Source organism: Bufo gargarizans, chromosome 6 (assembly GCF_014858855.1).
Source record: "Bufo gargarizans isolate SCDJY-AF-19 chromosome 6, ASM1485885v1, whole genome shotgun sequence".
Taxonomy (NCBI): Eukaryota; Metazoa; Chordata; class Amphibia; order Anura; family Bufonidae; genus Bufo; species Bufo gargarizans.
In genome coordinates, this window is record NC_058085.1 from 24,756,589 (window position 1) to 24,900,767 (window position 144,179).

At 45.3% G+C, this 144,179-nt stretch overlaps 3 protein-coding genes and 2 long non-coding RNA genes across 5 annotated transcripts; all 5 read left to right on the forward strand.

Moving 5' to 3' along the window:
* The first annotated feature begins 4,941 nt into the window (after positions 1-4,941).
* LOC122940494 lies at positions 4,942-29,413 on the forward strand. Its single transcript, XR_006390318.1, has 3 exons — positions 4,942-5,065; positions 29,080-29,229; positions 29,359-29,413. It is a non-coding gene; the product is annotated as an uncharacterized LOC122940494 (long non-coding RNA).
* A 290-nt stretch (positions 29,414-29,703) lies between these two features.
* On the forward strand, positions 29,704-78,394 carry LOC122940416 (zinc finger protein OZF-like). Its single transcript, XM_044297089.1, has 5 exons — positions 29,704-29,740; positions 29,824-29,973; positions 30,057-30,151; positions 57,903-58,005; positions 75,587-78,394. The coding sequence occupies exons 1-5, from the start codon at positions 29,707-29,709 to the stop codon at positions 76,903-76,905; spliced, it is 1,701 nt and encodes a 566-aa protein (XP_044153024.1). The 5' UTR covers positions 29,704-29,706; the 3' UTR covers positions 76,906-78,394.
* Positions 78,395-97,401: 19,007 nt separating this feature from the next.
* LOC122940452 lies at positions 97,402-98,452 on the forward strand. The gene is made up of 3 exons (XR_006390274.1): positions 97,402-97,497; positions 98,021-98,164; positions 98,294-98,452. It is a non-coding gene; the product is annotated as an uncharacterized LOC122940452 (long non-coding RNA).
* Positions 98,453-104,317: 5,865 nt separating this feature from the next.
* Positions 104,318-122,659, forward strand: LOC122940434 (gastrula zinc finger protein XlCGF17.1-like). Its single transcript, XM_044297110.1, has 2 exons — positions 104,318-104,659; positions 120,944-122,659. Exons 1-2 carry the CDS (start codon positions 104,530-104,532, stop codon positions 121,954-121,956), a joined length of 1,143 nt encoding a protein of 380 aa, XP_044153045.1. The 5' UTR covers positions 104,318-104,529; the 3' UTR covers positions 121,957-122,659.
* LOC122940428 (lamina-associated polypeptide 2-like) lies at positions 111,843-113,315 on the forward strand. Its single transcript, XM_044297104.1, has 2 exons — positions 111,843-111,964; positions 112,053-113,315. Exons 1-2 carry the CDS (start codon positions 111,917-111,919, stop codon positions 113,313-113,315), a joined length of 1,311 nt encoding a protein of 436 aa, XP_044153039.1. The 5' UTR covers positions 111,843-111,916.
* Positions 122,660-144,179: the final 21,520 nt, after the last annotated feature.

Genomic DNA, 144,179 nt, shown 5'->3' on the forward strand with positions numbered 1-144,179 from the left:
GCTATTATCTGTTAAGAGCCTTTACCTTGTCAGCTGATATGATTTTGCTCATGTCTTCACAACTGTGCATCTAAACACTGTATTAAATGCAATTATTGTTGTGATTTCCATGTTCACCAGAAGGTGGAAGCAATACATTGATAAGGTACAAGTCCTAGTTTAGTATATCTAGGCTGGAATGGTTTATTAAAGATTAGCTCCCCCTCTGTGGAGGTGTGGACTGTTCCCACATCCTTCAGCATGGGAGGAGAAGGAAGTTAGGTCAGTGTTCCAGCCACCTCTGTTGGAGAAGGCTGTGTGATAGAGTTCAGGAGTCCCCCTGCATAGGGAAGAAATCCAGGATCTTGTCTCGGCTGAGACATTGATCATATTCCCAGACAGAGCCCTACAGCCTCAGCTGGATGACAAGAAAGCCAACAACCTCCAGAGTTCCAAGACGAAAGCATATATGTGAGTTAAGTCCAGAGACCTAGGACTTGAATGAAAGTTATCTTCAGTAAAGAAAAGTTTGAACTTCATCTAAAGGTCTGGACATCATTTCTGCTGCAAAATTCCTCTATTATTCCTACTACACTCAAATTTATTGCAAGTGAGCCAGGAGTCCAGCCGTACCCAGGTAGGAGACACCGTTAACACCATTATCACCACCATACAGAGACATTATAGGCCATTACACCACTCTGGCATTTCTAACCTGGGACGTGCATTTTAACACCTTGGGAGGGCCCTGTTATGGTACCCCGCGCACGCTGCAATTGGCATCACGAACAAACTATAGACTATTAACCACCCATATCCTGACCCACTGCATAAGTGGCGTCAGTGTACCCGTTCCTGGTCACTGTACAATATTACACAACCCCCTCTTTCTACAATATTAAACGGGGCCCCCCCCTGCATAAAATATTATACGGCCTCCCATTCTGCATACAATACATGCCCTCCCTTGCATACAATATTCCTCAGCTCCCTCTCTGAACAATATTATGCAGCCCCTCCGAACACAATATTATTCCGCCCCCTCTGCATACAATATTACTCGGCCCTTCCCCTCTGCACAATATTACACTGCCCCCCCTTGCACACAATATTACACAACTCCACTGCACATAATATTACACTGCCTTCCCTTGCACACAATATTACATGACCCCCCTGCACACAATATTACATGACCCCCCCTGCACACATTACCCAGCCTCCCCTGCACACATCACCCAGCCCCCCTCTGCATGCAACATTACCCAGCCCCTCCACTTCTGCATACAATGTCCCACGGCACCCACCTGTATACAGAATTATGCAACTCCCCCCTCTGCAAACAATATTACAGCTTCCCCTCCTGCACACAATATTACACGCCCTCCCCTGCACACAATATTACATGGCCCCCCTCTGCATACAATATTACAAGACTTCCCCTCTGCATACAATATTAAACGCCCTCCCGCATAAGATATTACATGACACCCCCCTGCATACAAAATTAAATGGGTGCCTCTCTGCATACAATATTAGACGACCCCCCTGTATAGGATATTACACAACACCCTCTGCATAAGATATTAAAGGGGGCCCCCATTTTCCATACATTACACAACCCCCCTGCATAAGATATTACACGACCCCCCCCCCCCTCCCCGCATACAATATTAAACGCCCCCCCTCTGCATACAATACATGCCCCCCCCTCTGCATACAATATTACTCAGCCCTTCCACTCTGCATAATATTATACTGCCCCCCTTGCACACAATATTACACTGCCCCCCTCTTGCACACAATATTACACTGCCCCCCTCTTGCACACAATATTACACTGATCCCCCTTGCACACAATATTTCTTCAGGGTCTGAACGTGGGCATAGAAGCCTAGGGAGAGCTGGTAGGGATTTGTCAGGAGGTGACCTTTATCGCCAGCTTCTTGCCTAGACACTTGTTTGGTTGTATTCTGTGTATCTTGTATCCTGTCCAGCGTGACAACACATTACTCAGCCCCCCCTTCTGCATACAATATTACATGGCACCCACCTGCATACAAAATTATGCAACTCCCCCATCTGCAAACAATATTACAGCTTCACCCCCTGCATACAATATTACGCGAACCCCCATGCATACAATATTACACGCCCTCCCCTGCATACAATGTTACAAGACTTCCCCTCTGCATACAATATTAAACGGGGCCCCCCCTGCATACAATATTATACGGCCTCCCATTCTGCATACAATACATGCCCCCCCCTTGCATACAATATTCCTCAGCTCCCCCTCTACACAATATTACGCAGCTCCCCCGCACACAATATTACACTGCCCCCCTGCACACAATATTACACTGTCCCCCTGCACACAATATTACACTGCCCCCTGCACACAATATTACACTGCCCCCCTGCACACAATATTACACTGCCCCCCGCACACAATATTACACTGTCCCCCCTGCACACAATATTACACTGTCCCCCCTGCACACAATGTTACACTGCCCCCTGCACACAATATTACACTGCGCCCCCTGCACACAATATTACACTGTCCCCCCTGCACACAATATTACACTGCACCCTGCACACAATATTACACTGCGCCCCCTGCACACAATATTACACTGCCCCCTGCACACAATATTACACTGCCCCCTGCACACAATATTACACTGCGCCCCCTGCACACAATATTACACTGCGCCCCCTGCACACAATATTACACTGCCCCCTGCACACAATATTACACTGCGCCCCCTGCACACAATATTACACTGCCCCCCTGCAGACAATATTACACTGTCCCCCCTGCACACAATATTACACTGTCCCCCCTGCACACAATATTACACTGCACCCTGCACACAATATTACACTGCGCCCCCTGCACACAATATTACACTGCCCCCTGCACACAATATTACACTGCCCCCCTGCACACAATATTACACTGCGCCCCCTGCACACAATATTACACTGCCCCCCTGCACACAATATTACACTGCGCCCCCTGCACACAATATTACACTGCCCCCCTGCAGACAATATTACACTGTCCCCCCTGCACACAATATTACACTGTCCCCCCTGCACACAATGTTACACTGCCCCCTGCACACAATATTACACTGCCCCCTGCACACAATATTACACTGCCCCCCTTCACACAATATTACACTACCCCCTGCACACAATATTACACTGCCCCCTGCACACAATATTACACTGACCCCCCTGCACACAATATTACACTGTCCCCCCTGCACACAATGTTACACTGCCCCCTGCACACAATATTACACTGCGCCCCCTGCACACAATATTACACTGTCCCCCCTGCACACAATATTACACTGCCCCCTGCACACAATATTACACTGCGCCCCCTGCACACAATATTACACTGCCCCCCTGCACACAATATTACACTGCCCCCCTGCACACAATATTACACTGTCCCCCCTGCACACAATATTACACTGTCCCCCCCTGCACACAATATTACACTGCCCCCTGCACACAATATTACACTGTCCCCCTGCACACAATATTACACTGTCCCCCCTGCACACAATGTTACACTGCCCCCTCTGCACACAATAATAAACGGCCTCCCATTCTGCATACAAAAATACATGCCCCCTGAATACAATATTACAGCCCCCACCTCTGCATACAGTCTCACACAGAATCCTCCAGCATACAGTTCTCGACCCCCCTCCCCTTTGCACGTCCACAGCACACACATGTACCTCCAGCACTGACAGACCCTCTCTCCCCCCTCTATGAGTGATGTCACAGCACACACATGTACCTCCATCACTGACAGACACTCTCCCCCCTCCCTCTATGAGTGATGTCACAGCACACACATGTACCTCCAGCACTGACAGACACTCTCTCCCCCTCTATGAGTGATGTCACAGCACACACATGTACCTCCAGCACTGACAGACACTCTCCCCCCTCCCTCTATGAGTGATGTCACAGCACACACATGTACCTCCAGCACTGACAGACCCTCTCTCCCGCCTCAATGAGTGATGTCACAGCACACACATGTACCTCCAACACTGACAGACCCTCTCTCCCCCCTCTATGAGTGATGTCACAGCACACACATGTACCTCCAGCACTGACAGACCTCTCTCCCCCCTCTATGAGTGATGTCACAGCACACACATGTACCTCCACCACTGACAGGCCCTCTCTCCCCCCTCTATGAGTGATGTCACAGCACACACATGTACCTCCAGCACTGACAGACACTCTCTCCCCCCTCTATGAGTGATGTCACAGCACACACATGTACCTCCAGCACTGACAGACACTCTCCCCCCTCCCTCTATGAGTGATGTCACAGCACACACATGTACCTCCAACACTGACAGACCCTCTCTCCCCCCTCTATGAGTGATGTCACAGCACACACATGTACCTCCAGCACTGACAGACCCTCTCTCCCCCTCTATGAGTGATGTCACAGCACACACATGTACCTCCAACACTGACAGACACTCTCTTCCCCCTCTATGAGTGATGTCACAGCACACACATGTACCTCCAGCACTGACAGACACTCTCTTCCCCCTCTATGAGTGATGTCACAGCACACACATGTACATCCAGCACTGACAGACCCTCTCTCCCCCCTTTATGAGTGATGTCACAGCACACACATGTACCTCCAGCACTGACAGACACTCTCTCCCCCTCTATGAGTGATGTCACAGCACACACATGTACCTCCAGCACTGACAGACACTCTCTCCCCCCTCTATGAGTGATGTCACAGCACACACATGTACCTCCAGACCCTCTCTCCCCCCTCTATGAGTGATGAGCAGCCATCCGTCACCTGCTCTGCAAACAGCCTCAGCTCTCCAGCTTCCGACCTTTCTATTCACGCTGCCGAATCAGAGTCACGTGACCCAGTGACGTCAGGAAGTCCGTTTCCTGTATGGAGTTTAGCTGCTACCCTGGTGCCTGACTCCTGCACATGGTGGTAGAAATAAAAACCTCCGATGCTCCTGGTGAAGGTTTGTCAGAGGAATCGGAGGACACGCCCTGGGTAGGTAAGAGGAGCACTCACCAGCTCCACACATGTAAGGTCTGTGTAAGGCTCCTTTCACACTAGCGGTTGTCCTGGATCCGGCAGGGTTCAGCAAAAACACTTCTGTTACTGCTAATAGAACCGTCTGCATCTGTTATGAACGGATCTGGTTGTATTATCTTTAACATAGCCAAGACGGATCCGTCATGAACTCCATTGAAAGTCAATGGGGGGCGGATCCGTTTTCTATTGTGTCAGAGAAAACGTCCCTATTAATTTGTATTTCTGTGTCATGACGGATCCGTCTTGCTCCGCATCCCACGACTGAAAGCAAACTGCAGCATGCTGCTCTCCGGTATGGGAACGCAACTACATGTAACAGAATACATTTTACAGCCCATTTTGACAGTGAATTGAGACCTTATGACGGAACTCAATACCGGAAAATATTAAGGCTTGTGAAAGTAGCCTTAGACCTGCATTAAAGAGATCCGGCAAGGAGCAGCCTTCAGGATTTTTAAGCATTCTGGTGGGATCCAGCAGTGGCCGGACAAATCCTATTGGGATCAGCGGTTTTCGTCCAGCCGCTACTCTGCATGTTTTCCGGGTTGTGTCCTGATCTCTGCCGCTCCCCATTATAGTGAATGGGGCTGGTGGGTGTCAGGCAGCTTCTGGCAGTGTCAGATCTGGACATCTCCAACAGGAGAACAGCCGGAGACAGGAAATGCTGCTGTGAAACTACAGTCAGGTCCATAAATATTGGGACAGACACAATTCTAACATTTCGGGCTCTATACCCCACCACAATGGATTTGAAATGAAACGAACAAGATGTGCTTTACCTGCAGACTGTCAGCTTTAATTTGAGGGTATTTACATCCAAATCAGGTGAACGGTGCAGGAATTACAACAGTTTGCATATGTGCCTCCAACTTGTTAAGGAACCAAAAGTAATGGGACAATTGGCTTCTCAGCTGTCCCATGGCCAGGTGTGTGTTATTCCCTCATTATCCCAATTACAATGAGCAGATAAAAGGTCCAGAGTTCATTTCCAGTCTGCTATTTGCATTTAGAATCTGTTGCTGTCAACTCTCAAGATGAGATCCAAAGAGCTGTCACCATCAGTGAAGCCATCATTAGGCTGAAAAAACACAACAAACCCATCAGAGAGATAGCAACAACATTAGACCTGGCCAAAACAACTGTTTGGAACATTCTTAAAAAGAAGGAATGCATCGATGAGCTCAGCAGCACCAAAAGACCCAGAAGACCATGGGAAACAACTGTGGTGGATGGCCGAAGAATTCTTTCCCTGGTGAAGAAAACAGCCTTCACAACAGTTGGCCAGATCAAGAACACTCTCCAGGAGGTAGGTGTATGTGTGTCAAAGTCAACAATCAAGAAAATACTTCACCAGAGTGAATACAGAGGGTTCACCACAAGATGTAAACCATTGGTGAGCCTCAAAAACAGGATGGCCAGATTAGAGTTTACCAAACAACATCCAAAAAAGCCTTCACAGTCTGGAACAACATCCTATGGACAGATGAGACCAAGATCAACTTGTACCAGAGTGATGGGAAGAGAAGAGTATAGAAAAGAAAAGGAACTGCTCATGATCCTAAGCATACCACCTCATCAGTGAAGCATGGTGGTGGTAGTGTCATGGCGTGGGCATGTATGGCTGCCAATGGAACTGGTTCTCTTGTATTTATTGATTATGTGACTGCTGACAAAAGCACCAGGATGAATTCTGAAGAGTTTCGGGCAATATTATCTGCTCATATTCAGACAAATGCTTCAGAACTCATTGGACGGCGCTTCACAGTGCAGATGGACAATGACCCAAAGCATACTGCAAAAGCAACCAAAGAGATTTTTTAATAGAAAGAAGTGGAATGTTATGCATTTCACTTGCTGAAGACTAAACTGAAGGGACAATGCCCCAAGAACAAGCAGGAACTGAAGACAGTGGCAGTAGAGGCCTGGCAGAGCATCACCAGGGATGAAACCCACGTCTGGTGATGTCTATGCATTCCAGACTTCAGGCCTTAATTGACTGCAAAGGATTTGCAGCCAAGTATTAAAAAGTGAAAGTTTGATTTATGATTATTATTCTGTCCCATTACTTTTGGTCCCTTCACAAGTGGGAGGCACATATGCAAACTGTTGTAATTCCTGCACCGTTCACCTGATTTGGATGTAAATACCCTCATAGTAAAGCTGACAGTCTGCAGTTAAAGCACATCTTGTTCGCTTCATTTCAAATCCATTGTGGTGATGTATAGAGCCAAAAATGTTAGAATTGTGTCGATGTCCCAATATTTATGGACCTGACTGTAGTCTCAGGCTCCACAGCCGGAAATATCTGCAGCTCCATGGCCGGAAAGATCAGGCAGCTCCACGGTCGTAAAGATCCGGCGGCTCCACAGCCGGAAATATCCACGGCTCCACAGCCGGAAAGATCCGCAGCTCCACAGCCGGAAAGATTCATGGCTCCACCTGACGGTAATCAACAGATTCCTGAGAACATGAACCAGGAAGGAAAGATGCAGGCTTCTGGGGTAGGACGTGACCTTAAAGATAATATAATTTGCAAGATGTTGCTTCTGATGTACAATGTGTTTTGAGGACGGGCCTTCCCCATCTTCAGGTACAGCAAAAGTTGTTATGGGGGCACCATAGATGTCCCTGTTGTGGGGGCGCCGCGGATGTCCCTGTTGTGGGGGCTGAGTCCTCGTCCTGAACCTCCAGAAGGCTTCTCCACCGATCAGCTGTGCAGACCCATCTCCACACCATGTAGGTATTTGTATCAAACCGCCATCTTTATTATGTGTAATGGTGAAATGACGGATAAACTGCAATCAAATTTCCCCGCATTAATATTCTACCTCTGTCTGCGGAGTCTTTTTTTATCGGGTGCGCAGTGCGGCGGAGGTACTACAGATTGCAGGGACAGGGAGGAGAAATCACTGTTAGAAATCGAGTCAGGAATTATTGCGGGTAAAACCTGTTTTTACTTTCACTTTCAGCTTCATTCACAGTATGCCGATTTCTATCAGTGATATCTCCCCCTGTATTGAACATATTACTGTCATTCTGGTATTGTCTAAAAGCTAGAAATGTCATCTTTCAAACAAGACCAGTTGCATTCAGGAGATAGCAACATCTAAAGCAGCCCTCTCTCCAGTTAGTTACTTTTCCCACTGCTGGAGCTGGACTGGGGCAAAACAGGGGGTTAAAAAGTGACTAGTGGGGCGTGGCCTGGCTATGGAGGAGTAGAGACGCACGTTACCTCGGCTCCTGCCCTTGGATCTATGGAGAGACCTAAATGCAGCTAAAGCATCGCTAATATTAGTGAAATGGGACCTAAACGAGCAAAGAAAAGTGTGTCTGCACCATCCAGCCAACCCGAGCACCTCACTCCGCAGGGGATCGAGAAGTTTCTAACCCCCGAACCACAGCGCGATTCACCGGCGCCATCTTCCTAGGATCCCCAACAGGACAGACAAACAGAGACTTTCAGAGCTTGGTCTCCGCTTGAAAAGTCGGCGGCCCGGAAGCCTGGTGAAGTGGAGACGTTGCCTCGAAACAGCATAGCAATGGCTACAGAGGTAACGGGAGGGAGCAAGACGCGGTGGTCACTCACCGCATTGCCCTGCCATCAGCCTCAGGAAGAGCGGAAAACCGCCATAGCGGCGGAGCTGTCTGATACATGGGGGGAGGGAGAGTGGGAAAATGTCTCAGGACAGGAAAACCTCACTTCTAACCCTCCATCCCCTAAGGCGCCTTCAGCCTCACCTATGTCTGGGGACTTTAATGTGTCACTTGCAGCTTCCCAACACGTCCAGGACTCACCCACCCTTGTTGAATTGAGAGACCTCCTCATTAGAGTTTCCTGCATCCCCACAAAAGATGACATGGAGACTTACATTTCTAGACTGGAAGCGAGATACAAGCACGAGGTCAATAACATCAAGAGCTAAATACTCGCCCTGGGGGAAAGAGTAACCTGCGTGGAACAAGACATGGCCGTTAGACAACTGCCACACATACCAACTGCAATACCTAGCAGACCTACTTGATGATATTGAAAATAGAGGGCGTCGCAATAACATAAGAGTGAGCGGACTACCTGAATCTGTGGCCTCTAAAAATGTAGACACTACCATGCGTCTCATTTTTATTGATATTTTACAAGCACCGCCTGATAATCCGCTGGAATTGGATAGGGCCCATAGAGCCCTAGGACCTAAACCAGATAGTACGGATAGGGCTAGAGACATTATATGCCGCATTCATCGATACCAACTGAAAGCAGCCATTATGAATAAAGCTAGACAGGCCGGGCAAGTGCTTTATAATGACACACCAATTCAAATACTGGCAGACCTGTCCAGGATTACTCTGCTGAAGAGGAAAGCCCTACGCCCTCTCTTGGCTGTGCTGCAGCAGCACAAGATTGCATACACATGGGGATTCCCTTTCTGCTTACAAGCCCGCCTGAATGGCAAAATGGTGACACTGCGTCACCCCAGAGATATACCATATTTTGTGGCATCCTTGGATATTACACCGGTGAGGGTACTTGACTGGCCATCTCTGCCAACTGGCCCCATGAGGGAAACAGCACCACGTCCTCAGAGAGCATCCAGATCTCCTCGCCAAAAGAAGCACCGCACACCCAGAAGCTTGGATGCGGATGTCGGATCCCCCGCAGAATAGAGCCATGCTTGATCTATCACCTAATTCAAGACCTACTGGACTTGCACAGCATGTCCCAAAACCCCTAACTTTGGGACACAAATCCTGCAGGCATAATACCTGAGAGCAGTAGCTTTTCTGTATATTCCAGGCTAACTGTAGTCAGCTTTATGATTTCTTAATGACCTTTTCTGGTAATGTGGACATATCCCACCTGAGGCCACATGTATGCTAAGAAACCGCCTATGGGACTGCATCGAATATGTAATGGGAAGTCCCACAGGATCGCGTAATCCTAAAGGGACACACAGGGGATTTGGCGGTTAGGTCACAGTCTCCTGTGATTATTCCGGCATACAGATATACAGTATGTCTGCCTTGTCTATGAAGGTCTATGTGTAACTTTTTGGTGCCTCAGCCAACTATATTCGATAGCATATGTACCCAATATATTAGCCGTAGATGTTAGACTATTGAAGAGGTAATCCATTTATACTGCCAGACGAATTGCATATATTAAATAGTTTAGATCAAGAGGCTAGCTCCATTCTATTATGTCGTGAGACATTAGAATCCCTGCCCAATGCACATCATTAGCTATGTAACTGGCCTGACTTTTCGCACGAGACCACCTTTCAGTGATGAGAATCTCCTCATGGGCACCAGGAGATGCCTGAACGGTGACATTGTGTGTTTATGTCATTATAAAATACGAGGGTTGTCATATTACGGCTGCTGATAACTGATGGTTGGTAGCACTCAATCTAATATCATAGACAAAAAGGCTGGAGTCCTGGTATATGTTTCTTGTGGCATAGGTTCACCATCTCTGGCCACCTCGCAGGGATCCGTTCCTTGGGGTCCCTTCGGCTTACCCTCTGGGAGGGGGGGACCATCTGGGCATGGTTTCCCGTGATCACGGTTAGAGGTGGAATGTTAGATGAAAGGGATTCCAGATATAACACACTCAAATGTGTATTCTCCTAGTTAGTATATCAGCTCCAGGCATGTAAAGCTGTATACGCTACTTCATATTGTGCCAAAGTAGGCCTATTTAGCTTAGGAACTCAAGAAACGTGGGTCTAGTTACTTATAAGTAAGTTTAACCTTTTTTCTGTCCTATTGTTAGAGCAGTACAGGTGTCACAACCAGACATCTGAGAAGCTCTGACAGATGCCTTTCAGAACCTCCTCCTTGAGCTTTCTTTGTTTTGGTTTTCAGTTCCTCATCTCGTTAGCCTCTCTCATCTGTCATGTAGTTGGACTGATTGCATCCCTTTAAATTCCTCCCCATAATGCATTAGTGTGCGGTTTATACAACTTCCTGGAGTGTGTGTGCATGCTGATCCTATTTCCCAGTCTTCTACAAGATAAGTGTTGTACATTCATTTGTGATTTTCTGTTTGCTGGATCCCAGGTGACCCTGACTCCCTCCGTGTCTAGTGTAGGGAGCTAGTGGTCGTGTCCCCTCACTATTGTAGGGTGTTCAGGTGTTATACAGTCGAGGTACGAGGATATGCGATCATCTACCATTGGGATGTTCGCATAGGCTGAGCAGTCAGGGAGAGTGCCAGGTCTTATGCAGGGGTCTCCCTTTTTGTTACTTAGTTTTGGATCCAGTGAGTCATTTATTCATTTTGTATTGTCTTGTTTCCTGTACACCTTCCGTGACAACAGGTCCGTTACACTTAATTATTACATCTCATGTGATGTTCTTGTTATTACCCATAATATGTTCAGAATATTTGTTCTTGGTCTCTCCATGATAATCAGAGGGGAGTAGCTACTCTGTTGAAAGTCCGTTCCCACCTAGGGATCACGTCTCATTGTAGCGGGGTCACACCTCTTTCTGTGTCTTCACTAGACGTGTTTAGTACCCTACCTTATCTTACTTTTACTGTTCTTTTTCTTTATTCCTTTTTCTCTATCTCTTCCTAACCTAATTCTATACCCCTACTTACTCCTCCCCCATCCCTTCCCCTCGCCCCCTCCCAGTACTGAAGAAAGATGGCTACCTTTAAAATTAGGGTCTTTAAATGTCCAGGGATTTAGCACTCCTCAGAAGCGGTCACAGATTCCTTATCACATGCACAAGCAGAAAGTACAGGTATTATTATTACAGGAAACACATTTTAAAAAGGGGGATATATAATCTATCCGAGATAGATATTATTCACAATGGTTTCACAGTCCGAGTTCGGACTCTAGGTCCAAAGGTGTTTCAATAGCACTGCACAAATCCGTGCAGGGGTCGGTGGAGGATGTTAAAATAGATGGAGAGGGGCGCTATATTTTCATCAAATTGAGGATACACTCTAGCCTATTCACTGTAGTCAATTGGTACTTGCCTAACCAAAAACAGCTTTCTATTTGTAGATCTTTTTTGGATCAGATGTCCGAGTTTGCGGAGGGACAGGTGTTGATCGGCAGAGATTTTAACTTCACGCTAGATCCAGCTATGGATTCAAGTGCGGGTCAGGGCTCCTCTCCCAGATGGCAGTTGAGATATTTACTTTCGCAGCTTCATTCTCTACAACTCGTGGATGTATGGAGATTCTATACCCACAAGGTAAAGATTACACATTTTACTCATCTCCTCATAAATCATACAGCCGCATTGACCTTTTCCTCGTCAGCCATCATACACTGGCATGGAAGCCTCAAGCATCCATTGGAGATATTCTCTTTTCAGACCATGCCCCCATTTATGTCTCTATGGAAGTACCTGACTCTGCCCATAAACCGTGGAACTGGAGACTGAATGATAATCTCTTTAAAGACATAGTTTGTGTTGCAGATATCCAAAAGACAGGAGATGACTTCTTTCAGGTACACTCCACAGATAACACTTCTTTACCGATACAGTGGGAGGCACTAAAATGTGTCCTGAGAGGAACGTTTATCAAACATGGTGCCAGATTAAAGAAAGAAAGAAAAGGCCCACAAATTAATCACATTACTAACACAGGCTCATGATCTAGAAATACAACATAAAAGAACCTTATCACCTACAACACACGTAGAACTACTAAAAGTCAGAGATTCCATTAAGTCTCTAATTGACCAAAAACATAAAAGATATACAGATAAAGGGAAAGGCTTCTTTTATGAATCCTCCAACAAATGCGGCAGACCGCTAGCGCGACTCATACACCCTAGGACAACTCAAACCTTTATCCCTTTCATAAAAAAAAACAATGGCCATAAAACCCATAATCCCACGGAAATACTGGAAGTGTTCCATTAATATTATTCCCAATTATATAACATAAAAGGAAAATTCTCAGATTTACCTTCTGCGGCTCTAAACACCCGTATAGATGAATACATAAAAGAAACAGCACTTCCTACAATACCAGAGCAGGATAAGGAGGGCATCGACTCAGGTTTTACAACCACAGAAGTCACAAATACAATTTCTGCATCACCCACAGGGAAAAGCCCCGGCCCCGATGGTTTCACACCTGCATTTTACAACCACTTTAGAGACCTCCTGTCTCCCTTTTTGACGAAGGTCTTTAATAGCATTGATACAAACTCTCCATTCGTCACTCAATCCTTAGAGGCTCACATTAGCATCTTACCTAAACCTGGTAAAGACCACTCCGTCCCCTCAAACTACAGACCCATATCTTTAATTAACATAGATATCAAAATATACTTCCATCAATAATACACTCGGATCAAGTAGTCTTTATAAGAGGCAGAGAAGCACGAGATAACACAATTAAGACTTTGCTACTAGCCAATGTGGCAAAATATGATTCCTCTCCTCTATGCCTACTGTCGATTGACGCCAAAAAGGCATTTGACCGTGTCCATTGGATTTTTATGGGCGCTTCCCTGAGACAAATAGGGCTAGGCTCTAAATTCATAAGTAGAATCTGTGCGTTATATTCTACTCCTACGGCAAGAGTAAAGGTAATTGGACTATTGTCACCTTCGATAAAGATACACAATGGCACTAGACAGGGGTGCCCATTATCCCCCCTCTTGTATGTTATTGTGATGGAACACTTGGCCAAAGCTGTCCGCATGAATCCCTCAATACATGGGACCACAATAAAAGGATCGCAATATAAGGCGGCCCTATATGCAAATGATCTAATGCTATATGAAATTATCTCCCACTATTAGATCGGACAATAAAAGAACTATCCAATTTTAATAAAAAAGGATTATCCTGGTTTGGAAGAATGAATGTCTTAAAAATGGACATCCTGCCAAAATTCCTATACATCTTCCAAACAGTCCCACTAACACCTCCTCCTTCATTTTTTCGCACCGTGCAGGCCACAATTACCAAATTTATATGGGGCTCTTCAAACCCTCGAATCGCACTCACCACATTGAACAGATCTAAACCCCCTGGGGGGGGGCGGGTTTACCAGATTTTAAGCTATATCACGCAGCTTCCTCTTTTCTCAGACTCCTTGACTGGCAACACCACAGTAGATCTAAACAGTGGGTCCAATTAGAGCAGTCCCTTTACTCTTTTCCCCTTAATCATGCTCCATGGATTGACATGGAGGTTCGTCCCCAGTTCAAAAACCATAGCAAAATGACACAACAAACCCTGAAATTATGGGACTCCTTCGTACGGAAAGGCATATGCTCCAGAAAATTTAGTCCCCTGAAACCACTTTTCCACAATCCAGCCTTCCCAGCCAGTATCAACAGAGATTATTTTCTGTGGTTACAGGCTTCTACAGATCCACGCTTTTATCACCTCTTATCAGGAGCTCCTTTGCTGCCTTTTCATGACTTGTCCACAAAAAATCCAAATATTTGTATATCCTGGTTGGAATATGAACAAGTGAAATCCTATATTTCCTCAAAGGGAGAGAAATGTTCCTTTGGGACATCCTTATCTGAAACTATAAAGTTATTTGTGATGTCATCTCCGCCGACCCACCTGATCTCTTCGCTATATAGGAATCTGATAGAGGACACGCACAAGGGCAAACCGAGTTTTATCTCGGGTTGGGAACAGGAATTAGGTACCTCTATAACAAAAGAGGACCAACAAAAAGTGTTTATATTTTCTCACAAATTATCGATGGCCTGTTCAGCGCAGGAAAAAAACTATAAGATTATGGCACAATGGTACAGGTACCCAGTTAGACTACATAGGATATTTCCTTCAGTCCCAGAATCCTGTTGGAGATGTGGTACGGAGAAAGGAACTATGCTACATATCTGGTGGGGATGTAGTAAGGTAAAACCTTTCTGGGACAAAGTCTTCGAAATATATAGAAAGATGACTGAGAAGTCAATAGAAAACACACCTCAAGTGGCGCTCCTCTCCATCTTACCAGGCTATATTGCATTTCAGAAACGTAATATATTGAGATTTTATATCTAGGTCTGTGATCCTTAGACATTGGTGCACCATGAATGTGCCTAACATTAGAGAATGGTATCAAGAAGTATTACATATAACTAGAATGGAGGAGATCTCTGCTGAGGCCTCTGGCCAATCAAGCAAATTTCATAAGGTGTGGTCGCAATGGATCGACTTTCAGGAATCCCCAGAACTCTTATCAATACTCACAACGTAAGTGACTGGCACTCTCGTCATATACTCCCCCTCGCTGTCTTCTCCCTTCCCCTCCTCCCTCTCTTTTGTCTCTATCTTCACATTTCCTTCCCTCTCTTGTTAGTTCTTTTTCTTATATGCTTAGTGTTTTCTTTTCAAAGAAAGAGCAGGGGTTAATCCCCCACGTCGTACAAACGTGTCATAGTACAGATATATTTTTGCTGACATGTATTCTTGTTGATATATACAGTATATGCAAACTATGTATACCATCAGATGAAATGTGGACATGTTACATGTATGAAAAATGGAAATGAAATGAATAAAAACAGTTTAAACATAAAAAGTGACTAGTGCACCGCCTTGTGTGGCGTATAGAAAGGGCAGGCGGAGGTGGAGGGCAGCCTTAAATAATCGTGGTGTAAATAGCAAATTTCTAGATCACTTCATTTATCCACCTGGAAAAGCTGTAACATCTCGCACACTGGGTTCTCACTTCCACATAAGTTGCCATCCGCTGCTTGTTGTCAGACAAGATCCGTCCCCAGTAACATAGACTCACAAGATGGCGAACAGGAAACAGGGGGGAAGGGGGGGGGGGTCAGAGCTAGCTGAGATCCTGGGCCGGAGAAGCTGCCTCTGAAGATTATAGGAGCCTCCTGCCCAGGGGCATTACCGGGTCGCAAAAGATTCGGGGCCCAAGTCCCAATGAATATGGCCCAAATATTTAAGTCGACTCTACCCCCGCACACTGTATTTTACTGTATTTGCTATATAGCAGCACATACTGCTCACATCCAGGGCCTCCCAGGTGACATCCCCTCTGATGAAGATCTTCTCATCATCTTCTCCATTGGGTCCGGACATCTTCTTTCAGCCGTGCCTCGGCTCTGCAGAGTGTGACAAACGGACATCTTAGCTTCATCACTTTTCTATCTACATCCCCCAACCTGGAGTCCCAAGAGTGTTATCCTGCTGCTCGCTGTGCCCCCCAATACCCCCAAATACTATCCTTAAGAAATATAAGTGCCCCCCCCATAGTTATAGTGCTTCTTCAAGTCCCACCAATAGTAATTCCCTCCTAGAATGCCCTCAGTAGTAATACTGCTTCCCAAGAGTGCCTCTATTAGTAGAATAGCCCTCCAGTATTAATAATGCCCTCACAGAGCCCCCAGTATATATACTGCCGCCTCCTGTTATAATGCTATCCCTGAAATGCCCCCAGTATTTATACTGCCCCCTACTGTTAAAAATGATATCCCTGCAGTGCCCCATTATTCATACTGACGCCTACTGTTATAATACCCCCTGCATTTCTCCCAGTAGTTATATTCCTCTGTTTAGTGTCCTCAGAAATTATAATTCCCCAGCTCCCTCAATATACAGTCCCATGTAAATAACATCACCCCCTCAACATTCAGTCCCATGTAAATAATATCACTCCCGCCCACAGAAGCCTTCAACATACAGTCCCATGTAAATAACATCACCCTGCTCCAGCCACCTCCAACATGCAGTCCCATGTAAATAACATCACCCCCTCAACATTTAGTCCCATGTAAATAGCATCACTCCACTCCTCTCCAACATACAGTCCCATGTAAATAACATCCCTGCCTTTAGCCCTAACAAACAGTCCCAGTTAAATAACCACAACCCCCAGCATTACCCTGGTTCTCACACTGATTGCTTCCCTTTACTTACCTCTCCTCAGGTAGCAGACCTCGCCACAACTTCTTCCCCAGGACTTCTCTTCACTGTAGAGTGCCATTCTCTCCTGCACTGGTCAAATGGTGATGACATCATTGCAGGTCCTCAAGTACTGCCTTCATCACTAATCACATGGACTGTGATGTCATCACAGGTCCTTTATATCTTCCAATGCATTAGATTCAATTGTATTGCTGTCCTGAGGATGGCAATACAATTGTATCTAACTGGCAGGCAGTACATTTGGGACCTGAGACAAAACATCTGGGGCCCAGGCTCCGAATGTTTTAACCTAGCAACTCCCCTGCCTTTCTGTAAGTGTGATTTACTCCTTATCTTTTCTGTGTGGTCCAGAGCTGAAAACAAACATAGTGTATAGTAAGAAAATGGACATCACAGCAATACAGTGGTTGCAGATTTCACAGAAGTAATATGTTCCCTGCTTCTGAGAGAAATGCATCTAGCTGTGCAGCTGAAACTGAATAATATGTCCAAAAAATACATTAGGGAAGCCCAAAAAAGAAGCAGAGCAATTATACAAACTTTATTTGAAACATTCTATACCTAGATCTGAATACTATCATATTAGCATGTAATTAAAATTTTGTGTATAAGCGTCACCTGCTGTTCAGGGGTGTTGGGATTTGGACCCTTATATTCATCTTTTATTGAAGACCTATTCTGAGTAAGGATGAGAGAACACCTGGAAATTTGGGCTCACTGGTTTCGGGCGAACTTAGACTCAAAGTTCGGGACCTGAACTTGAACCCGAACCCCATTAAAGTCAATGGGGACCCGAACTTTGGGGCACTAAAATGCCTGTAAAATAGTCTTAGTAAGGGCTAGGGGGTTCAACAGGAATAAAAATGTCAGTAAGAGCAGGACAATTTCCCTGCAAACAAATGTAGATAGGGAAATGACATAAAATAGCATACAATAGAAAAAAAACTAAAAGTAATAATCTTGAACTAGGAGGCGGAGGTCAAAATAAAGTAGGAAGCTGTGTTTCCTTTATTTTGATCTTTTTATAAATTTTGGAAGACCCCCTAAAACATTGGGAAATAGAAAAGAGAATGCAAAGAGAACGTGCGCTGGAGTATAACAATGGCTGGGTGCGGCCAGTATACATGTCTATTCAGCACAAGGTATTTTAATGAACGTGAGCTTGTCCACATTGGCAGTGGACAGGCAGCTGCGCTTGTCTGTGATAATGCCCCCTGTTGTGCTAAACACACGTTCAGATAATACACTGGCTGCAGGGCAGGCCAGCACCTCCAGGGCGCAAAAGGCAAGCTCAGGCCATGTGCCCAATTTGGTCTGCCCCATTCAAATTCTGGGTCTCCAATCAGTCAGTACGTGTAGGCGTGTGCACACATACTGCTCCACCATGTTGCTGAAATGCTGCCTTCTGCTAAGACGTTCCGTATTAGCTGGTGGTGCTGGTTGTTGTGGCGTGCTGACAAAGCTTTTCCACATTTCGCCCATGCTAACCCCCCTTCTAAGGTGCCGGCAGTGCCCCAGCTGCGTTGGCGACTTCTTCCTCTTCCTCTGCCTTTGCCTTGTGCTTCCACTGTGCCCCCGCTGTCAGGTGGGAATGCCACCAGCAGCGCGTCTACCAGCGTGTGCTTCTACTCGCACTTCTTCCAATCACGCTCCAGTGACGGAATTAAGGATGGCACATTATCCTTGTAGTGGGGATCCAGCAGGGTGGCCACCCAGTAATAGGCACTGGTTAGAATGTGGGCAACTCAGCAGTCATTGCGCAGGCACTGCAGCATATAGTCGCTCATGTGATCCAGGCTGCCCAGAGGCAACAACAAGCTGTCCTCTGTGGGAGGTGTTTCGTCTGTGTCCTCTGTATCCCCCCAGCCACACTCCAGTGATGCCCATGAGCTGCTTTGGGTGCCACCCTGCTGTGAACACGGTTCCTCTTCCTGCAGAACTGTGCTCTGGCTGGACAGTTGTGTACCTGGCTTCTGTTGGTGCAGGAACCCTCCCGCCGAGCCACTTGTGAATGACTGGCCTGATAACCATGGAAATGATCCCTCTTCCTCCTCTTCTTCCTCCTGTGCCACATCCTCTTCCATCATCGCCCAAAGTGTTTTTTCATGCAGACATAGAAGCGGGACAGTAACGCTTAGGACAGCAACGGCGGCACTTGTTGGTGGAGTACCTGAAACGGCGCAAAATGGCACACATGTCCCGCATGGAGGCCCACTCATTGGTAGGTGAAGTGGTGCTGTTCCGCAGAGCGACTCACCTGTGCGTGCTGCAGCTGAAACTCCACTATCACCTGCTGCTGCTCGCACAGTCTCTCCAGCATGTGCAAGGTGGTGTTCCACCTTGTGGGTACGTCTCATATGAGGCAATGAGCGGGAAGGCCGAAATTACGCTACAGCGCAGACAGGCGAGTAGCAGCGTGCGAGCGACAAAAGTGCGCACAGACGGCCCACACTTTCTGCAGCAGCTCTGACATATCATCAGGGTAATTTTTCAGGAACCTCTGCACCACCAAATTTAGCATGTGCGCCAGGAAAGGGATGTGCGTCAAACCGGCTAGGCCCAGAGCTGCTTAGAGATTTTGCCCGCTATCGCACACCACCAGGCTGGGCTTGAGGCTCAGGGGCACCAACCACTTGTCGGTCTGTTGTTCCATGCCCGTCCACAGCTCCTGCGCGGTGTGGGGGTTTTCCCCCAAACAGATGAGTTTCAAAACAGCCTGCTGTCGTTTCCCACTTGCTGTGCTGAAGTTGGTGGTAAAGGTGTTACGCTAACCAGGTGAGGAGGAAGTGGAGGACGAAGCAAAAAGAAACATCCTGCAATCCTCTGTGGCGGAAGGACATGCACCAAACAGCTATCTGCCTCAGGCCCAGCCGCCACTGCACTTACCCAGTGTGCAGTTAGGAAGATATAACGTCCCTGCCCATACTTACTGGTCCACGTATCTGTGGTTATTTGGACCTTGCCAACATGGCGTTGTGCAGCGCACACCTAATTTTGTCCGCCACTGGTTTGTGCAGGGCAGGGATGGCTCGCCTGGAAAAGTAGTGGCAGCTGGGAACCACGTACTATGGGACAGCCACCGCCATAAGGTTTTTAAAAGTCTTTGTCTCCACCAGATGGAATGACAGCATTTCAAAGGCCAGGAATTTTGAAATGCTGGCATTTAGGGCCAGGGATCGTGGGTGGGTAGGGGGTACTTCCCCTTTCTCTCCAGTGTCTGGGGGATGGACAGCTGAAAGCTTCCATGGGACAGTGTGGAGATGCTTGGTGATGGTGGCGGAGGTGGTGGTACTGTCACTCCGAGGGGGGGGGGGGGGGAGGCAGAGACAAGAGGGAGCAAGAGGAGCCTGAGATCTTTTGTGGTTTTTGAGGTGTGTACTCCACTGCAGCTCGTGGTTTGCATTTAGATGCCTAGTCATGCAAGTGGTGCTCAGGTTTAGAACATTTATGCCTCATTTCAGGCTCTGATGGCACAACGTGCATACCACTTGCGTCTTGTTGTCAGCACATTGTCTGAAGAACTGCCACTCCAGGCAACTCCTTGGAGCTTGCTCTGGTGTGCTCAGTCCCTGGGTGGGCAGTACTAGGCGTACTGGCTAAGGGACAGCCACTGTGGTTTTGCACCCTGCTCCCTCTTGTGCTGTGCAGCTGGTGCTGCGTGACCACCACCTCTTCATCCGAACTGCACACGTCACTCGCATGACCTTAATTCCATGTGGGGTCTAGGACCTCATTATGCTCCACATCATCTTCCACCCACTCTTTTTTTTGTAACACAATTTTTATTTTAAAATACATGTAACAGCAAGTACATGAATCGGTCAGGTTGTCTTAGCAGGCATAACCAAAAGAGGTAGAGATACATCACGTATAGTGTAGGGATCAGATCATGTACATTTACCAAAGGAAGGTGTTTCATTTGGGCGTGTAGCTGGCACAGATTGACCACATCCTCTCCCTGCAACAGGAGCTCCACCAACCCCAGCAGCACCACAACTAGGGCCACATTCCTTATTTCATGCTCTCCTCATTCTTTGAGGTCACCCACCGAACTAACAGACGTATTAAGTATATTATTTTCCCTGTTACGTGTGCAGTGCAAGTGTACCTCACACAAAAATTGGGAATATGTCACCAACCGAACTAACAGACAGATTAACGATTATATTTTTGTGTCAGGAGTACAAAGATGGTACATTGCACCCACAAAAAAATCGCTATAGGTCACCCACAGAATTAACAGCCAGATTTATTATATTTTTTTGTCAAGGGTGCAAAGCTGTTGTATAGCACCAACATAAAATTCACTATAGGTCACCAACAGAACAAATAGCCAGATGAGATTTCTAACACTGTCCCTCACTTCAGCTGCCTGCTCCCTGTCCCTGCACTACTCAGAGCTGATGGGCGGTTCTACACGTGATCCAGCTTTTATAGAGGCTGGGTCACATGATGCACTGGCCAATCACAGCAATGCCATTGCTAGGCATGGCTGTGATGGCTTCTAAGTGCCCACAGCTTAAAAGCTTGTTGATTGGCTGCCCTGCAGCCTTTCAACAAGCTTTATTAAATACCCAAACACCAAACTCGAACCCAACCTTTTCCAGCAAAGTTCGGGTCCTGGTAACCAAAATCTTAAGTTCAGTATGGAACTGAACTTTACAGTTCGGGTTCACTCAAAAGTCCAGCGAGAATGATATCGATATTGTAAAGCATAAGGGTAATCATAAATAAAACAGAACGTCCAGCAATAGACCCTATTAAAGGATATAATGACTAAATTTAATGAGAAAACTACAACTCTAACATAGTCAGATCGGGTGGGCCACAGATATGTAGGACAGGCTGGGTGAGTGGTGGGGAAGATATCCCTGCCACTGTTACCCTAATCTGGTCCTATGCCCAGGGACGTCTCCTGGTGGTGGGGACTCCCTGTCCTCGTGCCTAGCCTGAAACTCCTGTCTGACCCTGATAGGGTGACAATTGGAGGAATGCTAGTAACAAAAGTGGCCCTCCCCGACGGATGACTAGCACAAAAACACAAGGATTGAATCAAAGAGGTGTCCACAGTATTCAACCCTCGTGACAGGTTGCCAGGAGGTACCGGGTTCACCTAGTGATTAAAAATTACGTAGACAGAACGCACGCACAAAAAAACATAGATACGAAAATTAAATGATATACAAAGGGTGCAGAATTAACCCCGACGCGTTTCACCCACAAAGTGGGATCCTCAGGGGGTAATGCGAGGTAGATATACAAAATATAGGAGGCCCAACTAACAGATAAGGTGGGCCCCGTCTAATAATACGTAATTAATAATTGCGTTTGGAAAAGACACCAGACCCAACCAAATTGATAAATAAGGATCGATAGATCGGACCCAGAAAAGGAGTACATACAGTCACTGGGAAATGAAGTGAGCAGCAGGATAACATGCGTCCATGCGAGGTTGCATCTCTATAGGAAACATAATCGTAGATATAAGAAAGAGAACATGAAAAGTACACGTCCAAATCTGGATAAATACGTAAATGAGTGAATACCTGGAAACAGAGGGAGCAACCCTATCTCACAAAGATAATTATGCAGGTGCTCAAAGAGGGGCATCAAAAATGATGACCCCACATCGTGGTGGATGAAGCTGCCGTACACTCCCAGTGTGAGGATTACTCGCTGAAAATAGCTCCTATGGTGTAGAGCTATCCACCCAAGAGAACCTAGAGATACAATGAGGCTAATGTAATAAACCTAAAGCCGAACTGTCCAAAAACCGAGAGAACATTAAAGTAGGTACTCACATGTTGATGAAACTGATGGGAAGAGGGCCTGGAGCAAGAGGGATGAAAGCCAACCCCCCCTTTTTTATAAAATGACCGACCCGCCGCCTAAAGTAGGGACCTCCCCCAGATGAACAGTCTCGTCTACTGCCGCTTGTATGGTGCGTTCCACAGTGGGACGCACACCCAGGGCACGTAAACGAGCCGCTCCCGGGCAGATCGTGCGTTCCACAGTGGAACGCACGCCGAAGACACATGATCGGGACACTGCCGGGCGGATATCCGGTGTGTGAGCCGCACTTCCTGTGTGGCCGTCGTTATGCGTGCCAGCGTGGAACGCATGCCGAGAATACCACTTCCGGGTTAAAGCCGAACAGGGTGACAGGTACAGAGAACACACAGATGATGGTGCTCACTGCTCAGTAAGCCCTGTGAGATACCATGTCGGCCTAATTAAGTTACAGTCATACAGAAATGTTATTGATCATGATGAACTACAAAGATCAATAACATATATGGCGGAACGCCAATGATGGTCTACAGTGACGGAGGCAAATTGCTGGTTAAACTTTAGGGCAACAAGAATGGAGGCGCAGGCGGGGGGGGGGAGGGGGGGATTTGTGCAGAGAATAGAATGCATAGAGATATAGAAAAAATACTCAAAGTATACTGTAAAAAACTGGCTACCGCATTGATAACCGGGTGCCAGATACACGGTGTGCTTGGATATAAAGCCACACCTTCATAAATATTACGTTCGGGTACTTAGCGTGCCCAGGCTACGAAACAGGGAATAGTAAATAATTCTACGGATGGCCACATTGGCGAACGGGACCTAACAGGGAGAGTCACCGCACAGGGCCAAGGCTGCAGCAAAACAGAATAATTGCAGTGTGGCGGAAATATGAATTATAGAATATAAAAGGATCGAAGAATGAAGAAGTAAAACCTGAGAAGGATGTATTGCAGGCGAAATGTGGGAGAAAAAGAAGAGTATGGACCACAGAAGCAGGTAAAGCTCATAAAAAGCAAGGAAAAAGTTAGACGCTCATTGAGACCGCGAGGAGATTGTGAACGGAACCTATGTATCCATTCGCTCTCCTTTTGTAAGATTCGCCTATCCCAGGCACCTCCACGTGGAGAGGGGGGCACCAATTCAAGGACTGGTGAACCTAAGTACTGAGGAATCCCCCCCATGACAGTCATTGACGTGGGTGGCCAAGGGTGTTGGCTCCTTCTTGGCTACATCGTTAATGTGTTCAAGGATCCTTCTCCTGAACTCGCGTATGGTCTTGCCCACGTAGTCCATAGGACAAGGGCACTGGCAGAGATACACCAAACCCTTAGACACGCAGTTGATAAAATCGCGAATCTGATAGGACTGACCCGTGACCGAGCAAGTAATGGTCCTTGCAGTCGAGATGTATTTGCAGGCCTTACATCTCCCGCACTTAAAGACGCCGATAGGTTTTCGATCCAGCCAGCAGCCACCTCTCGTTGGTGGTGAGAAGTGGCTGCGGACAAGGCGATCCTTCAGGCTCCTACCTCGTCTATAGGAAACCGAGGGGTATTTGCTCACAATGTCCGACAGGTCGGAGTCCATCTGTAATATAGGCCAATATTTAGTGAGGACTGCTCTAATTTCACGATTGGCCGTGTCGAAGTTTGCAATGATCCGTGCTGGTTGGGGACCGTCAGTAGTTCTGCATCTCGGAACCAGAAGTTCAGTTCGAGGTTTAGCTGCTGCACATTGAAAAGCCTCCCGAAGTACTCCTCTGGGATACCCCCTTGCCAGGCAGTCTCTGCTGCAGGTTCCCAGCCTCATTGAAAAAGGAAGTATTGTTGGAGCAGTTCCTCCTTACCCTGAGGTATTGACCTCTGGGTATGCCCCGTTTAAGAGCAATAGGATGGTAGCTGCTCCAATGGAGCAGGGAGTTTGTGGCAATATTCTTACGATGAATATTGGTGGATAGAGAGTCCCCTACCTTGGCAACCCTCACATCGAGGAAGGCTATGGACACAGGGTCCATCTCATATGTGAACCTTGAGGCCCACCTGGTTCTGATTGAGGTCCAAAACAAACTGTTTAAAACTATGAGGGTCACCCTTCCAGACAACAAACACGTCGTCTATGTAGCGTGTCCAAAATTGGATGTTGTCTGCCTTATCAATTTGGTTGGGTCTGGTGTCTTTTCCAAACGCAATTATTAATTATGTATTATTATTAGACGGGGCCCACTGCATCTGTTAGTTGGGCCTCCTATATTTTGTATATCTACCTCGCATTACCCCCTGAGGATCCCACTTTGTGGGTGAAACAGCGTCGGGGTTAATTCTGCATCCTTTGTATATCATTTAATTTTCGTATCTATGTTTCTTTGTGCGTGCGTTCTGTCTACGTAATTTTTAATCACTAGGTGAACCCGGTACCTCCTGGCAACCTGTCACGAGGGTTGAATACTGTGGACACCTCTTTGATTCTATCCTTGTGTTTTTGTGCTAGTCATCCGTCGGGGAGGGCCACTTTTGTTACTAGCATTCCTCCAATTGTCACCTTATCAGGGTCAGACAGGAGTTTCAGGCTAGGCACGAGGACAGGGAGTCCCCACCACCAGGAGACGTCCCTGGGCATAGGACCAGATTAGGGTAACAGTGGCAGGGATATCTTCCCCACCACTCACCCAGCCTGTTCTACTTATCTGTGGCCCACCCGATCTGACTATGTTAGAGTTGTAGTTTTCTCATTAAATTTAGTCATTATATCCTTTAATAGGGTCTATTGCTGGACGTTCGGGTTCACTCAACACTAATCCTGAGTACATGCCGGAGAAACACTTTAATGACCGCTGTATTTCGTCATGCCGCTTGTTAAAAATAAATCTACAAACTTTTAACATCTGAGTAGTCGTGAGATCCAAATCTGCCAACCCAATGTCCATCTAGATAGTAATAATAATAATCTTTATTTATGTATCGCCAACATATTCCACAGCGTTTTACAATTACCCGGATAACATAGGACCTGTAGAATCCTCCACTGCTCCGGCACTGAGGCTCCTGTGGTCTCCTTCAGTTTGTTTACATTACTGCAGCAACAATATTAGTCGGAGCTCCGATAGCGGTATGTATATCACCTGGCCATTGAGGCCTATGGTGGTCACGTGCTGTTCATACTGGCATAACTGATGATGTCTTCTATTGACTGTAGGGTCATGTGAAGCTGTGACATACCATGAAACTGCCTTGACCTCACACATGTTTTGATCACTATAAAAATAGAGAACACCAGATCCTACTATCACACATTGTACAACCTAGATGACTCTCATCAATCCGTTGGCCCTGAATCCATGCCCTCAATGAGGACTTATCTTGAATCTGCGGGCTTACCGTCTCTCCCCCGAGAAGCGGTTTCTGCATTTGAGTCACCCATATCATTATCTGAGTTACAGGCAGCTATTAAAGACTCCCAAACAGGGAAGGCTCCTGGTCCGGATGGGCTCACGCTTCCCTACTATAAACAATTTGGGGACATCTTGTCTACTCATTTTCTAGCTGCCTTTAACTCATTGGATATGGCCCGTACTCTCCCAAATGATACTCTAAGAGCCCATATCACTGTAGTCCCCAAGGAAGGGAAAGACCTTTCGCAATGCCAAAGCTACCGTCCCATTTCCCTGATTAACGTGGACCTAAAATTATTCTCTAAAATACTCGCCACTCGCTTCCTTCCACATCTCCAAAAACTAATCCACTTAGACCAAACAGTTTTTTTACCCTTAAGAGAAGCCGTGATAACACTACAAGAGCAATTAACATGGTCTACCAGGCCGTCACATCTAAGACCCCAACGTTATTCCTATCTTCTGACGCCGAAAAGGCATTCGATAGGGTCAATTGGAAATTTATGTTCGAAACCCTACGATGCGTGGGACTGGGGGAAAAGATGATGGCTTGGATTACTAATCTTTACTCCAACCCCACGGCAGTGGTTAAAGTGAATGGCCAGTTTTCCATGCCCCTGTCCATCCGCAATGGAACGAGACAGGGCTGTCCCCTATCCCCTCTAATATTTGTGATCTGTCTGGAACCGCTTCTGTGTCATATAAGGGGGAACCCCGATATTTCAGGGCTACGGATTCATGAGACCTCACACAAGGTTGCAGCCTACACTGATGATCTTCTGTTCTTCCTCACCAACCCCAGGGTTACCCCCCCAAACCTCCTTCGGGAACTAAAAGTGTATGCTCATCTCTCGAACTTTAAGATTAATTATCAGAAATCTGAAGCATTAAACATAACTCTTTCACCTGCCACAGTCCAGTCTATATCAGAGAACTTTCCATTTAAATGGGCACGTTCGTCTTTAAAATACCTTGGGATATTACTGACCCCTACACTCTCGGACCTTTACCAGGTCAATTACCCGCCTCTTCTCCAAACCATAAAATCAGACTTAGACAGGTGGCATAAAGGTACGTTCTCATGGTTTGGTAGGATATCTATTTTTAAAATGAACGTATTGCCCAAAATTCACTTTTTCTTTCAGGCCCTGCCGGTCCATATCCCCAGACTCTTTTTTCACACTCTATTGAAAATGTTGACCCATTTCCTTTGGGCTGGCAAACCGTCCAGGATAGCCAGGTCAATACTTTTCTGCCCCAAACTGGAAGGAGGCCTAGGGCTGCCAGACTTCCTTTCATATCATAGAGCATCACATCTCCTTAGGGTTGTAGATTGGTGTCGTCACAAGGCCTATAAACAGTGGATCTCAATTGAGCAGTCCTTTCTGGTTACTCCATTGTCGGCTACTCCTTGGTTGTCCACCCATATCCCATTGGAGGCGCGTCTACACCCGACCATAGGCCCCTGCCTGAAAGTCTTTTCCAGCACTTAAAATCGCCCTGGTATCTCCCCGTTCCCCTCTCCTATGTTCCCTATCCTGGGTAATCCCCAGTTTCCCCCTGGATTAGAGCACGGACCCTTTCGGGAGTTGATAAACTGCTACAAATTCAGGGCTCATCATCTGATCGCCTCGAATTTGTGGCTCACTCCTCAACAGATCTCAGAGATGGCTGAAACTCCTCCTATCAACCCATGGCAGTCTCGACAACTTACACATTTCATGTCCACACTTCCTCCGGCGACTACATATATCCGAGACAAGACGGAATTTGAGTCCCTTTGTGACCAGTCTGGTATGACTAGACGTACCCTCTCCCGAACATACAGCCTGCTACTCTCTCCTCCTGACCAGCCTCCCCCCAACTTTGTCTCCCAATGGGAAACTGACTTAGATATCACACTTTCCCCGGACCAACGGTTGAGACTATATACATGCATTCACAAAACATCTATTGCCAGCAACGTTCAAGAAGCTGGATTCAAGCTTAAGTCCCGCTGGTATAGGGTCCCTACTAGACTTAACTCCATTTTCCCATCAACCTCGCCTTTATGCTGGCGATGCGGTCCTGAGAGGGGCACTATATTACACATATTCTGGTCCTGCCCTCAGCTTTCAGGTTTTTGGGACTCTGTGTGGGAAATTACATCTAAGTTCACTTCTTATACCCTCCCTAAGACGCCTGCTTTTTTCCTGCTCCATCAGTGTGAGATTCCTCTGTCTTCCTACAACAAGTTAGTGATAAGGCACCTGGTAAACGCGGCAAGAGCTTGCGTCCCGTGCTTATGGAGGCAACCATCTGCTCCCTCTGTAACAATGTGGATCAATAAAGTCCAGGAGATTATGACAATGGAAGATCTTACCTCTTCACTGAGACACACTGAAAAGGGGTTCACCAAAACCTGGAGTCATTGGTTGACCTTCCATGACTCTGCAGAATGTAAGGCGCTCTTAACACCTGAGTGAGAGTGAGGTTTTGTGCTTTCTGTCCCTTATCCTCCTTCCCCTTCCCCCCACTTCCTCTTTCCTCCCCCCTTTCCTTGCTTGCCTTTCTTTAAGACATTGATATCGGTTTCAATTTGATTAATATTGCTCCACATATTATTGTGGTTTGCCCTCTTAGGGCTCTATACGTATATGCCTTGCCGATTGTCACTTATTGTATTTTTGCTCTATTAATGAGCTATATTCAACACTTGTCTCTTTACTCGACATGCTTTGGATTATTGAAAAATTAAAAAATCCTAAATAAAGAATTTACTAAAATAAATAAAAATAGAGAACACATCATCTACACTTTATTATCTCCTCCGATGTCTCCTTTTATCTCCAGTAATTGTATTTTACATGGGATTTTGAAGGATTTTACATCGTCTCATCTTATTTCCATTCAGGTTCCTACAATATAGGATCCGCTCAGTGGATATCTTCTATTTAAGATCCTTCTCCTCATTAACCCGTCAAGGATGGATAGGGAGAGGGACAAGATGGCGGAGAGTATAATAAATCTCACCCTAGAGATCCTCTTCCGGCTTACTGGAGAGGTGAGAGATTCTGATGCTGTCACATTACATCATCTTATCTATGTTAATAACAGATAGACATGACTGGAGAGGTGAGGGACTCTGGAGAAGTATGGAGTGATATTTATTACTGTGTCTCTCCATAACCAGGACTACACAGTAGTGAAGAAGACCTCTAGTAAGGGCTGTCAGGCCCCTGTGTCTGAAGGATGGGGAGGAACCCTGAGCCCAATCACGGGGCCTCTACCTCACCCCCTGATACATGAGGAAATCAATAGAGAGATCCTAGAACTCACCAACAAGATGATTGAGCTGCTGGCTGGAGAGGTGACACTGCTGGGCATGCGGGACTTTATACAGGAACGTTATGAAGGGATCTGGGTGATGACTGTATCATTGTGTTGTCAGGTTCCTATAAGGTGTCAGGATGTCACCGTCTATTTCTCCATGGAGGAGTGGGAGTATTTAAAAGAACACAAAGATCAGTACAAGGACGTCATGATGGAGGATCTCCGGCCCCTCACATCACCAGGTAATAGACATGACTAAATACACACATCCTCTCATTATCTGTATATAAGGAATGAATTTAGTCACTGGATGTGTTTCCTACAGATGAGGAAGAGAGAAGAACAGCGGAGAGATGTCCCAGTCCTCTTCTTCCACAGGATGGTTCAGAAAAACATCACAATGTCCCACAGGAAGATCAGGTAGATGAATATAAGGACATCATGATGGAGGATCACCAGCCCCTCACATCACCAGGTAATATACATGACTAAATACACACGTCCTCTCATTATCTGTATGTAAGGAATGAATTTAGTCACTGGATGTGTTTCCTACAGATGAGGAAGAGAGAAGAACACCGGAGAGATGTCCCAGTCCTCTTTTTCCACAGGATGGTTCAGAAGAACATCACAATGTCCCTCAGGATGATCAGGTAGATGGAGATAAGATCTCATGAAATGTTCCCTATGATCTGTAGAAGGCTGTGAAGATCTTGTGTTCAGTCTTGTTTTATCCACCAGTATTATGTTTTCTCCTTCTATAATGAGAAAGGTGGAGATTGCAGGATTACAGATGACCATAGACATTACATGTTTTCTGGATCTTCTCACAATTTTCTGCCTGTACACAATTTTAAGATGGCCTCCCCTGTGAACTGCTGCAGATCTTTTGTGGTTGCACAAGAGTGGCACAACAGTTTTCTTAGAGGTCCTCGGCCAGGACCATGCAATAATATAAATGGTCAACCAAAGTTTTGCTCGGATTGTCAGCTTGAACATGAACATCAGTTAAGAAATGGGAGACCTTTAAATCCACATTGAGTAATTGCACTGAAAAATGGATTCCTTTAGGTAACAAGTATAAACAGCTAAAATTAACCCCCCTCCCCCATGGCTTACAGCTACTGTAAAAAGGAAAGAAATAACAAAAAAGGGCATTTCAAAAATACAAATCTGAGGGGTCAGCTGTAGCTTTTGAAGTTTACAAAGGGCTTAATAAAATCTGTAAAAAAGAGATAACATTTACAAAAATACAAAACGAACAGCAGGTAGCAAAAGAGAGCAAAACAAATCCCAAATTATTCTTTAACCCCTTAAGGACCCTGCCATTTTCCACCTTAAAGGGGTATTCCAATCTTAGACAATGGGGGCATATCGCTAGGATATTCCCCCATTGTCTGATAGGTGCGGGTCCTACCGCTGGGACCTGCACCTATATCGAGAATGGAGCTGGGAGCTCTGTGCCTGGAGGACCCCAGATTTCCCGGGGTCCATCCACCACCAAGTGCTAATCCCCTGCCTCTCCCTTAGAAGTGAATGGGAGCATGCCGCGCTCGGCTATTTTCGGCAGCCCCATAGAAATGAATGGAGGGCGGCTGCGCATGCTTAGTGCGCTCTTCTTAACTTTCGGGGCTCCATTCTCGACATAGGTGCGGTTCCTTAGCGATATGCCCCCATTGTCTGAGATGAGAAAACCCCTTTAAAGGGACTCTGTCACCACTTTCTAACCCCCCCTTTTAAAACTATTGTTCTCTCCATGCCGCCCTTGTGATTACAAAGGTGTTGTTATAACATAAATTTGCCGTCTCGTTTTGATAAAAATACCTTTTATGTAACCTGTCAATCTCTTTGGATAAGGTGCCCAGGGCTTTTCTGAGGGTCTGATGCTGCCGCCCGCCGCCGCCGCCGTTGGTGCCCAGCTCCTCCCCTGATTCTTTCAGCGCCGCCTGAATCTAATGAAACTTCGCTCAATGAGGCTGATTCTAAATGTCCGCACCGGCGCATCAGGCACAGGCCTGTGCGCACGCGCGCGATCTTTGAAAAGGAGGAGGGGGCACTGACTGAGTGAGAGCCGGAGGCGGATTTCATTAGATTCAGGCGGCGCTGAAAGGATCAGGGGAGGATCTGGGCACCAACGGCGGCGGCGGGCGGCAGCTTCAGACCCTCAGAAACGCCCTGGGCACCTTATCCAAAGAGATTGACAGGTTACATAAAAGGTATTTTTATCAAAACGAGACGGCAAATTTATGTTATAACAACACCTTTGTAATCACAAGGGCGGCATGGAGAGAACAATAGTTTTAAAAGGGCGGGTTAGAAAGTGGTGACAGAGTCCCTTTAAGGACCAGCCCATTTTCCAGCCGGCTGTCCGGCTGCGGCAGGGTATCCCACCGGCGCGCCTTAGCCCTGAAAGCACTCCCAGGGTCCGGCGCCGAGTAGGGAGCCCCTCAAGGGACCCTCCGCGGCGGAGAGGGTCTGCTCAGCCTTCTGCAGGGCGCTCTCGTCGCGGGAGGAATCCCACTACACGGCGGGGCCCAGAGCAGAGTGGGATGCCCCTTCCCCCGCTCTCTGCAGCTTGGGGACGCAGGACCAGGAACGGTGGATCGGCCCAGTCCAGGTCCTAGCGGGCGGTCTACTCAGCTGTGTGATGAGATCCATGTGCTTCAGGCTGCACAGAGTGGGGGAGAAGAGCTGTGCAGGCCCAGTGAAGTTCCGTGCAGAGGTGGAGCAGTGTCATCGTGCCAGAGGCCTGCCGGCATCATCCAGAGGGCCGTGCAAGTCGTCCGGGAGGAGGTAACGTCAACGTCCAGGAGCAGCGCCAAAGGAGAGTCTGTGCAGCGGGAGTCAGGATCAGTGGCAGCGGGAGTCACAGCGCCCGTGGTGCCTGGTGAGACTACTTGGGGTCCCTTGTTAGCGTAGGGCTTCCCGTTGGGAAGTGCTGGGGGGGTGGCCATGGGTGAGTTAGGAAATGGGTTGGGGCAGTTGTTGGGGGGATTGGCGGGTTGGTTGTCTAGTTTGGGGTCAGTAGGTGTGTCGCCATTTCCTGCGTGGGGGGTGTTGCCAGGACTGGTGGCTGGGTCGTGCGGAGGGTCGGTGTCGGTGGAGACTCAGGTTGGGGGGGGGGAAGAGGGGCAGAGGTTGGATGACAGGGCGCGTGGAGAAGTGTATGTGTGCTTTGAGGGCCCTTTGGGGGCCCATTTGAAGCAGGAGGTAAAAGAGAAGATCTCGAAAGGGGAGTATGTGGAAATTATTTCCCTGCTCCCCTTGGAACGGTTTAATTTGGATAGGGGTAAGAAGGACGAGGGGAAAAAGGAGGAGGAGGAGGAGAAGCGGCTGCATAGGTTGATTCCCAGCACATTTGCTAATTGGCTACAAACGTTTTCCATATTAGCAAGTGTCATTAGGGAAAGGTCCCCGGAATGTTGTTCAGCGTTGTTCTGTTACCAGGATGCTATAGGGGAGGCGTATCGGGTGTATGGCGGTGTGGGATGGCTCCGCTACGACGAGCAGTTTCGGCAGCGTAAGGCGGATAGGTCGGATATACGGTGGGACCACAAGGACATCGGGTTATGGTTGAAGGCGACGGCACCGGCTAGGGCGGGGCAGTCCTTTCGGGGTGAGCCCAGGGGGTCGTGTATACGTCATTTGATGCGGCTGTTAAGTGGGTAAGACGGTGTGGGCGGGGGGCGTTGTTGGCAAAAGTTGATGTTGAGGCGGCTTTTCGGCTGCTTCCGGTTCACGTGGAGAGCATGGGTTTGTTGGGTTATTATTGCGAGGGGGAGTATTTTGTGGATAGGTGTTTACCTATGGGGTGCTCTCTCTCGTGTGCGTACTTTGAGACTTTTAGCTCATTTTTGGAGTGGGTGGTGGTGGATGTTTCGGGTTGTTCATCGGTTATTCATTATTTGGACGATTTTTTGTGTTTGGGGCCTGCAAATTCTCGGGTCTGTTCTTTGTTGTTGCACTCGGTGCAGTCGGTTTTTGCACGTTTTGGGGTGCCGTTAGCGAGGGAGAAGACGGTGGGTCCAGTGACGGAATTGTGTTTCCTGGGGATCGTTATAGACATTGAGAGGATGGAGTGTAGGCTTCCGGAGGACAAGTTACTGAATTTGCGGCAGGAAATTGATAAGGCCATAAGGCGGGAGATTAGGTTGAGGGATCTGCAGTCGTTGTTAGGGAAGCTTAATTTTGCATGTCAGATTATGCCGATGGGTAGAATTTTCTGTAGAAGGTTGGCCGCCACTACATCAGGAGTGTCTGCCCCTTATCACTTCATTAGGTTGCGGAAAGAGTTGAAAGGGGATTTGAGGGTTTGGGCAGAGTTTTTGGGTCAGTATAATGGGCGGACATTGGTTATGGGGGAGGTTTGTGATACTGCGGATTTTGGAGTTATTTACGGACACGTCTGGGGGAGTGGGTTTTGGAGCTTATTGTCAAGGGCAATGGTGTGTGGGCGGGTGGCCGGAGTCGTGGGTGGTACGGGGTTGGGTGAAGAATATTGCATTGTTAGAGTTGTTTCCCATTGTCATGGCGGTTGTGTTGTGGGGGAAAAGGTTTGAAAATGGAAAGGTGCGTTTTCATTGTGATAATTTGGGGGTAGTTCAGGCTATCAACAGTTTATCGGCATTTTCTCCTCCGGTGGTTAGGCTTTTGCAGTTTTTGGTATTGCGTTGCTTGTCAATGAACGTGTGGTTAGTGGCAGAGCATGTCAGCTGGAGTGTCTAATTCTGTGGCGGATTCTCTTTCTCGTTCACAGTGGGATCGGTTCCGGCTTCTAGCGTCAGAAGCGGAAGTTGGAGGGTCTGGAGTGTCCGTCATGGCTGTGGGGGATCTTGGAGGAGAGGTGATGGGGTTGCTTAGGGATTCACTGAGCCCTGGTACGTGGAGGGAGTATGGTAAGGCGTGGGAAATCTGGGAGAAGTGGATCGGTGGCTGGGGAGCAAGTGTGGATGATGGGGGTGTTAAGATGGTGATGTTGTTGGGGCATTTGAAAAGTGAGGGTTGGTCGGTGTCTAGGGTGAATCGTTTCATTGCAGGTGTGGCATTTGGGTTCAGGCTGCGGGGATTGGTGGATTTGACAAAAGTTTTTTTAGTACGGCAGGTTTTAAAAGGCTGGCGTAGGGGGGCGGGTACGGTGGCAGATTGGAGGAGGCCGGTGTCTTTTGATTTATTGGTTCAGATGGGCGAGAAGTTAAGCGTTGTCTGTAGCTCGGGATGGGAGTTAGGGTTGTTTAGGGTTTTCAGATTGGGGGAGTTGGTGAGCAGCAGTGTCAACAGTGCGGGGGGGTTGATGAGTGAGGATGTGGAGTGTGGCGAAGATAGGGTTATGGTTCAGATTCGTAGGTCGAAAACTGATCAGGTGGGCAGAGGGCAACAGTTTACATTGTTTTCTGTTCCTGGGTGTGGTATGTGCCCAGTTCGGTGTGTGGGGAGGTATCGGTTGGGTATTGTGAGGGATTTATTGCCGTTTTTTCGACATGAGGATGGTTCGTTTTTGTCTAGATTTCAATTCTTGGCTGTGTTTAAAAAATGTTTAAAGGCTTTGGGGGTTCAGGATAAGGAGTATTCTGGACATTCGTTTAGGATTGGTGCTGCAACTGAGGCAGCTAGATTAGGGGTCAGTGATGAGGTAATTATGAGGATTGGGCGTTGGGAGTCGGTACGATTTAAATCTTATGTTAGGCTGGGTTTTTTGTAGCTGCGGAGCAGTGGGTAGGGGTTGTGTTAATTATGTTTTTGTTTGTTTGCAGGTTTTCCGGCGGCCTTGGTGTGGATTTTAGGACATTCCTATGTTTTTGGGGGGGCGATCAGAGCAGATCCACAGCCCAGCCGAAAAGCCGCCTCAACATCAACTTTTGCCAACAACGCCCCCCGCCCACACCGTCTTACCCACTTAACAGCTTGGGTTGAGTTCAGAGGTGGCTCCGGTTAGGTGGTTAGGGGTTAGAGGGATGTTATGGGGGGGGGTGTTGCGGGAGGTACAGTGGTTTGCTCGGTTGGATCAGCCTCCGGATGTGTTGGTGCTCCATGTTGGGGGCAATGACTTGGGGAGGCGTCCGTTTAGAGAGTTGATACGGGATGTGAAGTTTGACCTGCTGAGGATCTGGGCGTTGTTCCCCGGTGTGGTTACGGTTTGGTCGGACATTGTACCGCGTAAGTCATGGAGGGAGGCAAGGTCTGTGGAAAGCATTAATAAGGCCCGGATAAAGGTGAATAGGGCAGTGGGCCAGTTTATGGCAAAGAATGGGGCTGTGGTGGTGCGTCATTAAGAGTTAGAAAAGGGAGTTGGTGCATTTTGGAGAATGGATGGGGTGCATTTGAATGCGGTGGGGACGGATTTGTGGTCTTTGGGGATCCAGAATGGAGTGGAGATAGCGTTACGGATGTGGAGGGACGCGCAGGCTTGAGGAAGTCGATCTGCGCGTTCTTGGAGGCGGGGGAGGTCCTTGAAGTGGAAAAATATGGTGGTATCTGAGGATGGGAGGGCCCCGCGGGAGGGGCTGGACTCTCATGGAGCTGCTGGGATTAACGAACTAGGCGTCCATCAGTTGCTGCCTCCGAGCTGGGTTCAACGGCTGGGGGCAAGATGGAGTCGCAGGTTTTTCCCGGTGTTTATGAAGCTATTGGGGCTTCTAGGACCTCCCTCGTCATTGGTTAATTTATTGTTAAGTTAATTATGTTATGTATTTATTCAATAAACGGCTGCTGTGGCTGATTAAAAACCTGAGCAGTAGTGTTGTTTGTTTATTTATAGGAGGTGGGGAGCGAGTCAGGTAAAATATGTGTATAAGGAACCGAACAATTAGCCAATTCCCTCTTCAAGTTAGGCCGGACAAGAAGCGGAGCAGTAAGGGGAGGCCGCTCATGAAGAGGGTTTTGGGTGTGAGGGGACAGGTGAGGTAGGGGTTGTGCCGGCATACATACATAATTCCTCTGGGTAGCCATCTTATATGCTTCTGGCCTATGTAAAAAAACTGTGAACTCTCATCTTCCTGAAGCCTGGGTCACCTATGATATAGATGGACACTTTTATTACCACTACTCTGTGAGGCCAGCTATAAAAGGTCATAAAGGCTATACCAGGCCCAGCTCATCCTGTCCTTTAAGATAAGATCAGCTCGCTGTCAAGCCTGGCTGGAGCGTGACGTCATTAATTTCCAGGTCTGGTTTGAGGAGAGCTAATAGCCCTTAATTAGCTCTGGGCATAAAACCAGTCCACTTTCATATTTCATTTATGAATCAACTTATGCCCTTTCTGACACCAGATCCAGGCTCTACAGAGTATTGTGGTTAATTGGGTATCAAATATGACTAGAGGATGTGATTCTGTAGCTGACCTATGGGTGTTAGAAGAACTACAGGTCCCAGCATTACCGTGTGTGGTCTGATTCTGTATGTAAATAAATAAGGATCGCAAATATGTATTCTGTATAAAAATATGCCGATGTATCAGGGAGATACGGGCTTAAGTATAATCCTCATTGTAGGAACTGAACTTTGATGGGGTCATAAAACACTTGGAGGCCAATCCCTAGGATTGACAGTCACTCTGCTGCCATTGGCTGACAGAAGTAAGTCTCCTGCCCATGGGAGAGTTCATAAAAATCTGTGCACAAGGACAGAGGAGAGAGACCCATGGAACATCACCAGACACTTAATTGGACATTGACGGCATATCCCGGTATCAGAAGAACTTTGAGGGTCTCCCCTGATACATACTGAAAAGGGGTTTGCAAGGATTCAAAAAGGACATATGAACGACCATCTGAAACCCTCCAGAGAAACTAAGTATTCTTTCATCTTTTTCCCTTTCATTTGAACTGTCGTGATTATTTATATTGTTATTATTATTCTGTAGATTTATAGTCATTTTCATTAGACTTGTATGCACTGCTTTTTACCGCTTATTAAAGATTATAAAATCTAAATAGCCAAGTCTTCCATATACTAAGCTGCTGAACAACGTACCTTGCCTTGAAGAGACGTTACCAGGTAGTTAGTTAAATTGCATTTAGGAATTGTAGCTGGGGGTGATTGACTGCGGTTGGTCAGTAAGTGATATCCGGTTCATCCACTGATCTGTGTGATAGTGAATGACCCGGATAGTCGGCTCGTGGACCGGGAACCCACGTGGTGGCAGTTACCAAAGTGTAGTGGGGGGTGTTAGCCGAAGGCCTCGTTCACACTTCAGTGTTTGGTCAGTGATTTCCATCAGTGATTTGTGAGCCAAAACCAGAAGTGGAGCCTCCACAGACATGAGGTAGAAGGGAAAGATCTGCTCCTGTTCTGTGTTTAGAGTTGCACCTGGTTTTGGCTCACAAATCACTGATGGAAATCACTGACTAAACACTGAAGTGTGAACGAGGCCGAATGGTAATACCCCGGTCACGTGAGGTCTCTGTGTGTGCGCAGACTCCGTCACAGACCACGACGTCATAGCTGTGGGATCCGGAGAGATCGGATCCATAGTTCGTGACAGGGGTTAAGGTACGGAGGCAGGGATTTAGAAAAGGGCGCGTGTCGCCATGCGAACGGGGGGGGTGGCTAGTGGTCATAGCGGAGGTGGAGGCGGGGTCAGTGGCATTCGGCCAGGAGGAAGCGAACGCCCACCCTCCCGACCCTAGTTATTGTGGTTGTTTTAAAAAAAAAAAAATGTAATGTTAATAAAAAGAGGTAGTGGGGAGGAGGGAGGTGATATTTGGGAAAGGGGGTTGGTTGAATAGGGATTCAGGGCAGGGTTGTAAGTCAGGTGTTTTTTGTCGCGGCCGTCGTGGAGGCGGGGGAGGTCCTTGAAGTGGAAAAATATGGTGGTATCTGAGGATGGGAGGGCCCCGCGGGAGGGGCTGGACTCTCATGGAGCTGCTGGGATTAACGAACTAGGTGTCCATCAGTTGCTGCCTCCAAGCTGGGTTCAACGGCTGGGGGCAAGATGGAGTCGCAGGTTTTTCCCGGTGTTTATGAGGCTATTGGGGCTTCTAGAACCTCCCTCGTCATTGGTTAATTTATTGTTAAGTTAATTATGTTATGTATTTATTCAATAAACGGCTGCTGTGGCTGATTAAATCCGAGGAGTAGTGTCGTTTGTTTATTTATAGGAGGTGGGGGGGGGGGTCAGGTAAAATATGTGTATAAGGGACCAAACAATTAGCCAATTCCCTCTTCAAGACGGATCCGCACCTGGATCCGTCTACAAATGCTGTCAGTTGTCACACTGATCGGCGGATCCAGCAGGCACGCAGCTCCGACGACGGAGCTGCCTTGCGGATCCGACGTTGCAAAACAACTGAAGGACGGATCCGTCTTTCTGGTCTGCGCATGCACAGACCATGAAAACTGTGAAAAAGACTGACAGAGGGATCCATCCATCCGCATGACAAGCGGATAGACAGATCCGTTATTGCTATGCATTTCTAGACGGATCTGCACCTGGATCCGTCTCCAAATGCTGTCAGTTGTCACACTGATCGGCGGATCCGGCAGGCAGCTCTGACGATGGAACTGCCTGCCGGATCACACTAACGCTAGTGTGAAAGTACCCTAAAAAGTCGGAAATCCAGTACTTTTAGTTAAGCGGCCGCTCGATGTGCACTGCCGTGCTGCGCCGTAGCTCCACCACCGTCCCCTTTATAGTCAATGGGGACAGAGCGGCAGACCAGCGGCACGGCCAAATAGCGTTGGATCGATCCTGCCTCTAGTGTGACAGAACCCTTAGGCTCTATTCACACATCCGCAAATGGGTCCGCATTCGTTCCGCAATTTTGCGGAACGGGTGCGGACCCATTCATTTTCTATGGTGACGGAATGGATGCGGTCAGCACACAGTGTACTGTCCGCATCCGCATTTGCGGAGCGCGGCCCCGATCTTCAGGTGCGCAGCTCCGCAAAAGATAGAACATGTCCTATTCTTGTCCGCAGCTTGCGGACAAGAATAGGCATTTCTATAGGGGTGCCGGGCGGGTGTGTTGCAGATCCGCAATTTGCGGGTCCGCAACACACCACGGACGTGTGAATGGAGCCTTAGTGTGATCCGGCAGGCAGTTCCGTAGTCGGAGCTGCCTGCCGGATCTGCCGATCGGTTTGTCAACTGACAACATTTGTAGACTAATCCGTGTGCGGATCCGTCTAGAAATGCATTGCAAGAAGGTATCCATCTACGAATGCACCGAAAGGATGGATCCGTCTATCCGCTTGTCATGTGTGTGTATTTTTTATTTTTTTTTGCAAAGTGCAGAGCAGGGTGAGGGGAAGGTCAGGTTGTTCACGCCCAGAAATAATCATGAGGCAGAGCTCAGGCTTTGTCGGTACACGCCCCCTCAGCATGTAAACACAGCAATAACAGAACCATGAAAAGGTGTAAATATGGGTTTTAACTTGATGAAATCTAGCCTAACCAAATTATATGTATATCCTGATGGATTTTAAGTGTTTTTTTTTTTTTATTAACTCTGATAACCCCTTTAAGGATCAGGCCATTTTATGCAAATCTGACATGTGTAATTTTATGTGGTGATAACTTTAAAATACTTTTACTTATCCAGGCCATTCTGAGATTGTTTTCTTGTCACATATTGTACTTCATGACACTGGTAAATTTGAGTAAAAAAATTTCATTTTTTTATTTATAAAAAAATACAAAATTAAAATTTCAATTTCTCAACTTTTATAATAGATAGTAATACTTTCATAAATAGTTATTACTTTACATTCCCCATATGTCTACTAAATGTTTGGATCATTTTGTGAAGGCCATTTTATTTTGGGGGGACGTTAGAAGGCTTAGAGGTTTCGAAGCAAATCTTTACATTTTTCTGAAACTTTCCAAACCCCATTTTGTAAGGAACAGTTCAGGACTGAAGTCACTAAAAAATGACCCCATTTTAGAAACTACACCCCTCAATGTATTCAAAACTGATTTTACAAACTTTGTTAACCCTTTAGGTATTCCACATCAATTTATGGAAATTGGAGATGAAATTTCAGAATTTCACTTTTTTGGCAGATTTTCCATTTTAATCCATTTTTTTCCCTCTGATGTACCCCTAGAGTAGAAACTCCCAAAAAATTACCCCATTTTGGAAACTACCGGATAAGGTGGAAGTTTTGTTAGTACTATTTTAGGGTACATATGAATTTTGGTTGCTCTATATTACATCTATATTGATCTATATTTTTGTGAGGCAAGGTAACAAGAAATAGCTGTTTTGGCACAGTTTTTTTATTTACAATGTTCATCTGACAGGTTAGATCATGTGTTATTTTTATAGAGCAAGTTGTTATGGAGGCGACAATACCAAATATGAATACTTATTTGGGGTTGCTTGTTTCAGTTTTACATAAAGCATTTTTGGAAAAAATCATGTTTTAGTGCTTCCATATTTTGAGAGCCATATATTTTAAAAAATTTTTGGGCGATTGTCTTTAGTAGGGGCTCATTTTTTGCGGGATTAGTATTATTTAGCTTTTTTTAGCACAGTTTTTATTTAATTTGTTTATGGTGTTCACCTGAGGGGTTAGGTCATGTGATATTTTTATAGAGCTGGTCGATCCAGACGCGGTGATACCTAATATGTCCACTTTTTTTTTTTTTTACTATTTTATATACTTTTATTTCGTTTTTTTGTGAAAGGGACTTTTTATTTTTTATTTTTTTTTCTTGGAACTTTTTTGTAAAACTTTATTTTTTACACTTTATTTTTTTTTCCCACTCTGGGACTTTTACTTTTGGGTGTCTGATCCCCTTTACAATGCATTGTAACTTCTGTATTGTAATGCATTGCCTGTAAGTGTATTACACACTGTAATACACTTCAGCCTGCTTGCCTGTGAGATCCAGAGGGCTGGATCTCACAGACTGTCATGGAAAGCAGCCGCCATGCACAAGGAAGGCATTGGGCTGCCTTCCCTGCAATCGGGTTCCCGTCACATGTACCGCGCTAGTCCTTAAGGGGTTAAATATATAAATGCTAAAAAACCAAGGTCTGAGCAGGTAGGTCCCTAAATAATGGTAATGGGGGGGGGGGGTAGTCACTGAAGATAAGGAAAAGGCAGAGTTACTAAATGTTTTTTTAGCTGTGTATATACAAAAGAAGAGAAAGGAGCTGATATCTGTGGTGCTGGGGCTGTTAATACATCCAGTAATATACTCAATTGGCTAACTGTAGATATGGTCCAAGATAAGTTAGCCACTTCACATCCAGGCCATTTGCCCCCTTCCTGGCCACACCTAATTTATCTGACAAATCTCTCTTTATGTGGTAATAACTTTGGAACACTTTTACTTATCCAAGCCATTCTGAGACTGTTTTCTTGTGACACATTGTACTTCATGATAGTGGTAAATTTGAGTCCCTATAGTTCACCTTTATTTATGACAAAATCCCAAATTTCTAAAAATTCGCAATTTTCCCCCAAAATTTTTTGGGGCTTTTAAAACAGTAAGTGATACCTCATAAAATATTTATTGCTTAACATTCCTCATATGTCTACTTTATGTTGGCATCATTTTGGAAATGTCTTTTTTTTTTTTAGGACGTTAGAAGGCTTCGAATTTTTGAAGCAATTCCTAAAATTAAGAAAATTGCCAAAACCCACTTTGTAAGGACCAGTTTAGGTCTGAAGTCACTTTGTGGGGCCTACATAATGGATGCCCCCCATAAATGACCCCCTTGTAGAAACTACACCCCTCAAGTTACTTAAAACTGATTTTATAAACGTTTTTAACCCTTTAGGCGTTTCACAAGAATTAAAGGAAAACTGAAATCAAACTTTTAAATTTCACTTTTTGGGCAGATTTTCCATTTTAATCAATTCTTTTCTTTAACACATTGAGGGTTAACAGCCAAACAAAACTTAATATTTATTACCCTGATTCTGCTGTTTTCAGAAACACCCCACATGTGGTCGTAAATTGATGTAAGGGCGCACGGCAGGGAGCAGAAGAAAAGGAGCGCCACATGGTTTTTGGAAGGCAGATTTTGCTGAACTGGTTTTTTAGATGCCATATCCCATTTAAAGCCCCCCTGATGCACCCTTACAGTAGAAACTCCCAAAAAGTGACCCCATTTTGGAAACTAGGGGATAAGGTGCCAGTTTTATTGGTACCATTTTGGGGTACATATGATTTTTTTGATCATTCATTATAACACTTTATGGGGCAAGGTGACCAAAAAATTGGTTGTTTTAGCACAGTTTTTATTTATTTATTTTTACAGCGTTCATCTGAGGGGTTAAGTCATGAAACATTTTTATAGAGCAGATCATTACGGACGTGGCGATACCTAATATGTATACTTTTTCTTATTTATTTAAGTTTTACACAATAATAGCATTTTTGAAACCAAAAATTATGTTTTAATGTGTCCATGTTCTAAGAGCTATATATTTTTTTTTTGAGCGATTTTATTATGTAAGGGCACATTTTTTGCGGAATGTAGTGATGGTTTTATTGGTACCATTTTGTGGGACATACGCCTTTTTGACCACTTGGTGTTGCACTTCTTGTGATGTAAGGTGACAAAAATGGCTTTTTTTACATTTTTTTAAATTTATTTATTTTTATGGTGTTTATCGGACTGGGTAGATCATGTAATATATTTATAGAGCCAACCGTCATGGATGTGGCAATACCAAATATGTCTATTTTTTTTTCTATTTTTAACTTATTTTTTATTCCTTACTTGGGGAAATTTTTTTTTTTTTATCTGAATTTTTTTTTTTTATTTCAACATATTATATATATATTTTTTTTTTACACTTTTCGTCCCCCATAAGGTCATACAAGACCTCTGGGGGACATTTAACTTCACATTTAGCGCTTCCTGCTCTGTATACACAGTGCTCAGTGTTCTGTCCCTGCCTTCTCTAAGGGTTGCCCTGCTGTCACTGACAGCGGGCAACCCCATCTGCAGCTGCACGATTAGCGTGCAGCTGCGATCTCTGAATGGACGTTCCAGAACGTCCATTCAGAGATAAACCGACCGCCCAAGGACGTTTATAGTCAATAGGTGTTCGGGAAGTGGTTAAATAAGTTAAATGTGAACAAGGCTCCGGGTCCAGATGAATTGCACCCAAGAATTCTTAAAGAACTCAGTTCAGTCATTGCTGTGCCCCTGTTTATAATTTTTACAGATTCTCTAGGTACTGGTACAGTGCCAAGTGATTGGTGCAAGGCAAATGTGGTGCCCATATTCAAAAAAGGATCTAAGTCCTCCACGGTAATTATAGACCAGTTAGTTTAACTTCTGTTGTGTGAAAAATGTTTGAAGGACTCTTACCACCTTCAGGACCCTGACATTTTTCACTTTAAGGAGGACCTTTCATCAGTTTTCAAAAAGTCTAATTAGGGTGTTAGGACGGCCCCCACTTATAGGACGGCCCCCACTTATGCCATCGCTGTTTTTTTCTTGTGTTTTTTTTAACCCCCTCCCCCCCACATTCGTCCGAAGTGGCCCCCCCATTGATTTTGGCACCTTGTATTATAATGAGCAGTATCAGAACAGGGAGGAGGAGATTGAGTTTTCCTAAGTGGGTGTCTCCTTGCAGTGTCCCAGGGGGGTCAGTAGTGTATGCTGGGCTTTGTAGTGCAGGGCAACCCACTAACCTGGGATTTACTGTCGTCTTCAATCTGGGCAGATACTGGAACAGGCAGGTGATTAATGTTCGTGATGCCAGTGTCAGTTAAACGGTGACACGCCGTGTAATGTTATGTGGAATAATGAAGTTACCACGTGATAGCCAACCAAAAACTGGAACTTTACTGGTTTAAAGCAATAATCATGCATGGACATAGGTGGAAACGCAGTTCCCTTGAAGACAGTTGGTTTATAGGAGTTACAGACAGGCCGGCTGTAGCAAGGTGATTTGCAGAGGGTTAAACACAGGACTTGTAGTACAGGAGGCTTGCACTCTATTCCTGACTGATCCTGAAACATGTGACTTATTCTCAAAGGTCTGATGCCCTAACTCTGGCGTATCCTTGAATCTGTCTTTATCAAATACCTCCTCTGTTACCTTGAGTACCTCTTGCTGATTAGGCTCGCCTTCTGTTGTATTCTGGGTCTTCAGGCTGTTTAACTATGCCCTTCTTACTTCTATGAATACGGACTCAGGAGGGGAACCTTCTCCTCAGAACTGGAACCCGGTTACAGGGCTTTCTCTACCCTCTCAGCACTGAGTCTAGAAACTTCTGCCTTCCTGAGCTAGGCCCTAGCCTATTTATATTGAACTGGGGGCTCCCTCTGCTGGCTGTGACAAGGATTGCCGATAACCGGCCTGACTGGCTTAAAGGGAAATACACATTCCAATCTAGCAGTGTCGGGTAGCCTACCCGTATGCTGCACACCCCCAGACTTTAACGTGAGTAAGGCCTCGTACTCACACACATGCCTGAACCAACATAAGCTGATGCATAATTTAAACATTACATTATAAATATGATAAACAACTATTTCACACAAAAATATAACATTTGCGACTTGATGAACAAATGACGCAAGAAAAAGGGCGTCTTCTTTCTTCTTAGGCACGGCCGCTGACCTGGCACAGCGGACTTAAGGTGAACCAGGTTAGTCTATTTTTCTTGACTGAAGTATAATAAGGAACTACACAGGGTTTCCCCATGGGTGTAGAACAGGCAAGGGCTCACGTGGAGGAGTCCATTCTTGCGCACAAACGTCAAGCAGGCTATTTCTAGTAACAACTGTTCGGGAGGAGACACCACCAGCATAGTCAAAGTCTCCTAAATGGACTGGCGGACGTCCCCTGGTCATCCGGGTGGACCTTCTCAACACAGGGGTTTCCTCTTCCCTTAGCACCGAGGTAGAAGAGAGAGGAGCAACAGGAGGATCTCCATCCGTGAGACCTTGGTCAGGAACAACAGGATCCACTAGAGGGGGAACTGGATCCGGGGCATCTTGAACCGGCTCTTCTGGAAGTAAAGGTACTGTAGGTGCCGGAGCGGGCACCAACAAGTTCAACCATGGTGTCAGAAGCCAATGCATGGGATCAGCGTCATACCTTAGATTACGGACAGCCTGCATAGGAACCTCGGGCTGTATTGATGACTCTGACACAGGGGGTTCAGATATAGAACTCTCGGCACTGGGTTCTGGTGTCAGGCAGAGCTTTAACCGGTTTCGGTGTACAATTTGGGATCCCCTGCCTTCCCGGGTGATCTCATAAGTGTGAGTTCCAACATTTGGGATTGCAGTGACAACATAGGGACTTTGCTCCCATTTACTGTCCAGTTTACTGGTACGGCGGTTATTTTTTAACCATACCACAGCCCCTATTGTCAAGGGTGCTGCATGGGCTGCTTGGTCATAGTCTCTCTGCTGCCGGTCTCTAGCATAGTCCATACGTTCCTGAACAATAGCTTGGGCCGTATTCAATCGCCTTTGGTGTTCAGCAACCCAGTCGGTATTAGGTAATGGGTTGATGCAATCAGGTACGAGTACGTCCAAGGAGTGGTCAGCAGGCAATAACCCTTGGCGCCCAAACATCAAATAAAAGGGGGTATACCCGGTGGAACAGTGTATGGTATGATTGTACGTGAACATGAGCTGTGGCAACAGATTAGGCCAATCTCCCCTGGTTTCAGGAGGCACGGTCCTCAGCATCTCTATCAAGGTCTGATTCATTTTTTCACATAATCCATTACCTTGCGGATGGTAGGCCGTCGTCCGGATCTTCTTACAGTTGTGCAGGCGGCACAGTTCATGGAACAGATGGGACTCAAAAGCAGGACCTTGATCGGTGAGGATCTTTTCTGGACAACCGTAGGGCAGGAGGAAGTGTTTCCAGAACAGTTCGGCTGTAGTCTTGACGTCATTGTCATTAGTACGTCCAGCACGATATTTTACAGAGAAATCATAGTTGGCGAGGCGAGAGGCCCATCTTTGCTCCAAAGCCCCCAATTTAGCTGTATTTAGATGTGCCAGAGGGTTATTATCAGTGAATGCAATGAATGGGGTAGCGGCTAGATAATCTTTGAATTTCTCCGTCACTGCCCACACTAATGCCAGGAACTCTAGTTTGAAGGAACTATAATTCTGGTCATTTTTCTCAGCTCCTTTCAGGGAGCGGCTTGCATAAGCTATCACTCTTTCTTTTCCCTCTTGGATCTGGGCTAACACAGCCCCCAGGCCTCGCTTGCTAGCATCAGTATACAGATGGAAGGGCTTGCTGTAGTCTGGATAACCTAACACGGGAGGCTCGGTCAGTTTTTTTTTAACAACTGGAACGCTATCTCTCTTTCTTCATTCCACTCAATGGGCACTGGAGTTCTAGGACTTTTCTTGGGCTGCCCCCTCAAGAGTTCCTGGATAGGATCGGCTATTTGAACAAAATGGGGGATAAAACGTCTATAGTAGCCGGCAAAACCAAGAAAACCCCTCACCTCTTTGACGGTAGTGGGGACCGGCCAGTTACGGACAGCCGCTAACTTATCAGGGTCAGGTTGTACGCCCTCTCCGCTTACCACATGCCCCAGGTATTTTACCGCAGGTTTGAGCAAGTGGCACTTGGATGGCTTTACCTTCAGGCCATATTTGATAAGGATTTCAAAGACCTCTGCTAAGTGTTTCAGATGGTCTTCATATGTTTTTGAGTACACAATGACGTCATCTAGATACAGCAGCACTGTTTCGAAGTTTTTGTGACCCAAACACCGCTCCATTAGTCTCTGGAAAGTTCCTGGGGCATTACATAACCCGAACGGCATACAATTGAATTCGAACAGGCCCATGGGAGTGGTGAAAGCAGTCTTTTCCCTATCTGCCGGGGCCATGGGTACTTGCCAGTAGCCACTGGTCAAGTCCAATGTGGAGAAATAGGCAGCGGAGCCCAGAGCAGTTAGTGACTCCTCAATGCGGGGCAGTGGGTACGCGTCTTTGTGGGTTATTTGGTTAATTTTTCTATAGTCCACGCAGAAACGGATACCACCATCCTTCTTCTTTACAAGGACCAGGGGTGCTGCCCACGGGCTACGACTGTCCCGGATTACATTAGAGTCTTTCATCTCTTGGATCATTTCCTTTACAGTCTGATAGGAAGTAGGCGGTAAGGGTCTGTACCTCTCCTTGATAGGAGGATGAGAGCCAGTAGGTATGGTGTGTTGTATGGCACTAACCTCTCCATAATCAGTAGCATGTTTACTGAAGGCCTGGTGGTGCTCTTTGACAAGCTGTAGTATCCCTTCTTGTTGACGTTGGGGGGTAGCCTCGTCCCCGACATGGAGCTCTTCCCACCAGGGCACTTGTGACTGGGGCACCGGCGGACATCCGCTGACTGCAGCTGGCGGCTTTTCTGCCACTGGAAGACGGATGATGTCTTGGAAGAACACCTGAGAAAGCTGGGCAACAGGGTAATGCTTAGCAAGCGCAACAGGATGATCACTCAGGTTAATCAGACGGACAGGTACTTTACCTTGGGAGACGTTCACCAGGCACTTGGCAGCTCTCACATAAGGGTAGTTCTCCATCTGGATTGGTTCCACCAGGGCTGGATAATCTTGGCCTTGGACTCCCAGGACAGCACGACACCATAAGAGAGTTTGGGAATTAGGAGGCAAAGTCACAGGCTTATTATCACGGATCCTGGCAGTACAAATTTCTCCTTTCCCGTTAGCAAACCTCTGCTGGGCACTTAACACAGTGATAGTCTTTTGAATCACCCTCTTGGATGCAGAGGAAGCAGTGGGCAGAGTCTGGTGTAATACGGCAAGTATTTCTGCATAACAGTTTTTGAAGACATTGGTGCCTAGAATGACAGGATGTCCTCCTCTGTCGCCGGCCTGTACTACTATCACCCCCTGTTGAGGTAAGGTTACTTCTCCCACCTGCAGGGTGTGTTCCCAGTATCCATGAATCTTTACTGGTTTGCCATTGCTGGCGATAATCTCTACCCAGGATTCAGGCGGCTGGGTCAATTGGTTGGTGTCCCAGAATCTTTCAAAGGCGGGCAGCTGAATAGTAGTGACCTGAGACCCAGTATCTAATAGGGCTTCAAAGGAGACCCCGTTGATCTCTACATTGATTTTAGGATGGGATCCTACATACCGTGGCATCCAATTTGGATCCTTTGGACCTAGTGTTCTACCTCCCGAGGGGTGGTCCTCAGCCTCAGGGGTTGCCCGTTTAACTGCCAGCACGTGGATTCTGTGTGTCCCACCTTTTTGCAGTATGTACACACGGGCCGCTTGCGATCCCTATTGCGCCTCCCAGGATCCCTGGGGTGAGTCTCTTGGTATGGAGGTGGGAACGGCTTAGGAGGTGACAGGAACTCTTCTCCTGACATTATGGGTTTTTCCCATTCCTCCATTTTTCTGCACAGTCTCTCTAGGCTTTTAGTGAGGTGATTTACTTGCTCTGTCAGCATGGCGATAGTATCAGTAGCTGTAGCTTGAACAGCTTGACCGGCCTCAGCTTGGTTAATGATAAGCGGTTTTGACCTGCAGGCTGATAACTCAGGTGGTGTGCTCAACTCTGTGGATACTGCTGACCCCAGAATTTTTATAGCCAGTTCTTTAAAATCCAGAAAGGTACTGCTGGGGTGTTGGGCTGACAGCATTTTTAATTGAGTCCTTATTTGCTCACTAGACACCCCTGTGATAAATTGTTCCCTCAGGGTCTGGTCTTGACTATCAGCCTCCCTGGGATCTATCTGGATTACAGCCCCCAAAGCCTCCTGAAGTGATAGGGCATAGTAACGGAGGGACTCACCGGACTTTTGTTTCTTGCCAAAGAAGTGCATCTTTACCTCTGAGGCAGTCCTCGTTTCAAAAGTGGCCCTGAGGCGGGTGAATATCTGCTCCAGAGTACTCCTTTCAGCAGCAGGCCAGGATAATACCTCTCTGCGGGCAGCCCCCTCCAGTTGCGCTAGCAAGATTTCCATTTGCTGATCGGCATTTATGGGGTACAGTTTGAATAAGGCCAGCAACTTTTCTTTAAAGTCTCTTAGGGTATGGGCCTCTCCGTTATAGCGGGGAAACCATGGGGCCCCAAAATAGTAAGGCATGGTAAAGGGCATCATGCTGGGGGCTATAGGATGATTAGGAGCCGCAAGCTCTCCCGGGTCCGGCCGCTCGGCAACTCCCGGATCTGACATGTTAACTTATTACGAGGTGGCCGCTGGTGACTAAAGGGGCCGGAACAATCCCCTTCCCTCCGGATACAAGTTCTTACCGGTATCGCCGGGTGTGCGCAGGCCAAATCTCGAGAGACTCCGGACTTCCTGCGACCGCGATGACGTAGAGGGAACAGGGCCGCGGCGGTGCGATGATGAAGAGGGGCGGGCTTTTCGGTGTCCTTGAAGGGATCCGCCCACGAAGGTCCTCAGCAGCGCGGGAAACTTTACTCCAGGCGGCTGGTGGCCATCTTGATCACCATTCCCTGACAGCAAGCAGGGTTGGTGAGGAGTTAATGAATTATAATCCACAACCACGATTTTCTTTTCCTGGGGGTAGCGCAACACAGCACAGCGCCTCCGATTCCTCCCAGGCACAATTGTAATCCACAGATTTGGGAATAAAGGTTACAGTCTTTGCAATACGGTGGTGGAATAGTTAAAGCACACAGTTCACACTTCTCTGCACTTCAGAAGTATGCGGATCCTGTTCGTGACGCCAAAAAGAGCGATGCAGTGTCCCAGGGGGGTCAGTAGTGTATGCTGGGCTTTGTAGTGCAGGGCAACCCACTAACCTGGGATTCACTGTCGTCTTCAATCTGGGCAGATACTGGAACAGGCAGGTGATTAATGTTCGTGACGCCAGTGTCAGTTAAACGGTGACACGCTGTGTAATGTTATGTGGAGTAATGAAGTTACCACGTGATAGCCAACCAAAAACTGGAACTTTACTGGTTTAAAGCAATAATCATGCATGGACATAGGTGGAAACGCAGTTCCCTTGAAGACAGTTGGTTTATAGGAGTTACAGACAGGCCGGCTGTAGCAAGGTGATTTGCAGAGGGTTAAACACAGGACTTGTAGTACAGGAGGCTTGCACTCTATTCCTGACTGATCCTGAAACATGTGACTTATTCTCCAAGGTCTGATGCCCTAACTCTGGCGTATCCTTGAATCTGTCTTTATCAAATACCTCCTCTGTTACCTTGAGTACCTCTTGCTGATTAGACTCGCCTTCTGTTGTATTCTGGGTCTTCAGGCTGTTTAACTATGCCCTTCTTACTTCTATGAATACGGACTCAGGAGGGGAACCTTCTCCTCAGAACTGGAACCCGGTTACAGGGCTTTCTCTACCCTCTCAGCACTGAGTCTAGAAACTTCTGCCTTCCTGAGCTAGGCCCTAGCCTATTTATACTGAACTGGGGGCTCCCTCTGCTGGCTGTGACAAGGATTGCCGATAACCGGCCTGACTGGCTTAAAGGGAAATACACATTCCAATCTAGCAGTGTCGGGTAGCCTACCCGTATGCTGCATCCTTCTCCCTGGCTGTGAGCGCGATCCAATCAGAGTTGCCCGGATCATGAGGTGACAGTTTGGTACTATTTTGGGGGGCATACACCTTTTTGATTGCTTGGTATTGCGATTTTTGTGGTGTAAGGCGACCAAAAAAAAAGATTGTTTTAGCACAGTTTTTATTTTATTTTTTTCTACGGCGTTCAGGTGAGGGGGTGGATCATGCGATATTTTTATAGAGCTGGTCATTATGGACGCGCCAATACACTTTTTTTTTACTTTTTATTTTTCTACCACTCTAGGACTTCAAGTTCTGGGGTCTGATCCCCTCTGCAATGTATGACAATACATCCTGTATTGTAATGCATTGACTGTCAGCTTGTATGCTGACAGCCTGCCTGGATCTCACAGGGTTCCATAGAAGGCAAGCCCCGATGACTATGGAAGGCATCGGGCTGTCTTCTCTGCCATTGGGTCCTCGTCACTGCAGCGCGGGGACCTGATGGAGAGGTGGTGGGCACCATTACCCTCCGCAAACCCTCTGCATGCCACCGTCAAAAGATGCAGTCAAGAGGTTAATACTCTGGCATCTGTGTTTTCACCAATGCAGGCATATGCAGCCCGGCTGTCAGTGACTGCCGGGTCCGTGTCGCTGATCGGGCAGGCGCAGCTCATGCACCCGCCTTATCAGCCCGCTGTACATGTATGGCGCTGGTCCCTAAGTCACATCCACCAGCACCATACATGTACAGCGAGGGTCCTCTACGGGCAGGGGTGCCCGTAGCCTTTCTGGTGCCAGAGGCGAAAACTGAAACGGCGCCCCCCCCATGCCAATTTCTTAACCTAACCCCTTTGCCACAATGAAAGTGCTCATTGCCCATGACCCTTCCGCTGACCCCTCTTGCCTCCACCTGGTGCCTCACCTGGCCTCAGTGGTAGTGCACCCCTGTCTATCGGTTAAGGGACTATATACAGGAGTATGTGACTGTAAATATCATTATAAGTGATACCCAACATGGGTTTACCAAGGACAGAAGTTGTCAGACTAACCTGATTTGTTTTCATGAGGAGGTGAGTAGAAGCCTGGACAGAGGGGCGGCTGTGGATGCAGTGTTTCTGGATTTTGCAAAGGCTTTTGATACTGTCTCTCATAGACGTTTTATAGGTAAAGTAAGGTCTATAGGCTTGGAAAGTATAGTTTGTAATTGGATTGAAAACTGGCTGAAGGACCATGTCCAGAGAGTTGTGGTCAATGATTCCTATTCAGATTGGTCCTGGGTGTGGCGTACCCAAAGGTTCAGTTCTGGGCCCTCTATTATTTAATTTATTTATTAATGATATTGAGGAGATAATAGGTTCTGTGGAGCTTGAGGTGTGCAGCGGAAGAGGCGGTAGCAGTGGAAAAGGAGGAGTTAGCCGAGGAGGAGACTGAGGATGGAGTAGGAGGAGGAGAAGAAGAGGCAGGCCTGCATGCAATCCGTGGCAGTAACAACAAATCCACACAGGTGCCACGAGTTACATGCTTGACGGCCGTCAGAAGGTTCACCTAGTGGGCAGTAAAATTTATGTACCTTTCATGCCCGTGTTTGCTAGACCACGTGTCTGTGGTCAGATGTATCTTGGTACCGACACTGTGTGCCAGAGGTACACTGAACAAAAAATGTACCAAGATACATCTGACTTTTGGTTTTGCTCCCATTTTGCATGAGCTGAACTCAAAGATCTGAAACATTTTCTACATACACCAAAGACCTATTACTCTCAAATATTCTAAATCTAATCAGGGTGCTGATTAGACAGCATTAATATTGCACAGGTGTGCCTTAGACTGCCCACAATAAAAGGCACTCTGAAATGTGCACAGTTTTGCCTTACTGGGACGGGGAAGGGGGGGGGGACCAGTCAGTATCTGGTGTGGCCACCATTTGCCTCACGCAGTGCAACACATCTATGTCGCATAGAGTTGATCGGGTTGTTGATTGTGGCCTGTGGAATGTTGGTCCACTCCTCTTCAATAGCTGTGCAAAGTTTCAGAATATTGGCAGGAAATGGAACACGCTGTCGTATACACACGATCCAGAGCATCCCAAACATGCACAATGGGTGGCATGTCCGGTGAGTATGCTGGCCATGCAATAACTGGGATGTTTTCAGCTTCCAGGAATTGTGTACAGATCCTTGCAATATGGGGCAGTGCATTATCATGCATCACATGAGGTGATGGTCGTGGATGAATGGCACAACAATGGGCCTCCTGATATCTCTGTGCATTCAAAATGCCATCAACAAAATGCACCTGTGTTCGTTGTCCATAACATACGCCTGCCCATACCATAACCCCACCGCCATCATGGGCCCCTCGATCCACAACCTTGATGTTAGCAAACCGCTCACCCACACGACGCTCCACACACTGTCTGCCATCTGCCCTAAACAGTGAAAACCGGGACTCATCTATGAACAGAACGCCTCTCCGACGTGCCAGACGCCATAGAATGTGAGCATTTGCCCACTCAAGTCGGTTATGACGAACTGCAGTCAGGTCCAGACCCTGATGAGGACGACGAGCATGCAGATGAGCCTCCCTGAGACGGTTTCTGACAGTTTATGCAGAAAATCTTTGGTTATGCGAACCGTTTCCTGCTGCAGCTGTCCGGGTGGCTGGTCTCAGACGATCATGGAGGTGAACATGCTGGATGTGGAGGTCCTGGGCTGGTGTGGTTACACGTGGTCTGCGGTTGTGAGGCCGGTTGGATGTACTGCCAAATTTTCTGAAATGCCTTTGGAGACAGCTTATGGTAGAGAAATGAACATTCATTGCACGGACAACTGCTCTGGTAGACATTCCTGCAGTCAGCATGCCAATTGCACGCTCCCTCAAACGTTGCGACATCTGCGGCATTGTGCTGTGTTATCAAACTGCACATTTCAGAGTGGCCTTTTATTATGGGCAGTCTAAGGCATACCTGTGCAATATTCATGCTGTCTAATCAGCACCTTTATATGCCACACCTGTGAGGTGGGATGGATTATCTTGGCAAAGGAGAAGTGCTCACTAACACAGATTTAGACAGATTTGTGAACAATATTTGAGAGTAATGGGTCTTTTGTGTATGTAGAAAATGTTTCAGATCTTTGAGTTCAGCTCCTGCAAAATGGGAGAAAAACCAAAAGTGTTGCATTTATAATTTTTGTTCAGTGTATATTCATTTGCCACTGAACGTGGCCATATAGCTCTGGGATGCCCTTCTGGGAGAAATATTTCCTTCCGGGGACTTTCTATTGCGGTGTGCCAATGGCCACAAATTTTCTAAAGGCCTCTGAGTCCACCAGTTTATATGGCAGTAGTTGGCGGACTAGCAGTTCCGACAAGCCAGCAGTCAGCCGTTGGGCAAGAGGGTTATTCGGCATCATCAACTTTTTACGCTCGAACATTTGGGCCACGGAAGCCTGCCTTCTGCCAGATGAACTTGACGACGGCACGGTGGAAGGTGGATTGAAGGATAAATGAGAGGAGAAGGAGAAGAGGCAGGACGTGGAGTGCTGGGAGTGTGGCTTTGTGGGTTCTGACGGTGTTGCTCCCACTGGGCTCGGTGATGGGAGGCCAGGTGCCTTCTTAAGGCGGTCATCCCTTGGGTGAATGTTGGGCTTACCGCGACTTATGCATTGACAGCACAGGCTGCAGATGGCAACACTATTGTCAGCAGCTGACACGTTAAAAAAGGCCTATACTGCGGAACCATGTGCCGACGTCCTGGGAGTGCAAGATGTGACCATGCATGGTGGATGGCTCACTCCAGATACATTTGCAGTCTGATTTTTGCCTCCGGTGCAATGCGAGTTCTGCCTGCTCCTCCTCCTTCTCCTCCCTATCTGCTGCTCCATCTCTCCCTCTGAACTCCCCTCCTCTTCCTCTCTTGTGGGCACCCACGTGACATCCATCGACATGTCATCATCGTCAACTTCACCACCACTGACATTAGAGATCTCTGAGTAGGCAGCAACAGCGGGGACCACCCTTTTTGGGCTGATCTGATTCTTCTGACTTGAGTGAAGGGGCTATAGTGGTGGTGATGGTGGTGCCTTTGGGGGTGCACACAGCAGAGAGTGAGGAGGGTGCAGATACAGAGGATGAGGAGGGTCCAGAAGCGGAAAGCTGAGTGAGCCACTCAACCAACTCTGGTGCGTCTTTTGACGTAATTGCATGCACCCTCTCCAACTTCCCACTTAGGCTCCGGCCTGGTTCACCTGCCTGACCCCTACCACCCCTGCAGAATGGCCTGCCTCTTCTTCTGCCTGTAATTTTCTAAATTACCCTATGACCACATCCCTAGAGAAGAGCAGTATTTGTGGAAGCAGGTATATCAAACCCTTTAATCAGTATTTTGTGGAAGCAGGTACATCAATCCCCTTAATCAGTATTTTGTGGAAGCAGGTATATAGAACCCCTTAATCAATATTTGGTGGAAGCAGGTATATCGACCCCTCAATCTGTCTTTTGTGGAAGCAGGTATATAGAACCCCTTAATCAATATTTGGTGGAAGCAGGTATATCAAACCCCTTAATCAGTATTTTGTGGAAGCAGGTACATCAATCCCCTTAATCAGTATTTTGTGGAAGCAGGTATATAGAACCCCTTAATCAATATTTGGTGGAAGCAGGTATATCGACCCCTCAATCTGTCTTTTGTGGAAGCAGGTATATAGAACCCCTTAATCAATATTTGGTGGAAGCAGGTATATCAAACCCCTTAATCGGTATTTGGTGGAAGCAGGTGTATCGCAGGCCTCAATCAATATTTGGTGGAAGCAGGTATAGCAAACCCCTTAATCAGTATTTTGTGGAAGCAGGTACATCAATCCCCTTAATCAGTATTTTGTGGAAGCAGGTATATAGAACCCCTTAATCAATATTTGGTGGAAGCAGGTATATCGACCCCTCAATCTGTCTTTTGTGGAAGCAGGTATATAGAACCCCTTAATCAATATTTGGTGGAAGCAGGTATATCAAACCCCTTAATCGGTATTTGGTGGAAGCAGGTGTATCGCAGGCCTCAATGAGTATTTTGTGGAAGCAGGTATATCAAACCCCTTAATCAGTATTTGATGGAAGCAGGTATATCGCAACCCTCAATCTGTATTTTGTGGAAGCAGTTATATCAAACCCCTTAATCAGTATTTTGCGGAAGCAGGTATATCACAGGTCTCAATCAATATTTGGTGGAAACAGGTATATTGCACTACTCAATCAGTATTTTGTGGAAGCAGGTATATCAAACCCCTTAATCAGTATTTTGTGGATCCAGGTATATCAATCCCTTTAATCAGTATTTTGTGGAAGCAAGTATATAGAACCCCTTAATCAATATTTGGTGGAAGAAGGTATATCGCAGGCCTCAATCAATATTTGGTGGAAGCAGTTATATCAATCCCCTTAATCAGTATTTTGTGGAAGCAGGTATATTGCACCCCTCAATCAGTATTTTGTGGAAGTAGGTATATTGCACCCCTCAATCAGTGTTTTGTAGAAGCAGCTATATCAAACCCCTTTTAATCAGTATTTTGAGAAAGCAGATATATCAATCCCCTTAATCGGTATTTTGTGGAAGCTGGTATATTGTACCCCTGAATCCGTTTTTTGGGGGGCAACAGGTATATCACACCAGTTGCAAATAGTTGTTCCAATAGTGCTTGTCTCTCTATATACCTGTGGTATCACAGCAGAACCGCACACAATTGCTGCACAATACAAATGCACTATATACTTTCTATGTTAGAAAGTATACTATAGGTATATCACACCCCTCAATCAGTTTTTTGGGGGAGCAACAGGTAACCACACCAGTTGCAATTAGTTATTCCAATATTTTGTCCACTGTGTCCTTATACTATAGACAGTGATACTCAGGATGATCTAGTGATGATAATCTGTTCTCCCCTGTCCTTTTGCAGTAAACAATGATAAGCAGTGTGTTCTAGTGGTAATATAATAGATAATCAGTTCTCGCCTCTCCTGTGTTCTCTTCTGTCCTTATACTATAAGCAGTGATAAGCAGCGTGTTCCAAAACGCCAGTGTGAAAGTAACCTTATAGATAATCAGTTCTCACCTCTTCTGTTCTTATACTATATACAGTGATAAGCAGGGGGTTATAGTGGTGATAGATAATCAGTTCTCACCTCTCCTGTGTTCTCTCCTGTCCTTATACTATAATCAGTGATAAGCAGGGTGTTCTAGTGGTGATAGATAATCAGTTCTCACCTCTCCTGTGTTCTCTCCTGTCCTTATACTATAAGCAGTGATAATCAGGATGTTCTAGTGGTGATAGATAATCAGTTCTCACCTCTCCTGTGTTCTCCCCTGTCCCTTATACTAGGTACAGTATCTTCATGCCTGCAGTCATCCCAAAACTTCTAGATAGAACACTAAGACAGTATTAAAGGGTTTGTTCAAGACCTGCTACCCTCAGCTCTGGTTATGTGTGCCAGCTCCTGTGTGTCCATCTTCCAGTGAATGTTGTTTGCTTCCTCGCCGGCAAAGGCATGGTCACCTGCTTGACTGCAGCCAATGACTGGCTTTACTGGTGATGTATTTCTTGTGGACATGTTACCCCTGAATCCAGTCATTGGCTGCAGCAGAGCAGATGATTATGCCCATTCCGAGGAGGTAAATAAGCCACGGACCGAGAGAACTTTGGCTTACCTGCTTCACAGCCCTGGGGCGGCCAGCAAGGGCAACAGGTGCACAAACAATGTAATGTTATATACACACAATGTAATGTTAGGGATGGAATATAAGGGCTACTCTCCCTGCATTGCAAACTGGTTGGAATAATGAAGCAATCAGATTGGATTTATACAGGAGACCTGCAGATATTTGGGTCAGATAAGTCCTGCTGTCCGGTCATTTTTGGTCGTCTTTTCAGGTCGTATAAAGCCTTCCACACGACTTCTCCAACCGTCTGATGACTTCTACAATATTTCTTTCACAGCTTGTGAATCCGGGTGAAGGTCTGAACAATATTAATCCTACAGAGACATATGTGAGGGGTGATGAGCAGAGTACAGAGGACGTTCCTACAGATAACTGCCCAGGTGAGTAGTGTGCATGAGGCCTAAAGCAGAGAATACCCACAGATTCTACTAACTGGATGCTACACTTTTATGTTATATTTTTAGGTTCTCTTTTCTGTCAGTTTTTTCAGTGTTATATTGACTGATTCAGCTAAAATTCTAATTAAATATGGATGGAAATGTGACAGCGTTATAGGTGATATACAGTATGTAAATCTGATATATAAAGCTGAGTGTGTGTATGTCCGCTAAAGGAATCTGCACTGTCGCATTTACAATCACAAAATTACGGACCGTTCCTGAGATATTCCCCCAAAAATGCATTGGCCAATAGAAGGCCTGGTCACATGACCCTTATCAGCCAATAGAATCTCGCAGGTCAGTCTCCACACACAGTTTTACTCCAGGTTTCCAAAACAACCCAGCCATTTTTCTTCACTGCTGTAGGTGAGCTTTAAAGGATATCTGTCACCAGGATAATCGCTATTGCAGTAAAGCCATGGTCTATTAGCACTTAGTACCTAGATGTGCCTTTGTTCCAGCAATAAATGTTTTATCCAATGAAAATCCAGTTTATTTGATATGCAAATGAACCAGTAAGGTGCCCAGAGGGGCGTCACTCTTGCAGCTCACACTAAGGGCTCATTCAGACGGCCGTATGCTGTCCGCAAAAATACTGAATGCTATCCTTTTTTTTGTGGACACGCAAAAAAACTAATAGCATTCAGTATTTTTGTGGACCCATAGACTTTAATGGGGCCATGTTCTGATTTTCACAGACAAGTATAGGACATGTTTCATCTGTTTTGCGGAACCGTGGAATAGAAAAGGGCCCCATAGAAGTGAATGGGTCAGCATCTAATCCGCATACGGACATCTAAATGAGCCCTAAGACAGCACAGTGCTGCTGTCTGAGAGTGAGCTGTTCAGTGAGCGGCCTGGGTGCCTTGCTGCAAGCGTTACGCCCCTCTGGGCACCTTACTGGCTCATTTGCATACAAAATAAACCAAATTTAAGAAGACTAGAAAACATCTATTGCTGGAACAAAGGCACATCTGGAAATAATGTACTAAGTGCTATTAGGCCATGGCTTTACTTCATTAGCGATTATCCTGGTGACAGATTTCCTTTAAAGGGGCAGGGTGCTGTGGATGATGCTGTTAAGGGAGCGGAGTGCTGTGGAGGTCACAGTTCAGGCAGCAGGTAGGGTGGCCATTCAGGCCACCCTCAAAAGACGAACTTAAAACACCGCCCCCAGGTCCCACTAAGCCGACGGGGATTGAAAAAATGAAGGCAAAAATCAACTTATGTGAGCTGCAGGGGTGGGAGGGACGGTGATTTTCTCCTTGCAGCTCACAGTGCTGCTGTCTGAGAGTGAGCTGTTCAGTGGAGGTCACTGTCAAGGGGGTGGGGTGCTGTGGAACTCACTGTTAAATGGACAGGCTGCTGTGAAGGTCAAAGTTAAGGACTGCTGTGGAGGTCCCATTTTAAGGAGACGGGGCACTGTGGGGGTCAGTGTTAAGGGGGGGCTGGGGAGGTCACTGTAGATGTCACTGTTACAGTGAATACTGTTGATATCTTTTAGATTAATCAAGTTTTATTGAAGTTTTCAAATTAAGCTTTACAGAATAACAAAGCCCCAAGTAGGAGCGCCATGGCAATTTATGACAGTATTGGTACAATAAGTCAAGACAGCAAGCTCTTACATAAATCGCACAATCCTATCAAATTTATTCCGTCCTGTCATAATTTGCTGTTCAGATTGTCAACAAAGAGTGACCAACAAAAAAGAGAAAGAAAGAGGGGAAAGAAGAGGGAAAGGGGAAAGGGAGGGGAAGGAACCATATCTCTTTCGCTAAAGGAGATATAAAGCCTAAAGCTTACATCACCACCGTACATTAAGGTCCTCCTACCTCATGTAGCCAGAATAGCGAGAAAGTCTGGGGATTCTATTGCCGTAACCCAGCTCGCCCATGTCTTGTTATATTTATTCGACAAATCGGATGCCTCCGCCGAGATCTCCTCCATTCTGGCTATTTGTTGCATTTCTTGAAACCAATCCCTCATCGTGGGAACCTGTGTTGAGCGCCAGTATCTAGGGATCACTGTCCTAGCTGCTGTGATAAAAAATCGTAGTAATGACCCCTTTTGAGACGACATAGATCCCGGAAGGATGGAGAGGAGTGCCACCTGAGGAGAATTATTAGCTGGTTTTGGAGAAATTTTATTGAATGCTTGAAATACTGAGTCCCAAAAGGGTTTAATTAAGTCACAGCCCCACCATACATGAAGCATCGTACCTCTGTCTTTGCAACATCTCCAGCATAACTCTCAAACTGAAGGAAAAATTCTATGGAGTCTGACCAGGTATCTATACCAACAGGATAATATTTTGTAGTTCTTCTCTTGAGCGGCACACGCCATAGAAAGCTTGTGAGAGTATAGGAAAGCTTTTTGACAATCGGCTTCTGCTATGCTATTGCCTAAATCTGACTCCCAGCCCTTGATGAAATTCGGGCTACCTTTTTGAGAATCCTTTAGAAGGATCTGATACAGGTAGGAAATAAGGTGAGTCGGTGGAGAAGACAAAGTAAACAATTTTTCAAATTCTATGAGCGAGGCCCCAAAAGAATACTGTGCTCCCCTGGACAAGATGAAAGATTTAATTTGCTCATATTTCAGCCAAGACATCTTCTTGTCCGGGAATCTATTGGACATGACTGATCTGTTGATATCTTTTAACGACACACACAAACATTAAATGAAATGGATGAAATATACCCGTGCGGGTCGTTCAGCTAGTGATATATAGTCTATCCTCAGGAGAGGTCATTAATATCAGATTAGCGGCTGATTCAACTCCCGGCAGCCTTGTCGGTCAGATGTATGGAGCGGACACAATTCTCTGCGCTCTCTTAGGCCTCTTCCTGGCCATGCAATGTGACGTTCATCGGTCATATGGCCTAAGCACAGATTAGTCCCATTTGAGTGAATGGGTCTGAGCTGCAATGCCAAGCACAGCTACTATTCAACAGACGGCGCTGTGCTTGGTAAGCTGTGAGGAGGCTTTGTATTAACCGGAGCACCGGTGAGCACTGAGGCTTCCTCAGACAGCTGATTGGTGGGGGTGCAGGGACCGGACCTCTGCTGATCTCCTATTGAAAACCTATGCTGAGGAAAATCTTGGAGAACCCCTTTAATGATTTGCAAATGATAAAAACTGAAACAAAATATACAAAACATCTCGCTTTATTCAGTATCAAGTATGAGAGCCACGTGCATAAATACATTCACTTACACGTCTTGGCATCCTACCAATGAGATTACTAATGATTGTCTGAGGAATGTTCTGCCATGCTGAATGCATTTGGGCAAGCAAGTCATCAAGGTCTACTGCTGCTACCTACAGTATCTCACAAAAGTGAGTCTACCACTTAAATTTTTGCAAATATTTTTTTATCTTTTCATGGGACAACCCTGAAGATCTGACACTTTGATACACTGTAAAGTAGTCAGTGTACAGCTTGTATAACGGTGTAAATTTGGTGTGCCCTGAAAATAACTCAACACACAGCCACTAATGTCTAACCCGCTGGCAACAAAAGTGAGTACACCCCTAAGTGAGAATGGCCAAATTGTGCCCAATTAGCAATTTTCACTCCCCAGTGTCATGTGACTCGTTAGTGTTACAAGGTCTCAGGTGTGATTGGGGAGCAGGTGTGTTAAATTCTGTGTTATCGCTCTCACACTCTCTCATTCTGGTCACTGGAAGTTAACCATGGCACCTCATGGCAAAGAAATCTCTGAGGATCTGGAAAAAAAAGAATTGTTGCTCTACATAAAGATGGCCTAGGCTATAAACGATTGCCAGCACCCTGAAACTGAGCTGCAGCACATTGGCCAAGACCATACACTTGTTTAAGAAGACGGGTTCCACTCAGAACAGGCCTTATCATGGTCGACCAAAGAAATTGAGTGCACATCCTCAGCGTCATATCCAGAGGTTGTCTTTTCAAAATAGACGTATGTCGTCATGGAGGAGTAGAAGAGGATTCAAGTGGCAACCTGTGAAGCTCTAGTAAACTCAAGATATTGACTCTTTGGTCACAATTTGGCCATTTGCACTTATGGGTGTATTCATGTTTGTTGCCAGCGGTGTAGACATTAGTGGCTGTGTGTGGAGTTATTTTGAGGACACACCAAATTTACACTGGTATACAAGCTGTACACTGACTACTTTACATTGTATCAAAGTGTCAGATCTTCAGGGTTGTCCCATGAAAAGATAGAATAAAATATTTACAAACATGTGATGGGTGGACTCACTTTTGTGAGATACTGTAACTTTGCAATTGCTAATTACCTGACCCCAGACACAACAGGGTCAGCGATAGGTCTTGACACCCTTCTGACATGTACAGACCAAGTCGCATAAAGGAAGGAAGTGGAGGAGGAGAAGTTTGTGGTGCAGCGAGACATGGAGTTTTCTCAGGCGCAGCTAGGGAAGGAGGTTGGTGCTCGGTATGATAGATATACTGCTGATGATGGTGATGACAATGACATTGGCCACGACCAACCATTGCAGTGGAGTCTTAAAGAACTGGGTCCTCCTGCATGCATGGTTGCCTACATGCTGGCAAGTACAAACCAGATTCCCAAAAAGTTGGGACACTATACAAATCGTGAATAAAAACTGAATGCAATGATGTAGAGATGGCAAATGTCAATATTTTATTTGTAATAGAACGTAGATGACAGATCAAACGTTTAATCCGAGTAAATGTATCATTTTAAAGGAAAAATCTGTTGATTAAAAATTTCACGGTGTCAACAAATCCCAAAAAAGTTGGGACAAGTAGCAATAAGAGGCTGGAAAAAGTAAATTTGAGCATAACGAAGAGCTGGAAGACCAATTAACACTAATTAGGTCAATTGGCAACATGATTGGGTATAAAAAGAGCTTCTCAGAGTGGCAGTGTCTCTCAGAAGCCAAGATGGGTAGAGGATCACCAATTCCCACAATGTTGCGCAGAAAGATAGTGGAGCAATATCAGAAAGGTGTTACCCAGCGAAAAATTGCAAAGACTTTGCATCTATCATCATCAACTGTGCATAACATCATCCGAAGATTCAGAGAATCTGGAACAATCTCTGTGCGTAAGGGTCAAGGCCGCAAAACCATACTGGATGCCCGTGATCTCCGGGCCCTTAAACGACACTGCACCACAAACAGGAATGCTACTGTAAAGGAAATCACAGAATGGGCTCAGGAATACTTCCAGAAACCATTGTCAGTGAACACAATCCACCGTGCCATCCGCCGTTGCCAGCTGAAACTCTACAGTGCAAGAAGAAGCCATTTCTAAGCAAGATCCACAAGCTCAGGCATCTTCACTGGGCCAGGGATCATTTAAAATGGAGTGTGGCAAAATGGAAGACTGTTCTGTGGTCAGACGAGTCACGATTCGAAGTTCTTTTTGGAAATCTGGGACGCCATGTCATCCGGACCAAAGAGGACAAGGACAACCCAAGTTGTTATCAACGCTCAGTTCAGAAGCCTGCATCTCTGATGGTATGGGGTTGCATGAGTGCGTGTGGCATGGGCAGCTTGCATGTCTGGAAAGGCACCATCAATGCAGAAAAATATATTCAGGTTCTAGAACAACATATGCTCCCATCCAGATGTCATCTCTTTCAGGGAAGACCCTGCATTTTCCAACAAGATAATGCCAGACCACATTCTGCATCAATCACAACATCATGGCTGCGTAGGAGAAGGATCCGGGTACTGAAATGGCCAGTCTGCAGTCCAGATCTTTCACCTATAGAGAACATTTGGCGCATCATAAAGAGGAAGGTGCAACAAAGAAGGCCCAAGACGATTGAACAGTTAGAGGGCTGTATTAGACAAGAATGGGAGAGCATTCCTATTTCTAAACTTGAGAAACTGGTCTCCTCGATCCCCAGACGTCTATTCAGTGTTGTAAGAAGAAGGGGAGATGCCACACAGTGGTGAAAATGGCCTTGTCCCAACTTTTTGGGGGTTTGTTGACACCATGAAATTCTGATTCAACATATTTTTCCCTTAAAATGGTACATTTTCTCAGTTTTTTACTTTTTGTTCTGTGATTTATGTTCTATTCTGAATAAAATATTAGAAGTTGGCACCTCCACATCATTGCATTCAGTATTTATTCACGATTTGTATAGTGTCCCAGCTTTTTTTGAATCCGGTTTGTATGTGGTTAGCATCAAGCAAAGTGATGACTACTGGATAGCCATACTTTTAGATCATTGCAATCAAAGCAAAAAGGGGAAAAGGTTTTACTGATACCTGTCACCTGCATTTCTGGAGTCCCATCTCCAACCTGACGCATATCAGCAAAAGGATAAGCATTGCCTGAAGAACCGGGTTCAGTCGTACCTGGACTGTGCCCTTTCTTTTGCACATAACCTGTCCCCTGACTCCATAGACTTCTGGGAGGGAGATTAGAACAGTGGCTGGAACTGGCCCGGTTTGATATGTGTACTGTCTTGTCCAGCCTCCAGTGCAGGGTATTCAGTGTGGCAGGTGGCATTGTCACTCACCTCTAGCTGATGCCAAGGAGTAGATCTGCCTTAGAGTCATACACAGATTAGGCTACTTTATCACTCGCGTTTTGGGCAGATCCGTCATGGATCTGCAAAAACTGATCTGTTACAATAATACAACTGCATACATCTGTCATGAACAGGTCCATTTGTATTATCTGTAACATGGCCAAGACGGATCCGTCATAAACTCCATTGAAAGTCAATGGGGGGCGGATCCGTTTTCTATTGTGTCAGAGAAAACGGATCCGTCCCCATTGACTTACATTGTGTGCCAGGATAGATCCGTTTGGCTCAGTTTCGTAAAGCGGACAGCAAAACGCTGCAGGAAGTGTTTTGGTGTCCGCTTCCAGAGCAGAATGGTGACAGATCGGAGGCAAACTGATGCATTCTGAGCGGATCCTTTTGCATTCAGAATGCATTAGGGCAAAACTGATCCATTTTGGACCGCCTGTGAGAGCCCTGAACGGATCTCAGAAACAGAAACTGAAACGCCAGTGTGAAAGTTGCCTTATCAGACCAATGGGAGCAGATTCAATTCTGGTCAAATTTATTTGTTCTCTCTTCTGACTGATTCTTCAGAATTACACCTGAAATTAATTTTAAGAAATTGGTTCCTCTCTAGTGATATTCAGTGGATATAAAAAGTCTACACACCCCTGTTAAAATGTTAGGTTTCTGTGACGTAAAAAAAAAAATTAGACAAAGATAAATCATTTCAGAACTTTTTCCACCTTTAATGTGACCTATAAACTGTACAACTCAATTGAAAAACAAACTGAAATCATTTAGGTAGAGGGAAGAAAGAATATAAAAATAGTGTGCACGCCCTTAAACGAATACTTTGTTGAAGCACCTTTTGATTTTATTACAGCACTCTATCAGCATGGCACATTTTGACTTGGTAAGATTTGCCCACTCTTCTTTGCAAAAACACTCCAAATCTGTCAGATTGCGAGGGCATCTCCTGTGTACAGCCCTCTTCAGATCACCCCACAGATTTTCAATCAGATTCAGGTCTGGGCTCTGGCTGGGCCATTCCAAAACTTTAATCTTCTTCTAGGTCGTTGTCATGCTGAAAGATTAAGTCGTTGTCATGCTGCCTAGGTGCAGGTCACACCACTGGGTCCCTCACCTATATTAAGAACGCAGCTGGCCAAAGTGGTGACTGGAGGACTCTGGTCCAGCCATCTCCAAGAGCTTTCCCTATAGAAGTCAATGGGAGCGCACTACGCATGACCGCCCTCCGCTATCATTCACTTCTATGGGCCTGATGGAAATAGCCAAGGCAGTACTCGGCTATTTTTGGCGGCCCCATAGAAATGAATGGAGGGCGGTTGCACATGCATAATGTACCCTCCACCACTTTCGGGGCTCTGTTTAGGAGACAATAGGGGCATATCCTAGTGAATTGCCCCCATTGTCTCAGATAAAACAACCCCTTTAATATAAATACATGAAAAAATGAAGCTGTTATGGTGTGGGCCATGTAGTTTGTTTACTTGACAGTGACAGGACTGAGATTTGGAGAGACCTCGGTGTGCACAGTGTCCTAGCTGCAGTGATGATGTTCGGGTCACAGGATTATTCATTGGCGCTATATGTAGTTGTGTAATCGGGAAAGGCTGCAGGATAAGGCTACGTTCACACAACAGTGAAAAACTGCACACAGCTATTTTTAGAATGAGTTTAAGTCAATAGCGCTATTCACGAGGGCATGGCCTAGCTTGCATGGTGTTAGGAAGCTATCATGCGGAGCTGCGGCGGTATCCTGCAAAAATCCTGTATTCACACAGCCATACCTATATCAAAATCTACCTCTCACGTGTCTGAGTGTACTTGGACTTGGAGGAGCAGGACAGACCACTGGGGACCAGCGCGGCTTCTAGAAGACCAGAGCAGGGAGCAGCGCTACATAGCAGTAGCAGTAATATATCTACCTGTTTGGTCCTTCCGTCAGGTGACACTCGGAGTCCTGCATTGACTGTGGAGCTGCCTGTGAGGTAAAGCGGACGGAGGTAGAGGCGGTGGGGGAGACACAAGTGGCAGGTGCCATATTGGGCTTGGGAGTCTGTGATCTGGCCCTAGCGTTCTATGCCGATAGATGCAGGGAGGCTGCTGTGTGGCGAGCCTAGTACAGAAGATCCCTGAGGCTCCCACTTGAATAATAGTTTCTAAGTCTCTGATGCTGCAATCTAGAAGGGGCTTATACTCCTCACATCTGTGGGCAGTGTGCCCTGGCCTAATTATATCCTTGAGATGAACCTTCCTCCTGAGTGGCTTCTTAGGCCTAGCTGGCTACCCCTGCTGACCCTACTGCTATACTCTGTCACCAGTCCAGCTCGTCTCTTAAAAATTTGTTTCGGACAGACCATTTGGATTGATTGCTATGTTTGGGGCGCTGTCTTGCTTGTGGTCTTCTAAATCAACTACTGTTTTTTAAATGGGCCACAAAACTACCACGCTTGTTGCTCCTCCTTCTGCAAAAATATTTATGGATGCCAAGAGTCAAATGGATCAGGGTAAAGGAGGGTCTTATTCCTCAGAGACCTCAGCAGAAACCTCCCAAATCATGAAGGCAATTGCCACCTGCCAAGCTGCTCTCACGTTGAAAATTGATCATCTCCAATCTGATCACAGCTGTTTGCGGCATGACTTACGTGACAGACCCACCGAGGCAGAACGCAGATTAAGTGATGTGGAGGATGTGGCCAGAGCAGGTGAGACCGATACTAGACTATTGCAGCTGCAAGTTAAGATGCTACAAGCTAGAGCAGAAGACACTGTGAACCGTAACGGAGCGGGTTGAGGTATCCACACCAGAAATCTTTGCGGAACAGCCAATTAGAGATATTCTACAACAGATTAACCTATCCAATTGCTTTGTTATTGAATGAGCGCATAGGGACCCTTCCAAGCCTCTCCCCCCCTGGGAACTCCTGACATACTGTTTATCATGAAAGTCTTGAATTACAGAGACACCATACTGTTAGCGGCCCAACAGCCCAACAGAAAGGGAACATCAAGTATGAAAATCTCTGGTTGTCCTTCTACCCGGACTTCACACCTGAGGTCCAAAAGAGAAGGAAGCAGTTTAATGATGTCCGGGCACGGCCCCGGGAACAGAATATAAAGTATGCGATTGCAAGATGGCGACGCCGTTCGATCTTTTGAAACCCCGGAGGCAGCAGCTGTCACGGAGGGGAGTGGGGGGAAACCCCCCACCATGCGGTGTCAAAGGGTAAAGGGGATCAGCCTGGCCAAAAGGAGTAATAAGGGAGCAGGTCACCTCCTACAACATCCCTAATCCTCTCCCTGACTCCCCCGATGGTGGGATTGCTATTATCCTGAGTTGCCCTGAAAATCCCTCACTTAGGAGCAGGGGAGAGACGGCCTGCTTATCCCAGTCATGGAGGAACAGGAGTCTCTATCTGAGGCCAGACTGCTAGGAGAGGGGAACACATACAGCATAAGGAGATGGCAGGTAAGCGAAACCAATAACCCACTTACCTGCCACAGACACACTGACTGGAACCCGTGCACAAGTGCTGGTGTCCACATCAACATTAAAAGGACACAGCACACACCACAAACCACACAGGAACCCAGGACACCCATAGCTGCAATAAACGTGAGACACCATAAGAACATCTATGACCACAAGGGTGGCCCTCACTGGACAGATGGTAAAGCTAGACAAGGAGCTTAACTCCAGCACACACCAAGGCTGGAGTAAAACTCAGCTACAGGCTTCCAGCAGAGACTAAATAGCCCAAGCAGCCACACCCACAAACACATAAACCCAGTGTTCACAAAATACTAGGAAGGGAGTTAACCCTTCCAACACCAGACAGAGGAAGGAAGCCACTTAAAGGGGAAGTGCACACACAAGCATAGAAAGCCACACGTTGCCGCAGGCAACAACATGCGTGGCAACCATGTCACGGCAATCACCCAGAAGGCTGAGACACTGCCACCGCATGCTCTCACAGCAACACGTTGCCACGGGCAACCGCAAGTGTGGAGACAGTGTCACAGTGTACACCATAGGCCGTGACAGCAGCAGATTGTACCGACAGGTGCCCAGATGTGAAACCCAGCTGCTGATAATTAACGGATATTTAAGTAGCTATGACTGACCTTTGAACTCTTGTTTCACTAAAGTGCAGGTTTTGTTTTCTGTTCCTGTCTACTGACTGGAACAAAATCCATATTTAGGCTGCTGGGTGACAGTACTTTGAGAAGTGAGCACAGTTTTTTATTTTTATTTTTTTAGCTGTCCAACTATTGTAGATGTATGGTGTGAATGCCTGCCTAGTTTGCTAGGGGTAGCAGTATACCCAATTGGTTTCTTTTTTTCTTGATTAGGGTTAAGGCTCAACCATGTTGGGATGTATTGGGCGGGTGGGATGGGGTGGGTCTCAGTTTTCTGGTTGCTTGTGTGTGGGTATGAATGTTTGCTCCTCCACAGGACCTAAGGACGCGCCTCTATTATTATTTCAGTGGCTATATGGCGTCCGTTAACTTGGTGTCCTGGAATGTCAGGGGTCTCAATGATAAGATTAAACGTTCATTAAAAGGTTATAGTCCTGATATACTTATATTACAGGAAACACATTTACGGGGTCAGAAAGTTTTGGATCTTAAATGGCCCTGGGTGGGATCCATTTTCATGCGGTATATTCTAATCATGTGAGGAGAGTTTCTATTTTAATTGCCAAAAGCCTTCCTTTTCAGCTCATGTCCATCTAAATAGATGTCTGTGGAAGATATGTGTTACTACATGCCAGTATTAGAGGCTTGCAGTATCTTATAGGTCTCTATATACCACCGCCATTCTGAAAGGAAATCCCCGATTCTATTATGAGCAAGGTCGCAATGTTTTCAGCAACTCCCTTTATCATTAAGGGATAGGTTGTATCCCCAGGCTTCTTATAATAAGTCTCTTTTACGTTGGGCAGAAGCCCATGGACTGATAGACATATGGCATCATCTTCATCCAAGCTCTGCACAATTCCAATGCTACTCGGCTTCCACGGGTTTCATGTCTCGTATAGACTTAGCCTTTGTCTGTAGAGATTTACTACCCTATATTAGAACTCGTGATTATTTACCTAGGGGTATTTTAGGATCATGCCCCCCTTCTCTTGGTTTTGTCACAGCCATTGCTCCCCCCTACTAGTTGGTGGCGTTTGAATCCGATGTGGCTAGATGTTCTCCCAGTGGCGAGTAATTGCTATGAGACTATGAACCCTCTCTTAGAATGGAAGGGATTCTGTCACCAGATTTAACCCTATTAAGCTAGCTGACACTAGCGATGTGCTAATGTCAGCTAAACCTAACTAGCCTATACCTACTTTTATCTATGCCCCCGTTACGCCATAAATACATTTTTTACAGTATGCTAATTAGCCTCTAGGAGCTGATGGTTGTTGTTCCTGCTCCTAGAGGCTCCATCCTCCCACCTTTGTCGCCTCCCTCCAAATACATATTAACTGGGCCAGGCAGGGCTTGCATCTGTCTGCCAGCCCTGTGCTCTGGTGAAATCTTTTGCCGTTTAGCATTTGGCACAGGCGCGGTGAGGAAGCTGGCAACCTGCGAGCGTCTTTCCCTCAATGCGCCGAAAGCTAAATGATGCAAAATTTCACCAGAGCACAGGGCTGGCAGACAGATGCAATCGCTGCCTGGCCCTGTCAATCAGGACTTGGTGGGAGAACGGAGCCTCTAGGAGCAGGAACAACGCCCCCCTGCTCCTAGAGGCTAATTAGCATATTGTAAAAGTTAGCTTTCTGGAGTAACGGGGGCATAGATAAAAGTAGGAATAGGTTAGGTACAGTAGGTTTAGCTGACATTAGCACATCGCTAATGTCAGCTAGCTTAATATGGTTAAATCTGGTGACAGAAAGGGGAACCTGTCACCTGGAAAACCCATATTAAACCAACTACAGTACCTTAAAGTATCGCCCAGTGTATTGCCTGATGGAAAAGAACCGCACATGCTCAGTCTGCAAAATGAAGGCGGTGAGTGAGGGAGTCGGAATTGCGCTGTAACAGGCAGCGCACGGCGCATGCGTGAGAAGAGCGCGGTCCTGGCATCACGGCAAGATGTCCATCACAATGTAGAGAGGATGGGTAAGGGACGCGCTTATCCTGCCTTGAAGCAAGGAGGCCGCTGCCCCCTTGACTTCAAGACTGACTTGGAGAAGGCGCCAACAGACATTAAAACTGCGATTTTAATAAAATATGAGGAGACAGAATGAGAAAAGAACATCATGATTAGCAACACACTGGGGGATACTTTAAGGTAACTGTGGTTGGTTTAATATGTGTTTTCCAGGTGACAGGTTCCCTTTAAGTCACTGATGAGGGGAGTGTTAATCCATGCAATAGCATCACACAGAAACTAATTACGTATAAAACGGACTAAGTTGGAGGCAGCGGTATCTGACAGGGAACATAAATTTGTAAAAGATCCGAGTAGCGAGAAGCAGAGAGATTGGCTTGAAGCACAATGTCTGTTTTGCCTGCTCCTTACTGACCATACTCCAAAGAAACTCCTAGCTCAGAGGCAAGCTGTTTTCTCTGATGGAGATCAGAATGGTAGAGCGTTACCGTACTTGGCTCGCTTGGAAAACCCCCAAACAGTGGTTGCTGGAATCATGACTGACCGAGGCGACCTGATGATGGAACCTCAAGATGTGTGTCACCAATTTGCTTTCTAGTATTCAGAATTTTTATGCTTCAAAAACTAATTTCACTCGGGCGAATATATCCAGTTTTTTAGCTGAGATTAAGCTTCCAACTCTTGCACGTGAAGATGGGGAGGCATTGGCAGCATGCATCACAGATGCTGAGATTTAGCTCGCCATTAGATCACTGTGAGGAAGGCTCCTGGTCCGGATGGCTTTCCGGCTGAATGGTACAAACTTCACTCTAAGGAGCATAGTACCAGGCTTCGGAAACTTTTTGACTATGCAACCATAGTGGTGCTCCACAAGCCGGGAAGACCTCAGGACCAATGTGGTTCATACAGACCTATCTCGCTCTTTAATCTTGATGTTAAAATCTTGGCAAAAATACTGGCACTGCGACTGAGAGAGGTGATCCTTTCCTTAGTGGAGGTGGACCAGTCGGGTTTCATGCCAGGGAAAACTACTGACATAAACTTGAGGCGTTTGTATACTAATCTTCAGGTTCAGCATGAAAATCAGGGTATGAGGGTCCTGGCTTCATTAGATAATTAGAAAGTGTTTGATTCAGTGGAATGGGATTTTATGTGTGCCACACTTGAACAGATGTGCTTCCCCCAGAATTTTCGGCGCTGGTTGCACCTCCTCCTATAGGTCCCCCACAGCTAGGGTCAAAGTTGTCCCCTTTACCCCTTACTCTTTGTGTTGGTAATGGAGCCCTTGTCCCTACTCAATTCTTCAAATCCGTATATCGAAGGCTGGGAGGTGGCTGGCATAAAAGAGAAACTTTCTTTATTTCCAGACAACATGTTGGTACACTTGGCAAACCCAGGGAACTTCTTAAATGCACTCCTAGACACTGTAGACGAGTTTGGTAGTTTCTCGGGTCTACGGGTGAACTGGGCCAAATCGAGTCTTTGTTTGATTGATTGATTTTGACATTTCGCAGCAACCTAAACTCCAAGTTGTAGAGCAATTTAAGTATTTAGGGATTAATATCCATAGGGACTCTGCAAAATTTTACCAGCTTAATGTAATTCCCACCATGGAATATATCACTAAGGAAATCGAGGCATGGGAAAATCTGCTATTAACTCTGGTAGGTCGTATTAATGTCATAAAAATGATCCTCCTGGCTAAATTGTTATATATCTATAGAGCAGCTCGGTAGAGCCGCCTAAGAGGCATTTTGTTCTTATGGATAGAGTGTTGCTCCCTTTTTGTGGCATAAGCTCTTTCCCAGAATAGCGAGGCATGCTCTTCAGGCGTCTTATGCATGGGGGGGGCTTAGGTACTGAGTCATACGTGTGGTGGATTAGAGCTGACGCGAGCAATCCAGCAGTGGTGTTGGAAACTGCTCTAGTGGGATCTTATGAGACCCTTACAAATCTAGTGTACAGAAAGGGGGCTTGTTCTACGGATCATTATACCCCTACTATGGCTGCCACCGTGGTGATCTGGGTCAAGTGGGGGAGTGTACACATAGTTAACACTGTCTATATAGATACTTTTAGCTCAGACATACTTATCATACTCAATTTGGGAAAGATCCATTGAGACTGGAATGTGGCCCTATTGAGGAGGTGGTGAGAAGGGCAATTTGACAATTTGGAGGCCTCACATGTATGGGAACTATGTCACACTGTGGAGACCACAGTTGTTAGTGCCAGAGATCAACTAATTCAGTTGAAATGGCTACATAGGGTGTACTTGTCACTGCCAGTCCTGTGAGAAGGTCTTGCAGACGTTCTTCTCTATCTCTTGTATGATGTTCTTTGTTTTGGTTTCACTTTCTCATCTCCTTTCCTTCTGCCAGGTGCCATTTATTCAGACTAATCCTTTTCCTTTATATTCCCTCCCATACTGCCTCACTTTGCGGTTTATACTACTTCCTGTTTTTAATGGCCACTCTACAGGAGAGCATCTATGTAATGGCAGTTTAAAATGGGTACACTAGTGTAAAATGGCCTTTTAGGGGTTAAAATATAAATAAATTGCATTATCCGCTTGCACGTACAGAGGCAGTTGTTCGTCTCTTGGTGCTGAAGGACCTGTGCTACCAACATGATGACATCACCATGCCCTCCCAGCATTATTGCTTAGGAGCACATGGTAACAACATCCCACTGAGAGTGTAGGTCCTTTAGCACCAAATGAAGAGCGACCATCTCTGCGTGTGCAAGTAAATGATTAATTATTACTGATGGGGAGCGCCCTGGGGAACATTATTACTCTGGAGCCACTATGGGGGATGTTATGTATACTGCAGGGGTTGGTAAGTAAAAAAAAAAATGTAATAAAAATCATTAGAGATGAGCGAATTTCAGGTTATGAAATTGGTTCACGATTCGTTTATTGGTAAAAGGTGAATTGCGTTATGGATTCCGTTACCACAGACCATAACTCAATTCTATGACTGAATGCATAATGTAATACCTTTAGAGGCATTCCGTTATTCATTCTGCCATTATAGAAGTCTATGGGCTGCAACACGGATCCGTTCTGTTTCCGTTATGCAGGAGAGGACTCGGTTAAGGAGAGGACTCCCCTGCATAACAGAAACAGAACGGATCCGTTTTGCAGCCCATAGACTTCTATAAAGGCATTCCGTTATGCATTCCATCATAGAATTGCGTTATGGTCGGTGGTAACGGAATCCATAATGCAATTCACCTTTTACCAGTAAATAAAGCGTGAATGAAATTCAAAATATGAAATTCGCTCATCTATAAAAATCCTCTAAATTATCATCAAGTAATGGCTCATCATCAAAAAATAGTTGAAAAATGGCCATGAAAAACTAAATGTGTCCATTTTTCATGGCCTTTTTTTTCGCTGTTGTGTGAATGTAGCCTTAAGAGGTTATACAAAAAAGTCTCACTACTAAACACCAGATATTTCCTACTTGCCAGTCAATAAAGACCCCAAGATATCATGACCCAAGTGACTAAGGGTACTTTCACACTAGCGTTTTTGTTTTCCGGTATTGAGTTCCGTCACAGGAGCTCAATACCTGAAAAAAAATGATCAGTTTTATCCTATTGCATTCTGAATGGAGAACATTCCGTTCAGGATGCATCAGTTCAGTCCCTCTTATGTTTTTTGGACAGAGAAAATACTGCAGCATCCTGCAGTTTTATCTCCAGCCAAAAATACTGAACACTTGCAGGAATGCCAGATCCGGAATTAATTTACATTGAAGTTTATTAGTGTCGGATCCGGCATTAAGTGTTCCGGCAAAACAGATCTGACTTATTTAATGCAAAATAAAATTAATACCGGATCCATTTTTCCGAATAACACTGGAGAGACGGATCCGGTATGTCAATGCATTTGGCAGACGGATCCGCATCCGGATCCATCTGAGAAATGCCATCAGTTTGCATCCGTATCGATAGATCCAGCAGGCAGTTCCGGCGACGGAACTGCCTGCCGGAAACATCTGCCGCAAGTGTAAAAGTACCCTTACACTGCATATTATCAATAGTAATTATATCTAAAGGAAAAAACATGTTGAGGAGCTCCCTAATGGTCAGTGACAGGACTGTGCTTCCTACTGGCCAGTCTACTCTCCTCCCTCCGAGTCCTAGCTGCTGTATCTGTCATCCATTATAGCCCAGGTCTCATTCCCCGGCCTGCACTCTCCCCAGCAGCAGGTGTGATACAGTGATGTCATTGTACCTGCTGGGCTGAGAGGGAGAGCGCACAGACCTGAGATAATCCCCCGGCCTGTGCGCTCTCCTCAGCTCAGCAGGAGAGATGACGTCATCACATCACGTCTGCCTGCTGGGAAGAGCACTGATGCTGCTCGGTATTACTTTATTAATTTTATTCATAGTATAGGAGCTTCATTGATGTAAAAGGGACACTAAGGGACAGCACTACTGCAGCAGGCACACAAAGGGGCCATAGTTATTCAGTAGGGGCATTAAGAGAGCATAACTAAGGGCACTAAGGGGAAATTCCACTGTGAAAGGGACACCGAGGGGAGATAACTAGTGTGTGGGGCAGTAAGGGGACATTCGTGGCCTCTTGTCCAGTGTTAGTAAATGTTTTATTTATTTATCTTTCAAATGACTGATTGGGTGGGGGTTGCAGGGACGTAGCTTAAGGTGAGGGCCAACCATTTCTAGTTATGCTTCTTGGTCTCCTATTAGATTGTGATCTGTTTGGCCACCACTGTTTTAGTCAATTGATACTTGAATTCTGCGCCATGCCTTGTACTTTCTGTGGATTTTTTTTATATGGAAATGTTATAAAATTTCAATAGAATATTTTGGTATATTATTCATCAATAATAAAATGTGTTTTATTCTTGGCAGATGACTGTACCAGGAACTTAGAGAAACATCTGGTATCTTCAGATTTTGAAGTAGATCATTGTTTTATCACACGAGATACATTTGGAAAGCATGCCAATATCCAAGAGATACCCTCATCCGTTCACAGGAAAAATTTATCATTTGATAATTTTAAACAGGTCCGATCTTCTGATTCATCATACACTGTAACACAAAATGAAAGTCACAGAAGAGGTGTTCACATAAGAGAGAAGCCATATTCATGTTCAGAATGTGGTACATGTTTTAAGCATAAATCAACTCTTGTTATACATCAGAGAATTCACACAGGAGAGAAGCCATATCCATGTTCAGAATGTGGTAAATGTTTTAGGCAGAAATCGACTTTTGTTGTACATCAGAGAATTCACACAGGGGAGAAGCCATTTTCATGCTCAGAATGTGGTAAATGTTATAAGTATAAATCAGCTCTTGTTGCACATCAGGGAAGTCACACAGGGAAGAATCCATTTTCATGTTCAGAATGTGGGAAATGTTTTGAGTATAAATCAGCTTTTGTTACACATCAGAGAAGTCACACAGGGGAAAAGCCATTTTCATGTTCAGAATGTGATAAATGTTTTAGGCAGAAATCATCTCTTGTTATACATCAGAGAAATCACACAGGGGAGAAGCCATTTTCATGTTCAGAATGTGGTAAATGGTATAAGCATAAAACATCTCTTGTTATACATCAGAGAAATCACACAGGAGAGAAGCCATTTTCGTGTTCAGAATGCGGTAAATGTTTTAAAAAAAAATCAAATCTTGTTATACATCAGAGAAATCACACAGGAGAGAAGCCATATTCATGTTCAGAATGTGGTAAATGTTTTAAACAAAGATCAGATCTTGTTGCACATCAGAGAAAACACACAGGAGAGAAGCCATATTCATGTTCAGAATGTGGTAAATGTTTTAGGCAGAATTCGCCTTTTGTTGTACATCAGAGAATACACACAGGAGAGAAGCCATATTCATGTTCAGAATGTGGTAAATGTTTTAACAATAAATCAGCTCTTCGTAGCCATAAGATAATTCACACAGGAGAGAAGCCATATTCATGTTCAGAATGTGGGAAATGTTTTAAGCAGAAATCACATCTTGTTGCACATCAGAGATATCACACAGGAGAGAAGCCATTTTCATGTTCAGAATGTGGTAAAAGTTATCACCAAAAATCACATCTTGTTACACATCAGAAAATTCACACAGGAGAGCAGCCATTTTCATGTTCAGATTGTGGTAAAAGTTTTAGGCTTGAATCAGTTCTTGTAAGATATCAAAGAATTCACACATAAGAGAAGCCATCTTCATAAAACTGGATTCCCACAAGAGCTGGTGTCCAGACATATGGAAAAAAGGGCGTCATTCACACTTGTAAATAGCCAGTTACTTGCAGTCAAGTGGAATGACAGATAGGATGTCTGCAGTCTTTCCACTGAGCATGAGGACAGCACAGGGGTAGTAATAGAGAGAGGGGCCACCACTGATAAGAGTAAGTCTGTCTGCATGACACATCGTAAATCTATGGGAGTAGTGTATCTTTCAACCATACCTGGTGAAGCACAAAACCAGGGACTGATATAAAAAGATAACGATCTCTCTATTCCAGCACCAGTTTGTTCTATCTCTATAAGTATTTGTCACATTACATTACATCAAATATGGGCTTGTCAGGAAACCGTCAGCTCTGGTCTTACTGGGCACATTTCATTAGTGATGTTGCATTAGTGCAAGTTCTCCCAAAAAGTGACCTGGGTGAGGATTGCCTCATTACATAGAAGCCATTACTGGCCCTCCTAAAGGAATACCATCTTAATCTGAACACCCTGACCAAAATTTACCTGTAGATAAATCCAACAAGTGGGGTCCCCGCCACCCCTGTATTTGTAGAAGTCATGTGGTTCACTCATCTCACATGAATTTACCAGTGGGGGAATCCTTGGTTATTTTTTATTGTATGTCCCACCAGCTCTGGATTGTTTAGTTTTATTGAAGATGACTTGATATCAAATGTATTTATTGGATATGTTGCATTTTTGATCATTTTGTTTCCTATGACTATTCCCATTCCTATTATTGTATGGTGATACGGAGATGATATGTTTTATTTGGAGGATCTCTAATATTCAGGCTGTTCCATGGGCGCAGTTACAGTTTTGTTTGGGGTTTTAATAGGATGTCTTACACCTGACAATATTCTAGAAGTAATGACAATACCTCGGGGGGAGGGGGGGGGGGGGGTAGTGATCCTTTACTGTTCTCATGGATGGTTTTGGACACTGCCCCTTAATATATTGTATAGGTGATTGCTTGTTTTGTGCACATACAGTAGTGTTTCTACTTTGCCAGGCAGGGCCATTATGGTACAGAAGTATCACTAGCCACATCTGGATGCCCCAGTTACAGTGATGTGTAAATGTCCCACCTGCCAAAATATATTTTAAAAGTATCAAAATCTAAATATATAAAGGGCGTATATATGTCTGTATGTTCGTTCCGCGATCACTCAAAAACGCAACCATCGATTTCAATGAAACTTGGTATACACATCCCTTGCTACCTGGAAAGAAATCTTGCGGGGGTCTCAGCTCTCTAGGACGTACCATTCCTGAGATATTCCCCAAAAATGACCTACATTAGCCAATACAAGACTGAAAGTCTTTCTCTTCATATCCCAACTGCCATACACACGGTCACATGTCCCTTATCAGCCAATAGAGACTCGCAGGCCCTTAGCCACAGTATTACACCAGGTTTCCATAACAACCCAGCCATTTTCCTAAACTGCTGTAGATCAGGTTTAGACTAGGGCTACACAATAACAATAAGTCACACGACACATAGGGCACAACTACACTGCTACATGCCTCCATCGCAGTAGCAGCATGTCACAGTGCAACATCATAGCCTATCATTATAAAAATTGTTGTGTGACATTGGTGCGACAAAATCATGTAGCCCTAGCCTTAAAGGGGCAGGGTGCTGTGGAAGTCACTGTTTAGAGGGCAGGGGGCCACTATTAAAGGGGCGGGCACTGTGAAGGTCACTGTTAAAGGGGCAGGACAATGTGGAGGTCACTATAAAAAGGGGCAGGCACTGTGGAGGTCCCTGTTAAAGGGGTGTTCACTGTGGATGTTACTGTTAAGGGGGCAGGCCACTGTGGTGGTCACTGTTAAAGGGGCGGGCACTGTGGAGGTCCCTGTTAGCATGACAGTGCCCAATATTAAAGGGGTAGCTGCTTTAGAGGTCCCTTTTAAGTCATCAGGGTACTGTGAGGTCACTGTTAGGGGACAGGTGCTGTGGAGGTCTCTGTTAAGAGGTCAGGGATACAGTGGAGGTCACAGATAAGAGGACAGTCCCCTATGGAGGTCAGTGTTAAGTGGTGGGGTGCTGTATAGGTCACTGTTAAGGGGACAGGCCCCTGCTGAGGTCAATGTCAAGGGAGTGGGGTGCTTTGAAACTCACTGTTAAAGGGGCGGGCTACTATATAGATCAAAGTTAAGGGGATGGGCTGCTGTGGAGGTCGAATTTTAAGGAGGCGGGGCACGTGGGGGGGGGGTCAGAGTTAAGGGGCGATGTACTGTAGAGGTCACTGTTATGGAGGATAGTGTCTATCTTTTAATGACACACACAAACATTAAATTAAATAGATAAAATATACCCGTGCGAAGCCGGGTCCTTCTGTTAGTTATATATAGTCCATCCTCAGGAAAGGTCATTAATATCAGATCAGCGGCAGATTCAGCCCAAATAGAAAAACAGCCCACATCTGCCGAACCTGTCATCATGGTCGCCCCTTTCAAAATGACCACAACAGAGAAAACAATAGCAAAAATTTTGTGGCTAGCACAAGAAGTAAAAATTATGCTTGGACCATTAAACCAATGCGTATGTCATTAAAGGGCTTCTGTCACCCCACTAAACTCTTTTTATTTTATTTTTTTGGGTACTTATAATTCCTATACTGCGATATATCTATACATTATGATATTAATCATTTTCGTTCTGTAGATAAGGCAAAAAACGTACTTTTATAATATGCTAATTACCTGTCTACCAGCAAGTAGGGCGTCTACTTGCTGGTAGCAGCCGCAAAAAACTGCCCCCTCCTCCTGTTGATTGACAGGGCCAGCCGCGATCTCCTCCTCCGGCCGGCCCTGTCAGCATTTCAAAAATTGCGAGCCAGTGTTGATTCGGCGCAGGCGGTCTGAGAGAAGGAGGCTCGCCTCCTCAGCACTCCCTCAGTGCGCCTGCGCTGATGACGTCTTCTCTTTCGGTGACGTCATTGGCGCAGGCGCACTGAGGGAGTGCTGAGGAGGCGAGCCTCCTTCTTTCTGAGCGCCTGTGCCAAATTAAGACAGGCGTGCGATTTTTGAAATGCAGACAGGGCCAGCCGGAGGAGGAGATCGCGGCTGGCCCTGTCAATCAACAGGAGGAGGTGGCGTTTTTTTGCGGCTGCTACCAGCAAGTAGACGCCCTACTTGCTGGTAGACAGGTAATTAGCATATTATAAAAGTATGTTTTTTGCCTTATCTACAGAACGAAAATGATTAATATCATAATTTTTCTTAGATTCTGTCTCTCACAGTTGCAGTGTACCTACGATAAAAATGACAGACCTTTCCATTCTTTGTAGGTGGGAAAACTTGCAAAATCGCCAATGTATCAAATACTTATTTTCCCCACTGTATAACAGCATGTTATACAGTTATCTTATATATATTCTATAGAATATGACAGGATGTTCTATAAACTGTTTACCCAGATCGTAAGGTCGTAGGTCCACTGCAACTGTGAGAGACAGAATCTAAGAAAAATGCTTCATGGTTGGGACAGTGTTCTTGGGGTTGTACTCTTTCATCTTTCTCCAAAGACGGCGAGTGGAGTTGATACCAAAAAGTTATATTTTGGTCTCATGTGACCACATGACCTTCTTCCATGCCTCCTCTGGATCATCCAGATGGTCATTGGCGAACTTCAAATGCGCCTGGGCATGTGCTTGCTTGATACGGGAGACCGTGCCCTGCAGGATTTTAATCCATAATGGTGTAGTGTGTTATTATTCTTTGAGACTGTGGTACCAGCTCTCTTCAGGTCATTGACCAGGTCCTCCTGTGTAGTTCTGGGCTGATTCCTGACATTTCTCAGAATCATCCTTACCCCACGAGGCAAGATGTTGCATGGAGCCCAAGACCGAGGAAGATTGACAGTCATCATGTGCTTCTTCCATTTTCTAATAATTGCGCCAACAGTTGCTGCCTTCTCACCAAGCTGCAAGACTATTGTCCTTTAGCCCATCCCAGCCTTTTGTCGGTCTACCATTGTGTCCCTAGTGTCCTTAGACAGCTCTTTGGTCTTGGCCATGGTGGAGAGGTTGGAGTGTGATTGAGTGTGTGAATAGGTGTCTTTTTATACAGGTAATGAGTTCAAACTGGTGCACTTAATACAGGTAATGAGTGCAGAGTAAGAGGGCTTCTTAAAGAGAAACTAACAGGTCTGTGAGAGACAGAATTCTTGCTGGTTGGTGGGTGATCAAATACTTTGAATTCATTTTATGAATAATAAAAAAATCATACAATGCGGTTTTTATGGATTATTATTTTTTTTATAGATTCTGTCTCTCACAGTTAGGCCTCATGCACACGACCGTTGTGTGCATCCGTGGCCGTTGTGCCGTTTTCCGTTTTTTTCCGCGGACCCATTTACTTTTAATGGGTCCGTGGAAAAATCGGAAAATGCACCGTTTGGCAGCCGCATTCGTGATCCGTGTTTCCTGACCTGTCCTATTTTTTTCACGGCCAACGGTTAACGGACCCATTCAAGTCAATGGGTCCGTGAAAAATCACGGATGCACACAAGATTGTCATCCGCGTCTGTGATCCGTGTCCGTTTTTCCTATCATTTCAATGGCAAACTTGACTTAGATTTTTTTTTTCATTTTTCATGTCTGTGGATCCTCCAAAAAACAAGGAAGACCCATGGATGAAAAAACGGTCACGGATCACGGACCTACGGACCCCGTTTTTGCGGACCTTAAAAAAAACCGGTCGTGTGCATGAGGCCTTAATGTGTACCTATGATAAAAATGACAGACCTCTCCATTATTTGTAGATGGGAAAACTTGCAAAATCGCCAGTGTATCAAATACTTATTTTCCCCACTGTATGTTCTATGCAAAGTATCGACTAACCTGCCTAGTTAGAGCGATTATTATTATATAGCTTATTTCTTTATTGCTTACATAAGGAACCTTATATAAAGCCTGGACTCCTAGTATAATCAGACAGCTGCTTAGCAGAGCTTGACAACATTGTATCGTGTGTTATCTGGTTGTCTCACTGTCGGCAGGAAATAAAGATTGCCTACCTTCTGATTCAGATGACTTCGTTCCTAATTGATAGATAGATAATATATATATGTATATAAAAATGTTGATCTCTCTCTCTCTCTCTCTCTATATATATATGTATATATATATACAGTTGCAAGAAAAAGTATGTGAACCCTTTGGAATGATATGGATTTCTGCACAAATTGGTCATAAAATGTGATCTGATCGTCATCTAAGTCACAACAATAGACAATCACAGTCTGCTTAAACTAATAACACACAAAGAATTAAATGTTACCATGTTTTTATTGAACACACCATGTAAACATTCACAGTGCAGGTGGAAAAAGTATGTGAACCCCTAGACTAATGACATCTCCAAGAGCTAATTGGAGTGAGGTGTCAGCCAACTGGAGTCCAATCAATGAGATGAGATTGGAGGTGTTGGTTACAGCTGCCCTATAAAAACACACATCAGTTCTGGATTTGCTTTTCACAAGAAGCATTGCCTGATGTGAATGATGCCTCGCACAAAAGAGCTCTCAGAAGACCTACGATTAAGAATTGTTGACTTGCATAAAGCTGGAAAGGGTTATAAAAGTATCTCCAAAAGCCTTGCTGTTCATCAGTCCGCGGTAAGACAAATTGTCCATAAATGGAGAAAGTTCAGCACTGCTGCTACTCTCCCTAGGAGTGGCCATCCTGTAAAGATGACTGCAAGAGCACAGCGCAGACTGCTCAATGAGGTGAAGAAGAATCCTAGAGTGTCAGCTAAAGACTTAAAAAAGTCTCTGGCATATGCTAACCTCTCTGTTAGCGAATCTACGATACGTAAAACACTAAACAAGAATGGATTTCATGGGAGGATACCACAGAGGAAGCCACTGCTGTCCAAAAAAAACATTGCTGCACGTTTACAGTTTACACAAGAGCACCTGGATGTTCCACAGCAGTATTGGCAAAATATTCTGTGGACAGATGAAACCAAAGTTGAGTTGTTTGGAAGAAACACTGAACACTATGTGTGGAGAAAAAGAGGCACAGCACACCAACATCAAAACCTCATCCCAACTGTGAAGTATGGTGGTGGGGCATTACCGTTTGGGGCTGCTTTGCTGCGTCAGGGCCTGGACGGATTCCTATCATCAAAGGAAAAATGAATTCCCAAGTTTATCAAGACATTTTGCAGGAGAACTTAAGGCCATCTGTCCACCAGCTGAAGCTCAACAGAAGATGGATGTTGTAACAGGACAACGACCCAAAGCATAGAAGTAAACCAACAACAGAATGGCTTAAACAGGAGAAAATACGCTGTCACGGCTGAGGATGGGGGAAAACCCTCAGCCGTGCGGTGCCAAATGATGCTAGGCTGCTAGGCCAGGAGAACAGGAATAGGGAGCAGATCACCTCCTACAGCGTCCCTAACCTGACCCTAACTCCTACCTGCATGGGCCGACCTTGATGGTAGAAGGACCCATGCTCAGGAACCTCGGAGCCCTGACTTACCCTCCGCAGATCCCTGAGCTAGGAGCTGAGTAGACACCCTGTTCCTCCTGGATACGGACGGACAGGGGTCTCAATGGCCAAGCTGCTGGGAAACGAACATGAACCGCCTATGGATATGGCAGGAGGCTGAAAAGTACTTCCACACCTACCTCCCACAGACACACAGACTGGATCCCGTGCAATACAGCAAGTGTCCGCACCCAAACACCAGTGGACACAGCACACACACAAACACACAGGAACCCAGATCCATAGGTGCAAAACATAACAGGGAAAACATCAAGTGGACATAACATAAACTAGAGAATCACAGATTGTTTATGACCACAGGGGTGGCTCTCACTGGCAGGTAGAATGCACAGGACGCTGCTCCAGCTAAGCATGGCTGAAGCAACCTACTGAGCCATGCCAAACACCAAGGCTATATAGGCCTAAGTGGCCACACCCACAAAGACACACCCAGTGTCTCACACAACACAGAAAGGGAGTTAACCCTTCCACTACCAGGGAAGGGATGACAGCAACTTAAAGGGGAATACAGACAAATAAACCCCGTGCACACCAGACAAGGGAAGTGCACACCAAACACACAAGTTGCCAAGTGCAACTGCACGCACAACACAGCAAGCAGCCACGACTCAGCTCAGGCTGCAATGCTGCCACATAAAAACCGTTGCCAGCGGCAACCACAGGTGAGGCAAATACCACAGCCCTCACCTGTGATTGACAAACAAACTAAACCGCTGACAACCGCATGCGGTTCAGGAGTCACGGTCATGGCCATGGCCGTGACATACGCCTTCTGGAGTGACCTAGTCAGAGTCCAGACCTCAACCCGATTGAGATGCTGTGGCATGACCTCAAGAAGGAGATTCACACCAGACATCCCAAGAATATTGCTGAACTGAAACAGTTCTGTAAAGAGGAATGGTCAAGAATTACTCCTGACCGTTGTGCACGTCTGATCTGCAACTACAGGAAACGTTTGGTTGGAGTTATTGCTGCCAAAGGAGGTTCAACCAGTTATTAAAGGGAACCTGTCACCCAAAAATCGCCTATTAAGCTGTTTACAGTACCTTATAGTGCTGTATAGTCGTTTCCTGATGCACTTTTTGTTAGTTTTGCAGCATGTATGCTCAGTCAGAAATCGATGTTATATTCAGCTGCTGCCCCGTGCTTCAAGTCAGGCTTGAAGTCACGGGGGCAGCGGCCTCAGCGTCTTACATGGCCCTCTCCCCGCCCCCTGCCTCTGTGACTGACAGCCGAAGTCCGATTCCGGGACCGCGCTCAACGGCCGCATGCGCAGTAAAGGGCGGCAGGAGCGCGGTCCCGGCTGCCGCGCGTACTACGCGCCGTCTTACTTTCGCCGCACTGCGCATGCGCCCGACATCCTGTATCAAACGCGCCCGCGCCCGGCATCTGGGCGCGGGCGCGTTTGATACAGGATGTCGGGCGCATGCGCAGTGCGGCGAAAGTAAGACGGCGCGTAGTACGCGCGGCAGCCGGGACCGCGCTCCTGCCGCCCTTTACTGCGCATGCGGCCGTTGAGCGCGGTCCCGGAATCGGACTTCGGCTGTCAGTCACAGAGGCAGGGGGCGGGGAGAGGGCCATGTAAGACGCTGAGGCCGCTGCCCCCGTGACTTCAAGCCTGACTTGAAGCACGGGGCAGCAGCTGAATATAACATCGATTTCTGACTGAGCATACATGCTGCAAAACTAACAAAAAGTGCATCAGGAAACGACTATACAGCACTATAAGGTACTGTAAACAGCTTAATAGGCGATTTTTGGGTGACAGGTTCCCTTTAAAGCCAAGGGTTCACATACTTTTTCCACCTGCACTGTGAATGTTTACATGGTGTGTTCAATAAAAACATGGTAAGATTTATGTATTTGTATGTTATTAGTTTAAGCAGACTGTGATTGTCTATTGTTGTGACTTAGATGAAGATCAGATCACATTTTATGACCAATTTGTGCAGAAATCCATATCATTCCAAAGGGTTCACATACTTTTTCTTGCAACTGTATATATACAGTACAGACCAAAAGTTTGGACACCCCTTCTCATTCAAAGAGTTTTCTTTATTTTCATGACTATGAAAATTGTAGATTCACGCTGAAGGCATCAAAACTATGAATTAACACATGTGGAATGATATACATAACAAAAAAGTGTGAAACAACTGAAAATATGTCATATTCTAGGTTCTTCAAAGTAGCCACCTTTTGCTTTGATTACTGCTTTGCACACTCTTGGCATTCTCTTGATGAGCTTCAAGAGGTAGTCACCTGAAATGGTTTTCACTTCACAGGTGTGCCCTGTCAGGTTTAATAAGTGGGATTTCTTGCCTTATAAATGGGGTTGGGACCATCAGTTGCGTTGTGGAGAAGTCAGGTGGATACACAGCTGATAGTCCTACTGAATAGACTGTAAGAATTTGTATTATGGCAAGAAAAAAGCAGCTAAGTAAAGAAAAACGAGTGGCCATCATTACTTTAAGAAATGAAGGTCAGTCAGTCTGAAAAATTGGGAAAACTTTGAAAGTGTCCCCAAGTGCAGTCACAAAAACCATCAAGCACTACAAAGAAACTGGCTGACATGCGGACCGCCCCAGGAAAGGAAGACCAAGAGTCACCTCTGCTGCGGAGGATAAGTTCATCCGAGTCACCAGCCTCAGAAATCACAGGTTAACAGCAGCTCAGATTAGAGACCAGGTCAATGCCACACAGAGTTCTAGCAGCAGACACATCTCTAGAACAACTGTTAAGAGGAGACTGTGTGAATCAGGCCTTCATGGTAGAATATCTGCTAGGAAACCACTGCTAAGGACAGGCAACAAGCAGAAGAGACTTGTTTGGGCTAAAGAACACAAGGAATGGGCATTAGACCAGTGGAAATCTGTGCTTTGGTCTGATGAGTCCAAATTTGAGATCTTTGGTTCCAACCACCTTGTCTTTGTGCGACGCAGAAAAGGTGAACGGATGGACTCTACATGCCTAGTTCCCACCGTGAAGCATGGAGGCGGAGGTGTGATGGTGTGGGGGTGCTTTTCTGGTGACACTGTTGGGGATTTATTCAAAATTGAAGGCATACTGAACCAGCATGGCTACCACAGCACCTTGCAGCGGCATGCTATTCCATCCGGTTTGCGTTTAGTTGGACCATCATTTATTTTTCAACAAAACAATGACCCCAAACACACCTCCAGGCTGTGTAAGGGCTATTTGACCATGAAGGAGAGTGATGGGGTGCTGCGCCAGATGGCTTCTCCTTTTTTTTTTTACGCCAAATGAAGGAAACATCATTGTGACCAAACAATTAAATTTTTGTTTCATCTGGTCATAACACAGAAGACCAGAGGTCTTCTTCTTGGTCCAGATGAGCTTTTACAAAGGCCAAGCAAGCTTTTTTGTGCCTTATCCAGAGAAGTGGCGTCCTCCTTGGTCTTTATTGTACAGTGTCCGTTGGATTGTCTGCCTTGAGACATTGCCACCAGCAGAGCCCAGATTTACCAGGATGGCCTTGGTGGTGATCCTTGGATTCTTTTTCACCTCTCTAACTAGGCAGCACAGGTGTCACTTTTGGCTTCCGACCACGTCCTCTGAGATTTTCCACAGTGAGGAACATCTTATATTTGTTGCTCAAATGTAAATAAAAGCTGAGAAATGTTTTTTTCCACAATAATGCCTCTTTCACATCATCTTATTATCTTTTGGGAGACACCTATGTAATTTCCCGTCAAAAAATTACTTGCTGGTTGAATAAAAGTAACTTTAAGTCAAAATTTGCCAGGGGTATGAATAATTATGGGCAGCACTGTATATAAATATATATATATATATATATATACACTATATATGTGCAATATTCATGCTGTCTAATCAGCACCTTGATATGCCACACCTGTGAGGTGGGATGGATTATCTCGGCAAAGGAGAAGTGCTCACTATCACAGATTTAGACAGATTTGTGAACAATATTTGAGAGTAATGGGTCTTTTGTGTGTAGAAAATGTTTCAGATCTTTGAGTTCATGCAAAATGGGAGCAAAACCAGTGTTGCGTTTATATTTTTGCTCAGTGTATATATATATATATATATATATATATATATATATATATAGAATTTTTAATAAATATAAGCAATTTCTTTCAGTGTGATAAAGCACAATATTTGACTAAAACATTGTCGGAATTACTTGGATGAGCAAAACTAGTACAGTTTAGTTATTCTCTGCTAAAGTGACACATAAGAAGAAACAAAAGATAATGCAATAACTTCGGGATCACTTGAAATTGACCATTTTTACACTAGAATAGCGATCCAAAGTTAATTGAAAAGATAAAACATAACTTTTACTATTAGCAATAAAATAGATGGACCTTAACATAAATCAACAAGTGAGTACACATACAATAACATAAAGAATAATGGTGGGAATAAAGGCGCACGGCGGCACACAAATATGAAACCAATTGTCCTACAACTCCATGGATAGTTTCTGAGGTCCATTCATGATCCCAGGAGAACAAAGAAGGGGACTGTCCCTGAGATAAATTCTAGATATATGACAGTTTATGGGAAAGATTATCCCTATGATAACCCTGCAGGGTGGGTGCTATGATGGCCCTGATGACCTAACCACGGAGCACGCGCCCTGACAAGGGCGACCACGTCCGGAACCTTACCCTAAATAAACTGGCCCTGGTTAGCCCTATCCTATCTTTTCCCTACATACATGTTTCGCTTTTAGATGGGGGAAAAAAAGACTCATCAGGGGAAACCTCTAGGGACTGGGCATAAGCTGGATTGTACAGGGATAGGTGAGCTACCATGCGGGCACAGAGGTATTGTCAGATATTTTCGGCAGAAAGGAATCAATATTTTAAAGGCCTATCAATATTAATTACAGATTGGTATATGGACATGATAGACATTTTGTCTGATTGCTAGAAGGTCATTGCAAGTTTAATTGTCGTAAACTGTGAATAATGATAGGAACTAATTACCTCATTTTCAAAGTATGTGGAGGAAGAAGATTAGGTATTTTTGGAAGATGGATTTGAAGTATTTTATCTATAAGCAGACTAGATGTCTGACAGTTAGTATACATTAATGTATTTTTCCCCATATTCAGGACTTTGTCCAAAACTTAGGTCAAAGGTTATCTTTCTGGTGGATCTTTAGAAAATATTAGAATTAATTGTAATTACACAAACGTTTACATAGAACCCTAGTGCTCCCATGTGGTGGAGTTGAATTAAAGATCAAGTAGCAAAGGGATACACTATGATGTCATTAGTCATGTGGAAGACCAAATCAAGTCCTCTTTTCAGGAGGGAGATAAAAGATAGCATGAGACGACAAGAGGGGAGAGCATATGAGAAACAGGAGGAAGGAAATACATGAGGAGAGAGGACCTAACCGTCCCTGGTTTCTGAGCTGTGACCGCTGACTTCTTTCAGGCAACTAAATTCTAAGTTGCTGGTATATTTCGATCTGTATATTAGGCAATTAATTAGCCATATAGCTCATATATATATATATATATATACAGGTCCTTCTAAAAAAATTAGCATATTGTGATAAAGTTCATTATTTTCTGTAATGTACTGATAAACATTAGACTTTCATATATTTTAGGTTCATTACACACCAACTGAAGTAGTTCAAGCCTTTTATTGTTTTAATATTGATGATTTTGGCATACAGCTCATGAAAACCCAAAATTCCTATCTAAAAAAATTAGCATATCATGAAAAGGTTCTCTAAACGAGCTATTAACCTAATCATCTGAATCAACTAATTAACTCTAAACACCTGCAAAAACTCCCAGCCTGGTTCATTACTCAAAACCGCAATCATGGGTAAGACTGCCGACCTGACTGCTGTCCAGAAGGCCATCATTGACACCCTCAAGCAAGAGGGTAAGACACAGAAAGAAATTTCTAAACGAATAGGCTGTTCCCAGAGTGCTGTATCAAGGCACCTCAGTGGGAAGTCTGTGGGAAGGAAAAAGTGTGGCAGAAAACGCTGCACAACGAGAAGAGGTGACCGGACCCTGAGGAAGATTGTGGAGAAGGACCGATTCCAGACCTTGGGGGACCTGCGGAAGCAGTGGACTGAGTCTGGAGTAGAAACATCCAGAGCCACCGTGTACAGGCGTGTGCAGGAAATGGGCTACAGGTGCCGCATTCCCCAGAAACAGCGGCAGAAGCGCCTGACCTGGGCTACAGAGAAGCAGCACTGGACTGTTGCTCAGTGGTCCAAAGTACTTTTTTCGGATGAAAGCAAATTTTGCATGTCATTCGGAAATCAAGGTGCCAGAGTCTGGAGGAAGACTGGGGAGAGGGAAATGCCAAAATGCCTGAAGTCCAGTGTCAAGTACCCACAGTCAGTGATGGTCTGGGGTGCCATGTCAGCTGCTGGTGTTGGTCCACTGTGTTTTATCAAGGGCAGGGTCAATGCAGCTAGCTATCAGGAGATTTTGGAGCACTTCATGCTTCCATCTGTTGAAAAGCTTTATGGATAGGAAGATTTCATTTTTCAGCACGACCTGGCACCTGCTCACAGTGCCAAAACCACTGGCAAATGGTTTACTGACCATGGTATTACTGTGCTCAATTGGCCTGCCAACTCTCCTGACCTGAACCCCATAGAGAATCTGTGGGATATTGGGAAGAGAAAGTTGAGAGACGCAAGACCCAACACTCTGGATGAGCTTAAGGCCGCTATCGAAGCATCCTGGGCCTCCATAACACCTCAGCAGTGCCACAGGCTGATTGCCTCCATGCCACGCCGCATTGAAGCAGTCATTTCTGCAAAAGGATTCCCGACCAAGTATTGAGTGCAGAACTGAACATTATTATTTGAAGGTTGACTTTTTTTGTATTAAAAACACTTTTCTTTTATTGGTCGGATGAAATATGCTATTTTTTTGAGATGGGAAATTTGGGTTTTCATGAGCTGTATGCCAAAATCATCAATATTAAAACAATAAAAGGCTTGAACTACTTCAGTTGTGTGTAATGAATCTAAAATATATGAAAGTCTAATGTTTATCAGTACATTACAGAAAATAATGAACTTTATCACAATATGCTAATTTTTTTAGAAGGACCTGTATATATATATATATATAAATGAGTTTCTGTCTGTCTGTCTAGACGTCTGTCAGTTCTTTATGCGCGACAAAATGACTGAACCGATCTCAGCTCTCTAGGACGTACCGTTCCTGAGATATACCCCAAAAATGACCTGCATTAGCCAATAGAAGCCTGCAAGCCTTTCACTTAAATCCGAACTGCCATTTACACAGTCACATGTCCCTTATTAGCCACTAAAAGCTTGCAGGTCCTACTCCGGGCTGCCATCACAACTGATGACAGGTTTTAGCAGTTCGCAGGTTCTTAAATATAAAGTCATATTACGTATGACGGCACAACTACACCGCTACATACATGGGGGGCAGGGGCCAGTATTAAATGGAGGGGCACTGTGGAGTTCACTGTTAAAGGGGCGGGCACTGTGGAGATCATTGTTAAAGGGGCAGGAACTGCGGAGGTCACTGTTAAAGGTGAAGGCACTGTGGAAGTCACTGTTAAAGGGGCGGCCACTATAAAGGTCACTGTTAAAGGGGTGGCCAATGTTAAAGGGGCGGTAACTATAGAGGTCACTGTTGAAGGGGCAGGTACTATGGAGGTGTTTGTTAAAGGGGCGAGCTTTGTGGAGGTCACTGTTAAAGATTCGGTCACTGTTAAAGGGGCGGGCATTGTGGAGGTCACTGTTAAAGGGTCAGACACTGTGAAGGTCACTATTAAAGGGGTGGGCACTGTGGAGGTCACTGTTAAAGGGGTAGGCAGTGTGAACATCACTGTAAAAGAGGCGGGTACTGTGGAGGTCACTGTTAAAGGGGCGGCCACTATGAAGGTCACTGTTAAAGTGGTGGTCGATGTTAAAGGGGTGGGCACTGTGGAGGTCACTGTTAAAGGGGTGGGCAATGTGGAGGTCACTGTTAAAGGGGTGGGCACTGTGGAGGTCACTGTTAAAGGGGAAGGCACTATGGAGGTCAATGTTAAAGGGACGGTCACTGTGGAGGTCACTGTTAAAGGGGCGGGCACTGTGGCAGTCACTGTTAAATGGGCGTGCACTGTGGAGTTTATTGTTAAAGGGGCGGGTACTGTAGAGGTCACTGTTATGGGGGAAACTGCTGATATCTTTTTACAACACACGGAAACATAAAATGAAATAGATGAAATATACCCATGCGAAGCCGGGTCCTTCTGCTAGTCTCTTATCTCTTTTCTGCCTGTCTGTCTGGTTATGCATAAAGAACGTCCAGTCAAACGACTTGACCAATCTTCACCAAATTTGGCACACAGGTACATCAGGTGTCTGGGAAGGTTTTAGAGCAGGTCTTTAGGATGTACAGTTCCTTAGATATGGGGTCACTGAAGGTCACTGTTAAAGGGGCGGCCACTGTGGAGGTCACTGTTAAAGGGGGGGTCAATGTTAAAGGGGTGGGCACTGTGGAAGTCACTGTTAAAAGGGCAGGCACTGTGGAGGTCACTGTTAAAGGGGTGGCCACTATGAAGGTCACTGTTAACCCTTTCATGACCAAGGGTCATTGATGCCCCAGTGTCCAGGTCAAAATTTATAAATCTGACATGCGTCACTTTATGTGCTAATAGCTTTGGAAATTTTTTATTTATCCAAGCCATTCTGAGATTGTTTTCTCATGACACATTGTACTTCATGACAGTCAAAAAATTTGAGTCAATATATTTTATCTTTATTTATGAAAAAATCCCAAATTTACCAAAAATTTAAAAAAATTCACAATTTTCAAAATTTTTATTTTTCTGCTTCTAAAACTGAAAGTCATACCTAATAAAATATTAATTACTTAACATTCCCCATATGTCTACTTTATGTTGGCATCTGTCACCGCCAGACATCTGAGAAGCTCTGACAGACGTTCTTCAGAACCTCCTGCTTGAGGTTCTTTTGTTTTGCTTTCATTTTGTCATCTAGTTTCCCTCTCTCAGATGTCATGTAGTTGCACTGATTGCATCCCTTTAAATCCCCTCCCATACTGCATCACTTTGCGGTTTATACAACTTCCTGAAGTGTGTACATGCTGGATGCTACAACTGATGCTTCTACAGATAAGTCTGTTCATTTATTTGTGTTTTCCTGTTTGATCCTAGGTGACCCTGACTCCCTCCGTATCAAGTGTAGGGAGCCGGTGGTCGTGTCTCCTCACTATTATAGGGTGTTCAGGTGTCATACAGTCGAGGCACGAGGGCATGCTATTTTCTATCATAGAGATCTTTGCATGGGCTGAGAAGACAGGGAGAATTTCAGGGCTTAAATCGGGGTCACCCTTTTGTTCCTTAGTTTCGGATCAAGCCAGTCGGGTCCTTATTTGTAACTTCTTGTTCTTTGTTACACCATCCGTGACAGCATCATTTTGTAAATGTCATTTAATTTTTTTAGGACGTTAGAAGCCTTTAGAAGTTTAGAAGCAATTCTTAAAATATTTACGAAAATTTCCCAAACCCTCTTTTTAAGGACCAGTTCAGGTCTGAAGTCACTTTGTGGGGCTTACAAAGTGGAAACCCCCCATAAATGACCCCAAGTTACTCAAAACTGATTTTTACAAACTTTGTTAACCTTTTAGGTGTTCCACAAGAATTAAAAGAAAAATGGAGATGAAATTTCTAAATTTCACTTTTTTGGCAGATTTTTCCTTTTTATTATATTTTTTTCTTTAACACATTGAGGGTTAACAGCCAAACAAAACTCAATAATTATTACCCTGATTCCGCTGTTTACAGAAACACCCCATATGTGGTCGTAAACTGATGTAAGGGCGCAGAAGAAAAGGAGCGCCGTATGGTTTTTGGCAGGCAGATTTTGCTGGACAAGTTTTAGATGCTATGTCCCATTTAAATCCCCCCTGATGCAACCATACAGTAGAAACTCCTAAAAAGTGACCCTATTTTGGAAACTAGGGGATAAGGTGCCAGTTTTATTGGTATTATTTTGGGGTACATATGATTTTTTATTGCTCTATATTACGTTTTGTTGTGAGGCAAGATAACCCAAAAATGGTTGTTTTGGCACTGATTTACAAGATATATCTGACAGGGTAGATCATGTGCTATTTTTATAGAGCAGGTAGTTACGGATGCAATGATATCAAATATGTCTACCTAATTTGTCGCCCCATAAGACGCACTTTTTCCCCCCAAAGGTGGGGGGAAAGTGCCCCTGCGTCCTATGGGACGAATGCTGGCAATTTACATCACCGTCAGTCCTGTGAGTTCAGCCAGAATGTACTACTTCGCCATGCCCCTCAATTTTTCTGAATTGACTGAACTGGCCAAGTCTACTATCTTTCTCTCTGGCATTAAGCAAGTTAAGTCTAAAACTAGAGACAGGGTAGCACCCTTACCCGTTGCAGGGTGGTCTAAGCCCCCCTGGCTCATGGTAAACAGATCAGGGCCACCAGTCTAGAATTGCCAAGTTTACCAGACCTTAAACTGGCCATGAAAGTCATCGAGGTATGGCCAGTGTCTTCACTAACCGGTGCTATACGAGGCCTTGAATGCAGTCGCCTCAATCATATTATCACTGACAAATTCAATAAGCATTGTAATTCCTGTTGAAATAATGGGGGGCAGCTGTCCTGCTCCGCAGCTTCTGTCCAATAACAGAAAAGATGATCGACTTGGGCCATCATAAATTCTTAAGTAATCCGAGACGCAGTCTGAGGAGGCTTGAACGTCAAAAGCGCTGAACTGCAAGAAAATCTGAAAGAACTAGAAACATCTTAGTGTTAAGAGGTTCCTCATCACTCCTGCTGTAGTATCTAATTGCATCCTCCATTTTCTTAAAACCTCATCGCATGGACACGTCATCCATGCGCATGGGGCGCTCTGACGTCATTCTGGAGCGCCCCGGGAGCCGCACGGACGGTAAGTATACTGCTCCCCCGCTTCCCACTACACGGCAAACAGGACTTTAGCGTCCTGGCAGCCATGGTAACCATTCAGAAAAAGCTAAACGTCGGATCCCATAATACGCCGAAACAACGCTTAGCTTAAGGCCGGATCCGAATGAATGCCTTTCAATGGGCATTCAAATTCCGCTGCTTGAACAGTGTCAGACTATGTAGGGACAGGCCCCCACCCATCTTGTCCCATGTGCCTCACCTGATTGGATGGAATGCGAATGAGCCACACACAGTCAGTATCTTTGGGATAATTATTAGGGTAGTTGGAAGAAATAAATGATCCTGTAGAATTAGAAAAAAAGTCCCCGCAGGATGTGGCTCAGGATCACTGCAAGATAGGTAGTGTGTGTGCACTGTGACTTCGCCGGCAGAGTAGTGAGTGCAGCTCTGGAGTATAATACAGGATATGACACGGGATCAGTACGGGATGGGTAGTGTATGTGCACAGTGACAGGGAAGCATCCTTACCCGTTGCAGGATGGGCTGAGCCCCCCTGGCTCATGGTGAACAGATCAGGGCAACCAGTTGATTATAGCTCTACCCCCTGGAACGAGAACATGTGGTGCAATGTGTCATGCTTTCCAAGTTGGACACACTGTTATTGTTTGCAACTACGGTCGAAAGGTATGTCTTTTAGTTCTCATGAAGAATTTGGCTGCAATGACTCGAATAGCCTAGTGCAGTGTGTTGGTATAGCTCCTGTAAAGGGTAAGAATCTGGCCTGCTACAACCGTACTTTATTTGATTTGACTGCTGGAATAACCTCTAACTCCTCAGAGGGTCAGGAAAAGGGACCAAAACTGGCAGAAGGTGTCCTACTGGCCAAATTGATAAGGCTACTTTCACACTAGCGTTCGGGCGGATCCGTTCTGAACGGATCCGCTCATAATAATGCAGACGGAGGCTCCGTTCAGAACGGATCCGTCTGCATTAAAATGGAAAAAAAAAAAGCTAAGTGTGAAAATAGCCTCGGACGGATCCGTCCAGACTTTCAATGTAAAGTCAATGGGGGACGGATCCGCTTGAAGATTGAGCCACATTGTGGCATCTTCAAACGGATCCGTCCCCATTGACTTACATTGTAAGTCTGGACGTATCCGCACGGATCCGCACGCCTCCGCACGGCCAGGCGGACACCCGAAGGCTGCAAGCAGCGTTCAGCTGTCCGCCTGTCCGTGCGGAGGCGAGCGGAGTGGAGGCTGAACGCCGCCAGACTGATGCAGTCTGAGCGGATCCGCTCCATTCAGACTGCATCAGGGCTGGACGGCTGCGTTCGGGTCCGCTCGTGAGCTCCTTCAAACGGAGCTCACGAGCGGACCAGCGAACGCTAGTGTGAAAGTAGCCTAACTGGGTTGTTTAATAGTACGGTGGTTGCAGTCCCAGAAGATATATTCCTGGTCTGTGGGAATAAGGCATACAAGTGGTTGCTCAGAAATGTCACTGGTTTATGTACAATTGCCCGGCTTACTCCTGCAACCTTTATAATACCCCATTCCAACATAGATATAAACGCTGTACCTAAACATACTCTGTATCGAAGGGCCGAGGACAATACACCCAGACCCGTGGTAACCCTCACGTAGTAGAGATGAGCATCTCCAATAAGGTTTTCAGCACCTTGTTCTTGTACCCCATGGTGATGCAGAAGTGGGACAAGCTAGTGGTGGCAACTGATTATTTGGATGATCAGAGATGGGAGGTGTTAAGACTCATGAACATAACATTGTCCAGAACCAGATAATCATTGTCACCAATCAGCACACCTTGGTTTTAGACTGCCTGACAGGAAAGGAGGGAGGTATGTGTCAGGTTGTAGGACCTGCTTGTTGCCATTATATAGATCCCCAAGGTGACCTACAGGTAAAAGCTGGAATAGGTGGAAGCCATGAGAGACAAATGGTTGCAGGAAAATAGTGCAGACAAAGATTCATGGTGGGGAGGCACCTTTGCCTTCCTCAACCCTGCCAACTGGTTCATGGGAATTCTTCAAACGATCGTCCAAATCGCCATAGTTATCCTCATAGCATATGTATTGCTCAGGTTACTGTTTACATGCACAAAGTATGTACCAAGAGAAGAGATTATAGAGACTATTGAGAAAATCTTCTGTTCGGCGCCATCTGTAGACCTGAAGATATCTCAGAATGGGGGAATTATCAGGGATATGAATCCATTTTCTATAAACATGTCCTCCATCTTGGGTATATGGGAGATTTAGGTCAGGTCCTAAATGGAGCTTACGGGGTTAAATAGACAGATAATAATAAAGCTAAAAACAAGGTCAAAAAGTCAGTTTATGTGTGTGATAGAACCCCCCACCCCACAGTCTCCTCTCTAGCAGATTGAGCTTCAGGAAGTGCGGGGGAGGGGAGACCTAAGTATGATCTATACCTTGTAACCACAAATGTCATGTGATGGTTTTTTTTTTCAGCTTGAAGCATATATTATTGTGAGCGTGTCTGTGAATAAAGAGGAATCAGATACAACTACATCCAATGCTTGTGTCAGTTTCCTGAGCGCTCGTATCGAATCCTTTTGACAAGATATTTCCCTAACACACATAAACAGCTTGGTTGTATGCACATACAGCTCAACTACACAGACATTACACGGATACAGCTCATCTATACAAACATTACAGGCTTACAGCTCTGCTACATACAGACTGGAATTCCACACAGCACAGCAGAGTCTCACACACAGAGCAGAGAAACCTGGTCATGTGATCTCCATGACTCCTCCCACACCTGATCACATGGTCATGACAGCTTCACAGGTCCTGTACCTTCTCCTGTAGCACAGCCTGACTCCGCCCACACCTGATCACATGGTCATTACATCATCACAGGTCCTGTACCTTCTCATGCATCATAACCTGACTCCTCCCACACCTGATCACATGGTCATGACATCATCACAGGTCCTGTATCTTCTCCTGCAGCCCGACTACTGCACATGGTGGTAGAAATTACAGCCCAGGAGGCTCCATAGTGAAGGGTTGTCAGAGGAGGACACGCCTGCCCCCAGGTAAGTGGAACACTCATCACATCCACACATATAAGGCTCCACAGCCACAGAGATACACAGCTCCATCCGCCCTTAAGGCCAAGTTCACACTGCAGTTATTTCCTTCAGTTATTGAGCCCAGACCAGCAGTGAAGCCATGAAGAACATGAAGCAGGAGGTAAAGACGCAGCTTCTGGGGCAGGACACCAGCTTAAAGATAATACATTTATGGTGTCCTAACTAAGGGCAACATAAATAAGTGACTGATTCTCTTAGCAAAATGCTGGGTCACTTTCTTTATAGGCGCCACAGCGCTGGTGGTCGCCGTGCAGCGCCGCGCCAATATTAGGTTAGGACCCACTCATTGAGGCGACCTTGGCGTGGTGAGTGGGCTTATGCCTTTTGATCAAAATGTACAAAAAAGGTACACTAACTAGCCAGGTGATTTTAAAAATCTCCTCTGATGTCTCCTCTTATCTCCAGTGATTGTATTTTACATGAGATTTTGTAGGATTTTCCATAGTCTCATCTTATTTCCATTCAGGTTCCTACAATATATGATCCGTTCAGTGGATATCTTCTATATAAGATTCTTCTCCTGATTGACCCGACAAGGATGGACAGGGACAAGATGGTGGAGAGAATAATAAATCTCACCCTAGAGATCCTCTTCCGGCTTACTGGAGAGGTGAGAGATTCTGATGATGTCACATTACTTCATCTTATCTATGTTACTAACAGATGGACATGACTGGAGAGGTGAGGGACTCTGGAGATGTATGGAGTGATATTTATTACTGTGTCTCTCCATAACCAGGACTACACAGTAGTGAAGAAGACTTCTAGTGAGTGCTGTCAGGTCCCTGTGTCTGAAGGATGGGGAAGAACCCTGAGCCCAATCATGGAGCCTCCACCTCACCCCCTGATACATGAGGAAATCAATAGAGAGAAGGTCCTAGAACTCACCAACAAGATGATTGAGCTTCTGACTGGAGAGGTGACACTGCTGGGAATGCTGGGACATTATACAGGAACGCTATGAAGGGATCTGGGTGATGACTGTATCATTGTGTTGTCAGGTTCCTATAAGGTGTCAGGATGTCACCGTCTATTTCTCCATGGAGGAGTGGGAGTATTTAGAAGGACACAAAGATCTGTACAAGGACGTCATGATGGAGGATCACCGGCCCCTCACATCCCCAGGTAATAGACATGACTAAATACACACGTCCTCTCATTATCTGTATGTAAGGGATGAATTCAGTCACTGGATGTGTTTCCTACTGTTGGAAATTGGCCACAACACAAAACCTCTTGAAGCAACTTCTTCAGAAGATTCTTTTGTTTAAGCCTCATTCACACATCAGTGTTTTGTCAGTGATTTCCATCAGTGGTTGTGAGCCAGAACCAGGATTTGAGCCTCCACAGACATAAGGTATAGCGGAAACTCTGTACCTGTTCTGTGTTTAGAGTCTCACCTGGTTTTGGCTTAAAATCTCTGATGGAAATCTAATGAGCAGCAAGACATCATTGAAGTCAATGTAAAATGTAGGCAGATTATGGCATAAGAGGTAAATGGAAGTGAATTACAGCCGTGGTAAAAGGCAGCGCTATGTTATAAGTCCTGAACACCGTGCTTTATACCTCCAGGGAACAAATATTTTAATTCCAGTTTTCCGCAGTGTGTCGCTGTACGTAGACTTCAGTGGTTTACACACAGATTCCATCATTCTCATACGTAACCATAGATCTACACAAGTTACACCAACAACAACTTCTAGTTGGATAAAAGTTCCTCATCACGATCTCTTGTTATATGAATAATTTGTTCCTGGGGCCTTCCATTAATCCTCTCCAATTCATGTACCAATCTCCATTGTTCTTTCCAAAGAGCCCCATGGTCCATAAAGCCAAGATCGGCTCTTTCATTTATCACCGGTCCAACAGCAAGGATCGATCCTGATCATAAACATGCAAATGGTTAGTTTTAATCGAATTTATTTTTTATCTTGGCCAAGGCTTCCACTTCTAGTGCAAATATTATCTACTTTCTAAAGGTTCTATCCTAACATTTGTAACCGATTACTTAAAGGCCTCTATTTTCTCAGCAAAATTTTCTCAGTATTCACTTCAAAATGGTGATTAACTCTTTAGCTAAGCTCCTTTTTGAGGTGTAAACACAAGAGGGGGTCCTTTACTATTCTGAAATAAGCCTTAATTAGATGTATTTCAGGCGGAGAGGTCGGTGAAATGGAGGGGGGGGGGGGGCAGGCCTACAATTGTTTGGCATGCAGTGGGAAAAGGGTCTAAATATAAGACAGCTTGGAAGCAGTCTTACATTTAGAACTGGTGCTGGAAGCGTGGAAGTTAGAGAGGCCTGTCCCAGTCCTCTTCTTCCACAAGATAATTCCGAAGAAAATCACTATGTCCCACAGGATGATCAGGTAGATGGATATGAGGGCATCATGATGGAGGATCACCGGCCCCTCACATCACCAGGTAATAGACATGACTAAATACACATGTCCTCTCATTATCTTTATGCAAGGAATGAATTCAGTCACTGCATGTGTTTCCTACAGATAAGGAAGAGATGAGAACACAGGAGAGATGTCCCAGTCCTCTTCTTCTACAGGATGGGTCAGAAGAACATCACAATGTCCCACAGGATGATCAGGTAGATGGACATAAGGTCTCATGAAATGTCCCCTATGATCTGTAGGAGGCTGTGAAGATCTTGTCTTCAGTCATGTTTTATCCACCAGTATTATATGATTTATCCTTGTAAAATGACTACCCAATTATTACCAGACAGGAATAAATCACAAAAAATTGACGACCCACAATGAGCCGTAACTATCGCCAAAAAATTGAACCATAATCTTCACAAAGTAAAAATCAATATGCTTTATTAATAATATATAATAAATACATACATGATGGTAAAAAGGCAGCACAAAGGTGGAACACAAAGATAAGGAACAGGACCCAAGGAGGGGCCGAGAGGTCAGCCCACCAAAAATCAGGAAAAAAGTTATAAGATAGTGAACACCAAGACACCTCAAGACAATGAGCCCCAGACAAAATTAAATGGAGGCAAATATGAGGATGAAAAGACTTGGTGGTTAAGAAAGATTAATAAGCATACCCTGAGTGGTGTGTCGCTCTCTCAGCCACCTCCTTACCCAATTCCGTTTCGCCAGGAATGAGAAAGATGGAGATGGCAGGATTACAGCTGACCATAGACGTTAAATGTTGTCTGGAACTTCTCACTTTTTTCTGCCTGTATAGACTTTTTAGATGGCCTCTTCTGTGAGCTGCTGCAGATCTTTTGTGGTTGCACAAGAGTGGCACAGCAGTTTTCTAAGAGGTCTTAGGCCGGGACCATGCAATGCTGCAAATGGTCAACCAAAATTCTGCTCTGATTGTCAGCTTGAACATGAACATCAGGAGATAAATGCATCATTATCTTCAAAGGTTTTGTAGTCTAGGGTGCAGTCTCCTGGTGTCTCCTTACTGTCAGAATGGCAGTACCAAGATCATTCCACGGATTCTATTCTAGCACATGTAGATGCAAGTCTTCCTTCTTACTTGCATAGAGTATAATATAATATTCAGGGGCGTAGCTAAAGGCTCATGTGCCCTGGTGCAAGAGTTCAGCTTGGTCCCCCTATCCCTCAATGCTTTGTGGCCAGGGGCTCCATGCCAAATTCTTGACCTTACCCCTTCCCTCCAGCCAGAGATGTAACTTGACCTGCATAAACTTTGTATAGTTCCGGTGTCTTCTTATGTTGCACAAGGGTCTTTGGCCCCCCTCAGGCTCCTAGGCCAAGTAGTGACTGCAGCCCTTACAGCAGGGGTGGGGAACCTGTTTGCTGCTGAGGTCCATTTGGATATTTGTAACATCGTTCAGAAATTGGGCTTCAATTAAAAAATCTAGAGCACTGTATTTTTGCAGCACAAAATGGTGCCTGCGCTATATATTACAAATAGTACAGGCGCCATTTTGACCACATATAGCAGTCTAATTTTTAAGTTAAGAATATAATATATTTAGTTCTTTATTTGGCATTAATGGCAGCCAAGCTAAACCCAGAGGGGTCCAAAGAGGGGTTCACCCAGCTTTCACTCTCTCTGCCTCTTTCTTTGCAAATGTCCCTGCCTTTGTCCCTTTCTTAGCCTCATATCTTCCCCCACCTCCATCAGCCTCTGATCCGACCCTCCTATCAGACCCTCCCCAGCCTTAGATCAGACCCCCCAGCCTCAGATCAGATCCCCAATAGGCCCCCCAGACTCAGATCAGACCCCTATTAGATCCCCAGCCATAGATCAGGCATTTAAAATAAATAAAAAATTAAATTTCCTCTCCAGCTCCGGATGGCGCTGCCACTTCGCAGACTCACTTACCCTCCCTGGTCTTCTTCCCGCCACGCTGTACTGTGACCTGACAGCGCACAGCGTCAGGTCATAGTGCGCATCTACATGCTCTACATCCTGGCACTGTACGTGTCAGGACACAGCGTGAGGCCGGAAGAAGACTAGGGAAGGTGAGTACAGGTAGCAATGCGCTGTTCTCACCTTCCTGTGCCTCCCGCATGCTAATGACTGCTTCCATTTTCACAATCTGTTGTGGCCGGGGCCCACATGAAATGGTCCCGCAGGCCAGAGGTTCCCCACCCCTGCCTTACAGCTACGCCCCTGATAATATTGGAAGTTGATTATTGGAAAAGCTATATAGGGTTATTTTCATCAGCACATATAATTCTAACTCGCCAACAATTTTCTAGCTGCTCAGATGCATCCATCCATTTTGAACCTTTGATTATGGATACCTGGTCATGTGATCTCTAGTCTGACCTCCAGTCTGAGGCTTGCGGTCTCTCTCCTGTGTGGCCGACATCCTGTGATCTACAAGATTACAGCATCATTTATCAGATCCCTCTGGAGAGCTCCCTCCGCACCAGCTGCTCCTCCTTGTCTTCTGTCTGTCCTGTGGGGCAGTGACAGGCCTCACGGCTGTTAGAGGAGGTATATAACAGGAGTTTACATCTCTTCCCCGTCAATCATCAGGTCTGAGGCAGCACCAGGTGCCACAATCAGTCTGGGATAAAAGCTCATCCCAGACTGTCAGTCAGGGGAGAGATTCTTTGTGCAACAGGGTCCTGCTGGAGGCTCTGTACGAGTGGTCTCAGCCGGCCTGGCTGAGGGGCCATGGGGCTAGGTGCTAGCCAGAACATTGGGGGACGCCTGGGCGCAAGGGTCATGAGGCCAGAGTCGAGAGGACTACTGGGCCACACTGCCCCATAAAGGTACTGGACTTGAGACAGTGCGTGAATGGTGCTTAGTACAGCCAGGAGGCTGATGGACATTGGGCTGGGAAAGCCACATGTTATTACCGTGTGTGAACAGTGCTTTAAGTGAGGTAGAAAAATATCATATTTAGTTAGAGCCCAGACGGGCAGGTGTTTGTTTGTTATTATTATGTTTGTTTTGCTGAGGTGCCAAATAAAAGCGATGTTTGGACCTTAAACTTGGTGTATGACAAAGATACTTGTGAAAGTGACCCCCGAAAGCGAGCTAACCCCTCAGTCTCTAAACATATCATGCTGCTGAAGATATTATCTCTACATTATCCATAACACTAGAAGAGCAAAGGTTTAGAGTCTAAACCTTGTAGAAGTGGAGAGACATTTAATTGTGCTACTTTCTTTAAATTACAAAAAACACACTTGCCATTTTGCTTGTACTGTTTAAATAATCTGTCTGTACCAAACCCCTGACTTTTCATTTATAGGCCTCATAATAAAAGGTCTGAGAAATGGAAGAGTGCAAAACGAAAGACCCCACGCCTCGTCCTCCCAGAGTCAGAATGTATGTAGTACCAGCAGTATCAGTACCTGCCAGGAGTAGTAGTAGTAGCTGGCCACAGTTCTCCCTGGCTCCTAATATTATTGAGGACACGGAGGATGGAATTGTGGACTGGGTGACTCAGCGTTTAGACTGCCATGAGCAGGAGATTCGGGGGAGGAGGGGCACCCCATGCATAGCTGTGTTTGTGGTGGTAGGAGTAGTGGCACCTGTAGCTGCACTGGTGGTGGTAGGGGCAGTGGTAGCAGCAGTGGAACTCAGGGCAAGTATAAAGCAGGTAATCTGGAGGGGGCTAGGAAGCCCATGATGACATATCACAGTTTTCATGGTGGGAGGTTGAGGACTATTAGGCCTCATGCACAAGACCGTTGTTTTTGTCCGCATCCGAGCCCAAGTTTTTGCAGATTGGATGCTGACCCATTCACTTCAATGGGGCCACAAAAGATGCGGACAGCACTCAGTGTGCTGTCCGCATCCGTTTGCTCCGTTCCATGGTTTGCAAAAAAAAAAAATAACTTGCAGCCAATGACTGCCTTTAGTGGTGATGTGTCTCTTGTGGACATCTTACCCCTGAATCCAGTCATTGGCTGCAGCAGAGCAGATGATTATGCCCATTCCTAGGAGGTAAACAAGCCATGGACCGAAAGAACTTTGGCTTACCTGCTTCACATCCCTGGGGCGGCCAGCAAGGGCAACAGGTGCACAAACAATGTAATGTTATATACACACAATGTAATGTTAGGGATGGAATATAAGTAGTGATGAGCGAACTTCTGTTTTAAGTTCGGCGTCTAAAGTTCGGCTTCCGGTTAGCGGAGAATGCCGATATGGATTCCGAATTCCATTGTGGCCCGTGGTAGCGGAATCAATAATCGGCCATTATTGATTCCGCTACCACGGACCACAACGGTATTCGGAATCCATATCGGCATTCTCCGCTAACCGGAAGCCGAACTTTAGACGCCGAACTTAAAACAGAAGTTCGCTCATCACTAAATATAAGGGCTACTCTCCCTGCATTGTAAACTGGTTGGAATAATGAAGCAATCAGATTGGATTTATACAGGAGACCTGCAGATATTTGGGTCAGATAACTCGTGCTGTCCGGTCATTTTTGGTCCTCATTCTAATTACTGATCTTTTCAGGTCGTATAAAACCTTCCACACGACTTCTCCATCCGTCTGATGACTTCTACAATATTTCTTTCACAGCTTGTGAATCCGGGTGAAGATCTGAACAATATTAATCCTACAGAGACCTATGTGAGGGGTGATGAGCAGAGTACAGAGGACATTCCTGCAGATAACCGCCCAGGTGAGTAGTGACCACTAAGTAACGCAGAGAAGACTCACAGATTCTGCTTCTACAAATACAAAAAATAGATATATTGTGCAATGTGGGAATAATGGTATTACAATTATTATTATTATTGATGAGTATATATGAAAGTATAAAGGAACAAACATAAATCTCACATACGGAGAGACTTGTACACAGTAACAATTACTAATAATTACTACTAATAATAAAGTTACTCCCGAGACCATTTGGTAACTAAACCACAAATTCCTATCCCTCTACAGTACAGTGTAGTTACTATACATAACCCTTTTCCAAATTATTATGCAAATTCTGTTTACACAGTAACATCGTTTATAAGGCCGAAAAAAGACATCTGTCCATCCAGTTCGGCCTGTCATCCTGCAAGTTGATCCAGAGGAAGGCAAAAAAAAAACTGAGAGGTAGAAGCCAATTTTCCCCACTTTAGGTGGTGAAAACATTTGTTCCAGACTCCAATCAGGCAATCAGAATAACTCCCTGGATCAACGTCCCCTCTCTAGTAGCTATAGCCTGTAATATTATTACACTCCAGAAATACATCCAGGCCCCTCTCTAGTAGCTATAGCCTGTAATATTATTACACTCCAGAAATACATCCAGGACCCTCCTCAATTCCTTTATTGTACTCACCATCACCACCTCCTCAGGCAGAGAGCTCCATAGTCTCACTGCTCTTACCGTAAAGAATCCTCTTCTATGTTTGTGTACAAACCTTTCCTCCAGATGCAGAGGATGTCCCCTCGTCACAGTCACAGTCCTGGGGATCAATAGATGATGGGAGAGATCTCTGTACTGACCCCTGATATATTTATACATAGTTATTAGATCTCCCCTCAGTCTAAAGTGAAGAACCCTAATTTTGATAATCTTTCAGGGTACTGTAATTCCCTCATTCCTGTAATTACTTTAGTTGCCCTCCTCTGAACCCTCTCCAGCTCTGCTATGTCTGCCTTGTTCACAGGAGCCTGGAACTGTACACAGTACTCCATGTGTGGTCTGACTAGCGATTTGTAAAGTGGTAGGACTATGTTCTCATCACGGGCATCTATGCCCCTTTTGATGCAACCCATTATCTAATTGCCCTTGGCAGCCGCTGCCTGACACTGGTTTTTACTGCTTAGGGTACTTTCACTCTAGCATTTTTCTTTTCTGGCATAGAGTTCCGTCCTAGGGGCTCTATACCGGAAAAGAACTGATCAGGTATATCCCCATGCATTCTGAAAGGAGAGTAATCCATTCAAGATGTCTTCAGTTCAGTCATTTGGACTGATCAGGCAAAAGATAAAACCGCAGTATGCTACGATTTTATCTCCGGCAAAAACAAATGAAGACTTGCCTGAATGCTGGCTCCGGTATTTTTTCCCATAGGAATGTATTAGTGCCGGATCCGGCATTCAAAAAAAAAATCCAGCATTCAAAAAAATAAATGCTGGATCCATTTTGCTGGATGACACCGGAAAGACAGATCCGGGATTTCAATGCTTTTTTTTTTTGACTGATCAGGCATTTTTAACCACCTCCGGACCGCCTAACGCACATGTGCGTTCCGGAGGTGGCAGGCTGGCGCACAGTCACGCATATATGCGTCATCTCGCGAGACGCGAGATTTCCTGTGAACGCGCGCACACAGGCGCGCGCGCTCACAGGAACGGAAGGTAAGCGAGTGGATCTCCAGCCTGCCAGCGGCGATCGCTCGCTGGCAGGCTGGAGATCCGAATTTTTTAACCCCTAACAGGTATATTAGATGCTGTTTTCATAACAGCGTCTAATATACCTCCTACCTGGTCCTCTGGTGGTCCCTTTTTGTTAGGATCGACCACCAGAGGACACAGGCAGCTCAGTAAAGTAGCACCAAGCACCACACTACACTACAACCCCCCCCCCCGTCACTTATTAACCCCTGATCACCCCATATAGACTCCCTGATTACCCCCCTGTCATTGATCACCCCCCTGTTAGGCTCCATTCAGACGTCCGTATGTGTTTTACGGATCCATGGATCGGATCCGCAAAACACATACGGACATCTGAATGGAGCCTTACAGGGGGGTGATCAATGACAGGCGGGTGATCACCCATATACACTCCCTGATCACCCCCTGTCATTGATCACCCCCCTGTCATTGATCACTCCCCTGTAAGGCTCCATTCAGACGTCCGCATGATTTTTACGGATCCATGGATACATGGATCGGATCCGCAAAACACATGCAGACGTCTGAATGGAGCCTTACAGGGGGTGATCAATGACAGGCGGGTGATCACCCATGTACACTCCCTGATCACCCCCCTGTCATTGATAACCCCCCTGTAAGGCTCCATTCAGACGTCCGCATGCGTTTTGTGGATCCGATCCATGTATCCATGGATCCGTAAAAAATCATGCGGATGTCTGAATGGAGCCTTACAGGGGGGGTGATCAGTGACAGGGGGGTGATCACCCTGATTACCCTGATCACCCCCTGTCATTGATAACCCCCCTGTAAGGCTCCATTCAGACGTCCGCATGCGTTCTGTGGATCCGATACATGTATCCATGGATCCGTAAAAAATCATGCGGATGTCTGAATGGAGCCTTACAGGGGGGGGTGATCAGTGACAGGGGGGTGATTACCCTGATCACCCCCTGTCATTGATCACCCCCCTGTCATTGATCACCCCCCCCCCCCCTGGTAAGGCTCCATTCAGACATTTTTTTTGGCACAAGTTAGCGGAAATTTTTTGTTTGTTTTTTCTTACTAAGTCTCATATTCCACTAACTTGTGTCAAAAAATAAAATCTCCCATGATCTCACCGTACCCCTCACGGAATCCAAATGCATAAACATTTTTAGACATTTATATTCCAGACTTCTTCTCACGCTTTAGGGCCCCTAAAAAGCCAGGGCAGTATAAATACCCCACATGTGACCCCATTTCGGAAAGAAGACACCCCAAGGTATTCCGTGAGGGGCATATTGAGTCCATGAAAGATTGAAATTTTTGTCCTAAGTTAGCGGAAAGTGAGACTTTGTGAGAAAAAAACAAAAAAAAAATCAATATCCGCTAACTTATGCAAAAAAAATAAAAAATTCTAGGAACTCGCCATGCCCCTCATTGAATACCTTGGGGTGTCTTCTTTCCAAAGTGGGGTCACATGTGGGGTATTTATACTGCCCTGGCTTTTTAGGGGCCCGAAAGTGTTAGAAGAAGTCTGGGATCCAAATGTCTAAAAATGCCCTCCTAAAAGGAATTTGGGCCCCTTTGCGCATCTAGGCTGCAAAAAAGTGTCACACATGTGGTATCGCCGTACTCAGGAGAAGTTGGGGAATGTGTTTTGGGGTGTCATTTTACATATACCCATGCTGGGTGAGAGAAATATCTTGGTCAAAAGACAACTTTTCCCATTTTTTTATACAAAGTTGGCATTTGACCAAGACATTTTTCTCACCCAGCATGGGTATATGTAAAATGACACCCCAAAACACATTCCCCAACTTCTCCTGAGTACGGCGATACCAGATGTGTCACACTTTTTTGCAGCCTAGGTGGGCAAAGGGGCACATATTCCAAAGTGCACCTTTTGGATTTCACCGGTCATTTTTTACACATTTTGATTGCAAAGTTCTTCTCACACATTTGGGCCCCTAAATTGCCAGGGCAGTATAACTACCCCACAAGTGACCCCATTTTGGAAAGAATACACCCCAAGGTATTCCGTGAGGGGCATGGCAAGTTTTTAGAATTTTTTATTTTTTGTCGCAAGTTAGTGGAATATGAAAAATAAAATCATCATCATTTTCCGCTAACTTGTGACAAAAAATAAAAAGTTCTATGAACTCACTATGCCCCTCAGCGAATACCTTAGGGTGTCTACTTTCCGAAATTGGGGTCATTTGTGGGGTTTTTCTACTGTTTGGGCATTGTAGAACCTCAGGAAACATGACAGGTGCTCAGAAAGTCAGAGCTGTTTCAAAAAGCGGAAATTCACATTTTTGTACCATAGTTTGTAAATGCTATAACTTTTACCCAAACCATTTTTTTTTTGCCCAAACATTTTTTTTTTATCAAAGACATGTAGAACAATAAATTTGACGAAAAATGTATATATGGATGTCGGTTTTTTTGCAAAATTTTACAGCTGAAAGTGAAAAATGTCATTTTTTTGCAAAAAAATCGTTACATTTTGATTAATAACAAAAAAAGTAAAAATGTCAGCAGCAATAAAATACCACCAAATGAAAGCTCTATTAGTGAGAAGAAAAGGAGGTAAAATTCATTTGGGTGGTAAGTTGCATGACCGAGCGATAAACGGTGAAAGGAGTGTAGTGCCGAAGTGTAAAAAGTGCTCTGGTCATGAAGGGGGTTTCACCTAGCGGGGCTGAAGTGGTTAAGACTGATCAGGATCCTGAACAGTCTTAGGCTACTTTCACACTAGCGTTCGATCGGGTTCGTCTGCATTATATTTGCAAAAAAGTGTGAAATTAGCCTGAGCGGATCCGTCCAGACTTTTACATTGAAAGTCAATGGGGGACGGATCCGTTTGAAGATTGAGCCATATTGTGGCATCTTCAAATGGATCCGTCCCCATTGACTTACATTGTAAGTCTGGACGGATCCGCACGGCCAGGCGGACACCCGAACGCTGCAGGCAGCGTTCAGGTGTCCGCCTGCTGAGCGGAGCGGAGGCTGAACGCCGCCAGACTGATGCAGTCTGAGCGGATCCGCATCCATTCAGACTGCATCAGGGCTGGACGGAAGCGTTCGGGTCCGCTCGTGAGCCCCTTCAAACGGAGCTCACGAGCGGACAGCCGAACGCTAGTGTGAAAGTAGCCTAACTAATGCCATCAGTTGGCATACATTTTGCCGGATCACTTTGTCGCAAGTGTGAAAGTAGCCTAAGTTTGCTGTTCACTAAAATTCCTAGGTCCTTTTCCATGTCAGTGTTACCGAGTGTTTTACCATTTAGTATGTACTGGTGACTTGCATTATTCCTTCCCATGTGCATAACCTTACATTTATCAGTGTTTAACCTCATCTGCCCAAGCCTCTAATTTATCCAGATCCCTCTGTAGTAGTATACTGTCCTCTTCCTTGTTAATTACTTTACACAGTTTAGTGTCATCTGCAAAAATTGATACTTTACTGTGCAAGCCTTCTACAAGATCATTAATACATATATTGAAGAGAATAGGGCCCAATACTGACCCCTGAGGTACTCCACTAGTGACAGTGGCCCAATCTGAGTGTGTACCATTAATAATCACCCTCTGTTTTCTATCACTGAGCCAGTTACTTACCCACATACAGACATTTTCTCCCAGTCCGAGCATTCTCATTTTATATATCAACCTTTTATGTGGTACAGTTTCAAATGCTTTGGAGAAGTCCAGATATACGACATCCATTGATTCGCCGCTGTCAAGTCTAGAACTTACCTCCTCATAGAAACTGATTAAATAAGTTTGATATGACCGATCCCTCATGAAGCCATGCTGATGTGGCATTATTTGCTTATTTTCATTGAGATCCTCCAAGATAGCAACAACCTCATTATGATTTTTCCCGCCTTGTCTATCTCGTTTAGTAGTAGATTTTCTGTGGACTCTGGTATATTAGGTGGCTTATAATAAACTCCTATTAGTAATTTATTATTGTTTTTTCCTCCATGTATTTCTACCCACAGTGACTCCACATGTTCCTGTCCCTCACATTTATCTTCTCGGACTGTGGGCTTTAGACAGGACTTTACATACAGTCAGACCCCTCCCCCTCTCCGGTTTTGGCTATCCTTTCTAAACAGACTGTAACCCTGTACATGAAATGCCCAGTCATAGCTATCATCCAGCCATGTCTGAGTTATTCCCACTATGTCATAGTCCTCCTCACACATCACTAATTCCAGTTCACCAGTTTTATTAGTCAGGCTTCTGGCATTAGTATACATACATTTGAGAGGTTTATGTATATTTTTTACCCTACACCTTTCCTTCTGAGCTGTTCTACTCCCTCCTTCCATTCCTTCCCCAGTTCTATTACCTTGCCCCCGGTCTCTATCTGCACTATCTTCCCGTCCTATAACGTAATTATCTCCCCCCGCAGTCCCTAGTTTAAACACTCTTCCAACCTTCTAACTATCTTCTACCCCAAAACAGCTGCCCCTTCCCCATTGAGGTGCAGCCCATCCCTACGATAGAGCCTGTAGCCAACAGAGAAGTCGGCCCAGTTCTCCAGGAACCAAAACCACTCCTACACCAGTTTTTGAGCCACTTGTTAACCTCCCTGTCACAAAGATTAAATATTTTGTTTTTCAGTTTAGCTCATGGATGGCATGGTGTCTCAAGGCTCATTTGATCACTGAAAACAATCTCAGACACCTGTGATAATTAGATTGGCAGGTGAGCCTAATTTAAGGAAAAACTACTAAAGGAGGGTGTTCCACATTATTAAGCAGAGCACCATTTTCAAGCAATATGGGGAATAGAATTTATTCTTAGTTGCCACCGAAAAAATGTAATAACAAGCGATCAAAAAGCGCCATTTACTCCAAAATAATACCAATAAAAAATACAAGTCGTCCCACAAAAATCAAACTTTCACACAACTCCATGGAAAAAAAAAAAAAAAGTTATGGGTCTTGGGAAGTGGCAATGCAAAAACTTGTTTTTCCCTTTCATCCTCCATGACGGCATACCATGAGAGATGACCCGCCTCCAACCAGGTAGGGACAGGAAGTATAAGTTTGACTCTCCTCCGGCTCCTCCTCAGTGTCTTCCTGTCCCTCCAGGTAGGAGATGGGTTTTCTCTTATGGTCGCCGACCATGAAGAAAGAAGTAGAAGAAGGAAAGATGCCATGTGAGGAGGCAGCAGGGTCCGGTCCCCATTGGGGAAGCCGGGCTCTGGAAGACCTGTCTCTTACCTGCTGCTGGTGCGGGCAGACAGGTCCATGTGGGGCCGGACACTCAGGGAGTCCCTCCGGTCGGTGCGATACTCCACACTGCGATCCGGCATGGCCGGCGCTCACAGTGTCGTCACCGGAAGTGGACGCGCGTCATGCGTTCCACGAAGCGTTCCACAGCTCACTTCCGGATTGGGGCCTGAGAGCACTTCCGGGCGGTGGAGCGCATGCCGGCGGCGGCGGGAAAATTCAAAAAACGCACAGGATTATGGCGGAAGTCGTCCTCTGATCTGAGGTCTGGAGGTAAAAACTATTTAAAGAGGGGGAACAGTGACTTTTGATTCCCTAAAAAAGATGCTGGACCCAGGTGAAATTATGGAGAACACTCAGGGATCCGTACTAGTGAGTAATTTACCAGGACAAGGGTAAAAGGCAGTATATTCTGTTAGATTAACCCTTATGTATTTTCTTTCTTTCTGTATGTGTGCAGAGCGAGAAAGAGAGTGCTCAGAAAGCAAAATCTAGTCAGAGGGCAAAAAAGTGCAGTCTCTGTTCTATTAAACTTTCTGATTCTTCTGATAGGAAAGTGTGTAAAAAATGCACTGACAACATTTCTAAGGATTTAGTTCCGTCCCTAAAAGAAGAACTTAAAAACACAATTAGGGAAGAAATCAGGGCTGCTATGTCAGATACCTCATTAATTCCTTCCTGCTCCAAACAAGCGCAGGGACCAGCGACTAAAGCATCTGATTCAGAATTTGAGGAGGACTCAGAGTCAGGTGAACTCGGGTCTGAAGATTCTGGTTCAGATTCCGAATTTAAAAACTATCTTTTTTCATCGGAAGATACCAGAGAATTAATTAAGGCAGTTAGAGCCACTATGGATCTTTCTGATGAAAAAATCTGTAGATCAGTCCATGACGAGATGTTCAGTGGTTTTGAACAGAGATCTAACCGAGGTTTTCCGGTGCATAAAAACATGCACGATCTGATTAAAAGAGAATGGAGGTCCCCGGATAGGAAACTATTCATTCCTAGGACAATAAGGCGACGTCTCCCCTTTTCTAGCGAAGACGAAGCCTTGTTAACCACCTGCCCTAAGATAGATGTTTCTCTGTCTAAATTAGTGAAGGGTCCTAACGCCTTACCATTTGAAGACATGGGGTCATTAAGGGACCCCATGGATAAAAAGACAGATCAGACTCTTAAAAAAACATGGGAAGCTTGTGCTGCCCTGTTCAAACCAAACCTAGCGGCAACCTCAGTATCCAGATCATTAAAAAAATGGCTCACACAGTTAGAATCCCTATTGAAAGGCGGTAGTACATACGGTGATCTTAAAGATTCCTTTCCGCTCCTAATCAAAGCGGTGGATTTCCTATCTGATGCCACTGCGGAATCTGTCAGGATAGCTGCTAAGGCATCTGGGTTAGCGGTCGTGGCAAGAAGGTCCCTCTGGTTAAAATCCTGGTCAGGTGAGGTCAGTTCAAAATTAAAATTATGTACCTTACCTTTTCATGGTAATCTATTGTTTGGGGAGGATTTAGAGTCCATCCTAGAAAAGGCTTCCGATTCTAAGAAGACTTTTCCCAGAGATTCCGGGAAGAGGAAATTTCCCTTTCGGAGAGTTAAAAAAGGGACCCCCTTTCAAGCAAAGAAAACTAACAGGGACTCAGGCTGGTCAAGGGGAAGAAACCAGAAGAGTAGAGGGTACCTGTTTTCTTCAAAGAATACGGAACCGTCAAAGCAATGACGCCAGTGCTCAGGTAGGAGGGAGACTAAGTTGTTTTTTAGACTACTGGGAAAAAATTACAACAAACCCTTGGGTCTTAAATACGATCTCGGAAGGCTACAAAATAGTTTTCCGTCTTCCTCCTCCCTCAAATATTTTCAGGGTAACTCCTATTCAAAAGACAACTGTTCTCCAAACAAATCTGGAGGAAGGGATTCGGAAGCTTCTGGCTCAAAGGGCCATAATTCCGGTTCCCTATTCTCAAAAAGGTCAGGGATATTATTCAACCGTTTTTCTAGTAAAAAAACCAGACGGGAAATTTCGGTTAATAATAAACCTAAAAAACTTAAACAGATTCATACAGTACAACAAATTCAAAATGGAGACAATAAGATCAACCGTGAATCTGCTGAAAAAGGGGGACTTTTTAGCCTCCCTAGACTTAAGAGACGCATACTACCACATTCCGGTATGCAAACAGTCCCAAAAGTTCCTGCGGATAGCGGTTTATTTGGGGAAAGTTCTGTTCCATTTTCAATTCCAGGTATTACCTTTTGGGATAACATCGGCCCCCAGGGTCTTCACAAAGGTGATGCTGGAACTAGTGGCCCACCTGAGAAGGAGGAATATCTTGATTATTCCGTATTTAGACGACCTACTGATAGTAGGCGAGTCAAAACAGTCACTAGAGAACAATCTCTTTGTGACCTGCCAGACGCTGTATCTGGCGGGATGGCTAATAAATTGGGAAAAATCAAAGCCAATCCCGTCCCAGGAAATAGTTTTCCTGGGTCTCTCCCTGGACACCACTCGTCAAAAAACGTCTCTTACAGAACAAAAAGTCTCTGGAGTGGTAGAAAAGGTCTCACGGTTTCAGAGTCATCCATCCTGTTCGATACGAGAAGCCATGAGACTACAAGGGACCCTGACTTCTTGCATCCCTGCAGTAAAGTGGGCTCAGTTCCACTCTCGAATTCTACAGCAGTGGACGCTGGCCTGCTGGGACAGAAGCCAGAGCTCTCTGGAACAGACAGTTCTGGTTCCTGTTTCGGTGAATCAGAGTCTTCAGTGGTGGAAGCAAGTAAGCCACCTACGCCAGGGAATTCCGTGGAATACGGAGGAGCAGGTTTTCATCACTACAGATGCAAGTCCTTGGGGGTGGGGAGCGCATTACTCTCATCACTATTTCCAGGGGGCCTGGGTAAACCACCAGAAAACTTGGTCCTCAAACCAAAAAGAATTGATGGCAGTCTGGGAGGCCATAAAAGTGGCGAGTCAAGACATAGAGGGAAAGGATGTCCAAATAAGATCAGACAACACCACAGTGGTAGCGTATTTAAACCATCAAGGCGGAACAAGAAGCCTATGTCTGAGTCAAATAACAGAAAAGATTTTTTCCTGGGCAGAAGGAAATATAAGATCCCTTTCAGCGGTCCATTTAAAAGGAAGCTTAAATGTGAAAGCAGACTTCCTAAGCAGGGTCAAGATATATCAAACAGAGTGGAGTCTGAAGGAAGAAGTTTTTCTCCAAATAACCCAAAAGTGGGGAGTTCCCCAAATAGACCTCTTTGCTTCAGCCACAAACGCAAAAGTAGACCGTTTCTTCTCCCTCAATCCAAGAGACAAAAGCGAAGGCATAGATGCCTTTTCAATAAAATGGAGGTTCCATCTAGCTTATGCCTTCCCCCCCCTACAACTAATGTCTCGGGTGATAAAGAAGATAAGGCAAGACAAAGCCCATGTTATTTTGATAGCTCCCTTATGGCCCAAAAAATCATGGTTTCCTCTTTTGAAGGTCATGTCAATCCAAAGTCCATGGATCCTTCCTTGGGATCAGGATTTGTTGTCGCAGGGTCCCCTTCTCCATCCCGAGGTGGAAAAGCTACATTTGGCAGCTTGGAACCTGAAAGGTTGATCTTAAAAGCTAAAGGCTTGACAGATCCCGTCATCAATACTATGTCGGCCAGTAGAAAGGAGACAACCTCTAAGATCTATAATAAGGTTTGGAGAACCTTTAATACATGGTGTGTAAAAGAAAAAGTATCCCCTGAAAAATTTTCGGTCCTTTCAATTCTAGGTTTCTTACAGTCTGGGCTGGAGAAAGGTCTTCGTCCCAATACTTTGAGGGTTCACGTATCAGCCCTTAGTGCAGTTTTTGATGAAAAAATTGCAAATCATTCTTGGGTTGTCAGATTCCTTAAAGGGGCAGATAGACTGAGACCTTCATTGAAAGCTATGACTCCACCATGGGATCTTAATTTAGTTCTATCAGGTTTAACAGAAAGCCCCTTTGAACCTTTATCATCTGTCTCTATAAAATATATAACACTTAAAACCCTGTTCTTAGTAGCAATTACATCAGCCCGCAGGGTTAGTGAAATCCAGGCCCTGAAAATTAATGAACCTTTCTGTGTTATCTCTGCAGATAGAATTACGTTTAAGTTAGACAACTCCTTCCTTCCCAAAGTTGTGTCTAATTTTCACAGGCAAGAAGAGATATTGGTTCCCTCGTTTTGCGACGACCCGAAAACAGAAGGGGAGGAGAGGTTTCATAAATTGGACGTGCGGAGAGCAGTGCTTATATATTTAGAGGCCACGAAGGTTTTCAGAAAGACGGATTCCTTGTTTGTTCAGTTTCTTGGCTTAAACAAAGGGCAGAGAGCAACAAAAAATACCATTTCAAGATGGATTAAGACGGCGATCTCAGATTCGTATAAAGCGCTAGGGAAATCACCTCCTGAAGCCTTTACAGCTCATTCTACGAGATCGGTTTCGGCCTCTTGGGCAGAGAGGGCAAACGCTTCATTAGAGCAAATTTGTAGGGCAGCCACCTGGTCTAGCCCTAATACTTTTATTAAACATTATAGAATCAATGTTAAGGCAGGTCAGGATCTAGCCTTTGGGAGGAAAAGTCCTTCAAGCTATAATCCCCCCCTAAAATTGTTAATATGTTATATCTCATGGTATGCCGTCATGGAGGATGAAAGGGAAAAACCAAATTACGTACCGGTAATTCCCTTTTCATGAATCCTCCATGACGGCATAGGGGTTTCCCACCCTAAAAAAAAAAAAAAAAAAAGGGATATATGTAAATGTAGACGTTCATAAGATTATGATAGGCCTACACATAGGTGATGGTGTGTGTGATGGTGTGCAAAAAAAAAAAAAAAAAAAAAGATTCGAAAGAACACTCTCTAGGCTGTCGATCCAGAAAGACACTGAGGAGGAGCCGGAGGAGAGTCAAACTTATACTTCCTGTCCCTACCTGGTTGGAGGCGGGTCATCTCTCATGGTATGCCGTCATGGAGGATTCATGAAAAGGGAATTACCGGTACGTAATTTGGTTTTTCTTTTCGTTTTATTGCAAAAAGGTAGTAAAACATAAAAAAAAAACTATATGTATTTGGTATCACTGTAATCGTACTGACCCAGAGAATAAAGATATGTTATTTATACAGAAAAATTAAAGCCGTGAAATTTTGAATGTAAAAACGCAGTGGCAGTATTGCTGTTTTTCCCATCTCCATCCTAGAAAGATTTAATAAAAGTTAATCAGAGAGTTATGTGTACCCCAAGATGGCACCATTAAAAACTACAAAAAAAAACAAAACAAAAAAAAGCCCTTATAAAGCTAAATAGACGGAAAAATAGTATAAAGTAAACTAATAAAAGTTATAGCTCTTGGAACGCGACAATGAAAAAAGGAAAAAAAACGCTTGGTCATTAAGGCCAAAAAACAGGCTGGTCACTAAGGGGTTAATGATTGTCTGAGGAATGTTCTGCCATGCTGAATGCATTTAGGGAAGCAAATCATCAAGATCTGCTGTTTATATCTAAAGATGCATTTACACCAACAGATTATCTGACAGATTTTATGACCAGTCATTGGTCAGATGGCCGTTGGTATCTGGTGGGACCTTCCATCGCCCTTTTGTATCAGTATAAATGGTGTCAGTGTGCAGTATAATAAATCTTCTACATTAAACACCAAGTAATACTGGATCACATATTATTTAACATTCCCTAATTGACTCTTCTGATTGATTCATCAGAATTACACCTGAAACTAATTTCAAGAAATGGTTCATCTGTAGTGATAGAAATTTCATTATCATTGGATGGTGTTTATATCTGAATCGCAGGCACTTAATATTAATCCACAAATAAAAGGAAGATTTTATGGAGCGCGCCTTCCAGTTTGTTTACTTGAGAGTGACAGGACTGTGCTTCCTACTGTCCATTCTACTCTCCTCCCTCCGAGTCCAGCTTCTGTATCTGTCATCCATTATAGCCCAGGTCTCATTGCCCAGCCTGCACTCTCCCCAGCAGCAGGTGTGATACAGTGATGTCATTGTACCTGCTGGGCTGAGAGGGAGAGCGCACAGACCTGAGATAATCCCCCGGCCTGTGCGCTCTCCTCAGCTCAGCAGGAGAGATGACGTCATCACATCACGTCTGCCGCTGGGAAGAGCATCATGTGCTCGTTATTACTTTATTAATTTTATTCAGTGTATAATCAGTATAAGGAGCTTCACTACTGGGGCACTAAGGGACAGTACAACTGTAGAAGGAGACACAAAGGGGGCATAAATACAGTGTGGGGGCACTAAGCGGGCATAACTACTGTGTGGGGCCACTAAGGGGAAGCATTATTGTAAGGGGTATAACTACTGTGTGGGGGCACTAAGGGGGCATAATTACTGTTTGGAGACATCAAGGGGGCATTCTCCTGAGGGCACTAAATGGGATTCTACTGTGAAACTGACTGTTAGGGGAGATAACTATGGTGGCGGGGGTCTTTCCTCTCCTCCTTCTCCCGTCATGACTGCCATGACTGATATGCGGGATTTCTTTGTACTACTCTCCAGCCCTTTTGCAACTTGTTCTAAAATTTCCAATGTTAATGATTTCCATTCTGGGCGACAGGTTACAAGAGCTTTGTTCAGATCTGGCCTAAGGCCATCTACAAATGACCGTGCTAGGAGTCTTAGGTGCACAGGTTCATTTGGACTGAATCCCATATCTTTATAGTTTTGTTTAACTCTTTGTACAAACTTTTCTACTGACTCTGCTTTATCCTGCACCATGTCTTGCAGGGTTGTGGACTGCTCTGCTAGTCTGTCTTTCGCCCACTTATATAATTGCTGAATGAAATCACGGCCAGATTCTGAATCACGAGTGTCATAATTTGCTCCAGGGAGTTCTGGTTGGCGTATGTGATCCATTATAAGTGAAGAAAATTCACCAGTTTTATTTTGTACAATACTTTGCAAGTCTGACCAAGTACACCCGTAGGTTTGATATACTTGTGCCAATTTTCTGTAAAAGGGCATAGGGTGAGTATCTGGGTCAGGCATGAGGTTCACTATGGTGAACAACTGCTGGGGGGTAAAGGACACATACTTAGGTGGCCCGACTGGGCGAGTGTTCAAGTATATTTCCCTTAAGGCTTCAAGATTTCCTTGTCCTATGTTATGGATCTCTCTTTGCAGCTCTGTAATTTGGTTTTGAAAAGACTCATTCATTGCTCTTGCTGCACCCTGCTGGCTACTTAGGGTAATATCAGAAAATTGTCCAAGGTGCGGTGGGGGGCTGCGATATCCTGGGGTTTGTGCTGCAGTACCAGGTGCATAGTCCACTGTCTGCTGTGAGTCTTCCCCTGCATCTTCCTTTTGTTTCTCCCCATCCTCATCTTCCTGATCTACAGCACCACTACCTCCTACCATTATATGAGCTGGAGCTATGGGCTGACTGGGTAGCATGTAGGTGCCGTCAGGATTTACAAGTGGGTATATAGTAGTGACCTGTGGCATGACAGAAAGAGCAGGGTTTGGGGAGATTACAAGTCCAGCCTTGGGCGTTGGCTGAGGACAAGATGGCGTCATTGCTGGGACTGGTGAGACGTGCTGGGGGGCTAAAAGAGCATGATTATGTGGGCGTGGAGCACCACAGGCTAAGCACGTATCACGGGGGGCAGGGTTCTGCTGACCACAATGTGTACAAGTCCAACTTCCCCTTTTTCTTTCAGCTGCGCCATTGTTATAGGGCGGTGGCTGTTCCTGTACTAAGGCTGGGCCAGGCCGATAGTAATGGAGTCCTGATTTTTCATCAAACATTGCTTCTCCTTTTGTCTGTTCAAATTCTTTGCTACAGTCCAGCCATACCCTAACGGTATCTATCAACTTATCATCATTCAATTTGCCTCTCTTCTCAGTCAACAATGTCTGCCATATAGCAGAACACAATACACCTCCTTTTGCAATACCATAACTCTTTTCTAACTTGCTTAATCCTTTAACATAACCTTTTCCTCTCCGGTCTGCCACGTACTGTTCAGGTGAACAATAGCCCTTCGGGACACTATTTCGGTTACCCATTTTTTTCAAAACACCACGTTCTGGAGCCTTCAACACGTTCTGGAGCCTTCACTTACTGTCTCTGATAGTTGGATTAGCACAGACACTGACAAACAAACACCTTGAGCTTGAGATTAACACACCACTGGGTTATCAGCAAGCCGTCTCCTTCCCTTCTACTATTTCTTGGGGTCACACACCAGGGTTACCCCTCAATGTAGGCACTTTAGGAGACTTCTATTGTTCTGTCAGTCTATGCCTCTCCTTTCTCCCAGAGAAACCAACCATACACAAAAATAATAAAACACAATACATCAAGCTTATCAATACAATGGGGTTCTTACTTTCATGCCCCTGAGGATGCCTCACTGTCGGTGCACCCCTCCCTAGAACAAATATGGATAGACTAAGCCAAGGGACACAGAATAGGTAAGATGAATATATTTTCTCACCTCTTATTACGGGCTGCGCAGTCCCGGTGTCCGTTGGCTTCTCTCTGGATCCAGTCTCTGGGGGTACGCCAGCAGGAGGTCCAATCCTCAGGCCCCACGTCGTTTGGCGCCAACTGATATGGCTCTGATTCTGAATCTGACTCCAATAGCCAGGAAAGAGTTGATGTATTGCTCCGAATGGTATAAAATGATTGGCATACGTACGCCTTGAGAGAGAGATCACACACAGACTGTCACAGAGAAGTCAGTCAATGCTAGATGTCCTGTTTATTAATCAGATTACATGATTTCTTATAGCAGAAAAAGAGGAACTTTATGACTCGGCTAATTTGATGATCTAATTGTCACATTACTAAGTCCCATGACAACGTATCACATTATCACTCCATATTTTAGCAAATGTCAGCACTATGTCAGCAATTTCAATATCATAAAGTGATTAGTAAGGGATTATTAAGGGAGCTGGCTGCTACTTCAGGGGCCATTTTGTTAAGCAAACTGTTAGATATAATACAAGCAAGTATACATTTGATACTAGATATATGATTCCACAACAGGGGGAACTAATGGGTCATTCAATGCCTCTTGTCCAGTGCTAGGAAATGTTTTATTCATATGTATTTAAAATTATTGACTGGGTGGAGGTTGCAGGGCCTAGTTATGCCCCTCGGTCTACTAGTAGATCGTGATCTTTTTTTCCACCACTGTTTTAGTCAGTTAATTCTTGTATTTTGTGCCATACCTTTCTGTGGATTTTTTTATACTGAAATCTAATAAAATGTCAATAGAATTATTTTGGTATATTATTCATCAATAATGAAATGTATTTTGTTCTTGGCAGATGACTGTACCAGGAACTTAGAAAAACATCTGGTATCTTCAGATGATCGTGGTATTATACAAGATAGATATGAAGAGCATGCCAATATCCAAGATATACCCACATCCAATCACAGCCACAATGCATCATTTGATTCTTTTAAACTGGTCCAATCTTCTGATTCATCACAGAGTGTAACACAGAATAAAAGTCACAGAAGAGGTGCTAAACATCAAATAGCTCACGGAACACAGAAGCCAGTTTCATGTTCAGAATGTGGAAAATGTTTTAGATTTAAATCAGAATTAGTGAGACATCAGAGAACTCACACAGGGGAGAAGCTATTTTCATGCTCAGAATGTGGGAAATGTTTTAACAGTAAATCAGATATTGTTATACATCAGAGAACTCACACAGGAGAGAAGCCATATCCATGTTCAGAATGTGGAAAATGTTTTAAGAAGAAATCAGCTCTTGTTATACATCAGAGAGTTCACACAGGGGAGAAGCCATTTTCATGTTCAGAATGTGGGAAATGTTTTAAGGATAAATCAGGTCTCGTTACACATCAGAGAATTCACACCGGGGAGAAGCCATTTTCATGCTCAGAATGTGGGAAATGTTTTAAGTATAAACAAGGTCTTGTTACACATCAGAGAATTCACACAGGAGAGAGTCCATATCCATGTTCAGAATGTGGTCAATTTTTTAACAGTAAATCACATATTGTTATACATCAGAGAACTCACACAGGAGAGAAACCATTTTCATGCTCAGAATGTAGTAAATGTTTTAAGCATAAATCAAATCTTGTTGTACATCAAAGAGTTCACACAGGGGAGAAACCATTTTCATGTTCAGAATGTGGGAAATGTTTTAAACAGCAATCAGCTCTTATTACACATCAGAGAAATCACACAGGGGAGAAGCCATTTTCATGCTCAGAATGTGGGAAATGTTTTAAGCATAAATCAAATCTTGTTTCACATAAAAAAACTCACAGAAATAAGCCATCTCCATTATTAGCCCTTTAGTGCCCTCCCTTATGTGTTTTTATGGTAGTCAGTGTCACTAACTGGCTTTATGCCATCAGATACTCCTTTTTACAGGGATATAAAACAAAACCTTGCTTTGAGTTACCAGAGGTGGCTGATGGCTTGGAGTGATTGGGACCACTGTGAAGCTCCCCAAACATGTATTGTCTCCTGTATTGAATAAAACCGGTCATCAAAGGACAGATCCAGTTAAAAGTGAAAGTTTATACAGTAAATATATATATATATATATATATCCCCTCTAAACAAAAATGTTTGGTCAGAGGGAAAAAAACAAAAACTATAGGACCTGATATAAAAAGATAGCTATCTACATATTCCAGCCCCGGTCTGTTCTACCTTTTATAAGTATTTGTAAAATTAAAAACGTCAGATATGAGCTTGTCAGTAAACCGTAAGCTCTTACTGGGTTTCATCAGTGATGTGCAAGTTCTCCCAACAAGTGACCCAGGTGAGGATTGCCTCATTACATAGAAGCCATTACTCGTCCTCCTGAAGGAATATCATCTTAATCTGTACACCCTGACCAAAATGTACCTGTAGATAAACCCAACAAGTGGGGTCCCCGCCACCCCTGTATTTGTAGAAGTCATGTGGTTCACTCATCTGACATGAATTTACCAGTGGGGGAATCCTTGGTTATTTTCTTCCTTGTATGTCCCACCAGCTCTGGATTGTTTAAGTTTTATAACTGAAGACTTGATGTAAAATATTTTAATTGAATATATCGAATTTTTGATAATTTTGTTTCCTATGATTATTTTCATTCCTATTATCATCTCCGTATCACCATATAATATGTTTTATTTGGAGGATCTCTAATATTCAGGCTGTTCCATCGGCGCAGTTACAGTATTGTTTGGGTGTTTAATCGGATGTCTTACACCTGACAATACTTCTACAAGTAATGACGATACCTCGGATGGAGGGGGGGGGGAGGGTTTGCCAGTGATCCTTTACTGTTTCTATGGATGGTTTTGGACGTTGCCCTTTAATATATTCTGTCTGTGATTGTTTGTTTGTGCACATAGTGGTTTCTACCTTGCCAGGCAGGGCCGTTATGGTGCACAAGCATCACTTGTCACATTTGGATGCCCCAGATACAGTGATGTGTGAATGTCCCATAGGCCAAAATATATTTTAAAGTATGAAAATATATAATAAAATACTAGTGAGAATAAAATAGAAAATCTGCATATGTAAAGAAAAAGGAGCTTGAGTTTGAATTATGGTAAAAAAAAAAAAAAAAAAATCTGAAAAACATACTAATAAAAAGCCCCATGCGTCATGTAAAAAAAAAAACCTTACAAAAATTAGTTAGGCAGCACAATAAATAAAAATGAAAGGGGTTGTCCCGAGTCAGAGCTGAATCCAGGCATATCCCTTTTTCACCCAGGCAGCCCCTCTAAGATGAGCATCAGAGCAGTTAATGTTTAGTTTTTTTGCTTGCATTTTTACACTGCTAGGCGCGGAGGCTTCTCAGTTGTTTTATAGGCTAGGGCAGCGCTAAAGCCTACCCATTAGTGCTGGTGACATCACCTGCAAAGCTGCTAGGCAGAAGCCTCCGCCTAGTGGAAACCCCCTAATGTCACCGGATCTGCAGAAAAACCCTTTGTCCTGCGCGATAAATGTCGGATGCTCCCCTCAGAGGGGCCACCTGGATGAAGAAGGGGATATGTCTGTTCAGCTCTGAACCCAGACAACCCCTTTAAGATTGGTCCAGTAAACCACCACATGCTCTAAATAAATGCGCATGTCATAAAAGGGGTTTTCTCAATGGCCTATTATCAGGATAGGCCATAACTATCAGATTGGATGAGATTGAGGGGTCTGATACCTGGCACTGCAGTAGCGCTGCAACTCTGTGTTCCCAAGACTCAGTTGAAGTGTTACCATGTGTTGCTGCTCTCCAGAAGGGATAGTAAGATGCACCCCAATGGGAATTAAGTCCAGAGAGTCAGGGTCTGCAGTAAACCAGTGTGCTTCTATACTAGTGAAATTCAGGTGCAAGAAAATACAGGCAAGGAATAGGGCTCCAGTCTCCTCCCTGACAGAAGGGTTTGAGGGTTTGCTGAGGAAAGACCTAAACTAGTTGTCCATCTCTCTCTCTCTCTCTCTCTCTCTCTCAGAAGGCTGGTACCCTGGCTAAAGACTGGAGTCCCAGGGTCTGTGGCTGTAGCTGGCCAGCTAAGACCTGTCCTAGGTTGCTAATATAGCTTATATGTTTATGCCAATAACCTTAATAACGTTCCTATGTTTGTGTATTAAAGACAAAAGCAGAGTTATTTATAGTGACTTCATGTTTGGATGTGATATAACTGTTATATATATTGTGTTCACAGAAGCAGAAAAGATAATATGCCCTTAAGATTTAATATATAATGTAAGGTAAGCTCAATGACACAGCAGAAACAACAGAAAACATAAAGTTAAACTGTTGTTGCTAGGCAGGAGTCTTAACCAATCCTAGCTAGCCTCACACGGCCCAGGAGTTCTGACCAATCACAGCCAGCCTCACACACAGCCTGTGTGGGAAATTCCCATAGCAGGAGCTGCTAGAAATCATTATTCACCAGAGAGAGAAGCTGAACAGACATTCACTCCACTAAGAGCTGTGTTTTATGGAAGCAGAGAGGCCAAAATAGGTATTTAAAACAGTTATATAATGTTCCTACTGTTAATATAGTGATTAGAACTGTATACTGAACCAGTTATGTGTGTTTACTTAGTTCCACCAATTGCAAACTACAATTCACAATTCAAATTCCATATTGCAATCCAAATTGCATACAACCATATTAGATCATACTCAACCAATCTACAGATAGTTACTGCATAAGGCAAATTGCGGCCAAATTCAGCAAGTAAAACTATTGGTTAACCTCAGATATACCTCTCAGGGAGATATGTTGAATGACAAGATTGAACAGTTGAACCACCATCTTATGCATACTGCCATTTTGTGATATATTTTCAACACGTGTTCTGTACATGGACGTGTTCTGTACATGGATCTGCTGCGGAGGTGGCAGTGTTATATATCAAGAAAAGTTGAAGTTCATAAAGAAGTTATTTTAAGCATTTGGTGTGCTCTTTAAACCTACTGTTTCCATAGAATGGCGCTAGAGTAATTGCAGACTAATAGACAGTCTGGTTAGACTAAAAGTCAGAGATACCAAAATTCTTCTAATGTCACAGCGCAAAAGGCACTTCATAGTCCTGCGCCTGCCACAGTGGCAGAGTATCCCGTCTCAGCGTCTTCTAGTCACTCATGCAGTCTGGCAGAGTATCCCTCTCCAAGCACCGTTCCCTAACTGCAGAACACTAGGGGCTCTGATTGCCGTCCTTATATACCAGTTTCTAGAATAACTAGAACCTTCTAGTGGGAGGGTGGAGTTGAGAAAATCACCATAACAAATACAAAGTTACAACTCCCGTCTTTCATAGACTTGCATTAGAGCTTCAACGATACTCAAAGGCAATAACACAGCAGCTTTTCCAGACAAAAACTGTTTTTTAGACATAATAACATAGCTAAACCAGACATTCAAAAGGTCAGTCTGTCTGAATTTGGTGGTAAACAATGTCTGGCTATTTTCCTTTAAAACATGCTCTTTTGCAACCCTATGGTAGCTGTGGAAAATGATCAGCTTCTCATTCAAAGTCCCAAAAGTCTCTGTTTTCATTAACCCTTTCCACAGTGCTGTTAAAATGAACAGGGTATATATGACAACATGCATATTAAATACAGTTATGCAGTATTGAACAGTATAAATCAATGCAGGTTAACCCTTTAAGGGTACTTTCACACTAGCGTTTTTCTTTTCCGGCATAGAGCTCCGTCCTAGGGGCTCTATACAGGAAAATAACTTATCAGTTTTATCCCCATGCTTTCTTAATGGAGAGCAATCCGTTCAGGATGTCTTCAGTACAGTCTTTTTGACTGATCAGGATGGAGATAATACCGCAGCATGCTACAGTTTTATCTCCGGCCCAAAATACGGAACACTTGCCATAGGAATGTATTAGTGCCGGATCTGGCATTCAAAATACCAGAATGTCGGATCCGTCCTTCCTTTGCAGACCGAAAAAAATGTGAAGAACAATTTAAACGGATCCGTTTTGTCCGGTTGCATGCAGATTATACCACCTACAAATTGCTTAGAAAAAGCTCCCATGCAAAAACCATTATCATCAATAATCTCTTTATTAGACATCCATTAAAGGTATATCATAAAACACATACAGGAAGACAGTAGTTCTGGTAGAACCAAAGTGTTACAAACATATATATAAATTGCATGCAGATTGCCTGATCCGGCAGGCAGTTCCAGCGACGGATCACTCTGCCGCAAGTGTGAAAGTTCCCTAAACTGAAATAATGCTAGATTAAATGTCCACAAATTTCCAGACTTCAAAGAACCCTTGCTTAAAGGATAACTGTCACATTTATACCCTAATTTCAATTTTCATATATGTAGTTACTAATAACATGATATTCCAGAATCAGTTACTATTAGACTGACTTACCCCATATTTAATAAGATTCAGCCCTTAGCAACCAGTCTGCATAAAACTGCAATCTCACTATTCAGTTAAGATGGCCACCACTGCCCTCACCCTGAGGCTAATCCCGCCTGCCCTTACTAGCCAGTAACAATAGCCCCCTAAAAGTGTCAGTAACCAGAGCCCTCCCCCTAAAGGGTTAATTTCCTGCAGCACAAAGGGGTCCTCTTACCACATGTTGCGTTCATTTATACACTGAGCAGACGGCAGATCTCCCTTCCCTGGTCTGCGCTGCTTCCACTCTGCATTCTCCAGCTCTGCTGAGTGAGGAAGCGTCTGCCAAGTGCAGGGACAGGGAGAAGTGCACACAGCCCAGGCACTGTTATCAGCTGCTGGGGAGGACCTAGCTTTAATCATTTACTTACAGTCCCTGGCTGTCAGTAATCTGACCTTGCAGGCTGCGTGCTCCTGCATCCTCCCCTTCAACACATAGACGGACCATGGCTAGCAACCCTATTTTAAGCACAGGTAAAAGCAGGCATACAGGGAACAAAACTGTGGAATTAAGGGGTAATTGAATACACAGTGAAAAGTTGAAATAGGGCCACCAAGGAGATATTAATCACCACAATCCAATACTCAAAAAAAATACGACAGTTATACTTTAAGGGTACTACAGCACCTCTACCAATCAGATGGTAGCTCTGGCACCAGAACTCCACAGCTCCATCCATTGTGCTTTGGTCAGAGGTGGTAACCAATCACTTCAGTGGGAGCAGCTAAGATGAAACAAGCTAAATCTGCTTTCCAAGACATCTACTGCAGAACACTCAATGATTCAGGGATTGGGAGTAGCTTCCGCACTCTGAACCAATCCCTATTCCAACATTGGAACACTGGTGCAATAATGGACGCAAGTGGCAATGGACAGGTGACAATAAAAGTTCAAATCCACGGTCCAAAGTCACTTGCAGAATAAAAATAAATCTTGAATGAACTGTTGTCCACTCTTCTCTAATTAATGGAGAGGGCACGGGCTAATCCCACACAGTCACTGCTATGTATGGATGAGCCCCCCCAGAGCGTTTAGCTTGGGGGATACATGGGGGCACATACACATAAAGGGTTAAATGTAGTTATAGGGATATTTGGCGCCTTTTCTCTCCCCCCCCCCCCCCCCTTTTTCTTATTTCCTCAGGTGATTTTTACCTCAGGTTAAGCTTACCTGGAAACCGGTTTTGGCAGGTTGGAAGCAGTTGTTGGACAAGTTGGCCAGATGTCTCCTGATTGGCTACGGCGGTTGCTGGGGGAGAAATCCATCACTCTGATTTGACAGAGAGCAAAACGGCGGGAAGCTGGCACCTTTATATTGCGGTGTTCCGCTGTATTGAGGTGCCAGTTTAAGAAGATTGTGACCTGCGCTGGACCTGCGGACTGAAGACGGCATGGAGGAGCTACTGCGGCAGCTGATCCTGAAAGCGGAGTCGGCCGGCGGTGAAGAATGGCTTAGGAGCTGTTTGAGCCAAGCGCCGCCTGAAGAGAAGGAGCCGGAAGAGGAAAGCCCAGCAGTGCCGGTGTCAGCAGCGGAGGAGGCGGCAGTCTGTCAGCTGATGGAGGGGGAGGTTTCAGCGCTTCCCTGCAAAAGAGCTAAGAAATCAGGGAGCGCTGTTTCTCCTCCTCCTGAGGCGGGACGCCGTAGCAGCAGAGCACAGAGCGCAGCCGGAAGCAAGAAGACACGGCACCAGCCTTCCAGGAGGAGTTCGTCCGGAGCTGTGAGCGGCCTGCCTGCTGTGAGGAGAAGAGAGGACGTCGCAGAGGAGCGCAGGCCAGGGGGCGGAGCTACAAGATCACGTGACAGGTCGGCTCACATGAACATCTATGAGAGGAATAGTGCGGGAAATTCAAATATGAGCAGCATTGTGGGGCAGCTTTTTGAGGAGCTCCCTCTTTCTGAGGTTGAGGTACCTCCAAGCCCCCATGGAAGAAAGAAGACAGCCTCTGGTGTGGTCCAGGAGGAGCAATAGGATGGTGAGAAATTCAATGTGCAGTCCGTGTCTGAGTCCACGCTGTTGTCTGGGCTGGTTAAGCTGCTAGCAGAGTTTGCTAGCAGGCAGGTGCCCCACACAGCGTCTGACGTTTGGGTCAAGAACACAAAGCAGGTTGCTACTAGTAACGCTGCAGGCAGTTCTAGGCCAGTGCTGGAGAAAGGCTTTGATGTTAATGAAATGTGTATGAAGGAAGCAATGGTTTGTGAGGTATCGCCTCTGGGTTATCATCTGGCAGCTGGTATTAAAGAGAAAATTTGGAGGTTAGAATTTGTGGAAATCATGTCTCTGTTGCCTTCGGCCAGGGAGCATGTGGTTCGTGAGAAGAAGGACGATAGGAATGATGATGAGAGAAAGCGTACGATGCCAAGGTCTTTCAACAATTGGTTGCAGGCATTTTTTATATATGCTGCGGTCCTTGGTGAAAAGCATCCTGAGTTTTGTAGTGGCCTTTTCCAGCATTTGGACATTATTTTGGAAGCGTACAGAAATTTTTGTGGCATGGCATGGTACCAATATGATGAGGTGTTCCGCCAGAAGTTGGCGGTACACCCATCGCTTAAATGGGGAGTTAAGGACATAGGTCTTTGGGTTAATTTAATGTTACCTCAAAAATCTTTTACACCCAAAACATTGAATACGCCTCAGCCTACTTTGAGGAAAGGGGTATGCTTCGCCTTCAATGAAGCAACTTGCAAGTGGGCATCTAATTACCGCTATAAACACGAGTGCTCTTTCTGCGGTGGCACTCATCCTATGCTGAGGTGTTTTAAAAGGGGTTCGCAATCCAGTCAGCAGCAGCCTTCCACAAGGGAGCAAGTTTCTAAAAGCACCGACCCCAGTGAAGCTTTTAGAAATGCTTCCATGGTTAAGGCAGTACCCTAATCAGACGGCAGCAAAGTTATTAATTGAAGGTTTTCAATACGTTTTTTTGGTTCCTGAGTTTACAGGAGAGGGCTGCTGCTGGGTGGATAATATGAAATCCGTCAGTTTATTAAGAGACGTAGTGAGAAGTAAGTTGTTTAAAGAGTTAGATTTAGGTACAATAGCGGGGCCTTTTGTTAACCCTCCTTTTGTAAATTTCCGTATTTCACCTTTAGGAGTTGTTCCCAAAAAGGCTGCAGGGGAGTTTAGACTTGTACATCATTTGTCATTTCCTGATGAATGTTCACTTAATGATGAGGTGGATAAGTCTGAGTCCTCTGTTTTTTATGCGTCATTTGATGATGCTTTGACTTTGGTAAGACATTTCGGGATGGGGGCCTTGCTGGCTAAGGCGGATGTGAAATCAGCCTTTCGCTTGTTGCCAGTTAGGCCTTCAGGATTTAATTCGTTAGGATTTCAGTTTGATGGTAGTTACTGCTTTGATAAATGCATGCCTATGGGGTTTTCATTATCTTGTTTTTATTTTGAAGCATTTGCAACGTTTATTAATTGGGTTTTACAGTCGTTAGTTCCAGAAGGGGGTTTATTACACTATTTAGATGATTTTTTGTTTGTTGGTGATTGCAGTTCTAGTTTGTGTTCAGAATTGTTATTTAAATTTTTAAAGGTTTGCGAGGGTTTTGGGATCCCTGTAGCGGAAGAAAAGTCGGTTTTTCCTTGTACTTGTTTAGAATTCTTGGGCATAGTAATAGATACAGCTAATATGGAATTTCGTTTGTCATCTGAGAAGTTAGTCAAAATTAAATTGTTGTTGGTGTCATTATTGGGGAAGGAAAAATGCACTTTAAAAGAAATGCAGTTGTTGCTAGGGTCATTAAATTTTGCTTGCAGAATTATTCCTATGGGAAGGGTTTTTTCTAAACGTCTTTACTTTGCTACACGGGGCCTTAAATCTCCTCGCTCTCATATCAGGCTAACTAGGAGTTTGAAAGAGGATATGTCAATGTGGTTAGAATTTCTAGAAAATTTTAATGGGGCAAACTGCTGGCAGGAGGAGTTCGTGGAATCAGATGCCTTGGGTTTATTCACAGATGCAGCGGGTAGCTGTGGTTATGGGGCTTATTGGGATGGCAAGTGGTCGGCGGAGGCCTGGCCATCTGATTGGATAGGCAATGGAGTGACTCGTAATATCGTCTTATTAGAATTTTTTCCGGTGGTAGTGTCAATTGTTTTATGGGGTAGTCATTTTAAGAATAGAAGGATTTTGGTCAATACGGATAATAAAGGTGTAGTTTTTGCAATCAATACTCTTTCTTCTAAGTGTGTTTTAGTAGTTAAATTGCTACGGCATTTTGTGCTTTGTTGTTTGAAGCTTAATATTTGGGTTAAGGCGAAGTATGTTCATGCCAGATTTCGGGAGCTAGCGCCAGAAGCGGAGTTGGAGGGATTGCCATGCCCTCAACATCTTTGGGACCTGTTATGGGAGTGATTTCAGAATCAATCAGACAGTCAGTGGCTAATAAAACATGGGCCGCGTATGCAGCCGCATGGAGGGACTGGGTTTTATTCTCTAATGCGTTGCCCAATGATGTGGATGACCTTGCTTGTGGTATGTTATTTGTAGCAAGCTTATTTAATAGGAACTTGTCATTTTCGTCAGTCGCTAGAACAATAGCAGGGATTTCCTTTTTTCTTAAGATGGCAGCCAAGAAGCCGTTAGCAGCTTATTTTCCAATTAAACAGATGATGAAAGGTTACCGTAAGAAATTCTCAGGTATTGATAATAGGAGGCCAATTTCAGTGGAGTTATTAGGGAGTTTATATGATATTTTGCCGGCAGTTTGTTTTGATGGTTTTGAAGTTTTACTTTTTAGGACAAGTTTTATTTTAGCATTTTTTGCAGCATTAAGGATAAGTGAATTGGTGTCTGCTAGCCGTTTAGTATGTTCTGGTTTGAAAATGGAGGAGGTTGTATTAAATACCGATATAAGCACACCTGTCCAGTTAATCTGCCCCCTGGAGGCTGGTTTTAAAGTCAGTATAAAACTGAGTCTGCTTATACAGCACCTACCAGTAACCATTAGGTTCCAGGAGAAGTATATAGTGGGCTCAGCATGCATGTGAGTACTTGCATCCCTGGATCCGATGAAAGCTGTAATGGCACCGGACGGGGTTAAAAGCAGAGTGTGCTTGGCATGCATGCTTTACCTGCGCTCCCTGGACTTTGTGTGGCTGTCATGGCCCATAAAAGGTAGGAACTAGTGTTAGGGACCACTCATGAAGGCAACCTTGACGCGGTGAGTGGCTTATTACGCTTTGGCCAAAATGTACACCAATGCCTTATTCAACATCCAGCATAAAGGCAGGGCAGAGTGCTGGTTGCAGAGTGCGACTGCATTTTGTGTTTTTACATTTATATCTCTATTTCGCCATAGCAATCTGCACCTGCTAGGGGTTGTGCGGGCTGAAATTTTCCATATTTTTCTCTTTGTATTAAATACCGGTTTTGTTGAAATTTTGTTGAGACGGTCAAAGACGGATCAATATGGAAGGGGTAGAATTATAAGGTTGAATGAGTGGGCGGGTTCTTCATTGTGTCCAGTTGGTATAGTTGGTGCTTGGCTTGGAACTCGCCCGTCTGGTCATCCTTCCTTTTTAATTCATAAGGATGGTTCCCCCTTAACTAAATTTCAATTTAGTGCTGTACTTAAAAAATGCATGGCTGCACTTGGGCTGAGTTCTTTAAAAATTACTTCACATTCCTTTAGAATAGGGGCAGCAACTGAGGCGGCCAGATTTGGCTTAGATGAGGCCGTCATCAAAAGGATAGGTCGTTGGGATTCGGATAGAGCTAGATTGTATGTTAGGCCTGAGTTATTATGACCAGACTAAATTATTTTCTATTTTTTCAGGGAGTCAGATAATTGTTTGGATTTTGGGCCATTCGTATATATTCTGGGCCCAGAAGAGAGCAGAAAGGAGAACGTACACTGAGAACTTATCTTTTGATGGCTCATCCTTGCAGGTTTTGTGGCAGGGTATTAGAGGAATGGGATGGAGCAGTGTTTTACGGGAGATTCAAAAGCTACGCAATAATCTCCCTCATCCTAATATTTTAATCATTCATGCGGGTGGGAATGATTTGGGCAAAACGAAGACGTGTACGTTATTATGGGAAATGAAGAGGGATTTGTCACTGTTGAGATGCATATTGCCAGACACTGTTTTGGTTTTTTCTGAAATAGTGCCTCGCTTAGTCTGGTCTTTTAAAGAACAGTCATTCTGCGAGAAGATTCGTAAAAGAGTCAATAGAGCCATGTGCAAATTCATGCCCCTGCTGGGTGGTTTCTCTTACAGGCATATTGATCTGGAAGGATGGGAGATAGGTCTGTTTAGGTCAGACAATGTGCACCTATCCGAAATTGGGATTGATATCTTTAATTTAGGTTTGCAGGGCGCTATTGAGAAAGGGCTGCAATGCTTGTGGGGGGCCTCGCCTTGTTAAGGCGTGGCATGTGGGATTTATCGCTCAGCTACAGCTGAGTGGATTGTGGTTTTTAATGATTATTGGACGGAATTTTAATGGTTAAATTATTTATTTATTTATTTATGCTAATTTATTGAGTAATAATTTATGGTAATTTTTGGTAACCCATAATAAAGCATTGCGGCCTTTTCATCCAACTTTTGTGTTTGTGTGTTTTATTTATGTTAGGTATTGTTAGTTTATATTGGGGACTATTGTGTGTAGTGTGCCTCCATGCAGTTGGGACATGGCCCAAACAGGAAACTTACTGCTTGCTAAGTAAAACCTGTTTGCCCTGCTCTAACTAAATAGCCCTCGACGCGTTTCTGCATCATTAGATGCCTTCTCGGGAGCCCAACAGACAGAAGAGTGCTATGAGCAGTGGTTTAGAATATAGTAGCAGTAAAGGCACGCAACCCCCCTCACATAGTCGCAGCGTTCCGGGGCTATGATGGTCATGAAGCGGCAGCTGAAAAGCTGGCTATTTAAATGTCATGGCTCCACCATCCTTACGTCAGACGCAAGTCTGCCCTCCCAGTCACTCGGGTCCGTGAAGGAATCAGCTCTGAAGTTATCAAGCGCCGCGCTATAAACCCCATACTGCAAGGAGGAGGGAGAGATGTGTAGTGTCCCACTAGGTAAAGGTGGGCACTGCACAGGTTAATGTGTATTCATTGCATTTTATGTCATGCGTTTGTTTTCCCTGTATTATCTGGGTGTCAGGCCTGTCAGGGTGTAGTTTAGCCTCCCAGACGTTAGAGGGAGCTGGAGAGCCCTAGTTACATATAGGAATGCCCAGACAGGGAAGTGTTAGTTCATTCCAGGGGACTAGAGGAGTCACCTCGTCCACCTGAAGCTCCTGAAGCTAGGATCAGCTCAGTAGAGACACCCCAGTTGAAGGATCCAACCTCCTGGGAGAAGCTTACAGTTACCCACCTGATAGGAGGAGGCATCCCAGGGTAAGCGAAGTGACCCTGATAGGCAGAAGAACTTAGGAATCATAGCAAGCAGTATAATACCTGAGGAAGGAAGTAACCAAGGATATAAGCCACCCTTTTAGGCATCCGGGCCTTGGGAGTTATCAAGCCAGAGCAGGAGTTCTAGAAAGGACAGAGTACATGATTCTGGGAAAAGTACAACCTGCTGCTGAGTGCTTGTGGAATTTACCCTCAGTGTAACTTGCATGACTATTGCCTGCCATATTTGTGAATAAGCCCCTTTTGTGGAACTGTAATACGGAGACTGTGCTACACCTGCTGTACAAAGTTGGATTGTCCAGTAAAGTTTACGTTTGGTTCACTTCATACTTGTGTACCTTCATCATTCCAACCACCCACCGGCGTGCCACCGTCCAAAGGCACTGGCGTCACGAATACCACAGGGACCTTGCCCCAGGCACACAAAATACCTGTAACATCCAGGGCACCTCAACTACCATCAGGCCTGGTCCCTATCTACAGAGCGTGCCCCAGAGGAACTGTGTCTACCTCTCCTTCACTGCCACGCGCCTGCCCAGGGTTCTTCAAATATAGTGAGTACCCTCGATTGCCCATAACTGTGACCTCACTTCGTCATCCCCTGCAGGTCTGGCGTGCTGCATAAATTGGCGTCACGAACAGGATACGAATATTCCTGCGCCATAGCGGATATAAAAACTGTGTGCTGAAAATTGTCTTAAAGTGACATGCCCCAATTGTTTTTTTTTTGAAAATTGCTGGGCCAAAGTGAACTGTAATATTTGCGGTGTGAAGATTGCAGTGTATGGACTATTTTCTGCCGATTTGAGTCACCGCTTGCTGTCAGTGAATAGACAGCCATATTGCTCATTTAACCTGATCGGATTACAAGTGCGCCTCGTGGAGCTGTTTGGCGCGAAAAAGAATCAGGCGGAGCTATTGCCCAGCCAACCAGGAAGAAGAACCCCGCCTACCTGAGTCCCGGAGCTACGAGAGGCCGCGCCTACCTGCTGACGTGGTACGCAAGACGTCCGACACCCGTAGCTGCGCATCTCGCGAGACTTGGAGCGAGCACCACCGGAGTGAGTACTGACTTTAAAAACTTTTACCGGCTTCTCCGCTTACCTGTCCGGAAGCTCCCCGACCCCTGCCAAGGCACCGGAGGGATCCCCGCTAGTCGTGAAAGACTTGTCTAAAAAAAAAAAAAGTTTAAGTTACTGCCATAGCCGCTCCGGTCCGCTCCGCTACATTTAAAGGGCCATACCCACCTAGCAACGCCATGTCCGCGGTTGAGGAAATCGCACAGGCAGCCCCAGTCGCGCCTGCCGAAGTACCCGCAGCCGACTCTGGGGCCCCCGCCGCCGCGGCACCGCCAAGCCTGATGCCGCTAACCATGCCGTACTATTTCGGGGCCCCCTGGTTCCCACGTTATTCAGGGGAAGCCCACAAGTTAAAAGACTTTAAGGAACAAATACTGGCTCTGTTCCGGCTTTATCCCATCAATGCTGAGCAGCAAATGGAGATCCTCTTAGCTCAATTAGAAGGGGCTGCCCGCCGGGAAGTAATGTCATGGCCCCGTTCTGAGAAAAATAGCCTGGAACAGATCTTTGAACGTTTGGGTACCACGTTTGAAGCCAGAACGGTGTCAGAAGTTAAAATGCGTTTCTTCAGCAGAAAACAGCAGCCTGGAGAGTCGCTCCGTGATTTTGCCCTGTCCTTACAGGAGACGCTGAGAGCTGTAGTCCAAGTGGATCCTAAAGAAGCTGAGGACCAGGACCGGACTCTTAGAGAGCAATTCATTGCAGGCATAAGTACTGAACATTTAAAGGGCCAGCTGCGGATGTTGTCAGCTCAACACCCTCACTGTACATTCTTGGATTTTAAAGAGTTGGCCATCAGCATACTGGGCCAGAACCCTGCTCCAGGGCCAGCAACCTTCCCTGAACCCCAGGCTTGTCAGCCAAAGACTATTAATGTGGGGTCCGCAGGAGTCAGTCAAGCCACCCAAGCTCCAGTCACGGATGTAGTGGCAGCATTAATGGAGCAAGTGAACTATCTTACTCTGAGTCTAGAGAAGGTGTGCAAGAAGATAGAGGAGTGGGAGAGACCCTTGTTACTAGAAGATAAGGATCCCCTTCCTCCCAGGCTCCCACCTGCATATGGAGATGTGTATCCAAAAGAGCCTGATGGGCGACTGAAGTACCGGCCCAGAAGTAGAAAACAGCCTGTCTGCCAGCATTGCAAGAAATATGGACATACCGAATCCATGTGCTGGCAGTTAAACGACTAACCCCTGAGGCAGAGGACCGCCCCTCGGGAGGTAGAACAGAAGGTCCAAAGGATCCAAACTGGATGCCTAAGTATGTCGGGTCCCGTCCGAAAATTAATATATGTATCAACGGGATACCCTTTGAAGCCCTGTTGGACACCGGGTCACAGGTCACCACCATTCAACGGCCTGCCTTTGACAAGTTCTGGGATCCAAGTCTCCTCACCCAGCCACCAGAGTCCTGGCTAGATATTATCGCTAGCAACGGTAAGCCAGTGAAAGTGCATGGGTATTGGGAACCTACTCTTCAGGTGGGAGAAGCCACCCTGCCACAGCAAGGCGTGATTGTGGTACAAGCCGGAGGTAAAGGAGGACACCCCGTGATCTTAGGGACTAATGTTCTTAAAAATTGTTACTCCGAAGTGCTTGAAGCATTGAACCAAACCATATCATCCGCCTCACCTGCTTCCAGAAGAGTTATTCAGAAAACTATTAGCGTGCTGTGCGCTCAACAAAGGTTCGCCAACAAGAAAGGAGAAATTTGCACTGTCCGGATCCGGGATAACCGGCCGGTGGTTTTGCCTCCAAATTCCCAGATCATCCTGTGGTGCCGTGCTGTATTAGGGATCCAGGGCCAGGACTATCAAGCCCTAGTGGAACCTATTCCTATTAAGGATCATCCTTTCGTACGGACAGCCAAGAGCATGGTGACCGTGTCCCAAGGTAAAGTGCCTGTTCGTTTAATCAACTTTGGTGATCATCCCGTTACCCTCTTTAAACATTGCCCCGTTGCTCAGCTTTTACAGGTGTCTTTCCAGGATGTTATCCGTCTGCCTGCAGCGGAGGCGTTCCAGACCGCGCAGAACAGCAGCACCCCTACGGCATCCTGGTGGGAAGAACTACATGTGGGGAACGAATCCACCCCAAAGGAGCAAATAGAGGGGGTCCTGAAGCTGGTGAAGGAGCACCACCAGGCTTTCAGCAAACACTCTACAGACTATGGAGAGGTCAGTGTGATCAAACATACCATACCCACTGGCTCTCACCCTCCTATTAAGGAGAGGCACAGACCCATACCACCTACTACCTATCAGTCTGTGAAAGAGATGATACAAGAGATGAAAGACTCTAACATAATCCGGGACAGCCATAGTCCCTGGGCTGCGCCCCTAGTACTTGTTCGAAAAAAAGATGGCGGCATAAGGTTCTGCGTGGATTACAGGAAAATTAATCAAATCACCCACAAGGATGCATATCCATTGCCACGCATCGAGGAGTCCTTGACTGCCCTGGGGTCATCAGCCTATTTCTCCACCTTGGACTTAACCAGCGGGTACTGGCAGGTACCCATGGCCCCAGAAGATCGAGAAAAGACTGCTTTTACTACACCTATGGGCCTGTTTGAATTTAATTATATGCCGTTTGGACTGTGTAATGCTCCAGGAACATTCCAGAGGCTGATGGAACGTTGTTTAGGCCATAGGAATTTTGAGACGGTGCTATTATACCTGGATGACGTCATTATATACTCCAAGACGTATGAGGACCATCTAAAGCACCTGGGTGAGGTGTTTCAAGTTCTTTCTAAATATGGCCTCAAAATCAAGCCATCCAAGTGCCACCTGCTGAAACCAGCCGTCAGATATCTCGGGCACATTGTCAGTGCCGAAGGAGTACAGCCTGACCCTGACAAACTTGCTGCTGTCCGTAACTGGCCTACTCCTACGACCGTGAAAGAGGTGAGAAGCTTTCTCAGTTTTGCAGGGTACTATAGGCGATTCATCCCGCATTTCGCACAAATTGCGGATCCCATCCAGGAACTCTTGAGGGGGCATCCAAAAAAGAGCCCAAAGACTCCTATTCCTGTTGAATGGAATGAAGAGCGGGAAATTGCCTTCCAACTCCTAAAGAAGAAGTTGACTGAACCCCCTGTTCTGGGTTACCCAGATTATCAGAAGCCATTCCACCTCTACACAGATGCCAGTAAAAGAGGCCTGGGGGCCGTGTTGGCTCAAGTGCAAGATAACAAAGAAAGGGTGATTGCCTACGCCAGCAGATCCCTGAAGGGAGCTGAGAAGAACGACCAGAATTACAGTTCTTTCAAGCTGGAGTTTCTTGCCTTAGTGTGGGCTGTGACCGAAAAGTTTAAGGACTATCTCGCTGCCACACCGTTTGTTGCCTTCACAGATAATAATCCCCTGGCACATCTGAATACGGCCAAATTAGGGGCACTGGAGCAAAGATGGGCCTCCCGCCTGGCCAACTATGATTTCACTGTGAAGTACCGGGCAGGCCGCTCCAATGATAACGCTGATGCTCTGTCACGACTCCCCACTACAGAAGCCCCAGATGAACCGAAAGATGCCTGGGAAGAGGTGGAGATGCCAGCGTTTTATAACAAATTTACCCAGCAGGATAATATACGTACTGAAGATTCCCCTGCTGCTGATCCTTCCTCATCAGATGGTCCTGAGTCCAGAGGCGATCAAGAAAGATGGATTAAGCTCCAGTCCGAAAGTAGAGTCCTTGGTGAACTGCTCGACTTCCTTACTAGTGGAAAAGTCCCTGAGAGGATCCGCAGGAAGAGTGCAGACCCAGAGCTAGTGAGACTGTGGAGACATCGCCATCAACTATTCCTTCAAAAGGGCCTGTTGCTCAGAAGGAGTCTGGATCCAGTGTCCTATGATAGAGTGTATCAAATTCTCCTGCCACGTCGGGATGCCAGCCTGGTGCTGGATATGTACCACAACCAGTCCGGACACTTCGGTGTGCAAAAGACTGAGGCCACCATTCGCAGAAGATTCTATTGGATCGGGATGAGAGAAGATATCGAGAAATGGTGCCGAGAATGCACTGCCTGTGCTGTGGGGCGAACTGAACGCCATGACCAGAGGGCGCCTCTCCATCCCATCGTAAGTAAGGCTCCTTTAGAACTTGTTGCCATTGATCATGTAAAGTTAGAGCCGAGTCGCTCAGGGTATACATATGCCATGACTATAATTGATCACTTCACTAAGTTTGTCGTAGCAGTGCCTGTGAAAGACCTGACAGCAAAGACCACAGCGGAGGCGTTCTGGAAGCATTTCCTGCTGCCCTACGGTTGCCCAGAAAGGATCCTCACCGATCAAGGGTCCGCATTTGAGTCACAGCTGTTCCATGAGATGTGCCTGCTACACAACTGCCAGAAGGTCCGGACCACCGCCTATCATCCGCAAGGTAACGGACTCTGTGAGAAAATGAATAAGACTCTCATTGAAATGCTGAGAGCAGTACCCCCTGAGACGGGGGGAGATTGGCCTACTTTGTTGCCACAGCTTATGTACACTTACAACAACACCATCCACTGTTCCACCGGTTACACCCCGTTCTATTTGATGTTCGGCCGACAAGGGAGATTGCCTGCGGACCACTCCCTAGGGGTACAAGTGCCGGATGAGATCAACCCACTGCCCAAGACTGACTGGGTAGTGGAGCACCAAAGGCGTCTTCTTAATGCTAAGGAGATTGTCCAGGAACGGATGGAGATTGTCCGAGAAAGGCAGCAGAAAGACTTTGACCAGACTGCCCATGCGGGACCCCTGGCTCTGGGAGACAAGGTATGGTTGAAAAACAACCATCGGACCAGCAAGTTGGACAGCAAATGGGAAAGGATTCCCTACCTTATCACTGCCATACCTAATGCTGCGGCCCACATTTACCAGATCTCCAGGGAAGGAAGAAGTCCCCAAGTTGTTCACAGGAACCGCCTCAAGCCCTGTGTAGAAGGAGAACCAGCGGCGGAGGAGATGGAACCGGAGCCTACTGAGGAAGAGTTGCCGGCTCCACCTATGGACCCTATGCAGGCTGTGGAGAACTTAATCCATGATAAAGAGCCGCTCCACTGGGCCCTCACGCCTTGGTTGAATCTATTGGTTCCTGCTCCTGTTCCTGTTAGCTCTCAGCCTCCTGAAGAAGCTCCAGAGGCAATGGGCTCCTCTGACATTCCTGAAGCCAGGCAGGAAGAATCCCTGCCAGTAAGGAGGTCTACCCGTTCTACCAGGGGGCACCGACCTGTGAGGTTTGTGGACTACGTTATTGGCCCAGGTAGACCCTCACGGGAAACCCCTGTTTAACCATTGCAAGCCTGGGTACGGACTCATGTTGTTCTTTGAGCCTCCAAGGACTTATGTTTATCTACATTTTATATGGACTATCCTGGTTTATTGATACGCTGTGCCAGGTCAGCGCCCCTGTTCCCTCACATTATCCTGAGAGAAGAGAACGACGCCCCTTGTCACCACTCCTTCCAGTGATCCATATTGCCCACTGTTGTGTTGTTAAATGTGGTGAATATTGCATATGTATGTTCTCTGCTATCTTTCAGGTTGCCGCTTCCAGATGGGCGGACCCTCCATGTTGCGCCGAGGACGGGCAATGTTATAGCGTGGGGGTATGTAGTGTCCCACTAGGTAAAGGTGGGCACTGCACAGGTTAATGTGTATTCATTGCATTTTATGTCATGCGTTTGTTTTCCCTGTATTATCTGGGTGTCAGGCCTGTCAGGGTGTAGTTTAGCCTCCCAGACGTTAGAGGGAGCTGGAGAGCCCTAGTTACATATAGGAATGCCCAGACAGGGAAGTGTTAGTTCATTCCAGGGGACTAGAGGAGTCACCTCGTCCACCTGAAGCTCCTGAAGCTAGGATCAGCTCAGTAGAGACACCCCAGTTGAAGGATCCAACCTCCTGGGAGAAGCTTACAGTTACCCACCTGATAGGAGGAGGCATCCCAGGGTAAGCGAAGTGACCCTGATAGGCAGAAGAACTTAGGAATCATAGCAAGCAGTATAATACCTGAGGAAGGAAGTTACCAAGGATATAAGCCACCCTTTTAGGCATCCGGGCCTTGGGAGTTATCAAGCCAGAGCAGGAGTTCTAGAAAGGACAGAGTACATGATTCTGGGAAAAGTACAACCTGCTGCTGAGTGCTTGTGGAATTTACCCTCAGTGTAACTTGCATGACTATTGCCTGCCATATTTGTGAATAAGCCCCTTTTGTGGAACTGTAATACGGAGACTGTGCTACACCTGCTGTACAAAGTTGGATTGTCCAGTAAAGTTTACGTTTGGTTCACTGCATACTTGTGTACCTTCATCATTCCAACCACCCACCGGCGTGCCACCGTCCAAAGGCACTGGCGTCACGAATACCACAGGGACCTTGCCCCAGGCACACAAAATACCTGTAATATCCAGGGCACCTCAACTACCATCAGGCCTGGTCCCTATCTACAGAGCGTGCCCCAGAGGAACTGTGTCTACCTCTCCTTCACTGCCACGCGCCTGCCCAGGGTTCTTCAAATATAGTGAGTACCCTCGATTGCCCATAACTGTGACCTCACTTCGTCATCCCCTGCAGGTCTGGCGTGCTGCAGATGCAGAGGGACCAAATGTCAGGGATCATAAGGCGGACATATCTAATGGCAGGAACAAAATACATTGTGGGAGAGGGATTCAATGCTCATTATACTGCTCGCAGAAAAACGTGTAATAGAATGCACACGATCAAAAAGGAAAAATGTACATGAGAAAAAAGAAGTATTTAGAAAAACACCCCCGCTAATAGTAATGATATGCCATTGTATATGAACAATAATACAACAAGTATGGCATATAATAAGTGCACGTTCCACATCAGCAGTATCAACCCTAATAATGTATTCAAATGAGGGGGCGGCAATAACCGTGATTACAATCGTAAAATCAGCAACAGAGAAGATACCGTACTAATCGGAGCAAGAATACAATTGGGTATGCCCTATTATGTTCTTTCATAAAGTCCGTCATGAAGACACATGGGTACCCCAAATTGACCTATAGAAAACATGTATAGGCTATATGGTCATTGAGAACTCTTGGTCGTACAGTGTTAAGCCGAAAGGTCTATCATAATCACCCCCTCTAGGTGAGGGTTGAATTAATTCAATGCCCTGGAATTGAACAACCCTAGGGTCACTCACATGGCATTTCTTCCGCCAGCATGGCTTCATGAGGGATCGGTCATGTCAAACTAATTTAATCAGTTTCTATGAGGAGGTAAGTTCTAGACTTGACAGCGGCGAATCAATGGATGTCGTATATCTGGACTTCTCCAAAGCATTTGACACTGTACCACATAAAAGGTTAGTATATAAAATGAGAATGCTTGGACTGGGAGAAAATGTCTGTATGTGGGTAAGTAACTGGCTCAGTGATAGAAAACAGAGGGTGATTATTAATGGTACACACTCAGATTGGGTCACTGTCACTAGTGGGGTACCTCAGGGGTCAGTATTGGGCCCTATTCTCTTCAATATACTTATTCATGATCTTGTAGAAGGCTTGCACAGTAAAATATCAATTTTTGCAGATGACACTAAACTGTGTAAAGTAATTACCGGTAACACTGAAGAGGACAGTATACTGCTACAGAGGGATCTGGATAGATTGGAGGCTTGGGCAGATAAGTGGCAGATGAGGTTTAACACTGACAAATGTAAGGTTATGCACATGGGAAGGAAAAATGCAAGTCACCCATACATACTAAATGGTGAAAGACTGGGTAACACTGACATGGAAAAAAAAACTATGAATTTTACTGCACAGCAAACTAAGCTGTAGAAACTGGTGTCAGGCAGCTGCTGCCAAGGCCAATAAGATAATGGGTTGCATCAAAAGGGGCATAGATGCCCGTGATGAGAACATAGTCCTACCACTTTACAAATCACTAGTCAGACCACACATGGAGTACTGTGTACAGTTCTGGGCTCCTGTGAACAAGGCAGACATAGCAGAGCTGGAGAGGGTTCAGAAGAGGGCAACTAAAGTAATAACTATAATGGGTGGACTACAGTACCCTGAAACATTAGCAAAATTAGGGTTATTCACTTTTGAAAAAAAGACGACTGAGGGGAAATCTAATAACTATGTATAAATATATCACGGGTCAGTACAAAGATCTCTCCCATCATCTATATATCCCCAGGACTGTGACTAGGGGACATCCTCTGCGTCTGGAGGAAAGGTTTGTACACAAACATAGAAGAGGATTCTTTACGGTAAGAGCAGTGAGACTATGGAACTCTCTGCCTGAGGAGGTGGTGATGGTGAGTACAATAACGGAATTCAAGAGGGGCCTGAATGTATTTCTGGAATGTAATAATATTACAGGCTATAGCTACTAGAGAGGGGTCGTTGATCCAGGGAGTTATTTTGATTGCCTGATTGTAGTCGTGGCGAAAATTGGCTTCTACCTCACATATTATATTTTTTTGCCTTCCTCTGGATAAACTTGCAGGATAACAGGCCGAACTGGATGGACAGATGTCTTTTTTCGGCCTTGCTTATTTTCATTGAGGTACTCCAAGATAGCATCTCTTAGAAAACCTTCATACAGTTTACCCAAGACAGATGTTAAACTTACCGGCCTATAGTTTCTGGGCTGTTTTTGGGCCCTTTTTGAATACTGGCACCACATTTGCTTTGTGCCAATCTTGTGGAACACCCCCTGTCAGTATAGAGTCCTTAAATATCAGAAATAAGGGTCTGGCTATGATATTACTTGATTCTCTTAGGAAACAGGGGTGTATGACATCTGGTCCTGGTGATTTGTCTATTTTAATCTTTTTAAGACGCCGCTGTACTACTTCCCGGCTCAGACAGGGCACTTTTAATAGGGAATTTACTATAACATTCTGCATTTCATCTTACAGTTTATTTACTTCAGTGAATACAGTGGAGAAAAAAATATTTAATAGCTTTACTTTCTCCTCATCGCTCTCTGAAACTCCCCCCTCATTACTCTGTGTCACAGATGAGTGGATGTGAACCCACTGTGCCACTGACTCGCAATACTCTGGAGGGGCGTAACTAAGCGACTACCCGGATTTCACTAGAGCTTCAGATGGTGAGGATAGGCTTGACCGGTGATAGTTGCCAGGGACCCCAGAGCGTAAACTAGTAAGTGACAGGTTGTCCAGGCAGACCAGGAGGTACCTGCAA

Excerpts from the sequence above, each read along its gene's own strand:
- LOC122940416 (XM_044297089.1), top strand. The coding sequence starts at position 29,707 with ATGATGGAGGATCTCCGGCCCCTCACATCACCAG. Across the intron at positions 29,974-30,056 it reads CCAGCCCCTCACATCACCAG|ATGAGGAAGAGAGAAGAACA; the intron begins GTAATATACATG and ends TGTTTCCTACAG. Across the intron at positions 30,152-57,902 it reads ATGTCCCTCAGGATGATCAG|CTTGTGAATCCGGGTGAAGG; the intron begins GTAGATGGAGAT and ends TTTCTTTCACAG.
- LOC122940434 (XM_044297110.1), top strand. The coding sequence starts at position 104,530 with ATGACTTCTACAATATTTCTTTCACAGCTTGTGAATCCGGGTGAAGAT. Across the intron at positions 104,660-120,943 it reads TCCTGCAGATAACCGCCCAG|ATGACTGTACCAGGAACTTA; the intron begins GTGAGTAGTGAC and ends TGTTCTTGGCAG.
- LOC122940428 (XM_044297104.1), top strand. The coding sequence starts at position 111,917 with ATGCTGGACCCAGGTGAAATTATGGAGAACACTCAGGGATCCGTACTA. Across the intron at positions 111,965-112,052 it reads ACACTCAGGGATCCGTACTA|AGCGAGAAAGAGAGTGCTCA; the intron begins GTGAGTAATTTA and ends GTATGTGTGCAG.